This window comes from Drosophila ficusphila, unplaced genomic scaffold (assembly GCF_018152265.1).
Source record: "Drosophila ficusphila isolate 14025-0441.05 unplaced genomic scaffold, ASM1815226v1 contig_470, whole genome shotgun sequence".
Taxonomy (NCBI): domain Eukaryota; kingdom Metazoa; phylum Arthropoda; class Insecta; order Diptera; family Drosophilidae; genus Drosophila; species Drosophila ficusphila.
This window is the reverse complement of record NW_025064389.1, coordinates 4,063,967-4,208,145: the sequence shown is the minus strand read 5'-3', so window position 1 is coordinate 4,208,145 and position 144,179 is coordinate 4,063,967.

The window sequence follows — 144,179 nt, the reverse complement described above, 5'->3', positions numbered from 1 at the left end:
TCCTGGCTCTAAGCTAACTCCCTACCAATTTTCAGCCAAATCTGTTCAGTTGTTCTTGAGTTATAAGTGGTGTAACTAACACGACTTCCTTTTATATATTTAGATGTAATACCAAAAAAAAAAAAAAAAAGGGGTGTGTCCAGCCTACGCACGACAGAAGTGAAACTTCTAGTATTCCTCTCTCTCTTATCATTTCATTTCCTCTATCTCATCACTACTCATTTTTAAAATTGAAATTCTGTAGGAAACCGAATAAAAGCCATTTTAGACGCTTATTTTAGAGGTCTGGAAATGTGCTGGCGACTCTCAAAAGTTAACAAACCGATTGAGAAGAAGAAGAAGACAAATACATATCGATATGTGTTTTCATTTCTAGGTCAAATAAAATGGATAGAAATTATGGTGCCAATTAATATCTGTATGCAACCTGTTCGATTTGAATTCCTTTTGACATTCACACCTCTCACCCCTTTTTCAACTGCAACTTTGTGCGAGCGCGCTGAGAGCGAGAAAGGATAGAGGAGGATAGAGACATCGTTCGTCAGCGGTTAGAAAGGGATGGGGATCCTCGCTTTTTCGTGACGGTAATTTTCGTGACGGTAATTTTCGTGACGGTCATGAATCGGTTTTACTCCGTCCCCGAAAATCCATAACGCGCCTAAAGAAGTTTCACTTCAAAAACCTAAAATGTCGGATTAAATCCTCGTTCTTCGATAATATCTGCCCCAAATGACGTCATTTAGAAAGAACCATTGTATTTTCGAGTATTTGCAAGAAATTGGCGTGATTCTTGTGTTTCACCACAAAGCAATGAATACAATGGCTCATGTGGCGGAGTCAGAAATGGTAATTCCATTTTACCATTAAAGCAGCATAATCCAGGCGTTTCTCCGGAAAACTTCAATGCACCGCAATTCTTGCAAACAACGTCCATTTGCCCAATGCAAACGCTGGGATGCAAGCTGTAATCAGTGATGCAATCGAATTGAAACGCTGCTCGATTCAAATCAGCACTTGATAAATATCTTCTGCGTCGCAAATTATCTATTTCTTGACCTCTGTTGTAAGCTAGACGATTCTGCATTGTCAACCGAGCCGTGTTACGGGTTGCCTCACTTTGTTCTTGTGATTGAGAAGCACGAAGTCGACCCATACGAACGCGGCGCTGTTCACGTGCAATGTTTTGTTCTCCTTCTGTTCGAGCATCTATTAAGAGTATTTCTTAGGAGACAAAGAGTGTGCTTAATGCAGTTTTCTACGCTCTCGAGACGTCCCAGCAGCACAAAAGACGAATGCCAAAATCCGACAAATCACTCTTTGGCAAGCGGTGTTCGGTGCTGGTCGGCCTGTGTCTTTGATTTTCATACCTTGAAGAACCCTAAAATTTTGATATAACTTAACCTTCGTAATTAAATTAGTTTGTTTTGATATCTAATGAAATTTGTTAAATAAACTTAATCTTGAAGTTACTTCGGTTGTACCTATTTTTTCTCTTGTCGAATGAAAGTCCCCAGAGCGGTAGACGCTCAGCATTGACAATTTAGCATTTGTCACAACATTTTTGGTGGCCCATGAGGGGAACCATTTGATCATAACTTCGTGATTACATTTTAAATTAATTTTCAACAGTTATCTGCCCATAAATTGGCAAAAGTGGTTCTTTGTGTGTTCATAAAAATCTAAAAGTTCAGTGCCAGCACGCACCCAAAAAGAGTCAGCCAAATACCAAACCTAATTGGTACATAGACGCCGTTCTTAAGTTACCGGCGTCTCTTTCTTTACTTTGTGCTTTCGTATGATCAGCCGAGTGCAACGGCCACATACCCGTACATATATACGTCACTTCGCTGGACCGCTAGAAGCGCAGCTGCAGTGATTCGCTAAATATCGGCGTCTCTCTTTCAACATTTGCCTGTTGGATGATCGGCCGAGTACAACGACCACATACACCCACGTCACTTCGCTGGACCGCTGGAAGCGCAGCTGCAGTGACAAGCAAATCACAGCCTTGCTTTTGCCTTTGTCGCTCTACTCTGCCTGGCGGACGACAACAACAACAAACGTTAAACGCTAACGACTGCGAAACACAAGGTGTTCTTGCACAGAAAGGGTGAGTGTTTTGTTATTTGCATGCTTGTATGTTGGTCATAGATTGAGTGCAATTATCTTTGAGTCAAATGGAGAAAAACGAAAGTGAACTAGAAGTCTCATTGGAGAGAGCGGGTTATGAAGATCTCAGTGCTCTTCAATTTGATATTCTTACACGATTAACACAGCTGCATACGAATTTTAAAAAAGATAGTGCAGCTCGAAAAACCAAAGCTTATTTTCAACTCCGTCGCGATAAATTAGAAGAACTTTCTAGACAATTTAATAAAAATCACCAATTGATTCTTATTTCCAAATGTCCGCGTACGCATGCGTATTTTAAAAATGCAATTGAAGATAAGTTTGAGCAAAGTTATACCATGGTTTTTTGTGCTATTTTGGATGCCTACGATGCCCTGCTGACAACAACAAATACTGATACAACAGTTGGAGCTCCGAACCATAATTCTACGGTGGTTTCTACAGCAGTGTCCTCAGTTCAGCTCCCTAAGTTACCGGTTCCCACTTTTTCTGGCAAACATACAGATTGGCCAGCATTTTTTGATGTATTTTCACAGCTTATAAACGAGAATACGGCACTTTCTAGCATTCAAAAATTCCATTTTCTTAAGCAAGCTTTGCCAGGTGATTGCGATCAGGATGTCCAGCAAATGGATTTGACGAAAGCAAACTATGCAGTGGCCTGGAATCTCATCGTTAGGAGGTACAATAACCCAAGGTTGTTATTCATGCACCATATGAATGCCCTATACGACTTGCCTGTCATCGTCAAGGAATGTTCAACGGAATTCAAGCACCTACTCAACGTCACCAATGTGTGTATAAACGAATTCAAGCGTCTCAAAATCGCAATCTCAACTTGTGACCATTGGATAGTGCATCATCTCGCGATGAAACTCCCATCAACTACTCTCCAAGCCTGGGAGCATCACCTGGGCAGCTCAGGAGAAATTCCAACCTTTTCGATGTTCGAAAATTTTCTAAACAATCGCCTTGTCAGCATCGAAATGATAGAAAGTCGCAAAGGGAACCCATCAGCAAAACCCACATCTGTCCAAAATGCATCGCATAAACCGTCATACAAGCTTCCGAACAACTCTAACAACAATAACATACATAAACGCGGGAGCTACCATACCACGAGCGGTACCAATCCCGCAATGCGTTGCACTCATTGTAGTGGCAACCACATTTTAAGGCGTTGTCCAGAGTTCTTGTCTAAAGATTGTTTTGCTCGAAAACTGATAGCGGAAAACACCAAGGTTTGTCTGAATTGTTTAAGCCCTTCACATAATTGGTCTCAGTGCAGTAGTACAAATAATTGTTCTCAGTGTGGTCAACGGCACCACACTCTTTTACATTTTCCTAGTCAGCCTAATAATGCTAGATCTAATGTTCCACAGCATCAGTCAACGAGGGATTCATCCTCATCGGCAAGCTCAATTCAAGCCAACACAACTCAGCTCGTGAGTGCAATGGCCTCGTATAAGTCACCCACAGTGATTCTAGCGACGGCACTGGTTCGACTACACAACAACATCGCTGGTCAGTCTATGATAGTACGCGCTTTAATTGATCACGGCTCCGAGGGAGCTCTTGTTACGGAAAATGTCGTCCAAGCCCTTGGACTAAAGCGATTCTCTGTTTCTGCTGAAATCACGGGAGTTGGCGAAAACTCAACAAATAAGTGCAAGCATCGCACGGGGTTTACATTAAGCTCATGTATACACCCTCAGTTCCAAATGTCAGTGGATACGGCGTTTGTGCTTCGCTCTTTAACATCGCCTCTGCCAAGGATGAATATCCACCTGCAAAACTGGTCGCATATCCAAGGACTCGAATTGGCAGATCCTACCTTTACGCGATCCGGTCGAATCGACTTGCTGATTGGCGTGGATGTCATACCTCAGCTCATGCTGTTTGAAGTTCGGAAGGGAGCTCAGGATCAACCAATAGCTCAGCGCACGCAACTGGGTTGGATTGTATTTGGTAAGACAAACCAAATACTTTCGCATGCCATATCCATTCGATGCCATCAGACAAATTTGGAGTCTTTGGTCAAAAAGTTTTTTGAACTAGAGAAAATTCCCGAAACTCGACAGTTAACAGCAGAAGAACAATGGTGCGAGGATCATTTCAAACGCACGCATACACGTCAACCCAATGGGAAATATATGGTTCGGCTCCCATTCAAGACGCAGTTCGATTCCTCGCAAGTTCTTGGGAAATCTCGGCAAATAGCCCTTAATCGCTTCCATATGTTGGAGCGCAAGTTTCAAAAACAACCAGCGTTACATCAGCAATATTCAGCCGTCATCCAAGAGTATTTTGATCTCAACCAGATCATCGAAGCTGCAAGCACTGAGGAGCAACATCGGACTCACACGCCATTGGGGCAGGTCGGTTTTGCGGCATGCACTCTGCCTCATCACGCTGTACTAAAGGAGGAGAGTACCACCACCAAATTACGCGTGGTCTATGATGCGTCTTGCAAAACTTCCAATGGCCGTTCTCTCAACGATGTCCTTTGTACAGGCCCCGCGGTGCAGAATGATCTTGGGGGAGTCATACTAAACTGGCGCATGCATCGATATGTTTTTGCGGCAGATATCCAAAAAATGTACCGATGCATAGACATGCACCCGAATGATGCCCAGTTTCAACGGATTTTTTGGCGAAACGAACAGGATCAAATTCAGGAATATTGTTTAACTACAGTGACCTTTGGAACTGCGTCGGCTCCATATACGGCCATCAGGATTATGCATCAACTAGCTCAGGATGAAAGTGTGAGATATCCATTGGCACAACATGTACTGCAAAAGGAAATATATGTTGACGACGTTCAAAGTGGTCATGACACCGTTGATGGAGCCATCAAAATTCGAGAGGATCTAATTGCTGCACTTCAATCCGCTGGCATGTGTCTCAGGAAATGGGCATCTAACCATCCTGACTTGCTGGTTAACATTGCGCAAGAACATATGTCGAATTCAACCATTTTAGAAGTCGACAATCATGATTCAATAAAAACACTTGGTTTGTATTGGCATCCTAAAAGAGATGTTTATGGCTTTCATATAAAATTCAAAATTAGTCAAGAATTTACTAAACGAGCATTACTTTCCACAGTGGCCCGGTTGTACGATCCATTAGGATTTATTGTGCCAGTTATCACAACTGCCAAAGCAATTTTGAAGGACGTCTGGAGTGTTCGTATTGAACGTACTGCTGGAGTTTCCTCGCCATTAGAGTGGGACGAAACACTTCCTCTAGATTTACGAGAACGCTGGAACGATTATATCACGAGATTACCAGATGTCGAGGCAATCCAAGTACCTCGGTGGTTAAACGTTCAACGTAGCAGTCTAAAATCTCTCCACCTTCATGTATTTAGTGACGGATCGACCATTGCATATGCTGCGTGTGCGTATCTCAGAGTTCAATGGATGGATGATACTGTACATACCCATTTACTTACTGCACGTAGTCGCGTTACACCCACGAAGCCAATGACAATTCCGAGAGTGGAGCTTTCTGGTGCCCTGTTAGCCACCCAGCTGGCAAAGTGGTGCTGCCAACAGCTACATATACAAGACCAAGCAATGTCACTTCATTTTTGGTCCGATGCAATGATCATACTGTACTGGATTAATGGAGATCCAATGCGCTTGAAGACTTTTGCTGTCAATCGAGTGGGACAAATTTTGGATTCAAGCGTACCGTCGCAGTGGCGACACGTGCCCACTGATACGAACCCCGCAGATTGCGCCACCCGTGGTCTTACCCCAACGCAGCTGGAAAATCACGATTTGTGGTGGTGTGGCCCACCATGGTTACAGCTACCGGATACGCAATGGCAAACTTATCGCTTGGATCCACCGGAGGATAACGTTGCCAGAGCTGAGCAGCGAGATCTTAAAAAATCAACACTCACTTGTACCACTTCGATTGATGAATCAATCATCACCTCATTTTCTTCCTATAACAGACTCATCTTTGTTGTGGCCTATATGCTTCGCTTTGTACACAATTCCAAATCTGCCCAATAAAGACACAGGAGTTTCAAGATGCCATGCTTCAAGTCGTTCGACTGGTGCAGCGGGAAGCGTTTCCATGTGAGATTTCTAGATTACAATCAAATAAATCCTTATCTGGCTCTAATAAACTTCATCAGTTATGTCCGTTTGTAGATCAGCAGAGTATCTTGCGGGTGCGAGGAAGATTAAAGAATGCTTTCCACATTTCTGCTAACCAACGCACTCCGATCATTCTACCCAAGTCACATCACTTCACTGAGCTTGTGATCCGAAATGCTCATCATAATACACTACATGGAGGAATGGATCTCACACTAGCGACTATCCAACAGATTTTCTGGATTGTAAACGGAAAACAAGTAGTGAAACGATTCCTACGTAAATGTGTTCCCTGTTTCAAACATCGTCCAAAACCAGCATCGCAGTTAATGGCAGATTTGCCATTTCATCGGGTAAACCCCCCAAAACGAGCATTTGAAGCTACTGGCGTGGACTACACTGGCGCTTTGGAAATTAAGGCATCTCGGTTTCGTGGACATCATACCTACAAAGCATATATCGCTGTTTTCGTTTGCTTAGCCACCAAAGCAATCCATTTGGAGGCCGTCACAGGATTGTCTACCCAGCATTTCCTATGGGCTTTGCAGCGTTTTATTGGACGCCGCGGATTTTGCAGGCATATGCACAGCGACTGCGGCACAAATTTTATGGGTGCGGATAAATCGCTTCAATTGTGGAAGAAGGAATTTGTAAAAGAAATGACAACGACTGTGCTGCCTGAATTAACATCTCGCAACATTCAGTGGCATTTCAATCCTCCACACAGCCCTAATTTCGGAGGCTTGTGGGAAGCGAACGTGAAAGCAGTCAATAGGCATCTGTTTCGTACTTTCCAGGGTATCAAGATGACCTACGAGCAGTTGAACACAGTTCTTGTGCAAATAGAGGCATGTTTGAACTCTCGACCCTTGTGCCCGTTGACGTCCAATATTGAGGATCTCTCGGCTTTGACTCCGGCTCATTTTTTGATCGGTGATTCCATGATGTCTCTACCAAATCCCACCACAGCGGATAAATCTTTGGACTTGCAGTTTTTTGACGGCCAACGACTGGTAAGGCAGTTTTGGAAGCGTTGGAGCGCAGACTGGTTGTCACATTTACAAACTCGTCCAAAATGGTGGCAAGTAAAACCCAATCTAAAGGTGGATGATATAGTCAGCATAAAGGATGATCGATTCCCCCCGGCGGAATGGAAACTTGGGCGAATTATAGAACTGCATCCCGGATCAGACAACCTCGTACGTGTGGCTTCCGTTAAAACCTCGTCAGGAATATATAAGCGATCGCTTTCAAAACTTTGTCCTCTGCCTTTAGTTTGCAGCTCAGTAGCTAAAGGTCTCGATTCATCAAATTAACGACAATTATTTTGCACATCTTTGATCCAACACATGCATGCTCTAACAAACACTTGTCTTTTCACAGCGTTTAATTGGCAACAAGGGAAAGCACTGGAGTTTAATACTGGGATCAGTATTGGCGGGCGGCATGTTCGAGCATCTATTAAGAGTATTTCTTAGGAGACAAAAAGTGTGCTTAATGCAGTTTTCTACGCTCTCGAGAAGTCCCAGCAGCACAAAGACGAAGGCCAAAATCCGAAAAACCACTCTTTGGCAAGCGGTGTTCGGTGCTGGTCGGCCTGTGTCTTTGATTTTATACCTTGAAGAACCCTAAAATTTTGATATAACTTAACCTTCGTAATGAAATTAGTTTGTTTTGATATCTAGTGAAATTTGTTAAATAAAATTAATCTTGAAGTTACTTTAGTTGTACCTATTATTTCTCTTGTCGAATGAAAGTCCCCAGAGCGGTAGACGCTCAGCATTGACAACTTAGCATTTGCCACAACACCTTCAGTCCTTTTGTTCGATCATGCCGCAGCCTAAATCAAACCACTAATTTCAAATCGTAACGTAAAACCAAATTCTCGATGTTCTCCTTTTCTTTTGCTATTTGCCCTGCGCGGCAACACTGTTTTGATTGTCATTGCTAACTACCTTTGCACTTTTTCGCTTATCGCTTTCTGGCCTTGTCCACGGCAAGCTTCATGTTATTTCGATTCGTTTTCGCTTACAAGAAGGCACGGTCGCTGATCGCCTGCCTATGTATATACTCTTCGCGACGTTTAAGGCACAGACAAAATCGTTCGAATCTGTACACGCTTACACAAGGCACGATCGCTGATCGCCTGCCAAATCTCGGTTATATACTTTCGTCTAAAGCACAGACAAATCGGTCTGCCTGCTAATATACTTTCGCGAAAGGCACAGACAAATCGGTCTGCTTGCTTAAATACCTTTTCGTTGCAAAAAAGGCACAGACAATTCGGTATGCCTGCCTAACTAAATCTACAACAAAACAATAACTCTCTGAATTTAAGGCCTTGGTGCCAGTAATAAATAAGTGCATTATTTAAGCTAAAATTTGTGCGATTTTATTTACTTGGGCACAAGGTAACGGTTAGTAAAAAGCTTACTGACCCAACACCTTTTATTTGCAGTATTTTGTAGTCTTCTTGAAATACGGCTTTGTCGGGAAAGATTCGATCGTCTTGGTCGCGGCATTATTAATTAAACTTCACTTCACTTCAATTCACTAAAACCACAAAAAAATGTACTTCACTTCAATTCACAAAAATCACAAAAATTGAGTTAAAATGCTATGGTAGCGTGTGCTTGTCAGTGTGATGAGGTAATTACTCAGTTTATATGCGATTTTTGGTATGTCGAACGGAATAAAAAGTATCCTATGTCCTGTTCCGGGCTCTAAGCTACCTCCCTACCAATTTTCAGCCCAATCTGTTCAGCCGTTCTTGAGTTATAAGTGGTGTAACTAACACAAATTGCTATTATATATATAAATTTTAGTACATAGGTTACTCTTCACTTTAGTACCTTGTGATACACGACTTTTTTTTGGCGCAAAAACAAACAACGCAGACGGTCTTTCGACCCGTGAACATGCCACGTATAGTTGACCATGGGAAAAACATGAATGTTCTAGATTTAAACCACAAACTTTTAAGGATTGGCCTTGTGATTTGTTGATGGTCATGGCAAATGCAAGACGTATCGGAAAATGAATTCTTTTAAGTTCAAACATCATATCAGTTGGGATCATCGGGATCATTCTGAGAATCCTCACTTTTGAATTTTCCTATCATTATCGTAGCGTTATTAACATTGTTCATTAATTTTCTAACCACCAAACGCGTACCGTTGCACAGTTTTGCTTGGTTTATGTTTCGAAGCATGATTACTACGGATCCAACCTTTACGCGTAAATTGTGCGGTGGTAAGCCAGGCACGTCCAAAGAGTTTTAAAATTCAATTGGATAGTTGGTGGGTTCATCTTCATTTCTGACGCAGTCAATAGATTTGAATAAATGCATTGTTCCAATGACATTATTCTGAGTTTTGTAGTTCAGGTCATCTACATTTTTATTCTTAGCCGCTAAAATTGCTCTCTCACTCAACCATTCATTATTTTTGTAGTTGGAAATAATGTTTGGACATATGTACGTCGTCGGCAGAATAGTTAATCGACCAATATTAGCACACAGCATCACGTTAATGGATGCACTCCTCAGAACGCAGTTTGGCTTGGTTTAACCTAATGAATGTTAAATGTTCCGCAGCAAATAGTTGTCAGCATTTTGACGAATCATCAAACGATATGCGTAATAATTCATTGAGCTAACTTTCTTTGTAGTTTCTTCACCTGAAATTAAAAATTTGATCATTAACCATTTCAAATTGCAAATTTTAAAGGCAAACAATAAAGACATTAACCATTTTTATACCCTTGCAGAGCAAAAGGGTATTATAATTTCAGTCAGAAGTTTGCAACGCAGTGAAGGAGACACCTCAGACCCCATAAAGTATATATATTCTTGATATGCATCACGAGTAGAATCAGAAAACGTCTGTACGTCTGTCCGTCTGGCCGTCTGTCCGTCTGTCCGTCTGTCCGTCTGTCTGTTTCTATTCAAACTAGTCTCTCAGTTTTAAAGCTATCTTGCTGAAACTTTCCCAAAAGCTGTGTAATTATTGCACGCAGTATATAAGTCGGAACGAGCCGGATGGGCCGACTATATCGGATAGCTCCAATACGAGAGAATGAAATTAAAAATTCTCAGCAATATTCAGCCGTCATCCAAGAGTATTTTGATCTCAACCAGATCATCGAAGCTGCAAGCACTGAGGAGCAACATCGGACTCACACGCCATTGGGGCAGGTCGGTTTTGCGGCATGCACTCTGCCTCATCACGCTGTACTAAAGGAGGAGAGTACCACCACCAAATTACGCGTGGTCTATGATGCGTCTTGCAAAACTTCCAATGGCCGTTCTCTCAACGATGTCCTTTGTACAGGCCCCGCGGTGCAGAATGATCTTGGGGGAGTCATACTAAACTGGCGCATGCATCGATATGTTTTTGCGGCAGATATCCAAAAAATGTACCGATGCATAGACATGCACCCGAATGATGCCCAGTTTCAACGGATTTTTTGGCGAAACGAACAGGATCAAATTCAGGAATATTGTTTAACTACAGTGACCTTTGGAACTGCGTCGGCTCCATATACGGCCATCAGGATTATGCATCAACTAGCTCAGGATGAAAGTGTGAGATATCCATTGGCACAACATGTACTGCAAAAGGAAATATATGTTGACGACGTTCAAAGTGGTCATGACACCGTTGATGGAGCCATCAAAATTCGAGAGGATCTAATTGCTGCACTTCAATCCGCTGGCATGTGTCTCAGGAAATGGGCATCTAACCATCCTGACTTGCTGGTTAACATTGCGCAAGAACATATGTCGAATTCAACCATTTTAGAAGTCGACAATCATGATTCAATAAAAACACTTGGTTTGTATTGGCATCCTAAAAGAGATGTTTATGGCTTTCATATAAAATTCAAAATTAGTCAAGAATTTACTAAACGAGCATTACTTTCCACAGTGGCCCGGTTGTACGATCCATTAGGATTTATTGTGCCAGTTATCACAACTGCCAAAGCAATTTTGAAGGACGTCTGGAGTGTTCGTATTGAACGTACTGCTGGAGTTTCCTCGCCATTAGAGTGGGACGAAACACTTCCTCTAGATTTACGAGAACGCTGGAACGATTATATCACGAGATTACCAGATGTCGAGGCAATCCAAGTACCTCGGTGGTTAAACGTTCAACGTAGCAGTCTAAAATCTCTCCAACTTCATGTATTTAGTGACGGATCGACCATTGCATATGCTGCGTGTGCGTATCTCAGAGTTCAATGGATGGATGATACTGTACATACCCATTTACTTACTGCACGTAGTCGCGTTACACCCACGAAGCCAATGACAATTCCGAGCGTGGAGCTTTCTGGTGCCCTGTTAGCCACCCAGCTGGCAAAGTGGTGCTGCCAACAGCTACATATACAAGACCAAGCAATGTCACTTCATTTTTGGTCCGATGCAATGATCATACTGTACTGGATTAATGGAGATCCAATGCGCTTGAAGACTTTTGCTGTCAATCGAGTGGGACAAATTTTGGATTCAAGCGTACCGTCGCAGTGGCGACACGTGCCCACTGATACGAACCCCGCAGATTGCGCCACCCGTGGTCTTACCCCAACGCAGCTGGAAAATCACGATTTGTGGTGGTGTGGCCCACCATGGTTACAGCTACCGGATACGCAATGGCAAACTTATCGCTTGGATCCACCGGAGGATAACGTTGCCAGAGCTGAGCAGCGAGATCTTAAAAAATCAACACTCACTTGTACCACTTCGATTGATGAATCAATCATCACCTCATTTTCTTCCTATAACAGACTCATCTTTGTTGTGGCCTATATGCTTCGCTTTGTACACAATTCCAAATCTGCCCAATAAAGACACAGGAGTTTCAAGATGCCATGCTTCAAGTCGTTCGACTGGTGCAGCGGGAAGCGTTTCCATGTGAGATTTCTAGATTACAATCAAATAAATCCTTATCTGGCTCTAATAAACTTCATCAGTTATGTCCGTTTGTAGATCAGCAGAGTATCTTGCGGGTGCGAGGAAGATTAAAGAATGCTTTCCACATTTCTGCTAACCAACGCACTCCGATCATTCTACCCAAGTCACATCACTTCACTGAGCTTGTGATCCGAAATGCTCATCATAATACACTACATGGAGGAATGGATCTCACACTAGCGACTATCCAACAGATTTTCTGGATTGTAAACGGAAAACAAGTAGTGAAACGATTCCTACGTAAATGTGTTCCCTGTTTCAAACATCGTCCAAAACCAGCATCGCAGTTAATGGCAGATTTGCCATTTCATCGGGTAAACCCCCCAAAACGAGCATTTGAAGCTACTGGCGTGGACTACACTGGCGCTTTGGAAATTAAGGCATCTCGGTTTCGTGGACATCATACCTACAAAGCATATATCGCTGTTTTCGTTTGCTTAGCCACCAAAGCAATCCATTTGGAGGCCGTCACAGGATTGTCTACCCAGCATTTCCTATGGGCTTTGCAGCGTTTTATTGGACGCCGCGGATTTTGCAGGCATATGTACAGCGACTGCGGCACAAATTTTATGGGTGCGGATAAATCGCTTCAATTGTGGAAGAAGGAATTTGTAAAAGAAATGACAACGACTGTGCTGCCTGAATTAACATCTCGCAACATTCAGTGGCATTTCAATCCTCCACACAGCCCTAATTTCGGAGGCTTGTGGGAAGCGAACGTGAAAGCAGTCAATAGGCATCTGTTTCGTACTTTCCAGGGTATCAAGATGACCTACGAGCAGTTGAACACAGTTCTTGTGCAAATAGAGGCATGTTTAAACTCTCGACCCTTGTGCCCGTTGACGTCCAATATTGAGGATCTCTCGGCTTTGACTCCGGCTCATTTTTTGATCGGTGATTCCATGATGTCTCTACCAAATCCCACCACAGCGGATAAATCTTTGGACTTGCAGTTTTTTGACGGCCAACGACTGGTAAGGCAGTTTTGGAAGCGTTGGAGCGCAGACTGGTTGTCACATTTACAAACTCGTCCAAAATGGTGGCAAGTAAAACCCAATCTAAAGGTGGATGATATAGTCAGCATAAAGGATGATCGATTCCCCCGGCGGAATGGAAACTTGGGCGAATTATAGAACTGCATCCCGGATCAGACAACCTCGTACGTGTGGCTTCCGTTAAAACCTCGTCAGGAATATATAAGCGATCGCTTTCAAAACTTTGTCCTCTGCCTTTAGTTTGCAGCTCAGTAGCTAAAGGTCTCGATTCATCAAATTAACGACAATTATTTTGCACATCTTTGATCCAACACATGCATGCTCTAACAAACACTTGTCTTTTCACAGCGTTTAATTGGCAACAAGGGAAAGCACTGGAGTTTAATACTGGGATCAGTATTGGCGGGCGGCATGTTCGAGCATCTATTAAGAGTATTTCTTAGGAGACAAAAAGTGTGCTTAATGCAGTTTTCTACGCTCTCGAGAAGTCCCAGCAGCACAAAGACGAAGGCCAAAATCCGAAAAACCACTCTTTGGCAAGCGGTGTTCGGTGCTGGTCGGCCTGTGTCTTTGATTTTATACCTTGAAGAACCCTAAAATTTTGATATAACTTAACCTTCGTAATTAAATTAGTTTGTTTTGATATCTAGTGAAATTTGTTAAATAAAATTAATCTTGAAGTTACTTTAGTTGTACCTATTATTTCTCTTGTCGAATGAAAGTCCCCAGAGCGGTAGACGCTCAGCATTGACAACTTAGCATTTGCCACAACACCTTCAGTCCTTTTGTTCGATCATGCCGCAGCCTAAATCAAACCACTAATTTCAAATCGTAACGTAAAACCAAATTCTCGATGTTCTCCTTTTCTTTTGCTATTTGCCCTGCGCGGCAACACTGTTTTGATTGTCATTGCTAACTACCTTTGCACTTTTTCGCTTATCGCTTTCTGGCCTTGTCCACGGCAAGCTTCATGTTATTTCGATTCGTTTTCGCTTACAAGAAGGCACGGTCGCTGATCGCCTGCCTATGTATATACTCTTCGCGACGTTTAAGGCACAGACAAAATCGTTCGAATCTGTACACGCTTACACAAGGCACGATCGCTGATCGCCTGCCAAATCTCGGTTATATACTTTCGTCTAAAGCACAGACAAATCGGTCTGCCTGCTAATATACTTTCGCGAAAGGCACAGACAAATCGGTCTGCTTGCTTAAATACCTTTTCGTTGCAAAAAAGGCACAGACAATTCGGTATGCCTGCCTAACTAAATCTACAACAAAACAATAACTCTCTGAATTTAAGGCCTTGGTGCCAGTAATAAATAAGTGCATTATTTAAGCTAAAATTTGTGCGATTTTATTTATTTACTTGGGCACAAGGTAACGGTTAGTAAAAAAGCTTACTGACCCAACACCTTTTATTTGCAGTATTTTGTAGTCTTCTTGAAATACGGCTTTGTCGGGAAAGATTCGATCGTCTTGGTCGCGGCATTATTAATTAAACTTCACTTCACTTCAATTCACTAAAACCACAAAAAAATGTACTTCACTTCAATTCACAAAAATCACAAAAATTGAGTTAAAATGCTATGGTAGCGTGTGCTTGTCAGTGTGATGAGGTAATTACTCAGTTTATATGCGATTTTTGGTATGTCGAACGGAATAAAAAGTATCCTATGTCCTGTTCCGGGCTCTAAGCTACCTCCCTACCAATTTTCAGCCCAATCTGTTCAGCCGTTCTTGAGTTATAAGTGGTGTAACTAACACAAATTGCTATTATATATATAAATTTTAGTACATAGGTTACTCTTCACTTTAGTACCTTGTGATACACGACTTTTTTTGGCGCAAAAACAAACAACGCAGACGGTCTTTCGACCCGTGAACATGCCACGTATAGTTGACCATGGGAAAAACATGAATGTTCTAGATTTAAACCACAAACTTTTAAGGATTGGCCTTGTGATTTGTTGATGGTCATGGCAAATGCAAGACGTATCGGAAAATGAATTCTTTTAAGTTCAAACATCATATCAGTTGGGATCATCGGGATCATTCTGAGAATCCTCACTTTTGAATTTTCCTATCATTATCGTAGCGTTATTAACATTGTTCATTAATTTTCTAACCACCAAACGCGTACCGTTGCACAGTTTTGCTTGGTTTATGTTTCGAAGCATGATTACTACGGATCCAACCTTTACGCGTAAATTGTGCGGTGGTAAGCCAGGCACGTCCAAAGAGTTTTAAAATTCAATTGGATAGTTGGTGGGTTCATCTTCATTTCTGACGCAGTCAATAGATTTGAATAAATGCATTGTTCCAATGACATTATTCTGAGTTTTGTAGTTCAGGTCATCTACATTTTTATTCTTAGCCGCTAAAATTGCTCTCTCACTCAACCATTCATTATTTTTGTAGTTGGAAATAATGTTTGGACATATGTACGTCGTCGGCAGAATAGTTAATCGACCAATATTAGCACACAGCATCACGTTAATGGATGCACTCCTCAGAACGCAGTTTGGCTTGGTTTAACCTAATGAATGTTAAATGTTCCGCAGCAAATAGTTGTCAGCATTTTGACGAATCATCAAACGATATGCGTAATAATTCATTGAGCTAACTTTCTTTGTAGTTTCTTCACCTGAAATTAAAAATTTGATCATTAACCATTTCAAATTGCAAATTTTAAAGGCAAACAATAAAGACATTAACCATTTTTATACCCTTGCAGAGCAAAAGGGTATTATAATTTCAGTCAGAAGTTTGCAACGCAGTGAAGGAGACACCTCAGACCCCATAAAGTATATATATTCTTGATATGCATCACGAGTAGAATCAGAAAACGTCTGTACGTCTGTCCGTCTGGCCGTCTGTCCGTCTGTCCGTCTGTCCGTCTGTCTGTTTCTATTCAAACTAGTCTCTCAGTTTTAAAGCTATCTTGCTGAAACTTTCCCAAAAGCTGTGTAATTATTGCACGCAGTATATAAGTCGGAACGAGCCGGATGGGCCGACTATATCGGATAGCTCCAATACGAGAGAATGAAATTAAAAATTCTCAGGTCGTTGTTTTTGATCAGATCGACTTGAATTCCTTCAGATGGCGTTTTCTAACTACTATTGAATTTCGGATTAAATTTTATCAAAATCGGATAACTCTATCGTATAGCTGCGATAGGAGAGATCAAAAAATATATAAAGAATTAATGGAAATAAATTGATAACATCGTTGTTTTTTATCACATGAGCATGATTTTTTGAATATCAAGTTTTTTAAAAACTCTTATATTGAGAAAAAGTTTCATAAAAATCGGACAACTATATCTTATAGCTGTCATATGAAAGATCGAAAAGTCTATATAGAAATAACGGAAGTAAAATTATACCATCGTGGTTTTTCATCAGACAAGTATGATTTTTGAAATATAGAGTTTTCTTACGACTCTTAAATTACGAATTAAATTTGATCAAAATCGGACAACTATATCATATAGCTTCCATATGATCTATAACCGGAAATATGGAAAATGAATAAAAAAAATCGTTATAGCTTCGATGTTTTTTAGCCTTTATGCATTTTGTTCGACATATTTGATGACTGCAAGGGTATATAAGCTTCGGCTTGCCGAAGCTAGCTTCCTTTCTTGTTTTAATAAGCATTATTTTAAATCAGTGACTTTCACAAATAAATAAATAAATTATGATACTAATACTCACCATTCGATGGTTTTATCATTTTAATATTAAAATAATATCCATCTCCTTGCCAAAACATCAGCGGGTATTGCAATGCGTCATATGATCGATAAGTTTCAGATATTCGTTGCAGTTGCCCAGTATCGCGAGGTTTAAGCACAATATCGCATTTTTCAAACTTTTCACCAACAATCAGGATGGCACCTTCGTCTATTGTTGGAGTATTAAATGTCGTTTCGTGTGTTCCGACATTTATTCTGTAACAGGCTGGGTATTAATTATGTATATTAACTTATATTATATTGATATCATTATTTTATATTAATCGATTATATTGTAAGCGTTGGTCACACTTCTGATCTCTCGAGAGAGGATGTGCTCTCTCGAGAGAGTAAGAAGTTAAGCATAAACAGGGGTTGAAAGCTAGCTGCCTGCGAGCAGCGAGTTAGTTCGTATTGAAAGTTAAAAGAGAACACAATAAAGAAGATCCTGATACAATCTCAGAAGTGGGATACGGAAGAGAAAAAAAATATTTAAAGACTAAAAGTTCAAATTAAAATTTATAAAAACAAAATAAAATGGATTTGCAAATGAATGATGTGTCGGTGACTCAGTTAAAGAGGTGGTTAGTACTCCTAAATTTGCCAACAACCGGATCCAAGGCGGAACTTTTTTCACGAGCGGTTGCTATTTCTCCGGAAAACCGAGACGAAGCTTTCCAAGCGATCCAGGAGGAAGAAGAAATACTGGACATGGAGTCAATCAATTCGGAAGACGAAAGCTTGGAGCAGCAAAATCTGGGGCAGCTAGCTAGTGATCTGGAAACTATGGAAGGAGTGCGTCTGGAAATTGAGAAGGCGCAGAATTTTCTAGAAGCTTTACGGCGGCAGATCGACGGCGCCAGAACCAACGGTTTGTCGAATTTGGGCAGCAAGATCGAGCGAAATACCGAGAAAAGCAGCGTTTCCAAGAATTTCAAGAACGGGCAAGAACGAAAGGCGCAGACGAACGGCGACAAGAGTGAGCGAGATGGAGAGAGAAGCAACGGTGCGGCGAGAAGTGGCGTGAATGAACAACAACTTAGCGATGAAGAGGTCGGCGCCAGCAACGTTGTCTGCAGCAGTGTTGTGCAGGAAAATTCCGGTGAACTTGTGGCGAAATTCCCAAATGGTGATGGCAATTTTTCGTCGGCTGGTTTTAATCTGGCCAAAGAAATGCTGATCGAGTTTGCTGACAACATGCCGGTTCGATCCTGGATCTCCCAATGGGACAACATGTCATCGTTGTATAATTTGGCGGACGCACAGCGAAGAGTTTTGCTGATCAGCAAATTAAAAGGCAGCGCTTTACAGTGGATGCATGCTGATGCATCTCGCTTTGGAAAACCGACGAGTGAGTTGCTGCAGCAGTTACAGCTTGCTTTCGGCGGCAGCGAGTCGAAGGCTGTTATGAGGCGCAAATTCAAGGCGCGCTTGTGGCAACCAAATGAGAAGTTTGCTGTCTATTTTGAAGAGAAGAGCAGACTAGCCAGAGAGGTCAACATGGAGGACGACGAGCTCGTGGATGGACTTGTCGTGGGCATTCCAACGGCTAATTTGCGTACTCAGGCGAGGATGCAGTGTTTCGAAAATTCTGGAAGAATGCTGAGAGCGTTTGCGGACATAATGCTGCCAAAGAAAATTACTGGAACCAACAGGATGCGGACAACGAAGACTGATCTGGTGAGCAAGGAGACGCGCTGCTACAACTGCAACGGAAAAGGGCATTGGGCCAGGGAGTGCGCTAAACCCAAACGGACGCCAGGGACTTGTTATGGATGTGGCTCTGCCGATCACCTGGTCAACGGATGTCCGAAAAACAAGAAGCGAGATGTCAACAAATATGTAAGACTGTTTAAAATTTTTTGTTTTGAAAATCCTAATCAGCCAATTATTACGGAATGCTTAATAGATTCAGGTAGCCCAATATCTCTCATAAAAATTTCGTTTGTGCCGAAAAATATTAAATTAGAACCTCAAAAAGAAACTTATGTTGGGATAAACAAAAGTGAATTAAAAAGTTTTGGAAAAATATTATGTTTCATATGGAAAAGAGAAATAAGAATTTTTTTAATCTAATTGTTGTGGCTAATGAATCTATGGGCAGTAATATTGTGCTGGGCAGAGACTTTATGGAAGCCTGCGATTTAAAAATTAATTTAGAAACGCTAAAAATGATAACGGTTGAGAGTACTGATACCCAAGACGATAAGAGAATTAGTTCAATTGATGAGGTGCCTTACAATGGGGAAAATTTGAAACACCTACAGTTAGATAATGAAATTTTAGAGAAAGAAAGTGAAATTTTAGGACAAGAAAGTTTAGGTAATGAAAGTTTAGGAAAGGAAATGTTAGAAAGTGAAATTTTAGGAAAAGAAAGTTTAGGTAATGAAAGTTTAGGAAAGGAAATGTTAGAAAGTGAAATTTTAGGACAAGAAAAGTCAGATAGAAAATCGGCTGGAGAGGATATGTTAGAAACTTTAGGAGGAAAAATTTTAGAAAGTGAAAGGTTAGAAAAAGAGAAGTTAGGAAATTCAAGTTTAGAAGGACAACCCTTACAGGAAGAAACTTTAGGCAAAACGGTACAGACTTGTGAAGAGTTTAAAAAACAAATTATGGAAATAAATATTTTTGATGATTTAGAAAAAGAAAGAACATATAATATTGGTGAAACAGTTAGTCATTCTGATCAAAAGAAGTTAATTGAACTAGTGGAAACAAATTATGTTCAGACGAAGCGACCTGAAGTTCCGAAAATAAGATGTGAAATGAATATAGTTTTAGAAAATTCTAAGCCATTTAGTTGCTCACCTAGAAGACTGTCTTATAGTGAAAAAGAGGCGTTGAGGAAAATGTTAGACGAATACATTAGGGATGGCATTATTCAGACTAGTAGATCGGAGTACGCATCTCCGATTGTATTAGTGTAAAAGAAATCAGGAGATCTTAGATTGTGCATAGATTTCAGACGCTTAAATAAGATTATGGCCAAAGATAATTATCCTATACCTTTAATTGATGACCTCTTAGATAAGTTAGTGGGAAAATCGGTATTTACGAAATTAGATTTGAAGAATGGCTATTTCCATGTGTTTGTTAATCAAGAATCAGTAAAATACACATCGTTTACTACGCCATTGGGCCAATTTGAGTTTTTACGTATGCCAATGGGTCTTAAAACATCTCCACAAGTATTTCAGAGATTTGTAAATGACATATTTTCAGACATGATTAGACAGGATAAAGTCATTGTATATATGGACGACATTTTAGTTGCAAGTAGAAATGTAAAGGAACACTTAGAAATATTAGCAGAAGTATTTAAGAGATTAGTGGAAAACAAGTTAGAACTTAGGATGGATAAATGCAAATTTTTACAAGACAAGGTGAAATATTTAGGGTTTGTGATTTCATTTGATGGAATAAAAGCTGATGATAGAGGCTTAGAAGCAATACAAAATTTTCCGATTCCCAATAAAGTACAAGCAGTTAAAAGTTTTTTAGGGTTATGTTCTTATTTCCGTCGATTTATTAAGGACTTTTCGATCATAGCTAAGCCGTTATATGATTTATTGAAAAAGGATAGGGTATTTAAGTTTGAAGAGGAAGAGTTAAATTGTTTTGAGAGTTTGAAAATTAAATTAATGGAAGCGCCAGTTTTGGCTATTTACGACCACAGAGATGACATTGAGTTGCACTGCGATGCAAGTGCGTTAGGGTTTGGAGCAGTACTTCTGCAAAGGAAGGCAGACAGTAAGTTGCATCCGATTTTTTACTTTTCGAAGAGGTCAACGACAACAGAAGCAAAATATCACAGTTTTGAGTTGGAAACTTTAGCCATCATTTACGCTTTGAGAAGGTTTAGGATATATTTGCAGGGCAAGCGATTTCAAATTGTTACGGATTGTAACTCTCTCACTTTGACATTAAATAAGATTGACTTGAATCCTAGAATAGCGAGGTGGGCTCTTGAGCTTCAAGAATTTGATTACGTTTTAAAACATAGAGCAGGTAAAAAAATGCAACACGTAGATGCACTTAGTCGGTGTAACAACATAATGGTCATAGAAGCAAACACGTTTGAAACTAATTTAATAATTTGCCAGTCAAAAGATGTTAAGGTCGAAGAAATTAGGAAAATTTTAGAGAATAATGAACATAAATGGTTTGAAATGAGGAATGGAGTAATATATAGAAAGAGTAATGATAACAGACTTTTATTTTATGTACCAAATCGTATGGAAGAACATGTGCCTTACAAGTATCATGACGAGTTAGGTCACATTGGAAGGGACAAAATGTTAGAAGCTATTAGCAAAAGTTACTGGTTTCCGAACATGAAGGACAAAGTTTCAGAACATATTCAAAATTGTTTAAAATGTATAGCTTATTCCCCGAAAGTGGGCAAAGGAGATGGACATTTGCACAGTATTCCGAAAGGGAACAAGCCTTTCGAAATTATTCACATCGATATGTGGACAATAGTAGATCAAAGAAACATATATTAGCTGTTGTAGATGCGTTCACAAAATTTGTTAGGCTGTATACTACCAAAACAACGAATTCTAAAGAAGCAGTAAATGCATTAGCTGATTATTTTCGAGCGTACAGTAGACCTAAATGTGTGATTTCAGATCGTGGAAGTTGCTTTACGTCAGCAGAATTTGAAAAGTTTATGGAGGAAAATAATATTAAACACATCAAAATTGCGACGGGGTCGCCTCAGGCAAACGGCCAAGTTGAGCGAATAAATAGAAACTTAGGTCCGATGATAGCAAAATTGACGGAACCGGAAAAGGGTTTACATTGGGATAAGATCATTGAAAGAGTAGAATATTCAATGAATAACACAATTCATAGTAGCATAAAACAGAGGCCTAGTGAAATTTTATTTGGTATAACTCAGAGAGGAGAAGTTTGTGATGAATTAAGGGAAAGATTAGAAGAGGATAGTAATGAAGTAAATGTTAGGAAAACGTTAGAAGATATTAGGAAAGAAGCTGAAGAAAGCCAGTTACAGTCGCAAGTAAGAAATAAAGCATACTATAATGCAAAAAGAAAACTGCAACGGAATTTAGAGAAGGTGATTATGTAGTAGTTAAAAATTTTGATAGTACGGCAGGGGTCACGAGAAAACTTATTCCCAAAACTAAAGGGCCTTATTGCATTGAGAAGGTTCTGAAGAATGACAGATATTTACTCAAAGATATCGAAGGGTTTCAGTTATCTCGGAATCCATACAAAGGCGTGTGGAGTGCTAATAATATTCGGCATTGGATAAAATAGAAAATTAAAAACTGAGAAAAAATTGTAAATATAATAGTCTTTAAGAAAACCAATAGTATAAATCCTAATCTTAACTGTTTATATTGTAAGATAATCATGTCAGAGATAGTGGGATATCTCAATGTCAGGACGGCCGAGTTGTAACAGGCTGGGTATTAATTATGTATATTAACTTATATTATATTGATATCATTATTTTATATTAATCGATTATATTGTAAGCGTTGGTCACACTTCTGATCTCTCGAGAGAGGATGTGCTCTCTCGAGAGAGTAAGAAGTTAAGCATAAACAGGGGTTGAAAGCTAGCTGCCTGCGAGCAGCGAGTTAGTTCGTATTGAAAGTTAAAAGAGAACACAATAAAGAAGATCCTGATACAATTCCGACGTTTATCAACTTTAAAGACAACTTTAAGTCATCATTTGGCATGCGCTCTAAAGCACTCTTAAACAACCTGACCAAAGCATGATGTTCAAGAAGTAGACACTGCAAGTCTTAAAGAACTGTATCTAAGATAAAGTAAGTTATGTTTAAGGGGTTATATCCAGTTGCGAGGCCGAAAAAATGAGCGTTTTTGTAAATTATTTCTGGAGAGGCCTTTTATTGTATATAAACGTGTTTTATATGAAAAGATAGATAATTTTTTGCAGTTTTAGAATACATTTTCAAAAATGTTTTGCGGTGAGGAAGATATCTCTGATCCAAATTATAAGAAATACAAAAAACCAAAAGGATTACGTAAAGAATAGACAAATACTGGTAATGACGCGGGGAATTTTCAAAATTTTGATTTTAGACAAAATGGTGGCTTCCCAAACATAAAACTTCGTTTTTGGCACAAAAATTTCAACTTTGAAGTGACTAAAAAAATAGAAAATTTTGTCGGAGCTAAAATTCCCCTCGTCATTACCTCAAAAAATATCAAAGAAGAGCCTGTGAAAAGAAATTTTCCTCACCGACTTTGAAAACATAGTTTCGAGAAAAACGCATTTAATGTTTTGGCTACTAGTTGAACTACGTGGGAGACGTCTTTGAAAATACACTCATTACTCGAAAACTATTTAAGGGAATACTTTAAAATTTTCAGACAATATTCTTAAATATATATACATTCAAAATAGGCAAAAAAAATTTCGATTTTTTCGAAATTGCAACTGGGTATAACCCCTTAAACTAAATTCTATGTCAGTACAAAAATAAATACCTTAAATGTCGGATTAAATCTTTCCAAAATGACGTCATTTGGAAACAACCATTCTATTTTTGAGTATTTGCAAGAAAGTGGCGCGATTCTTGTGTTTCGCCCCAAAGCAATGAATACAATGGCTCATGTGGCGGAGTCAGAAATGGTAATTCCACTTTACCACTAAGGCAGCATAATCCAGGCGTTTCTCCGGAAAACTTTAATACCCACAATACTCGCAAACAACGTCCATTTGCCCAATGCAAACGTAAGGATGCAAGAAGCACGAAGTCGAGCTATACTATTGTGGCGCTGTTTAAGTGCAATGTCTTGTTCTTCTTCAGTCCATTCACTTGAAGTATTTCGTATTCTTCTTGTATTACGGCTTTGTCGGGAAAGATTCGATCGTCTTAGTCGCGGCATTATTAATTAAACTTCACTTCACTTCAATTAACCAAAACCACAAAAATTGAGTTAAAGTGCTATGCTATTCGATTTTTGGTATGTCGAACGGGATAAAAAGTATTCTATTTCCTATTCCTGGCTCTAAGCTACCTCCCTACCAATTTTCAGCCAAATCTGTTTAGCCGTTCTTGAGTTATAAGTGGTGTAACTAACACGACTTCCTTTTATATATTAGGTTGTTTGGTAATGACATACCGGTTTTTACATTCAAATTTCGCGTTTCACTTGTAAAGTCAAATATAATCGTATCTGGCAATGCTGTATTGAAATGGAGTTCACAAACGCAGAAATTCGGACAGATTATTGCTATCTTAGGAGATAACAAACTTTCCATTCAAACCGACCAACAGTGGTTTAGGCGATTCCGAAGTGGCCATTTTGATACCGAAACACCCAAGCCTTCCGGACGACCAGTGACCGTTGATACGGATAAAATCATGGAAATAGTGGATCGAGATCGTCATGTGCAACTAAGCACGGAAACCGTCCATAGGCATTTAAAGTCGAAAAATTTAACAAAAAAGCTCGATGTATGGGTGCCTCATGAGTTATCCCAAAAAAACCTTTTCGACCGTGTATCAATCTACGAATCTTTGTTGCACCGTAATAAACTCGACTTATTTCTGGATCGGTTAGTCACTGGTGATGAAAAAAAACCTAATAACGACATGTTCCCGATGCTTACGGTCTCATTATCGTATTGGACTGTAAATGAGTCGAGCAATTGACGGTTTCCAGAGTCCGCGATGATTGTGCCGTTGAAGTTGGTCAGGAACAGGGTGCCGTCGTCCACCAAGTCTACCACCTTTTGGTCGGATCTTAGGTAGTCACAAAGGGCATGGCCTCCTTTTAGCAGTCTAGGAATGCAGCTTGTCTCGTCCAATTTCTTTAAGTCTTTCTCCTGATAAACCGTCGTATTTCCAATGGAGAGACAGTTCCCCAACCCTGCACAGGTTTCTAGGGGATCCATTGCTAATTTATTAAATTCCAATACCACCTGCTTCTCAGTATTGATTGTTGGGTACAGAAGCACCAATCGGTATTTTTTATCCACGACCTTGGGCATTGACAGAACGTATAATAGAGAGGTTCCATTGGTTAAAATCGATGGCTGCGCGAATTCCACTGCTTCTACTACATTTTGATAGGGTAAGCTGTTTTGGACCACGTATTCCCTTATTTGCAGAGCAAATGGGTATTATAATTTCAGTCAGAAGTTTGCAACGCAGTGAAGGAGAAACCTCAGACCCCATAAAGTATATATATTCTTGATCAGCATCACGAGCAGAATCGGAATACGTCCGTACGTCTGTACGTCTGTCCGACTGTCCGTCTGTCCGTCTGTCCATCTGTCCGTCTGTCCGTTTCCGCGCAAACTAGTCTCTCAGTTTTAAAGCTATCTTGCTGAAACTTTCCCAAAACGTGTGTAGTTATTGCACGCAGTATATAAGTCGGAACGGGCCGAATCGGCCGACTATATCGGATAGCTCCCATACAAGAGAATGAAATAAAAAATTCTCACGCCGTTGTTTTTGATCAGATCGACTTGAATTCTTTAAGATGGCGTTTTCTAACTGTTATTGAATTTCGGATTAAATTTGATCAAAATCGGATAACTCTATCATATAGCTGCCATAGGAGAGATCGAAAAATATATATAGAATTAATGGAAATAAATTGATAACATCGTTGTTTTTTATTCCACGAGCATGATTTTTTGAATATCAAGTTTTTTAACAACCCTTAAAATGAAAAAAGTTTCATTAAAATCGGACAACTATATCTTATAGCTGCCATAGGAAAGATAACGGAAATAAAATTATAACATCGTTGGTTTTTATTAGATAAGCATGATTTTTGAAATATAAAGTTTTCTAACGACTCTTGAATTACAAATTAAATTTGATCAAAATCGGACAACTATATCATATAGCTCCCATATGATCTATAGTCGAAAATATGGAAAATGAATAAAAAAATCGTCTTAGCTTCGATGTTGTTTATCCTTTATGTATTTTGTTCGACATATTTGATGACTGCAAGGGTATATAAGCTTCGGCTTGCCGAAGCTAGCTTCCTTTCTTGTTTTAGAAAAAATTAAATACAAAAGGTTTTAATTTAACTATACAACTAAATGTTGTTGCCGCTGTCGGTGTCTTCCTTCTTTTAATTCAGTTTCGCTCTTGTAGTCGTTCCTGGTTTGTTTTTATTTGGTTGTGTTGTTGTTGTTGCCTGGTTTTGTTGGGTTTACGTTGTTTTGTAGCTTTTTTTAACGAATCGAATCGAGGGTCTTACGATCGCGCTTTTTTTTTAAACAAAGGTCGAGGGTCTTACAACGCGTTGTTTTTTTTTTTAACACGGGTCGAGGGTCTTACGACGCGTTGGGTGCCAATTAACTATAAGTCCTTTTTAGGATTTATTTAAGACGCGACTTATTCCGTGAATGAATGTAGTAATGTGGTTACGACCGACACGATTTATTTCCAAAATACAACTAACTGCTAAGTACATTAATTCTTATAACGAAAGCTAGCCCTATGCCCTAAAAGTGCTGACCCAACTGCCTATGCATGGTGTTGGGTAGCCGCCGTTGCATCGGAGTGCATTGCCCGCTGATTGCGCTGACCGAAGCCTGGGATTTTGGCAACGTCGTTGTGCAACGTCCGCAGGTATCGCTGGCCTTGCATTATTTTATTCTGTTAACCATTATCAGCTTGGGAACTTCCGTTTTGTTGGGAGACCGTGTTAACTTATATATTTATTTTTTATTTTATTTTATAAAATACCTTATTTCGTAACAAAAGAGATAAGTTGATAAATAATATGAAATTCAAAATTTTTGGTTTACCATTTATGTATTATATAAGTGGAATATTTGCAGGACATCGGCTGATTTGCCTCCGTCTATGGCACAAAAAATATTTTTATTATTACATATTGTTGAGCTAATAAGCTTTTTTATTAGCTGTTGAAGAAATTATGCACGAAGAAAATTTTGTTTTCGAATTCTGTAGCAGCGATTTTATTTTCGACGAAAAAGAGTTACAAATGGTCCGCGGGATCGAATAGAAGTAATACAACTGAATTGAGACGCGGATCAGCCGATTGCTGACCCAAAGTATAAACCAACAAGCAACGAGAGAGAGCGAATAGAAAGATAAAGAGAGAGAGAGAGAGAGCGATGGTAATTATCCAGATAAGCTAAGAGCTAGCATTATTATTATTATTATTATTAGGTGGCACTACAACCCGATTCGGGTTGTGGCCGACCTCAGCGTCTCCCTCCAGGCGCCTCTGCTCCTCGCGCGCCTCCTCCAATCGGAAATTCCCAGTGCCGTCAGGTTCTCCTCCTCTTGGTCCTTCCATCGGAGCTTTGGTCGTCCCCTTCGTCGTCGCCCGTAGTCGACCCTCGCTTCAAACACCTTCTGAGCTGGAGATTCTTTATCCATACGCACAACGTGGCCAAGCCAGCGCAGACGTTGTATCGTGATGCGCCGGACCACGTCCACGTCGTCGTACAACTCGTACAGCTCGTGGTTCATCCGAATGCGAAAGTCGTCCCCAATCCGAACGGGACCAAAGATCTTGCGAAGAATTTTTCTCTCGAACACTCTAAGCGCTGCTGCATCCGTCAGTGATATTACCCATGCTTCTGCGCCATATAAAAGCACGGGTAGGATGAGTGTCTTGTAGAGTGTTAGTTTTGTTCGGCGAGAGATGTCTCTATTGCACATTTGCTTACTCAGAACAAAGTAGCACCTATTGGCAAGTGTGATTCTTCGCTTGATCTCCAGGCTGACGTCATTTTCGGTGTTAATGGCAGTGCCAAGTTACGTGAACTCCTTGACCACTTCGAAGGTATAGCTGTCCGCTATCACATGGGAGTCTAGGCGCCGCGCCTCCCTGCTCGCAGACAGCATATACTTCGACTTGCCATCGTTTACCGCCAAACCCACTTTTGCCGACTCTTTTTCGATAGCCGAAAATGCAGCAGTGACATCACGCTTGCTGCGGCCAATGATGTCAATATCATCGGCATACGCAAGGAGCTGGACACTTTTATAAAAAATAGTGCCAGATCGATGTACACCGGCTTTCCGCAGTACCCTTTCCATCACGAAGTTGAAGAGATCGCACGACAGGGGGTCGCCTTGTCTGAAACCTCGAACGGTATTAAAAGGTTCGGAGAGGTTCGTTCCTACCTTGACAGAGCTGATGGTACTGCTCAATGTCATTCTGCAAAGCCGTATTAGCTTTGCAGGAATACCGAACTCAGACATGGTGGCATATAAGCGTTCCCTCGTCGGGCTATCGAATGCAGCTTTATAATCGACAAAGAGATGGTGTGTGTCGATGTTATTCTCGTGGGTTTTTTCCAGAATTTGGCGTAATGTGAAGATCTGGTCTATGGTGGACTTACCAGGTCTGAAGCCGCACTGATAAGGTCCAATCAGTGTGCTGGTATACGGCTTCAGTCGTTCACATATTACGCTCGATAGGGCCTTGTATGAGATGGTAATCAGGCTGATTCCCCGGTAGTTGGCGCATATCGTCAGGTCACCTTTCTTCAGTACAGGACAAAGGACGCTGAGATTCCAATCGTTGGGCATGCTTTCTTCTAGCCATATTTTGCACAAGAGCTGATGGATGCACCTTATCAGCTCTTCGCCGCCGGCCTTAAACAACTCTGCAGGCAGTCCATCAGCACCAGCTGCTTTGTTGTTTTTGAGCCGCGTTATAGCAACTCGGACCTCGTCATGGCTAGGTAGTGGTATATCCACATTGTCGTCGATTGGTGGTATCGGGCTGCTTCCTCCAATGGCGGGATTGGTGCCGTCATCGCCTGCTAGCAGCTTGGAGAAATGCTCCCTCCATAACCTCAGCGTGCACTGCGTATCCGTAACCAGATTTCCATTTTCATCCCGACAGTTAGATGCTCCGGTCTTGAAACCTTGTGTCAGACGGTTGACTTGTTGGTAGAATTTTCGAACATCATTCCTGTCTCGTAACACCTCAAGTTCCTCGCACTCTCGCTTTTCTTGCTCCCGTTTTTTCCGTCTGAAAAGTCGCCTCTCTTCCTTCCTTTTCTCCCTGTAACGTTCACACGTAGCTCGCGTTGCGCCAGACTGCAGCGTTTTTCTGTGGGCGGCGTTTTTGCTGCAGCTGCGACGCGACACTCCTCGTCATACCATTGGTTCCGTGTGGGTGGGCGCTTGAACCCAATGGTTGATTCAGCAGCAGCTCGCATGGAGTGGGAAATGTGCGCCCAGAGTCCGCCGGCGTCAACAGGGAGAGGGATAGGTTGGTGGAGCAGTTCCGAGAGGTGAGTGGAGTAGGCCATTGCTGTCCGTTGTGATCGCAGCCTAGTGACGTCAAGCTTTCGTTGCGCGATGGGGCGTATGTTTTTCGCTCGGCATAGCCGCATGCGTATCTTGGCTGCGACAAGATAGTGGTCCGTGTCAATGTTGACTCCACGAAACGTACGCACGTCCATCACACTTGAGGCATGCCTTCCGTCTATCACAACGTGATCAATCTGGTTGCGCGTCTTTTGATAAGGGGACAGCCATGTGGCCTTGTGGATGTCGAGGTGCCGAAATCTGGTGCTACTCACTACCATGTTTCGCGCCGCGGCGAAGTCAATCAGCCTGAGACCGTTGTTCGAGGTGGTCTCATGGAGGCTGAATTGACCGACGGTGGGGTAAAAGATGCGTTCGCGCCCGACCTTTGTGTTGAAGTCCCCGAGGATAATCTTCACGTCGTGGTCTGGGCAGCGGTCGTATGTGTCCTCGAGTCTCGCGTAGAATGCATCATTTACAGCATCGTCCTTCTCCTCCGTCGGGGAGTGCGCGCAAATTATGCTTAGATTGAAAAACCTAGCTTTGACGCGGATTGTAGCCAGTCGTTCACTCACTGGGGTGAAGTTGGAGACTTGGTGGCGAAGTCTCCGGCTTACTATAAATTCAAATTCGCGCCTCTCCGCATGGCAGCTGTAGTAGATATCGAAGTTTGCTCGCTTGGAGCAACCTTGTCCTGTCCATCTCATTTCCTGGATGGCGGTAATGTCAGCCTTTAATTTTTCGAGGGCATCCGCCAGTTGGATAGAGGCACCTTCCCAATTAAGGGTTCGGACATTCCAGGTGCATATCCTTAAATCGTAGTCCTTTTTCGTTTTGCGGTGGTCGTCAACCTAAGGGGGATCCTATCCGAGGCTTTCGCTTTGGTTTTCACTGGGCTTCTTTTTTTTACGAGGCGGGTTCCAAACCCTGCGCTCAACCGTTTAACGTCCGGGTGACATCGCTGCACACATTAGCTCACTATCTAGCGGATGCTAAGATAGCTACCCAGGAGGTGCCACGAGGAGGCTGTGTGTCAACTTGCAATCATTCGAAAACAGAGTTCGCACTGGCGGCCACCAAGTTGACCGCGATCAGAAAACTTTACTTTGTACGAATGAAAGCCATCCCATCCCGAGATGAGAATCTAAATATCTGCTGCGGCTGGATGACCCGACATACTCCCCCCGTTGGAAGCCTGGCTTTCAACAGCATCCTTAAGGGGCAGCAGACACAGCTTATTAACTGCTCATTTCGTCACTCCTGATGTTGAGGACTACAAGTCGACCAAATCCATCTGCACCATACAGAAGCTCAATGACTCTCGCTAGGGGCCACTTCTTCGGAGGCAAGTTCTCGTCCTTGACCAGCACCACGTCACCGACAACCAGGCCAGGCTTCGGGGTATGCCATTTAGAGCACTGCTGCAGTAGCGTCAGGTAATCTTCCTTCCATCGGGTCCAGCGGACTTGCTGCAAATAGGCCACACGTTGATATCCATCCAATCGTTCCGTCTTCCTCCCCCAATAGGTCCAGTGTACAGATTACGCTCATGAAAGTGAGTAATGATGGCGTCAGTGACAGGATGGCTTCCTGACAATATGATTGGATGACGGCCATTAAAGTCCAGCGACGAGTTTCTTAGTCGGCCATCCACTCTAAGAAGTCCAAACTGATCCATAAAGGGAAATGGAGATCCAAACGAACGAAATGGAGCTACTACTCCTTTAGACTGCAAGGATTTTATGGTGCTTTGGATATCCGACGCATTAAGATCCGGCTGACGAATGCGATTGATAAACTTGTAGACGTATCCGAAAATCCTTTGAAGCGCAGCGAAGGAATTTGCAAATTTGGAACAGGCTACGATGTCTGCGTACGGTGATTTTATTAGCAGAACCTTTCGACGATCATCACGGCGATCCAAGCTATTCTCCTTACTAACGAGAGGTACAGCAAGGGGCGAGATAAATGAAGTGCCATTGGAGACGCCATATCCTCCGGAAACAACCCATCCCAGTCGAGTCTTTTGAATAAGCGGTAATCCAGGTGCGAGCTTAATTTGTCAAACGCACAACAGCTCGTAAAACAAACTGGCTCCAATCAAAAGATCCACACGCTGAGGGATATAAAATGTAGGGTCAGCTAATTTAATGTTTTGCGGTATTTTCCAGCTGCCGACGTCCACATTGAAACTAGACTGTAGCTCAGTTATATTGGGGGCAATGACTGCGGTTAGGTTCACCGTGTAATCAGACGTTCGGGACTGCATCGTAATATTAACTGAGTGACCATTTGTAACAAAGCTTGAATCACCGATTCCAGTAACAGATGCCGAGGACTTCATCTTCTTTGTTTGAAGCTGATCTGCAAAGCGGGATGTTATTAGATGCAGTTGAGAGCCCGAATCAAGAAGGACTCGACATGGAACGAAAACTCCAGACCGATTTTTTACGAGAACGGTGGCAGTGGCTAGGAGCACAATGTCAGTACTGAAATCCTGAGCAGTGGATGAGGAAGGCATGGCAGATGGTTCAACGACAGTATTGGGTGCAATAGAGGCATGAGCTTCTAGAAGCTGAGATCCTGCCTGTGGAGAAGCTGAGGCCAAATTTCCCAAGTGGAGGAGGGTGTGGTGTTTAGCTCCGCATGCACGACAATTGCTGGAATTGCACTGCCTCAATTGATGCCCTATCCTAAGGCAGTTTATGCAAAGAGAGAGCCTCTTTACTTCTTGAAGCCGATTTGCAGGGGGCAGGGCTTTAAAATCTTGACAATAATGGATGGAGTGACCAGAAGCATTACAGAACGAACAAAACCAAGGGTTACTATTTGTGGCAACAAAAGCGGATTTGCGAGAATTAGACGTTCGGTTATTTCCCACCTGATTGCCAGACGCATAGCTTGCCATGGCGAAATCCATAGTATCCAAGGTTCTGCATCGCTGCTCCAAAAATGATGCCATGGATTCCCACGTCGGAATTATATTGACGACTGCTGGATCCTCTAACCGCTTCTCCCATTTTGCCTGGCTCGCAGGATCTAGCTTTTGAAGCAGTACTTGGACGTTGATGCATTCTGCGATTTGTTCCGTCGTGCCCAATCCTTTTAAAGCACGAATATGAGCGTTAAATTTGTCGGACAGCTCACGAAGTATCGAGACGGAACCACTCTGCACTGCCTTAAGCCCCAGGATCTCAGTAATGTGTGCCTGAAAAACCAAACGACGATTATCAAATCTGTTTTGCAGTAAGTCTAAAGCAACGGAATAATTGCCATCCGAAATTTCCAGCGAGCGGATGGTTTCCAACGCAGAATCCCTTAGGCAAGAACGTAGATGCTGCAGCTTTTCAATGTTGGTCAGGTCAGGATGACTATCTATGATGGTAGTAAACATAGAATAGAAATCTGACCAATTCGCATAACCTCCAGCGAATTTCGGAAGTTCAAGAACGGGAAGCGGAGAGCTTCCCGCTGCTGATGGCCGAAATGACCGGGCGTATTGCCATCAGCAAAGGTTGAGTGCTGAAGCAGTTGCAAGGAGCGCTTTGTGATCTCCGATCGAACCGTCGACTTCAGAATTACGACGACATCATTAAATTTCTCCTCCAAGTCGTTTCCAATTTCCTCAAAATCCAATTCTTCCAGCTCGTTGAGAACCTTTTTAAACGCCCTTTGAAGCTCCTCGATAAGTTCCAACCTCACATGAAGGCCAGAATCGTCAAAAGAATTCAAAGCCGAACTTGAAAGGGATTCCATTAACCGCTCCACTCTATTAAACATTGAAGTTGCCTTGCGCTTAAAAAATGTCACCCTGTTTGAATTGCGATTGTCGGTGACGCTAACCGAATTTTCTGAAGCCATGTTAAGCAGCAACAATAACAAAATAAATCCAGCAAATTCGGCTTCAGCGGGAAGATAAGCGTAACGGGGAACAGCGAAAAATCGGTCCGCTTCTGGTCTATATACCTCCATATGTAAAAGCTTGTGTAACCAGGAGTGGTATTTTTTGCATAAATCAATTAATTTTATTGTTTTGTAACAAACATAAAGGGAGATATGCAGCAGACTCAGCGGGCAAAATTCGGCTTCAGCGGGAAGATGAGCGCAAAGGAGAATGCGAAAATTGGTCCGCTGCTGGTCCATATACCGCCTTATGTACAAGTTTGTGTAACCAAGAGTGTTATTATTTTTACAAATCAATTTATAAATATTTGTGTTGTTTATGGCAGGTAACGCACAATGTAGCTGCAACACAGATAAAGCAAAATATGCAGCCTGGTAAAGTAAATTAATTTTTGTGACTTGCACTGAGTCCCTTTTATGCACAAATCACGTCGGGGTCACCAAATGTTAAGCTAATAAGCTTTTTATTAGCTGTTGAAGTAATTATGCACGAAGAAAATTTTGTTTTCGAATTCTGTAGCAGCGATTTTATTTTCGACGAAAAAGAGTTACAAATGGTCCGCGGGATCGAAAAGAAGTAATACAACTGAATTGAGACGCGGATCAACCGATTGCTGACCCAAAGTATAAACCAACAAGCAACGAGAGAGAGCGAATAGAAAGATAAAGAGAGAGAGAGAGAGCGATGGTAATTATGCAGATAAGCTAAGAGCTAGCATTAAGAGAATCTAAATATCTGCTGCGGCTGGATGACCCGACACATATTATATATTACTTTTTTTTAATTTAAAGCAAACTTACCTTTCAAACGAATTTATCGGACATATGTATGGCTGAATCCTAAAGAGATTTAAATAAGTTTGTAGTAAAAAACATAATATTATTGTAATCTTAACGACACTTACATGATTTTTAAACATTTCCGCTGCCCGTTGCACAAATTAAGTAATGTCACAACATATTGTCAACGCACTACGCAAAAGACTGACGCAGTTCAATTTAATTTTTTCACCCTTTTAGTAAACCCTTTGGGTATAACCGCCCATAAATGACACGCGAGTTATATTATGGTTACCTTGGTTCAATAATTTAATAATTATTATATATTGTATATTATATATATTTTATATTATATTTATATTTAAAGAACTTTAACATCAAAAGAGTATACATAAGTCGAGCGCCCCTCAGCCGTGGTTTCCACCGAAAACCCAAATTTGTGTTTCTAACGGTAAATGCACTGCCATGGCAACAATGCAATAAAAGAAACGAAAAAAAAAAGACAAATTTGGTGTCGATCGTATTCTAAGAGTGACAAAGAGAGGGAAACTTAGGAATATTCCTACGCACATGATTGCTTAATTGCCACGAGTAGCCAGTGGACAGCCAGAACTGCAGGGGTCTTAAACGATGGCATTGTCCTGGTCGTTGTTGTTATGAGAAGATTGTTGGTTATGTCGTAGGGGTCGGGGCACAGGCATTGGGCACTCCACGGCTGTTTTTGTTGCTCACTTATAATGTTGCAGTTGTTGTCGGTTCTAACTCTTCCGCTCTTATGGAGAAGTAAGCATTGTTTCTGATTGACGAGAGCCGACGTTCGTCTTGTTGTTGTTGCCGAGCCTTGCTCATTATAGCTCTTCGTTACAGAGCTAGTGCTCTTATTTATAACCAGCTGTATTGTTTGTTTTTGGTTATTTAAACAGTACTTAATAAATTCCGTAGGAAACATGAGCACATGTACCCATGCCTAGCCCAAGCGTCTTTTCGCGAAATGGAATTGGGCTATTTACGATATAATTTTAATTACACGGAGGCGCGATATAAAAACAGGTCTGTTGTCATTGACAGTGGAATATGAATGGAGTAATTTAATATTTATTTTCGCATGGTCTTCGATCTTCGTTCTACGTTAATTTAGATTTAAATAAAATGAATTTGCATCTTCTGGCAAAAATGTTTAATTTATGGGATTTTTGTATCCTCAGTAATCCCCTGATTATGGCCATATAAGCCGATATTCTTTCTTCTCCCTTTACCACTTATTTTTGTTTCTCTCCTTTATGTAATTACTAGAGGTCCTGTGTCCGCTTCGCTGGTCAACACAATTTAACAACATAATAGTCAATGTTGCAACATTTTTCAAATATATGGAAGTATAGAAAGATGGTGATTTAACACTTTTCCAGTTTGACTTTTCCACTTGCGCAGCACAATCCAGCCGTTTCTCTTTTAAACTTTAACGCACTGCAATATTGGTATATTGTCGCCATTGGTCCAATATCTAAATTTTCATTATCACTGTAGTTCGCAGTGGGGTCATATTGGAATGCCAAGCGATTGAATGATGCCAATGATCTCCATGTGCTCATTTGTCTTTCTTCGCTTAAGTTTTGTGAATATACTTGTTGCTGGCTTGGATGTCTGCGGCGAATGTTTGCACGTCGTCCTCTAAGCATTTTGGACAGAGTGGTGAATTTATCGTCAAATGCACGATCCACATAATTTTCACAGTTCAACTTAAATTAAATAAAAATTCTTTTTTTTTCACAATTTCACAGTGAACTCAATACCCGTTTGTCCATGAAATTAACTGAGCAGAGAACACAAAGGTTTGCAAATTATGTAAAAAAAAATTTAATTCACTTGGAAATGATAAATGAAAACCACAAAAATTGAGTTAAAATGCTATGGTAGCGTGTTTGTCAGTGTGATGAGGTAGCAACTCACTTTTTATGCGACAATATTGCAATTTTCTTACGGATCCCTAATTTTTTCAAAATAAATTATAGCCTACTTAACTCCACGATAATGTAGCTTTCTATCGGTGAAAGAATTTTTTAAATCGGACCAGTAGTTCCGGAGCCTATTCGCTGCAAACAAACAAACAAACAAATTTTACCTCATTATAATATTAGTATAGACTAGCAAACCCGGCAAACTTTGTTCCGCCTTAAAAATTGCAAAAAAAAAATTATATACCTACATTAATCATTCATTTTTATTTCTGTACTAGTAAACCCGGCGAACTCCGTTCCACCACCAGATGGCGATAGTTTTATGTAAAATTTTGTTTGGTGATTAAAAGATGAAGAAAAATTTTTTTTTTATATATAAAAACGAATAATTTTATTTCATTTCGCAACAGTATTGAATTCATGTCGATTACAAAAATCAAGTGTTATTTAGTTGAGCTTCTCTAAGTAAATGAAAGTGAATCCAAAGTAAATACAGAAACGAAGCGTTATACGTGTCCGCGAATTATCCGTTTCATTGAAGTGCTCTTTGGTAAACCACATTTTTTTTGTGGTCTAACGTTAACACAAACAAAGCGGTTTCCAACTCGTGAATACGCAATATATAACTGCCCAAGTGAAAAACAATGATTTTCTAAGTTTATCCCGCAAACACTAAGCGATTTGCCTTGCGACTTGTTAATTGTCATCGTTTGAAGTCAAACGGAAGATCAGTCGAAATCATTGGTATTCGAGGAATTCAAACATTTTCACCTGCGTACTTTCCGTTAATAATGGTTGCCTCAATCAAATTCGGCATATGTCTTTTTACCGAAAGTCCTGTCCTGTTAACCATTTGTTCTCTTACGTTGACATTGCTTGCCACGTGTTCTTCTACTGATTTAATCGACGGTCACGAACCAGTTGCGCATAATAACTATGTCACCCAATACTTTTTGCTCCTCTGCGAAGATGCGGCATTTCATATGTTTATAAACGTACTCGTCTGGCATTCACTGTACATGACTTTATAATTAGTGTACAAAATTTACTCAGTTCTAGACTTATGTATAATTACCTACTGAGTTTGCAATATATAAGCGGAAAAATAAAGTTATTAAAACATTAAAAACCTCAAAAATAATAAATATTTTTTTCTACTGAGTTTGCAATGTATAAGCGGAAAAATAAAGTTATTAAAACATTAAAAACCTCAAAAATAATAAATATTTTTTTAACATATTGTGAATCTAAACCATTCCAAACCCCCTGGAATAACCATAAACAATTTTATCAAAACCGGTCCAGCTGTTTAGGAGGAGTTCAATGACTAACACACGTACAGAAGATTTTTACAGAAGATTTCCCGTCAGAACGCTGTCGAAATGTTTCATAAAACAAAGCCATCACCAAAACCGCAAAAAACTTCACTTCACATCAATTCACCAAAACCACAAAAATTGAGTTAAAATGCTATGGTATCGTGTGTTTGTCAGTGTGTTGATGTTTACTACACTCTCACTTTATATGCAATTTTCGGTATGTCGAACGGGATAAAAAGTATCCTATGTCCTTTTCCTGGCTCTAAGCTAACTCCCTACCAATTTTCAGCCAAATCTGTTCAGTTGTTCTTGAGTTATAAGTGGTGTAACTAACACAACTTCCTTTTATATATTTAGATGTAATACCAAAAAAAAAAAAAAAACCTAAAATGTCGGATTAAATCCTCGTTCTTCGATAATATCTGCCCCAAATGACGTCATTTAGAAAGAACCATTGTATTTTCGAGTATTTGCAAGAAATTGGCGTGATTCTTGTGTTTCACCACAAAGCAATGAATACAATGGCTCATGTGGCGGAGTCAGAAATGGTAATTCCATTTTACCATTAAAGCAGCATAATCCAGGCGTTTCTCCGGAAAACTTCAATGCACCGCAATCCTTGCAAACAACGTCCATTTGCCCAATGCAAACGCTGGGATGCAAGCTGTAATCAGTGATGCAATCGTATTGAAACGCTGCTCGATTCAAATCAGCACTTGATAAATATCTTCTGCGTCGCAAATTATCTATTTCTTGACCTCTGTTGCAAGCTAGACGATTCTGCATTGTCAACCGAGCCGTGTTACGGGTTGCCTCACTTTGTTCTTGTGATTGAGAAGCACGAAGTCGACCCATACGAACGCGGCGCTGTTCACGTGCAATGTTTTGTTCTCCTTCAGTCCTTTTATTTGCAGTATTTTCTAGTCTTCTTGAAATACGGCTTTGTCGGGAAAGATTCGATCGTCTTGGTCGCGGCATTATTAATTAAACTTCACTTCACTTCAATTCACTAAAACCACAAAAAAATGTACTTCACTTCAATTCACAAAAATCACAAAAATTGAGTTAAAATGCTATGGTAGCGTGTGCTTGTCAGTGTGATGAGGTAATTACTCAGTTTATATGCGATTTTTGGTATGTCGAACGGAATAAAAAGTATCCTATGTCCTGTTCCGGGCTCTAAGCTACCTCCCTACCAATTATCAGCCCAATCTGTTCAGCCGTTCTTGAGTTATAAGTGGTGTAACTAACACAAATTGCTATTATATATATAAATTTTAGTACATAGGTTACTCTTCACTTTAGTACCTTGTGATACACGACTTTTTTTTGGCGCAAAAACAAACAACGCAGACGGTCTTTCGACCCGTGAACATGCCACGTATAGTTGACCATGGGAAAAACATGAATGTTCTAGATTTAAACCACAAACTTTTAAGGATTGGCCTTGTGATTTGTTGATGGTCATGGCAAATGCAAGACGTATCGGAAAATGAATTCTTTTAAGTTCAAACATCATATCAGTTGGGATCATCGGGATCATTCTGAGAATCCTCACTTTTGAATTTTCCTATCATTATCGTAGCGTTATTAACATTGTTTATTAATTTTCTAACCACCAAACGCGTACCGTTGCACAGTTTTGCTTGGTTTATGTTTTGAATCATGATTACTACGGATCCAACCTTTACGCGTAAATTGTGCGGTGGTAAGCCAGGCACGTCCAAAGAGTTTTAAAATTCAATTGGATAGTTGGTGGGTTCATCTTCATTTCTGACGCAGTCAATAGATTTGAATTAATGCATTGTTCCAATGACATTATTCTGCGTTATGTAGTTCAGGTAATCTACATTTTTATTCTTAGCCGCTAAAATTGCTCTCTCACTCAACCATTCATTATTTTTGTAGTTGGAAATAATGTTTGGACATATGTACGTCGTCGGCAGAATAGTTAATCGACCAATATTAGCACACAGCATCACGTTAATGGATGCACTCCTCAGAACGCAGTTTGGCTTGGTTTAACCTAATGAATGTTAAATGTTCCGCAGCAAATAGTTGTCAGCATTTTGACGAATCATCAAACGATATGCGTAATAATTCATTGAGCTAACTTTCTTTGTAGTTTCTTCACCTGAAATTAAAAATTTGATCATTAACCATTTCAAATTGCAAATTTTAAAGGCAAACAATAAAGACATTAACCATTTTTATACCCTTGCAGAGCAAAAGGGTATTATAATTTCAGTCAGAAGTTTGCAACGCAGTGAAGGAGACACCTCAGACCCCATAAAGTATATATATTCTTGATATGCATCACGAGTAGAATCAGAAAACGTCTGTACGTCTGTCCGTCTGGCCGTCTGTCCGTCTGTCCGTCTGTCTGTTTCTATTCAAACTAGTCTCTCAGTTTTAAAGCTATCTTGCTGAAACTTTCCCAAAAGCTGTGTAATTATTGCACGCAGTATATAAGTCGGAACGAGCCGGATCGGCCGACTATATCGGATAGCTCCAATACGAGAGAATGAAATTAAAAATTCTCAGGTCGTTGTTTTTGATCAGATCGACTTGAATTCCTTCAGATGGCGTTTTCTAACTACTATTGAATTTCGGATTAAATTTTATCAAAATCGGATAACTCTATCGTATAGCTGCGATAGGAGAGATCAAAAAATATATAAAGAATTAATGGAAATAAATTGATAACATCGTTGTTTTTTATCCCATGAGCATGATTTTTTGAATATCAAGTTTTTTAAAAACTCTTATATTGAGAAAAAGTTTCATAAAAATCGGACAACTATATCTTATAGCTGTCATAGGAAAGATCGAAAAATCTATATAGAAACTAGCTGACCCGGCAAACGTTGTTTTGCCACCAGATGACTTTATAATTTCTCTACAAAAATTACTCAGTTCTAGACTTATGTATTATAAAGTCATCTGGAGTGGTATAAACCATGAGGGAATATAAAAATAACAAAAGGCAAACATTATTTTTAATAAGTTATTATAACTTATTACTTATAGTTATATATCATTAATTAAAGCATCTAGCTCGCTGACGATGCGTCTGACATAAAATGAATCCAGGTTATTATAATAACAACGTGCATTCACGCGATTGGCAAGTGCGCTTCCGGAATCCTCTCCGTCCATAAAGTAGATTTGTAAGAATTTATGTTGTTCATTTGGCATTGGCAGCAGTCAGCCCATTTTATGATAAACTTGGCCTCTAATTTTGAATGTAGAATTGTAATTTTGACCATTTGCATTAGTATTTCGAACTATTTCTGTTGCTCCGAACGATGTCATTTGAAAGCATGAATTAAATGTTCGAATTGACTTCAGGAACACGTTAGAATCTGGATCCGTGCCGATAAGTGAGCCGTTCAATGGTTCAGGTGGTGTATCTTCTGGATTTTCTCTGACTTCATTGCGTTCAGCTCGTGTATCTTCTGGCTCTTCTTGATGCAATTGCGCTATTCTTTCGGATCTTCTATTTCGCATGTATCGAGATCTACTTGTATCACGGCTCAAAGTACCCGCTTTGCGTTTTCTTGGCATAGCTCACTGGACAAAACACTCATAAATAGAATTAATGATTTTACTTTATGATGAACGATTTTTGCCCCAGTTTAAATTGATTTAAAATGCTATGGAAGCGTGTTTTTGTCAGTGTAATGAGGTAGAAACTCACTTTATATGCGATTTTTGGATTTAAGAGGATGAAAAATAGACATTGGGTGATTGTCAGACTTACTCAATACGCTCACAAAATTTCATGAGAATCGGTATAGCCGTTTCGGAGGAGTAAGGTCACAAAAACTGTGACACGAGAATTTTATATATTAGATAACGGAAGTAAAATTATACCATCGTGGTTTTTCATCAGACAAGTATGATTTTTGAAATATAGAGTTTTCTTACGACTCTTAAATTATGAATTAAATTTGATCAAAATCGGACAACTATATCATATAGCTCCCATATGATCTATAGTCGGAAATATGGAAAATGAATAGAAAAATCGTTATAGCTTCGATGTTTTTTAGCCTTTATGCATTTTGTTCGACATATTTGATGACTTCAAGGGTATATAAGCTTTGGCTTGCCGAAGCTAGCTTCCTTTCTTGTTTTAATAAGCATTATTTTAAATCAGTGACTTTCACAAATAAATAAATAAATTATGATACTAATACTCACCATTCGATGGTTTTATCATTTTAATATTAAAATAATATCCATCTCCTTGCCAAAACATCAGCGGGTATTGCAATGCGTCATATGATCGATAAGTTTCAGATATTCGTTGCAGTTGCCCAGTATCGCGAGGTTTAAGCACAATATCGCATTTTTCAAACTTTTCACCAACAATCAGGATGGCACCTTCGTCTATTGTTGGAGCATTAAATGTCGTTTCGTGTGTTCCGACATTTATTCCGACGTTTATCAACTTTAAAGACAACTTTAAGTCATCATTTGGCATGCGCTCTAAAGCACTCTTAAACAACCTGACCAAAGCATGATGTTCAAGAAGTAGACACTGCAAGTCTTAAAGAACTGTATCTAAGATAAAGTAAGTTATGTTTAAGGGGTTATATCCAGTTGCGAGGCCGAAAAAATGAGCGTTTTTGTAAATTATTTCTGGAGAGGCCTTTTATTGTATATAAACGTGTTTTATATGAAAAGATAGATAATTTTTTGCAGTTTTAGAATACATTTTCAAAAATGTTTTGCGGTGAGGAAGATATCTCTGATCCAAATTATAAGAAATACAAAAAACCAAAAGGATTACGTAAAGAATAGACAAATACTGGTAATGACGCGGGGAATTTTCAAAATTTTGATTTTAGACAAAATGGTGGCTTCCCAAACATAAAACTTCGTTTTTGGCACAAAAATTTCAACTTTGAAGTGACTAAAAAAATAGAAAATTTTGTCGGAGCTAAAATTCCCCTCGTCATTACCTCAAAAAAATATCAAAGAAGAGCCTGTGAAAAGAAATTTTCCTCACCGACTTTGAAAACATAGTTTCGAGAAAAACGCATTTAATGTTTTGGCTACTAGTTGAACTACGTGGGAGACGTCTTTGAAAATCCACTCATTACTCGAAAACTATTTAAGGGAATACTTTAAAATTTTCAGACAATATTCTTAAATATATATACATTCAAAATAGGCAAAAAAAATTTCGATTTTTTCGAAATTGCAACTGGGTATAACCCCTTAAACTAAATTCTATGTCAGTACAAAAATAAATACCTTAAATGTCGGATTAAATCTTTCCAAAATGACGTCCATTCTATTTTTGAGTAGGGGAGAGTGGGGTAATGTCGTCAGTGGGGCAAAGTCGTCACTCGCTATTATCTTAAAAAATATAAAGGCTACCACCCCAATTTTTTTAGCGTAAGTGTATTGCCCTATTCCTACATTACCGACGGAGTTTGGTAGAATTATAGGTTATGTGTAATTATTTATTCATCAGAAAGTGTTTCGGAGCCTCAAAAGTAATTTTTCTCCGGCGCAGAACTTTTTTTCTTCCAAGTACATTTTTGATCAAAGAAGTATAAAGGTGAGTTATTATTGTTGAGAAATGTTTGGCGAACACGAGATGGTAGGTTGTGTAACACCTGATTCGAGTTTCGATTTGTTATTCATGTTTTTATCAAAAAATGTCGCGTGGGGCATTGTCGTCACTCAACGGGTGGGTCAAAGTCGTCACTGTATTATCTCAGACTGAAATACAAACTCGTATCAATTTATTATTGTTTTGTGATTGCTTATGTGAAGTATTAAATATAAAATATAATTTCTCCAAAATGTTCTTAAAAAAAAAATAAAATTCTAAAAAAGAGATCGCCCAAAGAAAAATCTTTAAGAAATTCTGATTTTTGCTTTCTATCCTTCACTTAGATCTGAATGTGTCAAATTTTTGCAAAAAATAGGTATAGTGTTCCACTTTTTTATATGTATGAATATCAATAAATGTGTGTTTGACAAGTTGAAATAGTTTTGTGCACATGGGTACCTATATTTGCATTCATTATTCTATGTGACGACTTTGCCCCAGGGGGGTGACGACTTTGCCCCACGATTTTTCAATTTTCCAATTTTGCCTTCTTTCAGATAACAGTTTCGTATTAATAAACAAGTGAGAGGATGTCCGAAATACTTACTGCATTTTATAGCCAGATCTTTTCCGAATCCAACCATGTATATCTATATATATAAAAGCAAGTTGTGTTAGTTACACCACTTATAACTTAAGAACGGCTGAACAGATTTGGCTGAAAATTGGTAGGAAGGTAGCTTAGAGCCCGGAATAGGACTTGGGGTACTTTTTATTCCGTTCGACATACCAAAAATCGCATATAAACTGAGTTATTACCTCATCACACTGACAAGCACACACTACCATAGCATTTTAACTCAATTTTTTTGAAGTGAATTGAAGTTATTTGTGATTTTGGTGAATTGAAGTGAAGTGAAGTTTTTCGTGCTTTTTGTGAATTGAAGTGAAGGGAAGTTTAATTAATAATGCCGCGACCAAGACGATCGAATCTTTCCCGACAAAGCCGTAATGCAAGAAGACTACGAAATACTGCAAATGGAAGGTCTGAAGAAGAACAAAACATTGAACGTGAACAGAACCGCGTTAGTATGGGTCGACTTCGTGCTTCTCAATCAGCAGAGCAAAGAGAGGCAATCCGTAATACGGCTCGGTTGATAATGCAGAATCGTCGAGCTTACAACAGAGGTCAAGAAATAGATCATTTGCGACGCAGAAGAAATTTATCAAGTGCTGATTTGAATCGAGCAGCGTTTCAATACGATTGCATCACTGATTACAGCTTGCATCCTAGCGTTTGCATTGGGCAAATGGACGTTGTTTGCGAGTATTGCGGTGCACTGAAGTTTTCCGGAGAAACGCCTGGATTATGCTGCTTTAATGGTAAAGTTAAATTGCCATTGTTGACTCCGCCACCTGAGCCATTGTATTCGTTGCTTTGTGGTGAAACACAAGAATCACGCCACTTTCTTGCAAATACCCGAAAATACAATGGTTGTTTCCAAATGACGTCATTTGGGGCAGATATTATCGAAGAACGAGGATTTAATCCGACATTTAAGGTTTTTTTTTTGTTTGTATTACATAGAATATAGTTAAAGAATAACTTACTTTATTTTAGATACAAGGGCAGATTCACCATCGAATTGGATCATTACTACCTTTCGAAGATACACAAAAAAAATTTTTACAAATATATTTCATGGGCAACATGGAAGAACAACTTGATCGACGTCTAGCGATCAATGAAGGGATGAAGCGAGCAATTCTTCAAGACATGCAGTGTCTGCTTCATGAACATCATGCGATGGTCAGGTTGTTTAAGAGTGCTTTAGAGCGCATGCCAAATGATGACTATAAAGTTGTCATAAAAGCAGATAAACGACCATCTGGAACACACGAAAGGACATTTAATGCTCCAACAATAGACGAAGTCGCCATCCTGATTGTGAACAATTTGATGAATGAGGAGATACATTATCGGGTTTTACTCTTGATCGAAGATAATATATGTGTTACCTCATGTGCGGTAATATATTAATCAGGTTAGAATGCCAGCGCCAAATCGTGAAATGAATGAGGCATTTAATCGAGATTTAGAACGGGAACGTGAATATGATCACCAGGAATTAAATTTATTAGTTCAAGCGAATGTACCCCTGTTGAATTCCCAACAGAAGAAAGTTTATAATACTTAAATGAAGGCAATCGATGAAGAAAATTGTGGTTTATATTTCCTAGATGCCCCTGGTGGTACTGACAAGACATTCCTCATGTCATTAGCTTTAGCAACTGTTCGGGCGAGATCCAACATAGCTGTTGCAGTTGCTTCTTTGGGAATAGCAGCCATATTGTTAGAAGGATGCCAAACGGCTCATTCAGCATTAAAATTACCGTTAAATCTTTAAATTATTGAGGAACGAACGTGTAATATTGCAAAACACTCGGAAATGGCCAAAGTTTTAATGGTATCGAAATAAAATTTTTCTTTTTCATATATAAAACAAAAAAAATATTTCTTTATCTTTTAAACACCAAACGAAGTTTTACCTAAAACTATCGCCATCTGGTGGCGGAACGGAGTTCGCTGGGTTTACTAGTTACATGATAAAAATAAGTTATTTTATCAACAAAATACGCAATTAAAAAAAAAGTGACGACAATGCCCCACTCTCCCCTATTTGCAAGAAAGTGGCGCGATTCTTGTGTTTCGCCCCAAAGCAATGAATACAATGGCTCATGTGGCGGAGTCAGAAATGGTAATTCCACTTTACCACTAAGGCAGCATAATCCAGGCGTTTCTCCGGAAAACTTTAATACCCACAATACTCGCAAACAACGTCCATTTGCCCAATGCAAACGTAAGGATGCAAGAAGCACGAAGTCGAGCTATACTATTGTGGCGCTGTTTAAGTGCAATGTCTTGTTCTTCTTCAGTCCATTCACTTGAAGTATTTCGTATTCTTCTTGTATTACGGCTTTGTCGGGAAAGATTCGATCGTCTTAGTCGCGGCATTATTAATTAAACTTCACTTCACTTCAATTAACCAAAACCACAAAAATTGAGTTAAAGTGCTATGCTATTCGATTTTTGGTATGTCGAACGGGATAAAAAGTATTCTATTTCCTATTCCTGGCTCTAAGCTACCTCCCTACCAATTTTCAGCCAAATCTGTTTAGCCGTTCTTGAGTTATAAGTGGTGTAACTAACACGACTTCCTTTTATATATTAGGTTGTTTGGTAATGACATACCGGTTTTTACATTCAAATTTCGCGTTTCACTTGTAAAGTCAAATATAATCGTATCTGGCAATGCTGTATTGAAATGGAGTTCACAAACGCAGAAATTCGGACAGATTATTGCTATCTTAGGAGATAACAAACTTTCCATTCAAACCGACCAACAGTGGTTTAGGCGATTCCGAAGTGGCCATTTTGATACCGAAACACCCAAGCCTTCCGGACGACCAGTGACCGTTGATACGGATAAAATCATGGAAATAGTGGATCGAGATCGTCATGTGCAACTAAGCACGGAAACCGTCCATAGGCATTTAAAGTCGAAAAATTTAACAAAAAAGCTCGATGTATGGGTGCCTCATGAGTTATCCCAAAAAAACCTTTTCGACCGTGTATCAATCTACGAATCTTTGTTGCACCGTAATAAACTCGACTTATTTCTGGATCGGTTAGTCACTGGTGATGAAAAAAACCTAATAACGACATGTTCCCGATGCTTACGGTCTCATTATCGTATTGGACTGTAAATGAGTCGAGGAGTTGACGGTTTCCAGAGTCCGCGATGATTGTGCCGTTGAAGTTGGTCAGGAACAGGGTGCCGTTGTCCACCAAGTCTACCACCTTTTGGTCGGATCTTAGGTAGTCACAAAGGGCATGGCCTCCTTTTAGCAGTCTAGGAATGCAGCTTGTCTCGTCCAATTTCTTTAAGTCTTTCTCCTGATAAACCGTCGTACTTCCAATGGAGAGACAGTTCCCCAACCCTGCACTGCACCATTCCATTGGTTAAAATCGATGGCTGTGCGAATTCCACTGCTTCTACTACATTTTGGTAGGGTAAGCTGCTCGTTTCTGCCAACAAGGTTTCCGCTTCTTTTTGGTTGGTGTTTACCACTGATATCTTCGCTAGTTGGCAGGCCCTCGTGATTTCGTCGACCAGGTTCGCGGGGATCATGGCCTTGTGCATTAGTACTGTGGCTACATGAACGTTTCCGTCGATGGCGTTCACTTTTGCCATTATGTCGTCTAGTTTCTGCAATGCGTCGTGCGTTGCGTCGAACAACCTCGTATTTATTTTGATTTGTTGGTTGTTGTTTTGGACCACGTTATTCTGGGACTAAAGGATTATGTTCCAGACCGAGGCATCGGGTGACCCAGCGACCCACTTCCAGGCAGACCCCAGCCAGTCTATTTAACGTGGCCTACGGTGTGTGGTGGTCATCTTAGCAATGCCATCTGTAGCCCTTTCCAGGTAATGGCTCAACAGCGATCCAATTCTGCTAGTGGTGATCAGTAACGCGTCGTCGGTGTTTCTATCGATCATCTGTTGTGTTTGCTTTATATCGATTACATGTGCCTCGCCTCGCTGTAGTGGCACGACTGGTGAATCATATTGGAAGATGTGGAGAGTTGTTGCGATGTGAACGACCGCAATTCTGTTATGTATGTTACTTATTGTTCTAATTTGTTGTGTACGAGGTGTGTTCAAAAAGTATCGCGAATTTTTGGTCATGCCGCAGTCCAAAATCAAAACTAAATTTCAAATCTTAACGTAAATTCATTAATTGATGTTTGCCTTTGTTTTGCTATTTGCCCTACGCGGCAACACTGTTTAATTGTCATTGCTAACTCCCTTTTGCACTTTTGCTTATCGCTGTCTGGCCCTTAGTCCACGGCAAGCATCTATGTATATAGTTCGATTTGGTACTCGCTTACAGAAGACACGATCGGTGATCGCGTGCCTATTCTTTCGCGTACTATACTTTCGTCTAAAGCACAGACAAATCGGTCTGCCTGCTAACATACCTTTTCGCTGCAAAACGGCACAGACAATTCGGTCTGCCTGCCTAACCAACTCTACAACAAACATTAACTTTGTTCACTTAAGGCCTTGGTGCCACTTTAATAAATAAGTGCAATTTATTAAGTGAAATTTGTGCAGTTTATTTTATTTGGGCATCGCCAAGGTAATGGTCCTTGATAAAGCTCACTGACCCAACAGTGTTTTTTCAAAAGTTATTCATTTATTCATGAATATCTATATTGTCCCCTTCAAAGTAATCCCCATGAGATATTATGCACTTGGGCCAACGGTTTTTCCAATCTTCGAAGCACTTTAAAAAATCATTTATTTTTATCTTGTTCAGCTCCTCATTCGACGCCGTCTTTATCTCCTCAAGCGTAGCGTAATGTCGTCCTTTCATGGGCCTCTTCAGTTTAGGAAACAAGAAAAAGTCACAGGGGGCCAGATCTGGGGAATATGGTGGCTGCGGCATCATCAGTGTGTTGTTTTTGACCAAAAATTCGCGCTCAAACAACAATGTGTGAGCAGGGGCGTTATCGTGGTGCAAAAGCCAATTTTTGTTCTTCCACAGATCCGGGCGTTTCTGACGGATTGCTTCGCGCAATTGCGCATAACTTGCAGGTAATATTCCTTATTGACCGTTCTTCCCTGTGGCAAGAACTCATGATGCACCACGCCCCTTCTCCACTTCAATAATTTTTTCGTCTGTTGTTGAAGTGCTCGGGCATCCGGCACGCTCTTCGTCGTTCACATCTTTTCGGCCTTCTGAGAACATTTTGTATCACCGATAAACGTTGCTTCGGTCCAAGGTAGCTTCTCCGTATGCCACAGTCAACATTCGGAATGCATCCACGCACTTAATTTCGTTTTTCACACAAAATTTGATACAGGTTCTTTGATCCCTTTTTTTGAATAGGTAAAAATCGAGGACGATCCAAAACACGTGCAAGCAAAGCAGCTGTCAGCAATTAAGGGGTGCTTCTCATGTAACATGTCAAAAAGTAGTTGTTTTTTGGGAATTTTTTTCACTTGGAAAATGAAAACTAACATGAATAATTTTTTGCATATATTTGAAGACATGTTTAAAGTATGAGAAAAACATTTCTTGAAAATTCTAAAAAACAAAATGGCGGACTTATTCAAGGTCGCGTGTGGCTCGACGCGGCTGAGGGACTTATTGCGGTACAGTGTGGAGCCCAAAGTTTTCATCTTAAACATACAAAAAAAATTTTTTTATTATTCAGCAAGGTTCCCCCGAGTGCATGAATGTCTGCAACTTCAAAAAATTCGATTTTAAAATATTGATATCACGTCTTGAAAAAAAGTGCCATTTTTTCGTATTTTTTTTTTTGCTGAATTGGGCTGAAAAGTGTATAAAATAACTTTTTTTCACAATTTCAGATATTCATGCACTCGTTCAATGTATAATCTGCAAAACACTTTTTAGAAATCAAAAATCGGTTCAGTAGTTTTATCGTAATCGTGTACCGCGTTTTTAAAATCATAGTTTTGAGAAAAAACGATTTAAAGTTTTGAGTTAGCACACAAAGCGCGCCCGAGCGCGCTCTTTCAATCACTCATATTTTCCATAATATTGAGAGTTTTTTTTTTTTTAGCTTTGCTTTGTTTATTGAATCTTCTCCTTACGAGACTAACAATAAGTGTATCAAATCTTATACTATAACCTACCCATCAGTCATATAGACTGGAACAGTAAAAATGGCCCTGACAAATTATGGCTGGGTTGGAAGGTCGTTACGTTGCAGGCGGGTTCTTCTGGAAACCCGAGTCAGATCCCTTGCAAGAGGATTTGGGTATGCTGAGCGTTTTTCCTTGTATGACGCTTTTTGCTTCTCTATTTCATCTGTTACTGCGAGAATGCCAAGGTCCCTGTGGATGTTTTCGTTTCGAATATACCATGGTGCCCCAGTAATAGTTCTCAGCATCTTTGCTTGAGCGCGCTGTATGATGTCTATGTTAGTTTTGCTCGCGTTCCCCCAGAGCTGGGAGCCATACGTCAAGATTGGTTTAAGAGTGGAGTTGTAGAGCAGTACCTTGTAGTCCAGACACATGGGCGATCGGGCGTTTAAAATCCAGTGGAGGCTGCTGGCTTTTAGTTTAAGATGTAGTTTCTTGCATTCGATGTGTCTACGCCATGTTAGGCGTCTATCGAGGTGGACGCCGAGATACGTTACTTCGTTGACTTGGGGGATTTGTGTGCTATTCAGGTAGATCGGAGAGCATGTTTGTCTGTTGAGAGTAAACGTTACGTGCTTACACTTCTGTTCGTTTATTTTGATACGCCAGTCGGATAGCCACTTCTCTACTACCGTGAGGTGATTGGCTAATTGGGATGTTGCACGGACTGGGCATCCGGAGCGGCTGAGGATCGCAGTATCGTCAGCGAAGGTGGATGTTAGTAGTCGGTCGCTCGTGGGAATATCCGCTGTGTAACGGACGAATAGAGTTGGTCCATGTGCGCTTCCTTGTGGGACTCCAGCTTCGATTTTATAGTTTTCGGATGTTGTTGTGTTGCACCTCACTGCGAAGAGTCTGTTGTAGAGATACGACTCGAGTAATTGTACCCGGGAAAGCGTGTTTTGATTTTATGCATAAGACCGTTGAGCCAGACGCGGTCGAATGCTTGGGATACGTCGAGGAATATCGCGCTGCAGTATTCTCTATGTTCGAAGGCTGTGCGAATCTCTGATGTTATTCAGTTTACTTGCTCGATAGTTCCATGTTTTTCTCTGAAGCCAAATTGATGGGCTGGGATAATGTTATGAGCTCCCATATATGGTAATATGCGTGTTAGAAGGCATTTTTCGAACAGTTTGGACAGGCATGATAAAAGACTTATTGTTCTGTAAGAGGACGGAATCGTGTGATCTTTTCCGGGCTTTGGTATCATTATAATTATTGACTTTTTCCATTTTTTTGGATAGTAGCCAAGACTTATGATCCCATTGAAGAGTTTACAGATGACCTCAGTAGCACAGTTTGGAAGTTCAATTATCATTTTTTGAGTTATTTCGTCACCGCCGGGAGCCTCTTTCGGTTTTAGCCTCCGGATGACTTTGGTGATCTCGTTCGGTCGAAATGATGGTATTGTAGATTCGCTTTCAGTTTGGATTTCCGGTAGAGCAAAAGGACTTGCGGCGGGATTCGGTTGGAAGACGCCCCTGAGATGTGAGGCAAATGTTTCGGCTCTGTCTGTGTCGCTGCGCGCCCAGCCACCTGAAGAATTTCTTATCGGGGAGACGGTTTCAGCCGGAGAGCTTAGATTTGGGTGAGCCCTCCACAAAGGATGCTTTGCACTTGTTGGAGAGAGTTTCTCAATATATCTCAGTTGTGCGTTTTCTGCATCTTGCTTCAGAACCCGGTTCAGTTTGCGGGTTGCTTCATTTAGACGTTGCTTTGAGCATGGCGATCTGCTGGTTTGCCACGCCCGTCGCAGACGCCTCTTTTCCAGAACGAGCTGTTCCATTTGCAGGTTGGTTTTGAACTTCTTTATTTGCACATCATGTCGTTGTGGTGTTGAGATCCTGGAAGCTGTGACGAGTACCTCTTCCAGGGCGGCGGTAGAGCAGTCGATGTCCTCTTCGATATTGAGCTAGGTGTTAAGTTCAATGTGGGAACTGACGTACTTCCTATATTTCATCCAGTCAGTTCTGTGCGACGTCAGCCTGTAGGTGTAGTCCGTAATTTCTGGGTTTTGAAAAAGGGTTATCAACAATGGAGAGTGGTCTGATGAGAGATCGGGTAGGGCCGTGGCGCTTATTAGGTTGCGTGGGATGTTTTTTGTAACCGCGAAATCAATTAGATCTGGGATCTTTCTAGGATCTGCTGGCCAATATGTGGGGCTACCAGGAGAAACGTAGTCCAACTTATTTCTCACATTTATAAGTGCATTATAAAGTTGCCTTCCCTTGGGAGTAACGAGGCGTGATCCCCAGTGCGTATGCTTTGCGTTGTAATCTCCAGCAGCTATGAAGCGATCCCCTCGTGAGTTGTAGAAGTCCATGAATTGACCTTCAGAGATTGTAAAGCGAGGTGGGCAGTAGGCAGCGGCGATGCAAAGGTTGTCGTTTCCTGACTGCACTTTTATAGACGTGGCTTGCAAGTAATTTGTTGCAAACCTTTGGTGAAAATGGTGTTTGATGCGTTCTCTAATTAAGATGCCGGTGCCGCCTTGGGCTTTACTATCGGGATGATCTGTGCGGTAGAATGTATACCCCCGTATATGGAAGTTATATTTGCTTGTGAGGTGAGTTTCAACCAGCAGCATGGCGTCGATGTGATTAACTCTTCAGCTCCTTGTAGACCAGACAGCCTCTGTAGTTTGCCGTATGGTTTCCTCCGCAGTTCCCACATTTTTTTTGTATGGCAGTGTGCGGAATTGTGGATGTCTCCGCAGACTACACAAACTGACCGAAGTGTGCAGTATGTCCTGGTGTGCCCAAACTCCTGACAATTTGTACATTGCACTGGGCCGTTCCGTTTGTGTGGTTCTTCCACTGTGATCCTCCGGTGCAGTAAGAACTGCAGCTTGTAGATCGGGTGCACTTCATTTTTCTTTAGGGTTTTGCTATCTGGCTCTAGCTCGACCTTAAAGAGTGGTTGCGGCTTTTTATTTTTGTTGATAATATTGCTAACATTCTTAGCAGAGAATCCCTTGTCTTTAAGGGCTTCTATTATCTCAGAGGGGGCGACGTCGGGTTCGATTCCTTTTAGTACTACCTGTAGCCCTTTGCTGCTTTTTAGTTGGTAGGTGTAAAAATTCTTTTTCGTTTCCTCTAGGTATTTGGAAACAGCTCGGAAGTGTTCTTCATATTTCGTCTGAACTTTAGTTTCGTGGATGTTCCCTTTAATAAGCGGAACAACATGAAAATTTTCGTCCCCGACCAGCGCAACAATTTTGTTGACCAGGGCGTTTGAGCTTTTTTCCCTAATGTAGATAGGTGGGGGGCTTTGGTTTCTTTTGGGTCACTTGATCCGGCTCAGCTTGGCTCTCACCATCTGCTAAGAGGGAAAATCGGTTGCTGTTGTTTGAAATCCTGGTTTTTTCTTTGGCTTGGATTGTACGGTTGATCTTTGGTTTGTTACCAACCGTGTTTTGCGGACTAAGCTTACGCTTTATCTGGATGTAGCGATCCATACCGGTCTGTATGGCCGGAACCGCTTGTTGCTTATCAAAGCTTACGGTTTTTGTTGCTGTTGCAGTTTGCGATGGAGCCGTTGACACCGTTTTCGCAATATTGGTCGTTGCTTTAGTTGTTGCCGTTACTTTTGCTGAGGTAGTAGAAATTGAAGCACTGCTTGTTGTTGGTGCGTCTCCCATAGAAGCCGGTGGTGGTGGGGTCTGGCATTGATAACTCCAAGATGTGGGAGTTGGAATGAGTAGGGCTGGTGATAGAGAGCGGGCTCTCGTGCTTTCGACGGCCAGTAGGGCCGAGTTGCTCTTTGTAGACGTTTTCTCTGCTTCGGTATCGCGGGTTGAGAAATAAGCATAACAAGCGTTTCTTTGGTTTACGGAGCTTCAACGCTCATTATTTTGATCGCCGCTCATTTATTTGAGCTTATCGCGCGTGGCAAAATTTGTGAAAACTGTATTATATCACTTATATTATTAATTAGATATAGGCAACATGAGCAGGAGTACCAACGCGTACTCTGGGCGAATTTTGCGAAATAGAAATCGGAAATTTTCGATGTATTTTAGTTATTCGGCGGAGCGATATAAAAACACGTCTGTTGTCATTGACAGTTCACTTTTTTTTCCTTTTATACCCTTGCAGAGCAAAGGGTATTATAACTTTGGCCAGAAGTTTGCAACGCAGTGAAGGAGACACCTCAGACCCCATAAAGTATATATATTCTTGATCAGCATCACGAGTAGAATCGGAATACGTCTGTACGTCTGTCCGTCTGTCCGTCTGTCCGTTTCTGCCTAAACTAGTCTCTCAGTTTTAAAGCTATCTCGCTGAAACTTTCCCAAAATGTGTGTAGTTATTGCACGCAGTATATAAGTCGGAACGGGCCGGATCGGCCGACTATATCGGATAGCTCCCATACGAGAGAATGAAATAAAAAATTCTTACTCCGTTGTTTTTGATCAGATCGACTTGAATTCTTCAAGATGGCGTTTTCTAACTGTTATTGAATTTCGGATTAAATTTGAACAAAATCGGATAACTCTATCATATAGCTGCCATAGGAGAGATCGAAAATTATATATAGAATTAATGGAAATAAATTGATAACATCGTTGTTTTTTATCCCACGAGCATGATTTTTTGAATATAAAGTTTTTTAACAACGTTTATATTGAGAAAAAAGTTTCATAAAAATCGGTCATATATATCTTATAGCTGCCATAGGAAAGATCGAAAAATCTATATAGAAATAATGGAAATAAAATTATAACATCGTTGTTTTTCATCAGACAAGTATGATTTTTGGAATATAGAGTTTTCTTACGACTCTTGAATTACGAATTAAATTTGATCAAAATCGGACAACTATATCGTATAGCTCCCATATGATCTATAGTCGAAAATATGGAAAATGAATAGAAAAATCGTCTTAACTTCGATGTTGTCTAGCTTTTATGCGTTTTTTTCGACATATTTGATGACTGCAAGGGTATATAAGCTTCGGCTTGCCGAAGCTAGCTTCCTTTCTTGTTTTTTATATTGATAGTTGAGTCATAAAACTTTGGGAATATACTCTCAAGACGTTATTCTATCGACTTATGAAAAAAAAATTGATTTTTTTAAATTTTTCATGAGAAGCCCCCTTAAGTGAACATTCAAAATGGCCGAGCTTGTAGGCATAAGTGAGAGACATGAGTACCAACATAACGCCACAAAAAATCGAAATTCGATACGAGGAAACCCGCGTAAATTCAAAGCTCGCGATACTTTTTGAACACATCTCGTATTACATGTTAACGGTTACTCTGCGGTCCTCCTGTACCACTTTGGGCTTGCAGCGGTGCTTTTCTTTACTTTTAATTTGGTTATTGGCGGCATAAACAGTCTCGCCCTGATTATAAACGATAGGCTTTTTTTTTTATATATACGCGCGTAGTCCCACGGCCCACCACCCGCCCAACCGACCGAGGAGCGACAGCCGTGTATCGTACGGCACGAGTCGCGAGAATTTGGACGCGATTTTTAAAAGAAAAAAAGGAAAAACTTAAAAACGAAGCAAAAGTTAATTTTATTTTAATTTTAAATGTAAGCATATCCTCAACGTTGCATCCTTAGCCAATCTCGAAGCTCATCCACAATAATATCGACGCATTTCCGGGACTGTATCGTATGTCGCTTTTTTTTTAAATTGAGATTTTAATGCAAAATTGTTAGGCACCTAATGTCCCACTACCCTGTCGTATGTTACAATGTGCACGCGAAATTATCGTATGTCCATACAAATTTGCATGGAAATACTGCAATCGCACAAAAATACCCAAATACAAAAATAAAGAAAAAGCTTCTCCTGTAAAATTTGGTTTTTCTACATACGATACAGTCGCGGAAATGCGTCGATATTGTGTTTTCCACTAGAGCAGAAAAAGCTGATATCTTAGCAGAAGTTTTTGAATTAAAACATCACAATACTGACAGTTTCTCAGACTATACTACCATCACTCCTAAGAATATTGCCGCAATAATAAAGTCAAGTAAAAAAAAAAAATCACCTGGCATTGACAAAATTCTCTAATCATGAATAAATGTCTTCAAATTGGTTATTTTCCCAAAAATTGGAAAATTGCAAGAATTATTCCAATTCCAAATCCAGGAAAGCCGCCGGATTGTCCAAATAATTACCGTCCGATAAGTTTGCTATGCGGTTTCTCTAAAATTTTTGAAAGTCTTATTAAAGCTAGGCTCATTGGAGGATAATAACATTTTACCCTCAGTTCAATATGGCTTTCGTGCCTTTCTTAACTGTATTCATCCACTTGATCGAATCCCTAACTATGTAAAGGAAAGTTTTGCACAAAAAGAGTCAGTTGGCATGGTAACGCGTGACATAGAAGCTGCTTTTGATACTGTCTGGCACAATGGTCTAATCCATAAGCTTATCACTTGTAACAACCCAAAGTATTTAACAAAGATTATTCAAAGTTTTCTCTCAGATAGGTACTTTTATGTCAGTTTTAATGGTACCAATTCGAATAAAAAACTAATCAAAGCTGGTGTCCCACAAGGCTCTGTGCTCGGATCTGTTCTTTATAACATTTACACCTATGACATCCCCCCTATTTCAGAGATTTACCGACGATAAAGCCCTGTTTAGCTCTGGCACTACTTATAATTCGATAGAAAACGAGCTGCAAATGTCCTTAGATGCAATATCTTCTTATTTTTATAGTTTGAAAATTAAAATAAATGCCTCAAAAACGAAAGCAATTTTCTTCACCAAAAAACGGAAACTGCGTTTTCTGCCAAATAGTGAACTTAAACTAAATAACATTGACATTAAATGGGAAAACTCCATAAAATATCTTGGCATTAATTTTGACAAAAAACTTATTTTCAATGGTCACATAAGTCATATCATTGACAAAATAAATAGGACCATCCGAATATTGTACCCTTTTATAAATCGTAGCTCAAATCTGTCTAATCACAATAAGCTGATAATATATAAACAAATGTTTTTACCCATAATGCTTTATGGATCTGAAATCTGGGGCTGTAGTGCCAAGACCCATATAAATAAATTACAAATTGCACAAAATAAAATCATAAAAATGATTTATGAATTACCATTTTTCTATGCGACCAACCGTCTGCATTTAAAAGCAAATATCAAAATGATCGATGCATTCATCTTCTATTCGACAAATAAATTCAATATTCGCAAATCTTATATCGCACATCCGCCTGCTGACAGGTTCTTGCCTTCCTAGTATAACGCTAGTAACCACGAAGTACCAGTCTTAGTTTTATCTTAGTTTTTTTAAGCCCTTTTGAGGCAAGTTTTGCCATTTTTCTTGGAAAATTAAATGTAAATAAAAATGAACAAATAAATATTAAATAAACAAAATAATAGAATATTATAGTTATAAAGATAGTTAATAAGTCTAAACTCTAACTAAAAAAATTTGTTAGCTTTAAGCAAAATTAAAAATGATAGTGGAAAATAAAGCAAAATTATTATTATTATTGAATAAAACAAATGTATTTGAATAATTATCTTTAACTATTTTTATAAAATATTAGAGAACTAGTGAGATGTTCAAGAGGGGCTTAGCTGGGGCCACCAGGCGGGTCGCAGGTGTCGGATAGCGAACGGCCTTTTTTCATAAGGTTAGTTGTGAATAAGCGCAAGCTAATAAGGAACCCCGGGCAAACAGCGGGAACACCGAAATCGGTGTACTGATAAGACGCTTGTCTGGCCGTCTTCAAATTGTAGCCTCACACACCCCTCTTCCCTCACTCCGGTACCGGACTAAGTTGTCATCCGACCCGTGCCGATTAACAACTAGCCCAGTCTCTCACGGAGGGTTCAGGCAAGTGGCGACCGCGTGTCCTAACTATGCCTTACCCGGGTATGGCGGATCACTGCCCAGGCGGACCTTATATTATCCGCAACTCGTGGGATCAGATCATGAAGAAGATTAACATCAATAAATTACAGCAGGACATCCCTGCCTCGAGTGTCGCAAGACACTTCGAAAACCGACTCCTCGACGGGGAGCGACCACAGGTGGGACCATCCCCACCCAGGAGCGCAGCCACCGCCTGGAGTGCGTCACGGACGCAGAATGTGGGACATCCCCCACCATGGTCAACTGTCCCAGTCCGGGAACGTGCGCAACCAGCAGGACCATCCCGGCATCCCCGCGGCTGGATAGACGACCAGGCCTGCCATGAAGGCGGATGTCCTTCCAACCAGAGGACAACCTGGAAGCCTAGACGAAACCAACATGAGAGGCCTGCCTGGGTCCAAAATAAAATGGTACCTCATATACCTCCAGCAGGGCATGTCACCTGACGAGGCACTGAGGAAGGCAAAGGAGCCACGACCAGCGGCCCAAGTAGTGCAACTGCCAGTAAGCAGGGAAACAGCACTCTCACCCCTCCGACGGATACCCCAAAAAGGTCGAAATCAGAGGGCAGTAAAGAGGCAAAGGCACCTCCCTATTGCCCAAAGCCTGAGGAGCCTTGCACTTCAAAGGCGGCGGCAACAAGGAGACCCCCCTAAGGCATCTGCTGGCACACTCAGCGTGCCGAAGGTGAGTGTGAAGCAGCCACCCTACATCTCCACAGCCCCTCTCACTGGCACACACACCTCCTATGCGGAGGCCGCCAAGAGAGTCAGAGTGGCGGTGTTACCTGAGGAGTACCCACAGGTGCACTTGAGCCATGAAGAGTTTGTCCCAGTTTTTTTTTTTTTTTTTTACGCGCGTAGTCCCACGGCCCACATACCCGCCCAACCGACCGAGGGGCGACCGCCGTGTATCGCGCGGCACGATTCGCGATAATTTTGACGCGATTTTTAAAAGAAAAAAAAAAAAAATAAGGAAAGAAAAGTTAGGTTAAATTTTATTTTAATTTTAAATTTAACAATCTAATTTCGTGCCAGAAATGTTAGTATTAATCGTTTTATGAGCTCCAGAGAGTCAGAAGACGATACTATAGAACACAGTCTATTATAGTCCGAACAAAGTACCCTGAAAGGCTCATGCACGTCATAGTTAGATCTACAAAGATTTAAAACTAAAGGAACAATATTTCTATAAATGTACTTGGGACCGAGAAATTTAGTCTACTTAACAAGTAAGCACTGTCAATTTCACCACGTATAAGGTTACACATAAATACAGTACCAAGCATCGTTCTACGATTAGTAAGGAAGGGAAAGTTAATAAGGAGCAATCTATTAGGATAGGAGGGTAGGAATAGGTTTGCATTCCAGTTTAGGCGGCTTAAGGCAAAGATTAAAAAGCTTTTTTGAACTGATTCTATACGATCAGCGTGAACTCCGTATTGGGGACTCCATACGGGTGCCCCATATTCAAGAATTGGTCGGACCAACGATATAAATAAAGTCTTGGTAACGTAAGGATCCTCAAATTCCTTCGTCTGCTTGAAGGTTTGAGTGACGGGAGTATTTATTATACTGCAGACACAGTTTTACATCATCCGCGTATATAAGTACGCGGGAATGCGCAATGATCGATGGAAGATCATTATGAAGAGGGTAAAAATAATGGTCCCAGGTGGCTTCCTTGTGGTACACCAGAGGTAACTCTGAGGAGACTACTTAAGGAATTTTTGAAAAGCACTCTTTGTGTGCGGCCACTAAGATAACTAGAGATCCAACTTAAAAGATAAACTGGAAGCCCTATCATGTCAAGCTTGCGATTCAAAAGGAAGTGATTTACAGAGTGAAATGCTTTACTGAAGTGTAATGACATGTGTAAATGACATCAGTTTGAAAATTCTTGTTAAGGCCATTTATCACGAAGGATGTGAGCTCTAAAAGATTTGTTGAGATAGACCTGCGTTTCATATATCCGTGTCGGCATGGAGATATGATAGATCTACAAAGGTGCTGCAAGTGGGGAGTTACTGCACGTTCGAAAAGCTTTGGAATTGCTGACATTTTAGAAATACCTCTATAATTGCTAGCATTCGACTTGTTTCCCTTTTTATGAAGGGGAATAACAAATAACTCCTTCCAAACAAGGGGAAAAAAAGAGGTTGGACCCTTTACTTGCGGTTCCCGAGTCTGGGCTGTGCTTACCGGCTCGTTGAGCTGCTCCAGCGGGGCGTTTATCCAGCGTCCCTCACTGCCTCTTCTTGACCGGAGGGGGTCGCAGACCAAGCTGCGGTTGGACTTGCAGAACTTGCAGTTGTTTTCCAGCAGTAAGTTTTTTCTGCTTTTCACGCGTAAGACAGTGTGGAAAAGCGCAAGCTTGCCCCAAAAACAGCTGCTGGTGGAGTTGCCAGACTTGTGGACTGGGACCATCCCCAACGCCAGCTGGATCCCGGCGTCCTACAACTTTGTTGCATATCTTTTGGCTGATTTGACACACTCGGAAATATTGCCTAGCAGCGCACATCTTGGCTGATCCTACTGAGCCCCGACAGCTTGCTGTCGTGGGAGACGGCGAGGGGCGCACCCTCACCCCAAGGATGGAGCGCGAGATCGTTTCCTTCCAGCGGTCTTCCTGGAACCCAGCGGAAGTGCCATCCAGTAGTGCTGGCCAATTTGGCCATCAGGCCATCCCAAGGCAATCGGACCTACCAAGAACTCCCCCCAAGAACTTAGTAGCACAAGGTCAGATAATGGCATCCCCGGTTCCTGATGAGGAAGCGTCGTCGCCGGAGAGCGCTGTTAGTGCAATTGGTGAGGCCCTTGAAAGGCTCTAGGTCTTGTTTATTGGCCAGCGCCACATCAATCAGCTTATGAGAGACGAGCTCACCACGTCGATCAAGCTTCAGAAGACGGCCGCTCTAGCCCTAGCCAAGTCAGCAGGCGCTGCCGGCGTCTCAACACTCAGTCGCGAGACCCAAGTGGTCCCAACCACCGTTTGCATACACACGCAAACGGATATCCTGCCCGTGGAGTCCTATGCAGAGGGTAAAAGCACCCCTAAGCGCCTGAGAGATCCACAGACCCTCGAACGCTCTACACCCCCCAAAAAGAGCCGTACCAAATCGTACGGTAACCGGAAGGTGGTCATCGCTAGCCAGCAGGTGGTAAACCCGGAACTAAGGGTGATGAGTGCGTCAAGCACCAGAGCCGTGGTGCTGCCGGCGAAGACCACATCACAGACTTCGGATGCAGACCCAGTCGTCACTGCCAAGACGGAAGCCTGGACTAAGGTGTCCAAGAAGCCAAAGTGAGCGACACGGCCTCGGCCCGATGCAGTTATGGTCTCGGGAGTAGGGTTATCCTACGCTGATATGCTTCGCGCAGTTAAGGGGGGAGCCCTCGCTGAACCACCTAAAGGAGAGCGTCCAAAGCATTAGGAAATCCACGAGCGGTAACCTTGTACTCCGTCTGAGCAGATCCTCTGCCAAAACAGCCACCGAAGTACAGATGGCAGTAGTGCAAGCACTAGGCACTACCGCTGTCGTCAAAACGCTGACAGACCAAACGCTTATTGAGATTCTGGATCTAGATGAGCTGACCACAAAAGAAGAGGATGCTGAGGCTGTTAAGGCCAAACTAGAAGACCACTCCCTTGGCTAGGATACTGTCCGATCCCTACGCAAGGTCAACGGTGGCCGTCAGATAGCCGTCCTTAAGCTCCCGAGCCCAATGGCAGCCAAGTTGATAGGGTCCAAGATCCGCGTCGGGTGGGTTGTTTGCCGCACTCGTTTGAAAGTGGAACCAAAGCACTGCTTCAAGTGCCTTGGGTTCGGCCACATGGCACCAGCGTGCCACAGCACAGCCGACTTCAACGGAGCGTGCTATAGATGTGGAATGGCTGGCCACTTGGCCAACACTTGTACCAATGCGCCAAACTGCCGCCTATGTGAGCATAAGGGGCTGAATAAGGACCACGCCACGGGATGCCGTACATGCCCAGCCTACCTTGAAGCGCTCAAAAAGCTGAAATGTTGAGATTTGTCCAGATCAACCTCAACCACTGTAGAGCGGCCCAAGCCCTCCTCGAAAAAGCAGTCCATGAGAACCGGATAGATGTTGCCATCCTTAGCGAACCCCACAGGGTTGAACTTGTGGGTGACTGGGTCGATGCCACATCAAGGAAAGCTGCTCTGTGGTGCTGCTGTAGAGGCAGAAACTTCGCCGATGTGAAACCCCTCACACACTTCAGTCGAGTGCTGATCAACTCCATATGGGTATATAGCTGCAATCTCCCACCAAGCTTAAAGGTGGCCGAGTTCACCACAGTCATGGAAGATCTTGCGAATGACGCAAGGCATCGAAGCCCAGTCCTCATTGCTGGGGATTTCAACGCCTGGGCAACGGTCTGGGGCAGCCAGGAGACAAATGCAAGAGGCCGCACCCTGCTGGAGACCTTTGCGTCTCTTGACATCACACTCCTGAACTCAGGTTGTAAGCCAACGTACTGCAAAGCCGGCATGGAGTCCTTCATTGACCTCACTTTCGTAAGCTCCTCCCTACACGGTGCCACGCAATGGATGGTTAGTGATATGTACACGGGAAGCGACCACCAAGCTATCATCTGCAGCGTTGGGGTGTCCCCTGAGCCAAGAAACGTGCAGCCATCACAAATTGCCTACCGAAGCGAGACCCTCGACCTACATGTCTTTACGGAAACGCTGGGGTCTGGGCTGACCCGATTGAATGAGGAGGGCTTACCCGACGATGCCCAATCTCTGGCGGACGCAACCATGGACAGCGTCAAGGCAGCCTGCAATAGCAGTATGTAGCAACACTCGACGACTGAACGGCACCCATCACCCCCTGTGTGCTGGTGGAACGAATGACTTACCGAAATCCGTAGTCGTTGCATACATGCCCGTAGGCTCTGCCAGCTCCAAATTTCCCTGTACTCCAGGAAAGTTTTAAAGTAGCGAGGAAGTCACTCAAGAATGCCATTAGGGACAGCAAAAGGGAGTGTTTTCTCCGGCTGTGTGACAATGCGGATAAGGACCCATGGGGCGCCGCATATAAAAATATGGTGAAGCGGCTGAACTCTGGAGGTAGTCGTGTCCCCACTGATGCATCCTCCCTAACAACCATAGTAGAGACGCTGTTTCCCCAGAAAGCCCTGCCTACTCTTCAGAGCCTACCACCAGACACCGATCCTGAGCGCCGCCTTATTCCAGTCTCGCCTGCGGAAGTGGTTCTGGCAGCTAGCAAAATTAAGACAAACAAGGCTCCTGGTCCTGACGGTATTCCCAATGGGGCAATCAAATTGGCTCTCAACTTACACCCTGAGAAGTTCGCATACCTGTTTACAAGATGCTTCGAGGAAGGAACTTTCCCGAGTCAATGGAAGACGCAGAAGCTGGTACTGATCCCAAAACCAGGAAAGCCCCCATCCGACCCCTCAGCGTACAGACCGATCTGCCTCTTGGACACAGCAGGCAAGATCCTTGAAGGCCTAATAGCCAGCCGTCTGGAAACGGCCATTGAAAGGGGAGGCGGCCTCGCCCACACGCAATTCGGATTCCGCAAGTCCCGGTCGACCCTAGACGCTATTGGCATGGTGGTGGACATTGCTTCCAAAGCGATAGAGGGCACGCGGTGGAAAGGGGGTGACAAAGAGTACTGCCTCATTGTTACCCTTGACATCAAGAATGCCTTCAACTCGGCTGACTGGGGTAGCATCCTGCGGGCGCTTTCAGCGTTTAACGTGCCGAACCACCTCCTTAACCTCATCATTACTTCCGAGAAAGATGGCTAGAAGTAGCAACCGACAGTGGAACCACACGGTATCCTGTTAGCACTGGAGTCCTCCAAGGCTCTGTCCTCGGCCCTCCACTATGGAATGCCATGTATGATGGGGTCCTACGACTGCCAACTCCCTCTCGAACGCGCCTCATCGGATTCGCTGATGACGTGGCCATTGTCACAGTTGAGAAAAACATCCACGAGGCAGAGGAGTCATGCAACTCATGCATCCGTTTCATAATACGTTGGCTGAACGCGGTTGGCCTGGAGCTGGCAGCCCACAAAACCGAGGCTTTGCTTGTAAGCAGCCGCAAAACCGTTGAGACGGCTCGGATCAGGGTTGGCGACCAAGTTATCAACTCCAAGCGAGCTATACGATACCTTGGGGTGATGATCGACACCCGTCCATGCTTCAGAGAGCACCTGGACTTTGTCAACTGGAAAGCGGCGGTGGCTGGGCAAGCACTCTCCAGAATAATGCTCAACTCCAGAGGCCCCAAGCAGCAGAGAAGACAGCTATTGATGAGCGTGGTAAGGGCAACCATTCTGTATGCTGCTCCAATTTGGCATACAGCCCTATCTACGCCAAGCTACTTCAGCGGGATAGCCAGCACCTACCGCCTCTGCGCGCTCCGGGTCTGCTCTGGCTTCAGGACGATGTCGGACGATGCCGCCCTTGTGATTGCGGGTATGGTACCAATCGACCTCTTCGCTAGGGAAACTTTCTCCCTACGCTCCTCCGGTCCTGTAACCAGAGCCGTACGCACAAACCTTCGTGCGCTGATCATTTCGTCTTGGCAAACCCGGTGGAATGCCTCTCCGAAGAGCAGGTGGACCCACCGACTGATCCCAGATCTGGCATGCTGGATGGACAGGAAGCACGGCCAGGTAAATTTCGACCTGTTGCAGAGCCTCAGCGGGCATGTGTGCTTCCGCAGCTATCTAAAGAGGTTTGGCCACGAAACCCTCAGCGACTGCACGCTGTGTGGAGCAGGCATCGAAGAGGACGCCGAACATGCCTTCTTCGTTTGCAACAGATTTGCAGCGGCAAGGCATGAAGTCGGCGTACAAGTTGGTGGAGCCTTCTCTCCGGACACTCTGATCGCAACCATGCTGTCGAGCGAGTCAAACTGGGCGCTGATAACGGCCTTTGCTGGTCAAGTTACCAAAGAATTGCGCAGACTTGAGCGCATAAGAAGAGGTGCCTAACTTTGGGCTTTGCCCCTGCGAAGCAATACTTCGCGGTCGTACCGCATGGGTTCATCCCAAAGTTTAGATTAGCATAATTAAATTATACTGTAGTTTATCCTAGAGCACTAATGAAATAAAAAAAAAAAAAAAAAAAAACAAGGGGAAACTGACAAGTTTGTAGGGATAGGGTAAACAGCTTGAGAAGGGGCTTACACAATTCATTAGCACAGTGTTTAAGAACACACCCAGGAATCCGGTCAGGACCTGGGGAGTAAACTGGTGTAACACGTTGAAGATCCAAAAGAAGGGAGCTTTCGTTTAAAGTTTTATTAAGTTCGACTCAGGTATGGCGTTTAAATATTGCTCATTTGAATGAGACACTGTGGAGTAAGTGGTTTGAAAGAATTGGGCAAACAGATCGGCTATTGCCTGATCAGTATTAGCCGTCATACTTTCAAGGAAGATGATCTGCGCGTAGTGTTAACAAAATTATAAAAGCGTTTAGGATCCCGTAAAAACTGTGACTTGCAACGGACTAAATAATTTATGTAACACTGAGCGTTAAGCACGGTAAAGTTTGACCGAGCTTTATGTATTTTCCAAAAACAGACTGACAACCTGAAATTTTATATTTTTTATAAAGTCTGGACTTTAAATTCCTAAGGTGTGTCAACTCTGTGCTAAACCAAGGTGGTTTATTGGATGTTGTCGGGTTATATAGCGGAACATACGAGTTAAAAAACAGTTTGATTGCCGAATAAAAAATTGTAATGGCATCTTCCATATTATTGCAGGAGTAGAGATCGGACCAGTCATTGCCAGATATAAGATGATTAAGTCTCAGAAAGTTAGCCCTGCGAAAACAATGAGTTCGGTTGGCTGCCTTTATAGCATTATTTTTATACCAGTGTCCGGGAAAAACTTTGGAGCTATCTTGAAAGATTAGATGTTCCTAACATATGAGAAGTTAAATTTTTCCACCTTCACTTTATCGGCATTAATTTTGTCTTTGATATAAGACGAAACATCAAATGATGTGAGATCAGGGTGTAGCCGAGAAACAAATATTTATTTCGTTTGTGGAATCACAATGTGAGGTTTTGCTACTGCAGGCTGTGGACCTGCAGTGACAATTTGGGCCGATAGTCCGGTCTCAGAAACCTCTTGTGGGGGAATATTTAGCGGATTAGGTGGAATTACAGGTTGAGAACCACCTTCAGACAATTCTGAACTTTTTATTTGCATTGGTCTCACACACTCCACTGCGGATTGATCGGCGTCCGAATCTTTTTTAGCTGCCGATCTTACCAACATTTGAGGGGTTGCTAAAGTCGACTGCTCGTCCGCAGAGGAGTACTGCTGGTCGCTTTGACGTTGCGGGACGATTCCCTCAGGCCTACCACCAGCAGCCTTTTTGCACTTCGGTGACTCCTTTAATAGCTTAAGGCTATTAAACTGCGAGTCCAGCGCTGAGAGTAGATCACTGGCCCTGGCAAAACTATCCCTAGCTGTGCCAAAACTAGCAATCAGTCCTTGTAGGCCACCTTTAGTTTGGCGCATGAACGAATTCATCTCGTTCGCAACTGCGCGACATGCTTCACAGCAGAACTGCAAACCAAGGCCTTTACTAATGTCATCACTTGTCCGCCCTGTGAATCCAGCGCACTTAGTGTGCACCATCTTGTCACAAAGCCAACAAGTGAGTTGAGCCTGCTCAGGTTTAATTACTTGAAGGCAGGTTTTTTTAAAGCAGACAATGTAGGAGTCCATGTTCATTATGTTTCGGACCATTGTGCCGAGAGAAAATCAAATCGAAATTTGTAAGCGAGAAACTCAAATGTACCGCAAGAGCGTATACATTGCACGCTTAGAACTTTCGGGTTTGTTAGTCGAATAGAGAAAAGCGGGAGAGCGGGTCAGTTAATATGCATGCACTTCTAACAACAACACTACTGTTGACGGACGAAGCACAAAAAAAGTAGTCAAAAAAACAAAAACCAGATCGTTTAAGTTTATGATTTTATGATAAAACGCACAAAATTCACTCGCGAAGCGAACGGCTTTGAAAACAAGTGTATTTAAATGTTTAAATATTCAAATTTAAAACAGAACCACCGCTGGTTTGTATGGATAAAAATGAAAAATTCGGAGCGCACAAAAAAAACACGACCGTTCACTCGAAGAGAGCTAAAGTTTTTTTGGGCTTTTCCCTATTTTTGTTAAGCCTATCGGTGGACATTTTTTACCTATGTTGTAATAACATCCTCCTGGGTGGTCTCTTTGAAATTCGTGAGGCCTTGATAATTTATTCGGGAGGTTCGGTCGAAAAAAATACCGACGGGTTTACGGTTCGTGACCGAATGGACAGAGTTGTTGTATCTGTCTACGGATATAAAAACCAGTTCAATAACCTTAAGATATGGGTTGCCCATTATCTTCTAAATCTGCTACTAAATTCTGGGTCAGGCGGATTTTGTATCCGGAAAATGTTTCTTGGTAGCAAGTTTGCAAAAGTTGCAAATAGTTTTCTGGAATTTTAATGCCATTAATTACTAACGGCTTCAAATAATTTTTCAGAGAAGTCTGTAAGGTCTGAAAAGTATCGCTTTTAAGCGGAATCAAATGGCGTGCATACCCCGCATGTGGGTCTTCGCGAACGTAATCTAATCTCACAGGGTCGAACACTAGTTAATTTCTATATACGCCCTGCAGTTCTGGCTGTTCACAAGTGAATTTTGGCAATTGCCAATGTGTAGGAAAGGGAAAGGGATATTCCTAAGTTTCCCTCTTTTCCTCACTCTTATAATACGATTTCGTTGCTTGCACCCGAAGGCGGCCCGACTCCAAATTTGTCTTCTATTCTTTCGTTTCTCTAATTGCACTGTTGTCATTCTCCGTTAGAAACAAAAAATTAGTTTTCGATGGAAAATACGGCTGAGGGGCGCTCGACTTATGTATACTCTTCTGATGTTAAAGTTCTTCAAATATAAATATAATATAACATATAATATCTAATATATATACAGTGTTTGTGACCTTACTCCTCCGAAACGGCAATACCTATTCTCATGAAATTTTGTGAGCGTATTGAGTAAGTCTGACAATAACCCAACGTCTGTTTTTCATCCTCTTAAATCGTGTTCGACATACCAAAAATCGCACATAAAGTGCGTTTCTACCTCATCACACTGACAAGCACACGCTACCATAGCATTTTAAATCAATTTAAACTGGGGCAAAAATCATTCATTATTAAGAAAAATCATTAATTCTATTTATGAGTGTTTTGTCCAGTGAGCAATGCCAAGAAAACGCAAGGAGGGAGATTTGATCCATGATACAAGTAGATCTCGATCCCTGCGAAATAGAAGATCGGAAAGAATAGCGCAATTGCATCAAGAAGAGCCAGAAGATACCCGAGCTGAACGCAATGAAGTCAGAGAAGAACCAGAAGATACACGAGCTGAACGCAATGAAGTCAGAAGATTAGAACAACGACCACGCCGTTTTACAGTCAATAGAGGCAGAACAAGTGACCAACAACGACAGCAGGTACATCGAGCATTTATATATGATTCATTACTGCGTCTAGCATTCCAGTATGAGCCCGATATTATTATGCTTACTCAAAAGTGGTAATTGATGCTATGGACAAGGAATGCCCCCATTGTCATGCTCTGAAATTTAAAAATGAGCCAGCTGGGAAAGTGCAGGAAAAGTGCAACTACAAGAAATTGAAACACCACCTAAACCATTGAACGGTTTACTTATCGGCACGGATCCAGATTCTAACGTGTTCCTGAAGTCAATTCGAACATTTAATTCATGCTTTCAAATGACATCGTTCGGAGCAACAATTAATGATATATAACTATAAGTAATAAATTATAATAACTTAAAAATAATGTTTGCTGTTATTTTTATATTCCCTCATGGTTTACAGCGCTCCAGATGACTTTATAATACATAAGTCTAGAACTGAATAAATTTTTTACAGAAATTATAAAGTCATCTGGTGGCAAAACAACGTTTGCCGGGTCAGCTAGTATATATATATATGTATACATATATATATAATATTATTTAAATTATGGAACCGAGGTAACCATAACATTGATTACAAATGTATGTGGATACATATAATGGTCGGTTATACCCAAAAAGAAGGGTATATTAAAAGGGTAAAAAATAAAATTGAACTGCGTCATTCTTTTGCGTAGTGCGTTGACAATATGTTGTCAAATTTCTTAATTTGTGCAACGGGAAGCGGAAATGTTTAAAAATCATGTAAGTGTCGTTAATATTACAAAAATATTATGTTTTTTACTACAAACTTATTTAAATCTTTTTAGGATTAAGCCATACACATGTATGTCCGATAATTTCCTTTGAAAGGTAAGTTTCCGCTAAATTAAAAAAGTAATATATAATATGTAATAACGAAAATATTTTTTGTACCATAGATGGACGCAAAACAGCCGATGTCTTGCAAATACTCCACAAAAATGGTAAACAAAAACTTTCGAATTTCATATTTTTAATGTGCTTATCTCTTATGTTACAAAATAAGGTATTTTATAAAATAAAAAAAAAAATATGTATATGTTATATATTGTTTTTCATATGAATTTGGGGATGAAATTTTGAACATTGGCATATATGATTTCCCTAAGGGCGATCCTCGAGGAAAACCCCGCTTCCACTTCCGCTACGAATTCCTCTATGCCTTATACGAATTTTATCCATACAAAATTCGTATAAGGCACCGAGGAATCGTTCGATGAAACGGCCAAAAAGTTCATCGAGAGCTGCACCTATGAAGAAAACTTGAATCCCATACAAAATTCCTCGCGCAATTCCTCGGTGCGGGCATACCTCCGTACCCCGGTTCCTCGGTGCTTCCTCGCGGATTTCATATAGAAAAAAGCTATTTTGGAACTGCAGGGCGTTTAAGGGGGCTTCTACGTGTGGAATTAAATCCGATGCGTCCTGAAGGGCACTGTGGACAGTTGCAATGGACTCAGTGGCTGGAACAGAGGAGGAGCCAAGACAATTGAGATTTGACGTGATGCGAGAAAGGGCATCAGCAACTACGTAAGACTTTCCTGGTTTGTTAATAAGCTCGCAGTTATACTCCTCTATGCGTGCTTTCCATCGCTTTAATTTAGCGTCATGTCAAAGGTTGATGGTCAGTACAGATCATGATTGATCTGGCACCGTAAAGGTAGGATTGAAGGTTGTCCAATTCCCACACTATCGCCAGCATCTCCTTCTCGTTTACGGCATAGTTCTCTTCTGTTTTGTTCAGTGACCGATAAATGTAGGCAATCGGCCGGCCTTTTCCGTTGTTTATTTTGAGAGAGAACACCCCCGATGGCGTAGTTTGAGGCATCAGCGGTTAGATGGAATGGTTTATTAAAGTCTGGGAACGCTAAGACTTCCGAAGAAACAAGAATAGTTTTCAAGTCCTTAAAAGCCTTCAAGCCCTCTTCATCGAGCACAATTGGAATTTCCCTCGACTGTGCTGCTTTGACATTAGCATGTTCTCCCCTAGTGAGGTTCATCAGGGGCTTGGCCACCTTTGCATAATCGCAAATAAACTCCTATAATAGGAAGTCATTCCCAAGAAACTTTTAAGTTCCTTCACATTCGATGGTGGCTGCATATCTTTTATGGCTTGAGGTCTGAGGTACAACATAACTCAGGAACTCCACCCGAGTGCTCAAGAATCTAGGTTTACTTGCAATCGGGCTTGCCTAAGTTTCTCGAAGATGGCACGAAGATTGTGCCAGTGAGACTCGTAATATTTACTAAAGACGATAATATTGTCTATGTATTCGTAGAAGATTTTGCCGACGTTTTCTTGCAACACATCGTCAATCATCCTCTGGAAAACTGCTGGGGAATTCTTCAGGCCGAATGGGCGAGGAAGGATTTCGTATTTCCCATTTAGCGTGGAGAATGCGGTTTTTGGTATGTCGGATTCTTTCATGTGAATTTGGTGGAAGCCTGATGTCAGATCGAGCGTGGTGAAGAATTTAACCTTGCCTAGGCGGGACAAGGTCAATGTTATGTCGAAGATCGGATAGGTATCGGAGATCGTGACCGCGTTGAGATGTTTAAAGTCAATTACCAATCCTGTACTGCTTTTCCCACCAGGCTTCGGTTTTTCGGAACCAGGACTTATACGGACTTATAATTCCACGGCTTCTCCTGGTGAAAGTGGTTCAAAAATAATCGAATATTCCATGCGACTTCTCTGATTCTTCCGGGTGCTGACCGTCAATTAACGAGTGGACGTTATGGGATTCTCTAGCCAATAGCGGGAGTTAGTGTTAGGAAATCGTTCTCCCTGTCAATTACTGCCTTGAGTTATTTTAAGGTATCATCTCCAATGATGCCATGAAAGGCGGTGAGTCCCGGAAGGACAAAAAATGTAATTGGAGAGTCATTACCTATAGTGTTGAAAAACGGTCCGGATAGTTGATGGGTTATGTTAATTTCTCCTGCTGCTGATTAAACCTGGAAAGGTTCCAACAAGGGTTTACAACCCTTGGCTAGCTGGGCCCTAATAAAGTTCTTATTGGCGCCAGTGTCTATGAGAAACTATAGCCTACATGTTCTGCGATCCCTAAGAATATTTGTGGTAATAGGGTTGGTGTGGCTGTGAATGGTTGGCATAAGTCACATGACTTTTAGAGGTAAGGTTTTGCATTTCTAGACAGATGGCATATGCCTCTGGAAAATTTTTCGGGCTTCGAATTATTAACAATTTTGATAGGTCGCCACATAATCCTCTAATAAACACATCCAACGCTCGGTCCCTGTATAATTCCACAACGACACTGGTAATCTCGGGGCGTTGGTTCCCATTCTTAAGACAACGAATTATTTAGGCAAAATGGTTATTGACGCATGAATAAAATGAGTCCACGGTTTTCGCTCCCTGGGTCATTTGACCCCCCTGGTGTTCAAGAGTGCGTAGGTCGCGTTTGTAGCCATAATGGAGGGTGAGATTTCGTTTGATTTCTGGCCAATCGTCATCCGGGCCGTTGTAAGAAATAAATGTAGTCTCGGCATTACCCCTTATTTTTTGCCTAATGCTAATGGCTATAGATCGGTAAAGGGGTCGGTCCCTGATTATTTGGTTGTCCCTTAAGATGGCCTCGGCCCTGGCGATCCAAGAATCATAACAACTGAATTCGCCCTCAAACGCGTATAGCTCCTTGACGTAGTCCGGTAGCTTTGCAATCTCCTTTAGTTCGTACTCAGTGCGCGCGGGCGTCAAGAGCTTTGACTGGGGGATAATTGGGTTCTGCTTATCCCGGGCGTCCTCTAACCCCGCTACCTTATCCGTAACCGTTTTTATATCTTCTTTAACATTGGCCATCTGGCCAAGCAATGCTGCCAAGGTTCCCTCAAACTTCGTTAGGGCCTCTTTCATCTCTTCCATTTTAAGGTTAATTAACACGTGCAAAACTTAGTAGGATTTTATTATAAAAGGACAGAGCGACTGTTAAGGCTCAGGTTTTTCTGTTAATATATTTTTTGTTTTACGCCTGAAAACGTTTCACTCACCAGTATTCCGTGTTTCTTTGTGTGGTTCTTGGTGTATTCGTATGGGTCGTTTGCGTATACAATGTAGGGTTGAGTGTTGGTGCCTCACTTACAACGTGCAGATTCCAAACATAAAGAGTGATTTTAGTGACGTTCAAAATAATCAATTCGTAAACATTTGGGAAGTTAGGTGTGTGTGAGGGGGTTTCATTTTTTTATTTCTTGGGGTATAATATTTTTCATCAATGAACATCTTTAATTCACAATCATTTTTCTGCTTTCATTTTTGAAGACTTTAGGCACGGTGGGCCGTATTGTTTCCCTTTGGCTTACTGTCTACGAAGGTACGGTTAACCACACTGCTCACTAGGCGGCCCTTACTGTGTTGGTTACACTGAGCGTATCTAGTAATCTACCACCACCATTTTTTTCGTTATGAACTTATTCTTTATAAAGGGGCCGCTCGTAAACAAGTTACCGCAGCGGTAGTCGTTTATCTGAACATTATATTTTCTGTGACGCATAATTATCGCCCGTGTTTTAAAAAATCACCGTGGCGGGTCTGTTATTTCTTTTATTTTTAGTGCAATATTTTTGCGCTCGTGACTTAAAAAAATCACCGCAGCGGGTTTGTCACTTCTATTATTTTATTGTAACATTTCTGGCCCGTAAATGTGCTATGTTAGCATATCACTGTAGCGTGTTTGTTACTTGTCTCGAAAAAATAAAATTTTCAAGCTAATAATTTTTTTTCATTTATTTCATAGTCGAGGAATTGATTGTGATTTATTTTTCACGAGTTTCTTCCAGGTTTTCCCCAAAAGATTGTAACGAAATGCATTTTGACTTTCGCTCGCTACGTAAACGTACGGCTAGCTCAGTTGAGTTTGTGTGTTCGTCCCACCAAATTTATTATAGCGTGACCCCGAAACCAAGAAATACGCAGAAGTGAGGTTAGAGTTAGAATATAAAATGGGTTAATTGTTCGTAGGTGTTGAGCTAATAAGCTTTTTTATTAGCTATTATATTTAAACGACGAAAGTTTGGGTTTTGATTTCTGCAACGGCAGTGAATTTTTATTTTAGCAGAAGCGATTTACAAATGGTCCGCGAGATCGAAAAGAAGTATTACAATTAAATTGAGACGCGGATCAGCCGATTGCTGACCCAAAGTAGAAGCCAACAAGCAACGAGAGAGAACGAAAAGAAAGATAAAGAGAGAGAGAGAGAGAGAGAGAGCGATGGTAATTATGCAGATAAGCTGAGAGCTAGCATTAAGAGAACCTAAATATCTGCTGCGGCTGGATGACCCGACATGGTGATTACAGACTTTTTCCATTGTTGTGGATAATAACCCCATTTCATCATGCTGTTGAATATCGTGGTGAGAAGATTTACTCTATCCCTCTTATCACTTCTCTTGATTCGAATGTGATAGGCAGGGTAGCCTCTGGAGTGATGTTTGTTGGGAGCACAAAGTTATTTGTTGATGGAAGCGGTTTGAAGACGTTTCCAGATGTGCAGCAAAGACTTTCACCCTCTCTTCGTTCCTGCGAGCCCACTCTCCTGTTTGTGTGTGTAATGGCGATTCGCTTTCGATTGGTGGACGCATACCCGATTAAGCTTTCCACAGTGGATATCGTCCGCTGTTAGGGGAGAAATTCTGCAAAGAGAATAATTGAGATCGATTACTTTCATCTTCTAGAGCTGTGCGTAGAAGAAAGCGGGGTGTTTTAAGCCGCTCCTTCGAGGCAGGCGATCTGTAGGCTTGCCACTCCCTCCGAAGCCTTCTCTTATTGCTCTAAATTAGAATTAAAATTACAAGCCGATATAGTAGGTGTGGAGTGTTGTGCAGCTAGTGATATAACAGACAATAGCACTTCAAATGAGCTGTTAATCTCTTCTTTTTGGTACATGTTTGGGAAGCCATCAATATGGTTTCTTACATACTTTCTGTATTTAAGCCTTCTAACTGGAAGTTAGAAGATGTATTCGTTTTGAAAGCTGTGGATGGTCGTAGAGAAGAAATAAAATGGGCGAGTGATCCGATGAAAGATGAAAGATCTGATGACCTCTAGGCAATCTTCTTGTGACGGCAAAATCCATCAGGTCAGGCTTCTTATTAGGATCTGTTGGCCAATAGGTAGGCTTACCTGGAGAGATAAGGTCAAGCTTGTTTCTTGGTGTTATTATAGCGTTGTACAGCTGTCTTCCTTTCGGATTGGTGAGTCGAGAGCCCCAATGGGGGTGTTTCGCATTGTAATCACCAGCCGCTATAAAACGGTCACCTAATAGGTTAATGAACTGTACAAATTCATCTTCGGAAATGGAGAAGCGTGGTGGGCAGTATACAGCGGATAGGTTTAAGAAACCGCTTTGGGTATCGATGTGTATTGATGTAGCTTGTAAAAAGGTTGTTGAGAATGATGGCAACTCATAATGACTGATGCGTTTCTTGATCAGTATGCCAGTGCCGCCATGAGCCTTGCCATCAGGATGGTTTTTTTTTTTTATAAAATGAATAGCCATTTAGGTGAAAGTAGTTTTTGTTAGTTAGGTGAGTCTCTGATATAAGCATGGCGTCAATGTCATACAGATTTAGGAACTGCAAGAGCTCGTATTTGTGCTGAGAAATGCCATTCGCATTCCAGAAACATATTTTAAGGAAACCATCTAAACCGATTTTCGTTTAATTAATAGCTCCAAAAGGAGATTTTGAGAGCGCATTAGTTCCTGCAGCGTTTGCTGTATTGCTACCATTGTATTGGTTATAGTTACCAACATTACTTCTACGCCATTAGGCAATTGTGTATTTGCATTCGCATGTTGGCCAGTAGTTTCTGGAATCTGGTTCAATATTTGTTGCCGCACTATATCAGCAGTGGTTTGCTGAACTGTCACCTTAGATACTGTGGCGTTCGCCCCGTTGTTGTTACTTAAAGCCTGTGCAAAAGAGACTCCCGGGATCGTGGTCGTTGATATAAATGGAGAACTGTTTCGGGTTACAGGATTTCGAGCTGCAGTTATGTGTTGGCCTAGTCGACTTTTCAACTCTTTATAGACAGGACAACCTATATCATTTTCAGCGTGGTTTCCCCCACAATTACTACATTTTTGGCAGAATGGTTCTCCTTGTTTATTGGGCAGGCCTCAGTTGAGTGTGCATCTCCGCAGGCAACGCAGACTGCACGTAGGGTGCAGTAAGTTTTCGTATGACTGTATATCTGACGGGCCCATTCCGCTTGAGGGGCTCATCAACGGTGATCGTACGGTGCCGCAGATATTGAAGCTTATATAATGGAACTTCATTATTTTTTAGTTTCAAAGTTTCCGGCTCCAACTCTACCTTGAACATTGGCTGCGGAACTTTGTTTTTATTTAATATGTTCATAGCCTGTTTGATATTAAAGCCCTTTTATTTAAGTCCAGCTATGATCTCATAAATAGGGACTTCGATTTCGACTTTTAAGTTGGTAGGTGTAGTAACTTATTTTTCCGTTGTCAAGGTGTTTGGCAACAGATCGATAGTCTTGTTCGTTGTTCACTTGTATTTTTGTTTCATTTATGTTACCCCTTTTTAAGGATTTAACATAGAAATTGTTTGCTCCTATTTGATCAGTTATTTTTTTGACCAATTCAGAACAATTTGCCTGACGTACAAAGGTGGTGGCCTTATTTGCTTGGTCTGAGGTTTTTGAGCGGTATCATCTTCTTTTGGGTCACTCAAAAGAGAAAATTGATTTCTTGTTAGCGCATTGTTTTGGTACAGTGGTCCTACTCCTGAGTCTCTTACCACTGGTGGGGAAAACTGCAGCGTGCCTCGATGGACTAAAATGTCCATCCGGCTCGAAGGACCAAAATGTAAGGCTCCGAAATAAGAACACTTACAGGGTTGAGTTTTTTGTGAGAAACTGATTTTATTCCTGCTTGAGTTCGCTTTATAAAGGCAATGTTTGTATAAGTCTATGGCCTACGCAGAGGCCGCGTTTGCTATCAAAGCGGGAGAGTTATCTTTGACCCCCGCACTGCTGTGGTGTGTACAAATCTTACAAGTGATAAGTATATTTTTAGACTAAAATAACCTGTACTTAAAAATATGAGTGTCAGCAGCACTCACTTATTGATAGTTGTTTATGGCTAAAGCCTGATGCACACGCGTATAGATCTCAATAGTGATCGTCTGAACAGGAGGTTATAGAAGAAAGACCCAGCCAGTTAAAGATCCCGATGAAATACTTCTTAGTAGTTACGAAGATCAAATCTACAGATGGCATAAGCAAATCTGATATGCTTAGCAGGAGTGATGACTGCAGAAGTGTTGCGCCAGCAAATGGAAACCGGAGAAAGAAAAACAAAAACGCATTAAAGAAGTTAAAGAACAACAAAGCTGCCGCGAGGGATGGCATTTCAGCCGAAATCCTCCGAGTTGCCATTCAACTTATGAGCGAAAACATTCCTGATTCCTGGAAATGCGAAGTCATAGTGAAAATAGCCCAGAAAGCTAACCTTAGCGACTGTAACAATTGAAGAGGAATTACACTATTAAAGGCCAGCTACAACACTAAGAGATGAGCAAGCAGGCTTCTGGCCATACCGGCGCTGCGTAGACCAACCCAACACCCATGGCTGATGATAGGTGGCTGCCATCATAACCAAACAAGCTGTGAAATGGAGAGCCCCGCTGTACCTCCTGTTCATCGATTTCAAGAATGCGTTCGATTCAATGAATAGAGTGATGAAATGGGGAGCGCTTTCTAGGAAAGGAGTACCTCACAAAATGAACGCCCTAATAAAGGCATTGTACGATGACGCCAACCAGACGGTACTTAAGAATGGGAAGACAAGTGCACCTTTCCAGACAAACACCAAAGTCAAGGAAGGACGCCCGCTAGTCTCACTGCTGTTCAACATTTTGGTGGACAAGGTCATGAGAAAAATTTGCAAATCAAAGCGTGGAATCACATGGAGATTCACCAGACATCTTGAAGACATGGACTGCGCAAACGACATTTGCCTTGTCTCTCACAAACTGAGTGATATTTAATCCAAAGTTGATGACCTCGTAAACCTAGCCAGCCGTGTGAGTCTTCAAGTTTACAAGGCCAAGACAAAAGCGATGCGCTAGAATTTTAAAATTAAAACACAATAACAAAAAATCCGAGAGCCAGGGGGTATTATCTGACTGCTAGTTTGGTATTTAGCATAAGCTACTTCCCTAAGTAATTGGCCAACCAAGTATAGTAATTTTAAGAAGGAACCACTTATCTTAAAACTGGAAACTAAGAAGAAGAAAGTTTTTTCGGTTCGTTTGCCTTGTACTATACTAGCGGACCCGGCGAACTTTGTCTCGCCCCAATTTCACGATTTCATATAACCCCAGAGAAGTAATAGAACACTGGTAATTCAAATTTTTTGTGCGCTCGCTCGGTGGTGAATTTTCCCTTGAATCTGAATGTTGCAATGATGCAATTTTGAAAAAATGGGAGTTGTTCATTTTGATTAAAGGGAGACGCCATTACCTTATAACTTGGATTGTAGCCTGGTTGATGAACAACCTCGGCTCCAAATGACGTCATTTAAAAGCATCCGTTATATTTTTGTGTAAGCTTTAGGAAACTGTTTGATTGGGCTGAATTTCCATATAGTAGCGAATACAATGGCTCTGGTGGATGAGCCAAAACGGGCAATTTAATTTTGCCACCTGCACAGCATAAGCTGACATACGACAGGCAATGAATCAATAACAACGCAGCTATGATCTTTGTAGGGTGTTTCAGAGTTGTATGCGAATGCAGCGCGATTCAAGTTTTCATTTGCGGTTCGTCTTCCTCTATAGTTTTGTCGGGCTTGAGGTGGGGTTTGTGCAGCGCAAAGCTGTGGCATTCGGGCATGTGTCGATGCATTTATTTCTGCACGTTCCTTTTGCGTCCAACTATTACGGAAATTCTGACTATTTATTACATTGTGCGAACGCCGTCCAAGTCGTAATCGTCTAACAGCAGGCATTATTTCCAATTGTATAAGCTCACTCGATTTTTTTGTTTAAGGGGGGGTAAGGTTTTAAAAACTTTTTTTCATTTTTTTTTTTTTCTGAATGACCAATGTGTCGAGAACATTGTGTAAAAATTTTGAGTCAATTAAAGTTAAACTAACAGAGTTACAGCGTTTTAAGCAACCGTATTTGGACGTATTTTCACGTATAAAAATACTTTGAATCGATTTTGCCGAAGACGATATTTTGAAAGTCGGTGAACATCAGAACTCAAAATCTACTGAACCGATCCTTTTCAAATTTTTAACACAAATTCTCAATAAAAATACGCAGGTAATCAGGAAGAGTTTTTTTTAATTTTTAATTTTGTTCTATTTTTAAAAAATAAATTAACAGCGATTTTTTAAGCTAAAATCGCACTTTTCACTTTCAAGTGCTCCCAAAAATAGACAAAAAATATATTTTAAAAAAACTCTTCCTGATTACCTCGGGAAATTCATAATCTTTACAACGCATATCACATTTTATTTTTAAGATGATCCGTTAACGCCCTATGATGTTCACCGCAAAACAACTTTTTCTTTAGGCGCTTCGGAAGATTAACAGCCACAGGCGTATTTCTTGATATTTTTTAATATTTTTTTTTTCTAATACTCTTCACAAGTTAAACAATAACATGTAATTGAGCTCAATAAAATAAACTTACTCATTTCACCGCAAAAAAAATCAAACTTGGCCCTTTTTTTGGCCTTTAAAACCTTACCACTAATATTGAACACATACCTGATAGTGGCTTGTCAAAATTGTTCATATAGCCAGGCGAATCGGCAATAACCTAACTTTTTGAATTAAGTTGTCATTTAGATTACAATTTAAAATTTTTTTTCTTTTTATAGTTTGAGTACAACTATATGCTAAAAGTAATGTCAGTTGAAGTATTGGGAAAAATTCTTGGATCATTGGAGAATACGATCATATACGCAGAGCTAGCTGTTAATATTGCAAACTTCAATTTACATCTTTACGATTTTCGAATAATAGAATTCAGGTAAGTAAATAGTATATATAGTATATAGTATGTAAGACTGGGGTATACCAGCAAGTTTATTAAGTGAAAGATTTATTAAAATTAACAAAATAAGGTTTACAGGACTGACAAGAATTCCTCGACGCTTGACAACTTAACTGATGCAACCAACACGACAGCTCGATCAACACTGCCCCCGCTTCTTCACTTCGCTCTCAGGGAATGCTCTCTTTGCCGTCACGCTGCCCATACTGCTTTACATTCGGCCATCCTGATTAGTCTTCTGTCCCAGATGACTCACACTCCTCGTCGTTCTGAGTTGCATATGCCCACAGCTTCATGTGATCTTCACTTGTACAAGTCTTCATCGGACCTTCGACTTGAGCTGTCTTACGAAAGTCATAGCGCCCATTTCGCTTTACTTTTATTATCTCGTATGGGCCCAAAAACTCGCTTGCTAGTTTTCTTCCAGCGAAAAATTGCGTGCGACGGATTGCGACCAAATCACCCACACGATACTCAGGAGGATTCTTACACTTCTTATGGTGCTGCCTTTTGTACGATTCTTGTGCGCGCTGAATATTACATTTTACCTCTTGTCTTATCCGCAGTCTTTCCTCATCAAAATGTTCGTACATCTCCTGCTCCAACATTCTGTTAATGCTTTCCAGGTTACTGCTTTTCATTTTTATATTAAACATTATACATTTTATACAGCCACTTATGGCTTGTGAAACTTTTCTCTCTAGATGTGCAATCCAAAAATGGTGCCTAATATTGTGATATGTTTTTTGAGCACCAAAATGTCCTGCATTATGAGCCTCAACAATTATATCCTTTTCCATTTGCCGTGGAACAAGCAATAAATCATTGCCTTCTTCTAGCTTATAGACCAGCCCGCCTTTTAGTTTGTATGATCCATATGGACGGTCAACAAGTATTTCTGAGATGGCTCTTATCATGACATTATCACGGATAGCGACTAAGAAAATCGACGTGTTTAAGTCTGTTTCCCGGTCGATACTCGATTTGAAACTCAAAATCCTGCTTATATACGATCCATTGCTGAACTTCACGAGGAACATCTTGCTTGTTAAGCGTTTGACTTAACGCTGCACAATCTGTCACCAGCTTAAATGGTTTTCCTAGTAAATAGCGTCGAAATTTTTTTATGGCTCGATAAGCTGCTTTCGCATCTAATATGTAACTATGTTTGCGTGACTCTGATTCAGTCGTTTTCTTACTCCAATATAAAACGGGATGGAGCACTTCTTCAGACCACTGCAACAAGGCTGCCCCAAAACCATATTTTGATGCATCTGTATGCAATTCGCTTTTAGCTTCTCTATTGTATAATTTTAGCACGGGTTCTGCTGTCAATGCCTTTTTTAGCTCTTGAAAAGCCGCCAATTCTGCTGACTCTATCCGGAAGGTTGTATCTTTCTTTAACAAGTTTGTCAACGGCCGGGCAATTAACGAATAATCTTTAATTCATTTATTAGGTGGCACAACCCGATTCGGGTTTTGGCCGACCTCAGCGTCTCCCTCCAGGCGCCTCTGCTCCTCGCGCGCCTCCTCCAATCGGAAATACCCAGTGCAGTCAGGTTCTCCTCCACTTGGTCCTTCCATCGCCCGTAGTCGACCCTCGCTTCAAACACCTTCTGAGCTGGAGATTCTTTATCCATACGCACAACGTGGCCGAGCCAGCGCAGACGTTGTATCGTGATGCGCCGGACCACGTCCACGTCGTCGTACAACTCGTACAGCTCGTGGTTCATCCGAATGCGAAAGTCGTCCCCAATCCGAACGGGACCAAAGATCTTGCGAAGAATTTTTCTCTCGAACACTCCAAGCGCTGCTGCATCCGTCAGTGATATTACCCATGCTTCTGCGCCATATAAAAGCACGGGTAGGATGAGTGTCTTGTAGAGTGTTAGTTTTGTTCGGCGAGAGAGGTCTCTATTGCACATTTGCTTACTAAGACCAAAGTAGCACCTATTGGCAAGTGTGATTCTTCGCTTGATCTCCAGGCTGACGTCATTTTCGGTGTTAATGGCAGTGCCAAGTTACGTGAACTCCTTGACCACTTCGAAGGTATAGCTGTCCGCTACCACATGGGAGTCTAGGCGCCGCGCCTCCCTGCTTGTAGATAGCATATATTTCGTCTTGCCCTCGTTTACCGCCAAACCCACTTTTGCCGACTCTTTTTCGATAGCCGAGAATGCAGCAGTGACATCACGCTTGCTGCGGCCAATGATGTCAATATCATCGGCATACGCAAGGATCTGGACACTTTTATAAAAAATAGTGCCAGATCGATGTACACCGGCTTTCCGCAGTACCCCTTCCATCACGAAATTGAAGAGATCGCACGACAGAGGGTCGCCTTGTCTGTAACCTCGAACGGTATTAAAAGGTTCGGAGAGGTTCGTTCCTACCTTGACAGAGCTGATGGTACTGCTCAATGTCATTCTGCAAAACCGTATTAGCTTTGCAGGAATACCGAACTCAGACATGGTGGCATATAGGCGTTCCCTCGTCGGGCTATCGAATGCAGCTTTATAATCGACAAAGAGATGGTGTGTGTCGATGTTATTCTTGTGGGTTTTTTCCAGGATTTGGCGTAATGTGAAGATTTGGTCTATGGTGGACTTACCAGGTCTGAAGCCGCACTGATAAGGTCCAATCAGTGTGCTGGTATACGGCTTCAGTCGTTCACATATTACGCTCGATAGGACCTTGTATGAGATGGTAATCAGGCTGATTCCCCGGTAGTTGGCGCATATCGTCGGGTCACCTTTCTTCAGTACAGGACAAAGGACGCTGAGATTCCAATCGTTGGGCATGCTTTCTTCTAGCCATATTTTGCACAAGAGCTGATGCATGCACCTTATCAGCTCTTCGCCGCCGGCCTTAAACAACTCTGCAGGCAGTTTTTGTTTTTGAGCCACGTTATAGCAACTCGGACCTCGTCATGGCTAGGTAGTGGTATATCCACATTGTCGTCGATTGGTGGTATCGGGCTGCTTCCTCCAATGGCGGGATTGGTGCCGTCATCGCCTGCTAGCAGCTTGGAGAAATGCTCCCTCCATAACTTCAGCGTGCACTGCGTATCCGTAACCCGATTTCCATTTTCATCCCGACATTTAGATGCTCCGGTCTTGAAACCTTGTGTCAGACGGTTGACTTGTTAGTAGAATTTTCGAACATTATTCCTGTCTCGTAACACCTCAAGTTCCTCGCACTCTCGCTTTTCTTGCTCCCGTTTTTTCCGTCTGAAAAGTCGCCTCTCTTCCTTCCTTTTCTCCCTGTAACGTTCACACGTAGCTCGCGTTGCGCCAGACTGCAGCGTTTTTCTGTGGGCGGCGTTTTTTGCTGCAGCTGCGACGCGACACTTTTCGTCATACCATTGGTTCCGTGTGGGTGGGCGCTTGAACTCAGTGGTTGTTTCAGCAGCAGCTCGCATGGAGTGGTAAATGTGCGCCCAGAGTCCGCCGGCATCAACAGGGAGAGGGATAGGTTGGTGGAGCAGTTCCGGGGGGGGGGGGGGGGGGGGGGTGGGGGGGGGGGTGGGTGGGGGGGCAGGGTGGTTAGGTTTTGTTTGGGGGGGGGGGGGGGGTTTTTGTTGGGGGGTGGGGGGGGGGGGTTTGGTGGGTGGCTAGGATAGAGGGGTGGGTAGATGTTGTTTAGACGAGAGACCCCAAGGACCATACCGCCTTAGGGATGGCGTTTTGTCTTTTAACAAGATCAACGGGGGTGGTTGGGTTTTGGGTCGGGGATGGGGGGGGGGCCCGGGGGGTGTTGGGGGGGGGAAGGTGGGGGAATTTACGAACTATGTTTTGGCCGGGGCGGAGCGAACCAGCTTCGGAAAGGGTGGTGGGTGGGGGTGTTTTGGGGGGGGGAAGTGGAAGGGGGGGGGGATAGGGGGGGGGGGGCGGCGGCCGGTCTTTTTAAAAACCCCCGAGAAAATATTCTCCGGGGGGTGGGGGGGGGGGGCGTTTGTGTTTTTGGATCTCGGGGAAAATGCATCCTTAACAGCATCGTCCTTCTGCTCCGTCGGGGCGTGCGCGCAAATTATGCTTAGATTGAAAAACCTAGCTTTGACGCGGATTGTAGCCAGTCATTCACTCACTGGGGTGAAGTTGGAGACGTGGTGGCGAAGTCTCCGGCTTACTACAAATCTGCATCCAAATTCGCGCCTCTCCGCATGGCAGCTGTAGTAGATATCGCAGTTTGCTCGCTTGGAGCAACCTTGTCCTGTCCATCTCATTTCCTGGATGGCGGTAATGTCAGCCTTTAATTTTTCGAGGGCATCCGCCAGTTGGATAGAGGCACCTTCCCAATTAAGGGTTCGGACATTCCAGGTGCATATCCTTAAATCGTAGTCCTTTTTCGTTTTGCGGTGGTCGTCAACATAAGGGGGGATCCTATCCGAGGCTTTCGCTTTGGTCTTCACTGGGCTTCTTTTTTTTTACGAGGCGGGTTCCAAACCCTGCGCTCAACCGTTTAACGTCCGGGTGACATCGCTGCACACATTAGCTCACTATCTAGCGGATGCTAAGATAGCTACCCAGGAGGTGCCACGAGGAAGCTGTGTGTCAACTTGCAATCATTCGAAAACAGAGATCGCATTAATCTTTAATGAACTTCCGAAAAAGCCTGGTAATCCCAAAAAGGCCTGAACAGCTCGCACATTTTTGGGCACAGGAAACTTATTAACAGCATCTGTTTTCTCCTAACCAGGACCAACACATCCTCCAGAAATTTTATGGCCTAGAAACGATATAGATGGCTGTAAAAAATGGCATTTCTTCCATTTAATTTTTAATCCGTGCAACGAAGCCGCCTTCAATACCATCTTCATCTTCTTTAAACATTCGTCTGCTGTTTCCGCGTGAATTATTATATCATCCATGTATAGGTCCAAAACATTTTGCTTCCTTAAATCTTCGAAAATGTGATTCACATATCGTATAAACACGGGTGGTGAATTCCGAAATCCAAATGGGGCTTTATTGAATTCAAAAAGCCCATTCTTTGTAACGAACGCAGTGAACTTTTTACTGACTTCCTCTATGGCTACATAAAAAAACCCATTCTCCAGATCCATGACTGAAAAGAGCTTGGCCTTCTGCAATTTCTCCAGCACGTCATCCATTACCGGTACGGGAAAACAATCTTTCAAAACCATTGAGTTTAGCTTTCGATAATCAACACAAATTTGTCTTGAGCCATCCTTTTTGTTTACCAGCACCAAACAACTGGCAAAGTGAGATGACGACTCTCTAATAATTCATTCGCGAAGCCAAATTTGAATTTGCCGGTCAAATGCGCCTCGTACGCCATCTGGTTGTTTGCTACTACGACAACTTGATGAGAAACCTGTGATGCGTCTATCTTTATCTCAGCTACGAAACGACCAATGGGGCGAATTATTTTGTTCCCCAAACCTCGTAACTGCAATTCACATTTTTCCAACTGCACGCTGCTGACCTTTTTTAATACGTTCTCTTTGACAATAGTCAAATCCGCTCCTGTGTCATTCAAGCAGTCCACTTCAATTCCGTTTAATATGACTCGTTTTAGACGCTTACTGTCGTCTACCAATCCCACATTTACAGCTGTTCCAGGAAAATCCCTTGAAATATGACCACCTTTTGGCAACGAAAACATTTTGTTTCTTCTTTACAAAATCTGCGCAAAAGCTCTGAGGACCCACAGTTATAGCATCGATTTTTCGTTTCTTTATCCTCTTGTCCCGCATTAAACTTTTTTTTTCTCTTATAAATCGCTTATAAATTCCATACTGATTTTCAAGCTCCTTAAACGACGAATATCCATACAAACTGAACTTAAAGTCAGTTTTCAAATTTAGACCATCTAAACGAATTACTGAACAGGAGTCAACTGCGCCCGCCGTGGCAATCTTCCCCATTTGGAGCACATAGTCTTTGAAGCTTTCTTCTTTTTCTTTTTTCCGCAAACGCAACTTTGCATGTATATCCGCATTCCAAAAGTTTCCGCAACTCAGAATAATTGGATGCGGTTGTAGTCTCAAGAAAAAGTTTTGCAGTTTTTGTAACTTTCGATAGGGCTTATACAAATTTCTGTGGATCACTTAGTCCATACGCGTTGGCGTTTGTCTCAAAGCTCGAGAACCAATATTTTACTGGAATTGTTATACCATCAAATTCTGGTATTATGCTCGCAAAATTTTCAACAGTAATTTTAGGTTCGTCTCGCTTAACTTCATCTGCTTGTATTTTTTACGTCAACAATTGCATTATCTGCTGCAACATCTCATTATTTGCATTAATTTTTCCTGGATTGTCTATTTCATTTTCCATTTTACTTTCATGCGTTACTGCTTCTAAAATTTTACTTCTTTTTTTTTCTACTTTTTGGTCTTTTGCCAACTTTGCTTGTGAAGACCTCAGATCGTATGTTTGTCTCGCTCTTTTCTCTATAGTTGTATCGCTCTTTGTTCAACACTGGTTATTTTCGTTCCTCTTTGTAGTTTTGTCGTCTGCGATCGTGTATCGTATATCTGTTTCGCTCTTACCACCGGGATCTTTTTATTATCAACTTCCTGCGGGATGGTTCGTGGCTCAGCTTTCCCTTTGTCGCTAGACAGCAACGCTTTTTGTGGCTCATGAAATTCTTTAACTTTACTTTGTTATTATTTTGGCTAGGACGAGCCCCCAAATGTAAGACTGGGTTATACAGCAAGTTTATTAAGTGAAAGATTTATAAAAATTAACAAAATAAGGTTTACAGGACTGACAAGAGAGAGTCGAAGTGCAATGCCGACGTCACACTGCGTGTGCAGACCTCATAGCCTATTCCGTGAGATGTCCCGTTATAATTCTAATTTTTACTGCTTTTTTCTGAGTAAAACTGAATTCGTAAATTCGCCAAATGCAAAATGTGCAATAATAATAAGCCCATTCAGTTTTCAGTATTTGGAAAAACCTATGTTTTTGAATTGAATTTATTAAATTTTTCGTTTTAATTAAAAAATTAATTTGATTTATTTTAAAAACCTATTACAAACACAGCAACCATAAAATAATCAAAAAAAAAATTGTTTTTTGCTCCTTTTGCTTAGTGCGTCTTCCGGGTATAACGACGAAAAACCGCCGGTCCCTTGAAAGTCGCTATAACCGGATTCTACTGTATATGGGACATTCTTTTACAAATCGTACACCTTTTTTTGCGTCACAATTCCGATTTTTGTGAAAATTTTTTTCCAAGTGTAGGAAGCAAAATAAAAAGACACGTGTATCGGTATTTTGCTTAAAAATTTTTTTTTACAAAGTTATGATTTTTGACAATATTAAACAACCATTAATATTCTTAATATCCTTGAACACGTTAAATGAATTATCTCTTGTTCTATTAATCGTATCGTTACAATTTTTTTTTTATTATTTAGTTCAAGAATTCAGCTTTCAAAAAGTAATTTTATTTTTTAATTAAATTTTTTATTTATAAGAATTAGTAACAAATTAATCATTATATCGACATTTCAATGCCGATCCCCACAACTTATTTGATTGAAAAAAATCAATTTATTATCCCTATGTTTCGCTTAATAAGCAGTAAAAAAAATTAAGGTGGGGTCTTCATTAGATCAAGAGAAATTTAATCATTTTCAGCACGCGTCATGCGTCACGCGGCGCGCGACGCGAGCAACAAGAAGTGAAAAATAATTGTAACATACGCGTGATGTTAAACAAAATAGTATTGTTTTATCAGAATCAATCATAACAGGCTGAAATTAAAACACATTGAATTATAGTCGAAAAGTAATTTTTATTCCAGTGATAAATAAATGATGTCCGCGAGAGATTAGCAAATATAACTACAATGCCATGTTCATACACGAATATATAATGCAATAATAGCGTATAAACCCAACTTAAACAGCATACATTCGTTACATCGTTACAATGTCAATCAATTCATGACTTTGACATCAAAATAATTTTTTAATTTTTTAATGATTTCGGTGCATTTGGCATTGTCTCTTCGAATGTTCTGAATTTAACGTGTATCACGGTCAAGATTATTTTAGGAACTAACTGTGTGCACGAACGACGCTCTGAACAATAAAATGCATCGGTGTCCAAAGCTTTCTGCTGGATTGAACACGTTGAGACTTGTCGCCGCGCTGCGCGCGCTCCACATGCTCCCCAGCGCGATCAATTTTATTTTATATCTTATTACCTAATAGAGACCCCACTCTAAATCCAAGTGTTTTTTCTTAAGAATGACGTATAGAATGTAATTGTAATTTTCCTAATTATATATGTTGTGGGGATCAGCTTTGAAATCATTAAATTGTTTATAACTTTTTTTTATGAACAAATAAAAAAATTGCAATTAAAAAAACTTGAAAGGCAACATTAATACCTATTGAATAAAAAAATTTTTATTATGTGACTACTAAAAGCGGAGATATATTAGTTAATATATAGGAAAAATAGATGCAAATCAAAATTTTGGATAATAATATTTCTGCGAACTATTTTTTGGAGTAAAATCCTTTTACACGTGTCGAATAAAATCTTCCATAGAAGCTGAAAAAAAATTTTCATTCAATTCTGAGACATGAAAAAAAATTTTTCTCGAATCCGTACGATTTGTAAAAGAATGTCCCATATACTGTATATATATAGTATACTAGAGGTCCTGTGTCCGCTTCGCTGGTCAACACAATTTAACAACATAAAAGTTAATGTTGCAACATTTTTCAAATATGTGGAAGTATAGAAAGATGGTGATTTAACACTTTTCCAGTTTGACTTTTCCACTTGCGCAGCACAATCCAGACGTTTCTCTTTTAAACTTTAACGCACTGCAATATCGGTATATAGTCGCCATTGGTCCAATATCTAAATTTTCATTATCCCCAGTGGGGTCATATTGGAATGCCAAGCGATTGAATGATGCCAATGATCTCCATGTGCTCATTTGTCTTTCTTCGCTTAAGTTTTGTGAATATACTGGCTGCTGGCTTGGATGTCTGCGGCCAATGTTTGCACGTCGTCCTCTAAGCATTTTGGACTATGGACAGAGTCTTGAATTAATCCTCAAATGCACGATCCACATAATTTTCACAGTTCAACTTACATTGAATAAAAATTCTTTTTTTTTCACAATTTCACAGTGAACACAAAAATTGAGTTAAAATGCTATGGGAGCGTGTTTGTCAGTGTGATGAGGTAGCAACTCACTTTATATGCGACAATATTGCAATTTTCTTACGGATCCCTAATTTTTTCAAAATAAATTATAGCCCATTTAACTCCACGATAATATAGCTTTCTATCGGTGAAAGAATTTTTTAAATCGGACCAGTAGTTCCGGAGCCAAATCGCTGCAAACAAACAAACAAACAAACAAACAAACAAACAAACAAATTTTACCTCTTTATAATATTAGTATACTATATATAGTATATAGTATATAGTATATAGTATATAGTATATAGTATATAGTATATAGTATATAGTATATAGTATATAGTATATAGTATATAGTATATAGTATATAGTATATAGAAATAGAAAAGGACATTTCATTCATTGAATTCAGCAGCGCACTCAACTCCCTGAAAGGCAAAACTCCAGGCTTAGATCGCATCTCTTACATTATGATCAACAACTCCCCTATATCATTCAAACATAGAGTCCTTAACCACTTTAACTCAATCCTAGATTCCTCAATCCCCCAAGCCTACAAACATAGCCTAGTACTTCCTATTCTAAAACCCCAAAAACTTAAAACAGACTTAAAATCGTACCGTCCTATATCCCTAAACTCATGCCTCGCCAAAACACTTGATAAAATTATCGCCAAGAGACTGTGGTGGTTTGTTTTAAATAACAATCTAATCAACAGCCATCAGATTGGATTTAGAAGGGGAAGATCTGTCATAGACAGTCTACTTTTAGTAGACCACATAGCAACTAGATCCCTCTCCCTCAAGAAACACATCACATTGATCTCTCTTGATTTCAACAAGGCATTTGATAAAATTGGCATACACTCCGTAATTAACCAGCTGAAGGAATGGAAAATTGGCAAACGCATATTAAATTACGTCCTTAACTTTATGACAAACAGAAAGATAATTATTAAATCCGGCAACAACCTTTCAAACATTTTCCCACTCAATAATGGCATCCCCCAGGGGTCTCCAATCTCAGTAATTCTCTTTCTTATAGCTTACAACGCACTCTCCAATATTATCTCCGTACACAAAGAAATAAAACTAACAGCTTACGCCGATGACTTCCATCTTATAATCGAACACAATAAACAAAAAAACCCCACTTCCAACCTTCAAACCCTGTTTTCTCAAATAGACGACTGGTGTACTTACTCAGGATCAATCCTATCGAAAGAAAAATGCCAAGTTCTTCATATATGCAGAAAACATAACTGTTCTGCCAATATCCTTACAGGCGACACAAAATTTCCCAATACCAACTCCCTCAGAATACTAGGTCTTACTATTAACAACAAATACACCTGGTCCAACCATATTTCAAAATTAAAAACAGAACTATTAAAACCTTTAAATATCATCAAACATCTCTCTTCCCTTAAATATAACTGTAACACATCCACTCTTATCAATACTATTAAAAACAATAATAAATGCAGCTCTAAGATCAGCCATGGGAGCCTATCGAACCACTCCAGTAAACAACTTACTACTAGAATCTAAAACAAACACAATAGAACAAAAACGAAACTTCCTTACAGCCAAATTAAGTAAAAATATCCTTTTCGCCCACGACACCCATATAACTAAACTAATAAAGCCACACAAAAGAATATACAAATACCCTAGTACCATAGACAGAATAATCAAAACATGCAACCATCTATCTCTTCCCGTTTCTCCTATCCGAACCAGTAAATGTAATAAATTTAATATGCCAACCATACATAAAGCTATAGATACTATTCTGTCATCTCATAATAAACAAAATACCCCTGCAACAACCTACCAACAACTTTTCAGGTCCTTACAATCCTCATACCCACAACACAATTTTGTATATACTGACGGTTCTAAGGCTGATGGTATATCTGGATTCAGTATTACCGATGAAAATAACCTTTTAAAATCCGGTCTACTTCAATGTACTCTTCCTCCTACACGAGCGAGATCATTGCCATCCTAGAAGCCACAAAACTTTGTCAAAGAAAGTCTGGAAAACACGCAATCTGCACTGACTCCCTCTCCTCCCTTAACTCGATTAAAAACCACAATAAACACTCCTACTATATAACATCAATAAGAAACATCCTAACCAAAAACTTCCCAAAAATAAGCCTTATTTGGATTCCTAGCCACATAGGAATAAAAGGTAACGAAACTGCTGACTCATTTGCCAAACTTACCCTTCAATCCCCCTTATATACACCCCTAACTACAACTTTACTGACATTGCTCGCCTCCTTAAACAATGCTCAGACAATGAACTGATAGACACCTTGGAAACAGCCTCTCCCTTGGTACAAACTTATAAAACCCCCCAACATTCCCACACAAATACGAAATGAATAGAAGACACCAAATTATCATCAACAGAATACGACTTGGACACACCAAGCTCACCAACGCGCATTACATTGATATAAACCTTTCCTCTATCTGCCCCATGTGCAACAACAACCCAATTACCCTAACCCATATTTTTACCTCTTGTCCCGCCCTTACTCTCCAACGAACTGCATTGTTCAACTCCCAAGACCCTCTCCACAGTATCTCAAATCCTAATTTAATCAACACCCAGAAAATTATACTTTTCCTTAATAATTGCAACATACTATATAAGATATAAAAAATCTGTAAAATACAATAAAAATAATAATCACAACTGCTAAACTACAAAAAGCGAGCTTAAGGCCTGTTGCTGCTATAGCTCTAAAAATGAAACCATTGTTAGGTTATAGTTTTTAACTATAAGTTAGCATTAGATAATAATAATAATAATAATAATAAAAATGGAGACAAAAAATGTGCGCAATCGCATCACATGAAAACGGCTTAACCGATTTGGCTGAAAATTGGTATGGAGATACCTTAGAACCAGAAGAAGGTTATAGCATAAGAAAATTTTAGGAAAACCTTCTGGAAAAGTCGCTAGCGGCTCAACAGATGTACACAATGTTGTATGTAAAAAAAAATCATAGCTGCGTTGATATTGGGTATCGATGAAGTCGGTAAAAAAATATTTAAACAAAAAAAACGCTGTTAGACGAATAAGACTTGGACGGCGTTCGCGCAATGTAATAAATAGTCCGAATTTCCGTAATAGTCGGACGCAAGAGGAACGTGCAGAAATAAATGCATCGACACGTGCCCGAATGCCACAGCTTCGCGCTGCACAAACCCCACCTCAAGCCCGACAAAACAATAGAGGAAGACGAACCGCAAATGAAAACTTAAATCGAGCTGCATTCGCATTCAACTCTGAAACACCCTACAAAGATCATAGCTGCGTTGTTATCGGTTCATTGTCTGTCGTATGTCACCATTTCAATGCACTGAAGTTTCGATTGAAAACCTCCGGCTTATGCTGTGCAGGTGGCAAAATTAAATTGCCCGTTTTGGCTCATCCACCAGAGCCATTGTATTCGCTACTATACGGAAATTCAGACCAATCAAACAGTTTCCTAAAGCTTGCACAATAATATAACGGATTGACGTGATTTGGAGCCGAGGCTGTTCATCAACTCCCATTTTTTCAAAATTGCATCCCAACATTCAGATTCAAGGCAAATTCACCACGCGCGCTTTGTTACCACCACAAAAAAACCGTGAAATTGGGGCGAGACAAAGTTCGCCGGGTCCGCTAGTAATATATAAATATATATATTATACCTATGAAACTTTGGTTGTCAGGGAATGTGTGGGCTTGTGAGCGTAAATTTAGAGCTGCGTTTTCATGAGTGGAGTTCAAATATACCATCCAAATCCAAACGCTAAAACTGTGGACGCCACAGAATATTTCGGATTGTGGGCGTAAAATAAAATATAGAATTAAAATCTTTCATTGTCGATCTATACGACATGCGTTCCGGAAATCAACATTTATTAATACTATTATAGTAGTTGATTGTATGCAACTTAACAATCGGGACATACCTAAATTTGATACTTTTATTTGATATAAAACTGACGACCTTGTCTTTCTGACCTTTTTTTAAATTCATAAAAAAATCTTTTCTAATGTTTTTTTATATTTTTAATACCCCAAAACATTACGTATTCACAACATATTATTTTTATTAACAGTAATATTCAAGTGCATTTGGACCGAGCTCAAATAATTAAACAGCTAACAGGCATTATTTTAAGTCCGATTACAAGTCTGTTTAAGGACCGCATTACTACATCGATCGCTGATGGTCTTAAAGAGCAAATGCAATGTGTGATGGATGATTTTAACTATGAGGATCCCCTACAACTGCGTGAATTTACAAAGAAGCTAGTATCAGGATTAACCGGAAATGTTACCCAGCTAAATAATTAAATAATGTTTTGAAATGTACCTATATTTTATAAAATTATATTTTTCAAAAATTTGATTTTAGAGAAAAATAAATTTACTATTGTATTCTCGCTACTGGCTTATCACCGGTACGATCGAAAATCTATGATAATTGGATCCTCTACAAGAAATTGTAGAGGCTCTAAGCTCCCGGGTGGAGTAAAAGAATGTAAATTGTAAAAGCATTAATTGTAACAGCTTTTAAATAGTGATGCTTTCATGGAAATAAATTTCAGATTGTAAGGATTTGCCTTATTTTTATTACTAAATGATTTTTGTTATTAAATGTACGTAAACAGTTAGCCTGGCAGCCAAACAAATTTGCGATTCACAAAAAAATTTTTTAAGAATTTCGTGTTTGAGAATCAAAAAAACCAAAAACCACTTCGACCACGACCGCGACCACCACTGTATAACTGTTAAACGTAATATCCAAACTAATCATGCATAGCGTCGCTTTGTAGGCTATGATCCTTCAAATAATGTGTAGTATTGCCAGATAGAAGCTCTGAAGCGCTTTGTAGATAGACGCGAAATTCAAAAAACAGATATTTGACAATCGTTTATTATATGTTCCAATGATTCTCGACTAAAATTGTGACAGATTTAGCTGCAGACTTGCATTGTAGTAGGGCAGCAAAAAACTCTTCAAATACAATAGTAGACTATTGTAGCAGTAGTAGACTTAAAAACGAACAAGGTGTAGGCCTACAGGGTTGATCCCTCAATTAATGTTTTTTGTTGATATTTTCTTCTGAATTATTTTTGAAAAATTCTTTTTGCAGTTCCTATTATTTTTGTTTAAAGAAACTTTTGCATCCAAAAATTTTAGTTTTGAAGCCGAGGGAAAAAGTTTTTTTAATTTTTTTTTTTTTAAATTGCCCTTTTCAATAAATATCGAATGAGTTGAGAAAAATATGGTATCATTCAAACGGCATTTGAATTACCTTTCCATTGATACCAAAAGTTAAATGAAGCAAGTTCAGGTTTCGAGTATATTTCACTTTTATTTTGACAAAATACTTACGGCCACCATTGTATTTGGAGTCCTCAAAACGGAGTACACGCTGATCGTATACAATCAGTCCAAAAAAACTTTTTACAGTCCTGACTTGGGTTGACTAAATTTCTTGGTGTAAAATAGATTAACTAGAAATTATATTGCCTTAGTTTTAAATCATTGTAGATCTAATTATAACTTGCATGAGCCTTTCAGAGTACTTTGTTTTGACTATAATGCACTGTTTTCTATATTATCTACTACTGACTCTTTGCAGATCCAAAAAAATTAATACTACAATTTTTAGCACACAAGTCGTAAAAATTATATTTTTTTTTCGCCTCTCCCTTACATTTTGCATCGCTTTGTAATTTTATTTTTCTGTTCTCCGCAATATTAAGCGTCAAACATTCCGCAAATCGTGACTACGGAGACTTCGCGCGAAACTAAAAAAAAAAAAACAAGAAAGGAAGCTAGCTTCGGCAAACCGAAGCTTATATACCTTGAAAAAATTACATAAAAGCTAAACAACATCGGAGCTATGACTTTTCTAATGTAGCGAGCGGAGTATATAATTTTAATTCCATTTTAATTACATAAATATATCCGTTGTATGGGCACATGCAAATGATTTCAATTCTTATTTTAATTACATAAATACATACATTGTATATGCCCATACAAACTAACACATTCCTTCTCAAGTGTCCGGCCAGCGAGCCGGCCCTAAAATGCTGACCATGCATTCCCACGGAGACGACTGGCCTTCACACCAACTAACACTTAAAGCCAGCCGTCTCGTGGTATATATAAACATAAGGAAAATATGCCAATGCAAGTATATACTCCTATCGCTGCTCACTTCAGTTTTTAGCCTTTAAGAATAGGGGAGAAGTGGGCGTTGTGGGCATGGGTCGGTTGTGGGCACCCCTACGTATATTTTCACAAAATGAAGATTGACTTTTGTTGGTAATGTCATTCGTAAGCAATTACCCTATGTATGATTTATGCCAAATATCAAAGTAAACGAACGCGTTTGCTTTTTGAAATGAACGAATTGGTTTTTTTTGTGCTTGGAAAAGGTGGTGAAACTTTATTCAAAGATTTTCAATAGTGTATCAATTAAAGTGAATCGATTAAAAAGGTAAGTGTAATGCATATGTATTTAGTCAAAGCATTATACTAAATGGAACAATATGGATTTGAACCAAAAATTCATGCAAACACATTTTTTAATAACTTCTTAAAATGTCTGCGAAAGTTGGTTGTGGGCACCAAAATTGGGTGGGTTGTGGGCACCCGTTTTTTTTTGGCAAATTTTTTTAATATCTACAATTTCTTGTAAAATTGTTTTCAAAATTTGTTTGGAACCCTCTAGAACATTCTTGTAGAAATCTTAGGCTCTTGGAAAAGGACCGCAGCCAACTCCATCAATTGTGACATCTGCGATCGAGCTTTTCATCCGAAATGTGTGGACATGCGGGGCAGTCATTATACATGTCAAAATTGTGTTTCCGACGATGAATAACGCCTATGTAGTCTTTGAAATAAATAAATTGTCATTTTGTTGATATTGGTTGCGGTTTTTTTTTTCCATATTATTCCATTTGCAGCATTTTTTCCCAGGGTGCCCACAACCCCCCAAAAAAAATTTTAGCTGAAAATTACGATTTTACAAAAGTCCATATGAAATTTTTTTCGCATGACAAAATCAAGTATGTTTTTTCATAATTAGTTAGCTTAGGTCTCTAGCTTTACACATATACCCATATGTCCAAATAATATGCACTAGTTCGGTAATTATAAGCCAAAAACAAAACTATGCCCACAACCCCCACATCTCCCCTATATGTTTGAGAATAAAGAGCAGTCTAGAGACACTACTCACAACGACAACGCGTTATTATTTCTCCCGATATTATATGGCGACCGTGACAGGACACGGAAACATTTTTTAACGCGGAGTGAAATTAAAGTTGGCTCCAATTAGATCCGACGATTGTCGTTTGTTTTATGGATACCGAATGAGGAGAATTTAAAAACAATACACGATTTTTTTGACTAAACAAACAATTCATGTTGGAATTAATCGGAATTTGAATTAATATAAAACAGAACAATTTTCAATTGGTTTAACAACCCCTTATCAAATTACTGGTTAAACCATTAAAGTGGGATTACGAACATTTTGGAGGTGATAAAAGTCTGTCATCGCCACGAAGAGTGCATCAGTTTACAACGCATGGTAGGCAGGACCGCCTACTATGCCAACGGTCAGGGATCCAAAACAGGAGTACTAGTACGGCAAGCAATATCCGCTGGCTGTGCCACCGTTGGATAGGTATGGATGGTACACCCGTACCACAAAAAGATAAGCCCTCAAGAGGCACTAGAGACGCAACCGAAGGAAGGAAGACCCCAAACTAACCAGGAAAAGCTGAAGCTGCGGCCAAGGAAAAAAAATTACCTTCTCCACCGGGAGAAGAAGAAGCGGACTAAATAATTAGTTCACCGCTTGATTTTTTTAGCACTTGCAACGCGTTTACGCGGGGTGCGCTAATTAAGCTCATTAACAACTTATTTTTTTCACATAAACTGTAAGGGTTTGTAAAAACGCCTTACAAGTTTGAGTGCAGGAGAGCCGCATAGCAACAGCGGGATGCGCGGCATGCAGAGGAAAAAGGGAAATAGCGGTGCAAAGGACTTTGGACTCGATGCTGCGGTGAGTCTGCAGACTTTGGACCCAATAACGGTGAGTCTGCGGACTTCGGACCCGCGCAAAGAGGAGAGACCGTGAACTAACGGTACCGTTCTGGACTTTGTACCCGTTATAACGGTGAAGTTCTGGACTTTGTACCCGTTATAACGGTGAAGTTGGCGGACTTTGGACCAGCACAAAGAGGAGAGACCGTGAACTAACGGGACTTGTGCTGCCCTTTGGACCCGATCACGCCACTTGTCCTGCACTTTGGACCCGATCACGCCACCGAGGGAGGGAAATAACGGGACCCGGGTGGCATATAAAAGGAGGACGCGTGCAGGAAGCTGGACAGTCAAGTGAAAGCCGTGCAAGTGACCGTACCAACGCGAGTGAAAGCCCAAGTGAACAACAAGTGCCAGGATACCAGGAATCAAGATCGCCGAGTCGAGAAGCCCAACGACGGTCACGTCTACATAAGCTGAGACTGCCAAGCTGAGATCCCGAGGGTACAAGGTAAGTTGTAGGGTGCGTCTACGAGTCTCGAAAACGACGGTATTGGTGGAGTCCGAGTAAGTGGATGTTGTGCGAAAGGTACCCAGCGTCGGTTCGCATGAGATATTGAGAACCTGCTGAGGGCCAGCTGACGAAGATCCAGTGGATGTTGTGCGAAAGGTACCCGGCGTCGGTTGCTCATGAAAGATTGGGGACCTGCTGAGGGCCAGCTGACGAAAATCCGAGGGAGTTGTGCGAAAGGTGCCCGGAGTCGGTTTCTCATGAAAGATTGAGGACCTGCCGAGGCCCAGCCGACGAAATCCCGACCGACTTCAGGGTAGAGCGTGGAGTGTTGACTGCAGCAGCGCTGCTTAGCCCTCCAGTAAGGTTTTCTGCTCAATATCCGCCAAGTTGTGAGAGACTCGTAGCGAGCCTAGTACGCGACCGGTGCCCGAAAGACTCGGCAAGGCAGGGGACGCACGACAGGCGTGCCGTCGCAGGAGTCGACGCGGGAGCCATTACCGGCGTCAACGAGGGAGATCGAGTCCTCAGACAGCAGAACCACGAGTCAATACCACGCTGTAAAGCCACAACAATAAACCCAACAAGTATTCTTAAATCTAACCTAACTCTGTGTTATTCTTTGGTCTCGGGGTTACGCATCAATAAATTTGGTGGGACGAACACACAAACTCATCTGAGCTAGCCGCACGTTCTCGTAGCGAGCGAAGACACAAAAGCAGTTCGTTACATCTGGCGCCCAAGCGTAATACTCAGACCAAAGTAACCAGAAAATAGATTTAGAATGGGGAAGTCCTGGTTGTATAACCTTAAAAAGGACGATTTCCCGGCGATCGCAAGCGCCCTAGGCATCGAGCTAGAGGGCCTTGTAGATGAAATGAGGCGGACACTGGCCGAATTCATCGACCACTCCGAACATGACCATGAAGCGCTGGCAATTCTGGCGGCCCTGGAAAGGGATTACGCCAAATACCCGTCGGTCGGCCTGAAAGTCACCGGAGCCGAGGGCCTGGTGCGCAGCCTGGACGTGAGCAGCATGCAGAACGCCGGCAGGAGCAGCAGCCGCGACCGACGGGAGAACAGCAAGGAGAGAAAGAGCGTCAACCGCGAACAACGCGAGGAAAATGGCAGACCAGGACAGGAGTATGCCAAAGTCGCAAAACAAGTGAGGGAGTGGAGTTTCCGTTATGACGGGAATGAGAAGCCACTGGAATTCCTCGAACAAGTGGAGTGGTCGGCCATGACGTACGGGCTGGACATCAACCAAATTCCGAGGGCGATGCCGGAGCTCCTTCAGGGCAGAGCGTTGAAATGGTTCATCGCGAACAACAGGTTCTGGGAGACCTGGGGCGGATTCAGCCAGAGCTTCCAGGAGTTCTTCTTGCCCAGGGGTTTCATGAACAAACTCGCAGATCAGGTCAGGCAGAGGAAGCAGAACTACGGTGAAAGCTTCAAAGACTACATGGTAGACATGCAGACACTGATGCGACCCCTGGGTATGAACAAGGACGAGATCCTGGAGCGGGTTAAAGAGAATAGCACCCCAGCATTACGGCTGTTTATACGCCCTTACAGGTGCCAGAACCTAGACACCCTGATGGCATTAGCGGACGAGTTTGAGGAGCTTGACCAGCAGAGGGAGCGGTTCGAGCAGGAGAACATCCCGAAAGCCCGATACCATGTGCCGGCCATGAGGAGGGAACCGGCAGCAACGTGCAGGCGCTGTCGGGAGGAGCCAGACGAGCGTAACGCACGGCCCGGATATGTGAACAATCCATCACAGGCATGCCGGAGATGCGGAAGCCAGGACCACTGGGCGAAAGAATGCCGCAACCGAAGAATAGCGTTCTGTTGGAGATGCGGAAAAATAGGCGTCACGAACGGCGAATGCTGCGCGCGAGCGGGAAACGCCAAGCGACCTCAGCCACCGAGGGGCGGCCAGGGATCGCAAGGTGCTGCCTCTCGAAATTAATGGGCGACCTGAAGGCGGAAGAGATGCAGCTGTCCGCCACAGTGCTCATAAACAAACAAAAAGTGAAGGCCACGGTGGACACTGGCGCCACGGCAAGTTTTATAAGCGAAGAGTTGGCGGACAGGCTGCAGGCCGCCGGTAAGGTCGTACCAACGAGAAGGCAGGTGCGCATGGCAGACGGAAGATGCGGGAGCATCCAATCACAGCTGGAGATAGTGGTTGGTCTCGGGACGAGGAAGGTGTTGATGCAATTATTAATCCTCCCAAGAGTGATAGACGCCCTAGTTTTGGGCTGGGATTTCCTCTCAAAAATAGGAGCGGAGGTAAAATGCGCAGGACTCGAGGTGGCGATACCAGCAAGGAAGCGTAGTCGAGGAATGCTGGAAGAAAGACTGTCGGTGGCAGTGGTAGAAACACCAGAACAGTTTTCGGAAGAGGACATCGCCAAATTCCTGAAGGAGGAGCTGAAAGCTCTAGAAGAGTCAAGCGGAGCATCAAACATAGCCGTCCACAAGATCACGATGAAGGACGACCAGCCAGTGAAGCAGCGGTACTACCCAAAAAACCCCAAAATGCAGGGGGAAATAAATGAAAAGGTAGACGAGCTGCTGGAAAAAGGATGCATCGAGCCGTCAAGAAGCCCGTACAGCTCTCCAATCGTCATGGTAAAGAAGAAGACGGGAAAATGGAGGCTGTGCGTAGATTTCCGACAAATCAACGCAAAGTCGGTAAAGGATGCGTACCCGATGCCTATGATAAACTACATCCTGGATCAGCTAAGGGAGGCACGATACATCAGCAGCCTGGACTTGAAGGATGGATACTGGCAGATACCGCTGGAGGAGAAGAGCAGGCAGTATACCGCGTTCACCGTCCCAGGAAAAGGACTGTTCCAATGGAAGGTGATGCCATTCGGGCTGCACTCAGCGTCGGCAACGTTCCAAAGGGCGCTCGATCAGGTCATAGGGCCTGAGATGATGCCGCACGCCTTTGCGTATCAAGACGATATTATCGTCATCGGACGGACGCTGGAGGAGCATAAAAGAAACCTGAGGGAAGTGTTCCGAAGACTGCGAGCAGCGAGCCTAAAAGTAAATGTGGAGAAGTGCAAGTTCTTCAGAAAGGAGCTGCAGTACTTGGGACATCGCATCACCGACCAAGGAATTGGAACTGATCCGGAGAAGGTGGCGGCGATAGCGTTGCTGGAACCCCCAGCCAACGTCAAGGAGCTGAGGCAATACCTGGGAGTGGCATCATGGTACCGACGTTTTGTACCCGACTTCGCCACACTAGTCCAGCCGCTTAATGCCCTACTCCGAAAGAAGGTGAAATGGGAGTGGACCGACGACCACCAGAAGGCATTTGAGGCGGTCAAGGCCAGGCTGGTCGCAGACCCAATCCTGGCATGCCCAGACTTCACGAAGACGTTCATCCTGCAAACAGACGCCAGCGACTACGGGCTTGGCGCCATACTCACGCAGCATTCAGACCAAGGCGAGAGAGTAATCTCGTATTCAAGTCGCTCCCTAAATGGAGCGGAAAGGAATTACTCCGCAACGGAAAAGGAATGCTTGGCGATCGTATGGGCCATAAGGAAGTTGCGACCATACCTGGAGGGATACCACTTCAAGGTGATCACGGATCATATGGCATTGAAGTGGCTCAACAGCATAGAGAGCCCGTCGGGAAGGATTGCGAGATGGGCGTTGGAACTCCAGCAGTATGATTTCGAAATATCCTACCGGAAAGGCCAGCTCAATGTCGTGGCAGACGCCCTGTCGAGACAGCCACTGCCAGCGACATGTCGCAGAGCTAAGACGACAAAGACAGGCCTGAAGACTGCGGAACGCGACTGGATAGCGGAAATGAAAAACAAGGTGGCGCAGAACCCGCAAAAATTCACGGATTACAGGCTGGAGGGCGATCAAATGTATCGCCACATACCCCACAGGGCGGGGAACGAGGACGTGGTCGCGTGGAAGCTATGCGTACCCAAAGGATCAAGACAGAGGGTGATAGCGGAAAACCACGACGCGCCAACAGCCGGTCACTTGGGCAGCAGGAAAACAATAGCAAGAGTGGCTGCGAGGTACCACTGGCCGGGCATGCATAGGGACGTCAGAGCCTACGTACGTAGCTGTGAGAGCTGCATGAAGTACAAGCCGAACCAGCTGCAGGCGGCAGGCAAAATGTTGACGCAAGTTCCCGAGGAGCCGTGGGCGACAGTGTGTGCCGATTTTGTCGGGCCACTGCCGCGGTCAAAACACGGGAATGCAATGCTGCTCGTGCTAGTGGACCGATTCTCGAAGTGGACCGAGTTGGTACCGATGCGGAAGGCGACCACAGAATCGCTGCAAAAGGCGATAAGGGAAAGAATCGTCTCGAGGTATGGCGTCCCGAAAATCCTGATCACGGATAACGGGGTGCAGTTTACCAGTAGGTCCTTCAAAAAATTCCTCGAAGAGTTAGGGGTGCGACACCAATTTACGGCGCCGTATACACCCCAGGAAAATCCAACAGAAAGGGCAAATAGGACCGTAAAGACGATGATCGCCCAGTTTGCAGGGGCCGACCAAAGGACGTGGGACGAAGAATGGCCAGAGTTACAGCTGGCCGTCAATACCAGTGTGGCGGAGTCCACTGGATACGCGCCAGCATTCGTCACCCAAGGTCGAGAACCCCGGCTCCCGAAGGCTCTGTATGATGAACACACGATCGGGACCGGCAAAGCCACGCAAACGCCAACGGAAAACGCACAGAAATTATCTGAAATTTTTGAACTAGTCAGGCGTAACATGGAGAAGGCAGCGCAGGATATGGCAAGGCATTACAACCTGCGGAGGAGGCCATGGACGCCAAAGATCGGTGATAAGGTCTGGGCCAAGGAGCACCACCTGTCCAAAGCAGTGGATGGCTTCGCAGCGAAATTGGCCCCCAAATATGACGGGCCATTTACTATTGTTGACTTTGTTTCCCCGGTGATATGCAATTTGCGGCACGGCATAAGTGGCAAGGAGAAAAGGTCTCACATTAGTGAGTTAAAACCTGGCTCTGAGGGGAAACAATAAGTAACGGCCGTCATTGCGGGGGCACACTGTACGGGTGTTTCGTAAGAAAGGGAGAGGACGATACGGAGTATCGATGCAGTGCCTCCCACACACACGTACATGGAGCGCGAGCGCCAGGAGCGCGAGAAGCGGGTCAGTGGAGGGTAAATAAGGGGCGATCACCGTTACCGGGTCACCAACACAAGAGCAAGGGAAAAGCTTTCACCGGTAACGGGACCCCGGACGAAGAAAGGTGGGAGAGGACGAAAACCGAGGTATCGTCGGAGGCGACGGAGAGAGGTTTCGGTCTTTCCAAATTTTTCGCCGAGATGATCAGGACGCACAAGCCACCGCCAGCTACAGCAGCAGCAGCCGCAGCAGCGTAAGCCGCAGGAGCGGCCGCAGCAGCATAAGCCGCAGCAGCAGCCGCAGCAGCATAAGCCGCAGCAGCAGCCGCAGCAGCATAAGCCGCAGCAGCAGCCGCAGCAACATCAGCAGCAGGCGCAGCCGCATCAACGGCAGCCGGAGCAACAACAACAGCAGCCCCAGCAGCAGCAACGGCGGCAGCGACAGCAGCAGCCGCAGCAACAATTGCGCAAGCGCAAGGTCGGCGCGGAAGGCCGCGGCCGACGGCAACAGCCAGGGGCGAAATGGAGGCGTCGGCGCTCGTCGTCGGCGCTCCAGCTACTGGCGTCGCCGTTAGTGTCGCGGTCCCCGTCGCCGGCCTGGCGCGAGGTGTCGGAGAGGGAGATGTCCTCCGACGAGGAGGTCGACGGCGGCCCCACCGGCGAGATGGAGACGGTGGAGTTGTCGTCGACGGAAGACGAAGGCGACGGAGGTGAGACGGTGACCCCCGTGGTCTCCTCTGACGAGGAGGGCACCCGTTGGGCCAACCAGGCCCGGAGGGGTTACCGTCAGGTAAGGCGGGTGGTGGATGCCGAAGGGTATATCCCGTTCGGGTCGGCGGCCTCGTCGGAGAGGCCGGAGGATGAGGAAGTCATCGAGGCCCGCCGACGGGCAACGATCGACAGGTTGGTGGAGCGGCACGTCGAGTGGATGGCTGCTGTGAGAGACTGGAGGAGACGGCTGCAGCAAGCGGAGGACGAAGAGGCCGCGCTATGGACACCGGCACCTCCGCCGGCAGCGCCCTCGCAGCCGCCGTTGCCACCCACATCGCCACCGAGGACGCCGCCACCACCACCGCCGCCGCCAAGGACACCGACGCCACCACCACCGCCGCCACCAAGGACACCAACGCCGCCACCACCACCGCCGCCGCCGAGGACACCGACGCCACCGCCACCGCCGCCGTCGAGGAAGGGGGCACGGCCGAGGACGGCAACACCACCGCCGCCGAGGAGGCAGACACCGCCGCCACCACCACCGCCGAAGAAGAGGACGCCGCCGCCGCCGCCAAGGACGCCCACGCCGCCGAGGAGGCCGACGCCACCGTCGCAGCCACCACTGCCGCTCGAGTCGCCGCCGAGGACGCCGCCGCCACCACCGCCGCCGCGGCCACGGCTGCAAAGGCAGTCATCGTGCCCGGTGGCAGCACCGCCAAGACGGCCGATCTTGATGCGGGGATTCTCCCAGGAGGCAACCTGGGCAGAGGTCCCCGAGGACACATGGCCGGACACGGTGCGCGCGGAGGCGGAGCGGCAGCGCCGTCGCGGGAGGACCCAGCGGTGGGCACGACTGATGTGTGTGGAGGGGGTCCGCTACCGGGTGAAGGTAGCGGGCGGGGCGGTAAGGGTTTATAAGGCCTTCAAGTAATAAAAGAAAATGCAGGACCCAAAGACAACCAGGTTGTTTTGCCACAGGGGGGGGTTGGAGGAAGAGGGGGGCCGGGATACCAGCAGGAGTCACTGTGGGTATTTGGGATAGGGCTGGACAACACCACGAACACGCACAAATATATTTCCGTGGAGTCAAAAACCGCACGCGCGAAATCACACAAATCAAAGATAAATCACATAAAAAAAATATAAATAATAATAATCCAGCGGCGGCTGCAGCAGGTCCAGCGAAGGCAGGAGGAGTCGAGCGATCTGCAGGCGGGCTGGAAGCAAAAGGAGGAAAGGTTAGGTGTGTACGAAAAAGGTACGGGAAAAACTCACCTGTGGCAATGCCCTCACGGCCAGCCTGTGGTATGCCACAGAGCGAGGAGCCGCGGGGTAGCGGGGGAAGGGGACGTCAGTCGGAGGGCGGTCCAGCAGCATACACGGAGTGGGTTCGACGTGTAGCGTGAATCCCCGGAGCCAGTCGGAGTCTCTGGAAGGCAGACGGTGAGTGGTTACACGAGTTGGCAAAAGATATTTAAAACTCAAAACTTACCTGATAGCCCACGGCCAAATTCAAATTGCCGTCCAGAGCGAGGAGCCGCGGCGGGGGGGAAGGGAAAGGGGTGGGTCGAAGGCCGGGCATGTTGGCCTGCCGGGACGCGCTAGGTCAGGGTCAGCGTCCCGGCGCATACATCGCTGGAAGGACGCCGCAGCTCAACCCGGCTGGGAGAGGCCTAAAAAGGAACATTTAAGTGGTAAAAATCAAGAAAAGAATATCAAAACACTTACCATAACAAAACCACGAGGCCGGCGAAAAATTGGGAATGGGGTCGCCACGATAACGGCGGTCGATCGATAGTTCGATCGATGGGAGCTAAAAAAATACTGGAAATATCGCTGGCCGGTCACACTGAATATGACGGCACCCTGAGGAGTGGCAACGCCACGATCGATAGACGAGTTATCGATTGTGCGCGGGGAAATTCTGGGCGGGAGACTTTTCAAATTTGAAACGAGGATCGGAAGGAGTCGCGCGCTGGGAGTTTCCGACAGCCAAGATGCCCTAGTCAAGAAACCCAACGACGGGAAGTCTACATAAGCTGAGACTTAGGTGCTGAGGTTGGAGGAGCTCTCAGCCGTGGCAGGAGGAGGTCGACGAGGGAGTGGCAGCGGCCACAAGGATCGAGGATGGATCGTGTGCGCAAGGAGCCAGGGGGGGTCAAGATGCCACAGTCGAGATGCTGAACGACCAGGTAGGGTCCAATAGGCTGAGGCTGTCCGGCTGAGATCCAGGAGGCCCTTGGACGCACTCAGGAGTGGAGGTCGACGTGGGAAGGATGCAGTTTGATAACGTTTCCCCAGGACATTCCGGAGCCCGAAGCTTTTAAAAGTTTCCGAAGGAAGGGGGAGATGTAAGGGTTTGTAAAAACGCCTTACAAGTTTGAGTGCAGGAGAGCCGCATAGCAACAGCGGGATGCGCGGCATGCAGAGGAAAAAGGGAAATAGCGGTGCAAAGGACTTTGGACTCGATGCTGCGGTGAGTCTGCAGACTTTGGACCCAATAACGGTGAGTCTGCGGACTTCGGACCCGCGCAAAGAGGAGAGACCGTGAACTAACGGTACCGTTCTGGACTTTGTACCCGTTATAACGGTGAAGTTCTGGACTTTGTACCCGTTATAACGGTGAAGTTGGCGGACTTTGGACCAGCACAAAGAGGAGAGACCGTGAACTAACGGGACTTGTGCTGCCCTTTGGACCCGATCACGCCACTTGTCCTGCACTTTGGACCCGATCACGCCACCGAGGGAGGGAAATAACGGGACCCGGGTGGCATATAAAAGGAGGACGCGTGCAGGAAGCTGGACAGTCAAGTGAAAGCCGTGCAAGAGACCGTACCAACGCGAGTGAAAGCCCAAGTGAACAACAAGTGCCAGGATACCAGGAATCAAGATCGCCGAGTCGAGAAGCCCAACGACGGTCACGTCTACATAAGCTGAGACTGCCAAGCTGAGATCCCGAGGGTACAAGGTAAGTTGTAGGGTGCGTCTACGAGTCTCGAAAACGACGGTATTGGTGGAGTCCGAGTAAGTGGATGTTGTGCGAAAGGTACCCAGCGTCGGTTCGCATGAGATATTGAGAACCTGCTGAGGGCCAGCTGACGAAGATCCAGTGGATGTTGTGCGAAAGGTACCCGGCGTCGGTTGCTCATGAAAGATTGGGGACCTGCTGAGGGCCAGCTGACGAAAATCCGAGGGAGTTGTGCGAAAGGTGCCCGGAGTCGGTTTCTCATGAAAGATTGAGGACCTGCCGAGGCCCAGCCGACGAAATCCCGACCGACTTCAGGGTAGAGCGTGGAGTGTTGACTGCAGCAGCGCTGCTTAGCCCTCCAGTAAGGTTTTCTGCTCAATATCCGCCAAGTTGTGAGAGACTCGTAGCGAGCCTAGTACGCGACCGGTGCCCGAAAGACTCGGCAAGGCAGGGGACGCACGACAGGCGTGCCGTCGCAGGAGTCGACGCGGGAGCCATTACCGGCGTCAACGAGGGAGATCGAGTCCTCAGACAGCAGAACCACGAGTCAATACCACGCTGCAAAGCCACAACAATAAACCCAACAAGTATTCTTAAATCTAACCTAACTCTGTGTTATTCTTTGGTCTCGGGGTTACGCATCAATAAATTTGGTGGGACGAACACACAAACTCATCTGAGCTAGCCGCACGTTCTCGTAGCGAGCGAAGACACAAAAGCAGTTCGTTACAAAACTCATGTACTAACACACAAATTTTGGTGTAAACTTAATATATGTAAAGCTATTGTAACTTGTATATTGCCGATATGTAAACTAAAAGTTGTGCACTTAATAACCTCATCATTTATAGATTTACTAAACAGCTCATTCCCCCCTACTCACAAAAAAAAAAAAATAATTAATCACATTATAAAGCAAAAATGGGTCTGTGGAGCTCAAAAGAGGAAGAAATAAAAGACAATACGGCTAATGTTGTGAACAATGTCATTGTCGACAACACTCCTCTTTTAACTCCATGTATATTCTTTTAATAATAATAACTGTAGCTCTATTGATACAAGTAGTGCTTAAAGTGCATTACATTTATAAAAAATGTATCAAAAGGGAACATTTGTATAAAGAACACATGAGCCGAGCACAAGACCTCGACAAAACTAAAAAAAAAAAAAAAGAGAACAACTCAAAAATAGTCTTCACGAAAATTAATAAAACAATTATATATGCATATATAAATATTTAAAAAAAAAAAAATATATATATATATATATTCCATATCTTTGCTTACATGAGGAAATGAAATACAAACTTTTAAAACTAAGGGAAATATTTTATCATAGCGGTATAGGGAAATGGCTACAACTAAGGAGGCTTTAGAGAGAGTAATTGTAGAACACCCAGAGTTCGTTAACAGAAGTAAGTTCATTTTAGGAAAATATAATAAGCCGATTACAATATATGATTTTGAATATAAGTACATGGAAGAGTTTGGCTTACGGTTTTCACCTTTGATAAGCTGCTCAAGTACACAAAAGGCAATAATACTGTCAACTATTCCTCAAGTGAAAGTTGAATCTGTCCTAGACCGCAACGAAATGCTGGCAGGAAATATACAATTCAAAATCAGCTTGCTAATCAGGCTAATGAGTAGCCAATGGTTAAGACTAGAAAAATTCTTGGCTAATAAAAAGACCGAGATTTTGAGAAGTTATAAGTGTGTTAATAAAAATACACACATAAGGAAAGAAACGCTCGAAAAACTTTTGGGCGAAATTATCATTAACGCCAACAAAGTAAGAAAAGCTCTCGAAAAGTATGAGATTGTTTTCCATATACCAGAGAACTTTAAAGAACCAATAGAGGCAAATATAACAATTGCCAACACAGACGTCCACGATAATTCGTTGGCTGATATTTTTAAGGAAGATACCTGTGAAGATTTCTTAGGGCTCGAAAGGCCATTAGAAGTCTGCAAAACAGAAGTAAAGGTGGATCCAGCTAACATTAATAACATAGCTGAGGACTTGGAAGAGACAACAATGGCCCAAACCAATGTCCAATTCTTAAAAACTGCGGCTTCACTCATTCCTGAGTTTGATGGAAAAGCAGAAAATCTACGGAGTTTCATAGATGCCTTGGAGCTTGTAGATGGAATAAAGGAGTCATATGAAAACACGGCAGTCCAATTAATAAAGACAAAATTAAAAGGACATGCTCGCAACCTTATTGGAGAGGAAAACACAATAGCAGCAATTGTGGCAAAGCTGAGTAAATCAGTAAAAGTGGAGTCGGTTGAAGTTTTATCAGCCAAACTTATGAATTTACAGCAGAAAAACAAAACGGCAAATGCATATGCCAAAGAAGTAGAAGATTTGACCAGAGCATTACAAGGGGCTTATATAAACGATGGTTTATCATTAGAATTAGCATCTAAATATAGCACCCAAAATGCAGTAAAAGCAATGACAACAAACTGCTCAATCGATAAGGTAAAACTTATCATGCAGGCGGGAACGTTCACAAACATGAACGAAGCCGTAACTAAATTTGTCAAGAGTTGTACCGAAGCAACAGGACAGTCAAACGCCGTATTATTTTATAATAATCGGTATTACCATAACAATTCCCGAGGAAATAATACATACCGGGGCAGAGGAAACCGTGGTGGTGGACGTGGTAATTACAATAACCGTGGCTATTATCACAACAACACCACGCCGCAAGGAGTCCAAAACTCCTCAAACCGCGGAAATAACTCTAATCGGAGTGTTAGGGTCACACAGGAAAACGAGGAGGACCCCTTGACGGTAGAAGAAGAACAGTAAAAATATATAAAATCAATATCAGCCTCAGTTTTTTCATAAAAGTTAAAAATGAAAAAACCAACACAAACTTAACATTGTTAGTAGATACGGGAGCCGAGATTTCATTACTCAAACAACGTAATCAAGAGTACCCCGAATTAGACAGTTCTAAAATTTCGAATATAACGGGAATTGGACAAGGTTCTATAAAATCCTTGGGGTTAGCGCTAGTGGAGCTTAAAACAAAAAATGTCATTATACCACACGATTTTCAAATAGTCCCACCTGATTTTCCGATTCCATGCGATGGCATTCTGGGGATAGATTTCATTAAAGAGTTCAATTGCATTTTAGATTTTCAAGACTCACAGGGTTCTTTAGTATTAAGACCTAATAACCTGACTTTTTCAATACAAATTCCAATGCACAATTCGGTTTCCGAAAATACTCTCTTACTGCCATCTAGAGCAGAAGTAATTAGAACAGTGAAAATTAACTCAACAGAATCGTCCGTTTTTGTTCCGAGTCAAGAACCATTTAAAGGTGTGCTGGTTCCGAGCACATTAGTTAACACGGGTTGTGCAACAGTCCGATTTTTAAATACAAACTCCGAAACAATTAGTTTAAATGTTAACACAATAAAATTCGAGTCGTTAGAAAACTATGATATACAAAAGCCCAAGGTACTCAAACCCAAGTACAGTAATGATAGAACAAAAGAAGTATTGAAAAAACTAAGTTTCCCCTCTCAATTCCAAACAAAATTATCAGAACTGTGTACAACTTATAGTGATATATTCGGTCTTGAATCGGAACCGATATCAGCTAACAATTTTTATAAACAACAACTTCGTTTAAGCGATAAAACACCAGTATATATAAAAAATTATAGAAATGCAGAAAGTGAAAAGCCAGAAATAAACAAACAGGTTGACAAATTAATAAAGGATGGTATAGTCGAACCTTCAATTTCAGAATATAACAGTCCATTATTGTTGGTTCCAAAAAAATGTCTACCAAATTCAACAGAAAAACGATGGAGACTAGTGGTTGACTATAGACAAATAAACAAAAAATTATTAGCTGACAAATTTCCTTTACCACGCAAAGAAGATATATTAGATCAGTTAGGACGGGCTAAATACTTTTCTTGCTTGGACCTTATGTCCGGATTTCACCAAATAGAGTTGTCCGAAAGGTCTAGAAACCTTACATCATTCTCTACAAATAAAGGTTCATTTCGTTATACGAGATTGCCGTACGGGCTAAAAGTGGCACCAAATTCATTCATGAGAATGATGACCTTAGCATTTTCCGGTCTCGAACCATCACAGGCGTTCCTATACATGGACGATCTAGTAGTCATAGGATGCTCCGAACAACATATGTTTAACAATTTAACAAAAGTATTTCAGTTATGCCGTAAATTTAACTTAAAACTTCACCCAGAAAAATGTTCATTTTTTATGCACGAAGTTACATATCTGGGTCATAGGTGCACAGACAAGGGTATATTACCAGATGAAAACAAATACGAAGCAATCAAAAATTATCCAGTGCCCAAAAACTCAGATGAGGCGCGTAGATTCGTAGCATTCTGTAATTACTATAGAAGATTCATAAAAAATTTTGTAGATTACTCTAGGCATATAACAAAACTTTGCAAAAAAAATGTCAACTTCGAATGGAATAAAGATTGTAATGATGCATTTAATTATTTAAAAGAGGCCTTAATGAGCCCAAAACTCTTACAATACCCAGATTTCAACAAAGAATTTTGTATAACAACAGATGCTAGCAAATACGCTTGCGGAGCAGTACTTACGCAGGAACATGGGGGCGCGCACCTACCAATTGCATATGCGTCTCGATCATTCACGAAAGGAGAATCCAACAAGTCAACCACTGAGCAAGAATTAGCAGCCATCCATTGGGCCATAAAATATTTCAGACCATACGTTTATGGGAGACATTTTATAGTAAAAACAGACCATCGACCATTAATTTATTTATTTTCAATGAAAGACCCTAGTTCAAAATTAACAAGAATGAGGCTAGATTTAGAAATATACGATTTTACTGCGGAATACCTCAAGGGGAAAAATAATTGTGTGGCGGACGCGCTGTCCACGATCACAATAAATGACCTAAAGTCAATAAACAGACAGGTAATGAAAATTACAACTAGGTCAGAAACTCGTAGAAATCAGGATCAGAAATCAGAAAAGGAACCCTTGCAGAAGCAAGAGCTTCAAGAGCCCAGAGTCTACGACGTTTTCAATAACAATGGCATCAGGAAATATGTGAAACTTAAATTCGTCAAACATAAGTGTTTGTTTAAACGAGGAAAACGAATAATTTCACAATTTGAAATTGATGATTTGTACTCTAATGGGAAAATTGATTTAAAACAATTTTTCCAAAGGCTTGAGATACAGGCCGGAGTGCAAAACATAAAACAATTCCAAATGGCACCCAGCGCACTGATTCTAAAGTCAGTATTACTACGAGAATTTAAAGAAATGGGCAACCGTACATTACAAAAGTACAAATAGCGCTACGTTCTGAGGTGACCATAGTAGACAAAAACAATGAAAAAAGTATAAGAGAAATCTTAAAAAAATTTCATGACGATCCAATCGAGGGAGGCCATTCAGGAATAACAAGAACATTATTAAAAATAAGGCGACATTACTATTGGCCTAACATGACAAAAGTAGTCACCAAATACGTAAAAACATGTCAGACCTGTCAAAAATCTAAGACAATCACTCATACAAAAACACCAATGACCATTACCGAGACACCTACATGAGCTTTTGACACAGTATTAATTGATACTATTGGCCCATTACCGCGCTCGGAGGAGGGAAACGAATACGCAGTCACAATTATTTGTGATTTAGCTAAATACTTAGTAACAGTACCGATTCCGAAAAAAAAAGCGCAACTGCCGTTGCAAAAGCAATTTTTGAAAAGTTTATACTCGTTTACGGCCCAATGAAGGTTATTCTAACAGACATGGGCACAGAGTATAAAAACAGTATAGTAAGAGACTTATGCAAATATATGAAAATTGACAACATTTCATCGACTGCACACCACCATCAAACCTTAGGGACTATTGAACGCAGTCACCGAACGTTTAACGAATATGTCCGTTCATATATTTCAAGTGACAAAAGTGATTGGGACATATGGTTGAAATATTTCACCTATTGTTTCAACACTACACCATCAGTCTCGCATAATTATTGCCCATACGAATTAGTGTTTGGGAGACCTGCTCGAAAATTTATAGATATTTCTAAAATAAATCAAATAAATCCTATATATAACATAGATGATTATGCTAAGGAAATTAAGTTTAGGTTAGAATCAGCATACAAACGGGCAAGAACCATGCTAGAAAGGGAAAAAGAAAAGCGAAAAACGCTATACGACAAAGACGTAAATAACTTCGACCTAAAAATCGGAGACCAGGTCTTACTCAAGAATGAAACCGGTCACAAATTAGATCGAAATTATTTAGGACCATTTAAGGTAATAGGTATAGACGATAGGAATAATGTTAAAATCATAGACAGTAAGAAAAAACAACAGATAGTAAGCAAAGATAGATTAAAACCATTTTTCGAATAATACAACATAATTAAACAAATATATATGTATATGTAAGAACATACAAAGTTTTTCTATATCCTTTAATTAATTCTTAATTCCTTTTAACTTTCAATTATTTTAACAAAAAAAAAAAAAAAAATTTTTTTTGAAAATTAAAAATAAGACCCACATAAAAACAATTATTACATACAATTGCATTCAATTTTAATTCTTTTTAATTTTATATTCATTCTTTAAAAAAAAAAAAAAAACTATTTTAGAATGACTTCATAAATATACGTCATTCATTTTAACGGGGGAGGTGTAGCGAGCGGAGTATATAATTTTAATTCCATTTTAATTACATAAATATATCCGTTGTATGGGCACATGCAAATGATTTCAATTCTTATTTTAATTACATAAATACATACATTGTATATGCCCATACAAACTAACACATTCCTTCTCAAGTGTCCGGCCAGCGAGCCGGCCCTAAAATGCTGACCATGCATTCCCACGGAGACGACTGGCCTTCACACCAACTAACACTTAAAGCCAGCCGTCTCGTGGTATATATAAACATAAGGAAAATACGCCAATGCAAGTATATACTCCTATCGCTGCTCACTTCAGTTTTTAGCCTTTAAGAATATATGTTTGAGAATAAAGAGCAGTCTAGAGACACTACTCACAACGACAACGCGTTATTATTTCTCCCGATATTATACTAATAATTTTCCATATTTTCGACTATTGTTCATACAGCAGCTATATGATATAATTATCCGATTTTGATGGAATTCAAGAGTCGTTAAAAAACTCTATATTCGAAAAATCATGCTTGTCTGATGAAAAACAATTATGTCATAAATTTATTTCCATATATAATATAAAATTTTCATGTCACAGTTTTTGTTCCCATACTCCTCCGAAACGGCTATACCTATTCTCATGAAATTTTGTGAGCGTATTGAGTAGGTCTGAGAATCGGCCAACATCTATTTTTCATCCTCTTAAATCCTGTTCGACATACCAAAAATCGCATGTAAAGTGAGTTACTACCTCATCACACTGACAAACACACGCTAACGTAGCATTTTAACTCAATTTTTGTGATTTTGGTGTATTGAAGTGAAGTTAAGTTTTTTGGGGTTTTGGTAATGGCTTCGGTTTATGTAACATTTCGACAGCGATCCCCTGTATCACGAGAAATCTTCTGTATGTGTGTTAGTCATTGAACTCCTCCTAAACGACTGGACCGATTTTGATGAAATTTTTTGTGTGTATTCCAGGGGGTTTGAGGATGGTTTAGATTCACAATATGTTTAAATAATATTTATTATTTTTGAGGTGTTTAATGTTTTAATAATTTTATTTTTTCGCCTATACATTACAAACTTAGTAGGTAACTATACAAAAGTCTAGAACTGAGTAAATTATGTACAGAAATGATAAAATCATGTTTGGCAGACAACGTTGTTGGAACATAGGCCGTAGTACAGTGAATGTTAGAAGAGTACGTTGACATCTGGTGGCGAAGCGGGAATCGCAGAAACTTTGCTTGAAGGTGGTCGAACAGCCCATTCAGCACTAAAATTGCCATTAAATATGCAAAGCAATGAAACTCCAACCTGCAACGTTTCGAAGAACTCTGCAATGGCAAAGGTTTTGCAGCAATGTAAATTGATTGTTTGGGATGAATACACGATGGCACATAAAAAATCTTTAGAGGCTTTAGACAGAACCTTAAAAGATCTTCGGAGCAATAATAACCGATTTGGTGGTGCAATGATTTTATTAGCAGGAGATTTTCGTCAAACATTGCCAGTGATTCCACGATCAACGCCAGCTGATGAACTCAATGCATGTCTAAAGTCCTCCAATTTGTAAAAACATGACAAAGTACTTCATTTAAGCAAGAATATGCGTGTCGAGTTGCAAAATGACCAATCTGGAAACATATTTTCTAAACAACTCATTGACATTGGTAATGGCAAATTTCCTATAGAAATGTTCACTGCTGCCAATGGCAAATGACCCACATAAATTCTTACTGATATTGTTTAATAGTGTTACTGTCGTAATTGTTTAATTAATCTATACTTCTATACTAATATAATAAAGAGGTAAAATTTGTTTGTTTGTTTGCAACGAATAGGCTCCGGAACTACTGGTCCGACTTAAAAAATTCTTTCACCCATAGAAAGCTATATTATCGTGGAGTAAAATAGGCTATCATTTATTTTGAAAAAAATTAGGGATCCGTAAGAAAATTGCAATATTGTCGCATATAAAGTGAGTTGCTACCTCATCATACTGACAAACACGCTACCATAGCATTTTAAATCAATTTAAACTGGGGCAAAAATCCTTCATCATTAAGTAAAATCATTAATTCTATTTATGAGTGTTTTGTCCAGTGAGCTATGCCAAGAAAACTCAAAGTGGAGATTTGAGCCATGATACAAGTAGATCTCGATACATGCGAAATAGAAGATCCGAAAGAATAACGCAATCGCATCAAGAAGACCCAGAAGATACACGAGCTGAACGCAATGAAGTCAGAGAAGAGCCAGAAGTTACACGAGCTGAACGCAATGAAGTCAGAAGATTAGAACAACGACAACCACGCCGTGTCACAGTTAATAGAGGCAGAACAAATGACCATCAACGACAACCAGTATGAGCCCGATATTGAGTATTATGCTCACTCAAAAGTGGTATGGACAAGGAATGTCCGCAATGTCATGCTCTGAAATTTAAAAATGAGCCAGCTGGGATGTGTTGCGCATCAGGAAAAGTGCAACTACCAGAAATTGAAACACCACCTGAACCATTGAACGGCTTACTTATCGGCACGGATTCAGATTCTAACGTGTTCCTGAAGTCAATTCGAACATTTAATTCATGCTTTCAAAGGACATCGTTCGGAGCAACAGAAATAGTTCGAAATACTAATGCAAATGGTCAAAATTACAATTCTACAATCAAAATTAGAGGCCAAGTTTATCATAAAATGGGCTCACTGCTGCCAATGCCAAATGAACAACATAAATTCTTACAAATTTACTTTATGGGCGGCGAGGATTTCGGAAGCGCACTTGCCAATCGCGTGAATGCACGTTGTGATTATAATAACCTGGATTCATTTTTTGCCAGACGCAATTATAATAACTTAAAAATAATATTTGCCTTTTGTTATTTTTATATTCCCTCATGGTTCACAGCGCTCCAGATGACTTTATAATACTGTCTAGAACTGAGTAAATTTTGTACAGAAATTATAAAGTGATCTGGTGGCAAAACAACGTTTGCCGGGTCAGCTAGTTTCTATATATATTTTTCTATCTTTCCTATGGCAGCTATATGATAGGGTTATCCGATTTTAATAAAATTTTATCCGATATTCAATAGTAGTTAGAAAACGCATTTTGGAAGAAATCCCTTGCAGTCATCAAATATGTTGAACAAAATACATAAAGGCTAAACAACATCGAAGCTATGAAGATTTTTCTATTAATTTTCCATATTTTCGACTATTGTTCATATGGCAGCGATATAATATAGTTGTCCGATTTTGATGAGACTTAATATGTAATTCATGAACCGTTAGAAAACTTTATATTCCAAGTATTATGCCTGTTTGATGAAAAACGACGATGTTATAATTTTATTTCCGTTATTTCTATAAAGATTTTTCGATCTTTCCTATGGCAGCTATATGATAACGTTGTCGGATTTTAATGAAAATTTTTTCTCGATTCAAGGGTTATTTAACAACTCTATATTTTAAAATAACAATGTTATAATTTTTTTTTCCATTTTTTCCATATATGTTTTTAGACCTTTCCTATAGCAGCTATATGATTGAGTTATCCGATTTTGATAAAATGTAATCTGAAATTCACTGGTAGTTAGAAAACAGCATCTGGAAGAAATCAAGTCGATCTGTTCAAAAACAACGGAGTAAGAATTTTTAATTTCATTCTTTCGTATGGGAGCTATCCGATATAGTCGCCCGATCCGGCCCGTTCCAACTTCTATACTGCGTGAAACAACTACACTACTTTTGGGAAAGTTCAAGATAGATGCAAAAAAAAAAAAAAAAAAAACAACAACTAACAAGCTACAGAGCAGGTAGAAAATATGTCACAGCAGGGCATCTGCCCTACAGCAACAACAATCCCTCCCGACATAAAAAGATTTTTTAAAGCAAGCGAAACCGAACCCAAATTCATCATCATAAACAGAACGGACAATAAATCATTTGAGAATATAAACCATTTACTAATAAAAAAGTAATTGATATTCATGCAACGGTGTAGTTGAATCTTGTAAAAAAAAAAACAAGAACCGGCACACTACTAATCAAGACCAAAAACATACTGTAAGGAGTTGTAAATCTCCTTACAATTTCGAGTGCAGGAGAGCTGCATAGCAACAGCGGGATGCGCTGTGTGCGGGGGTTAAAAAGGGAAATAACGGCTCCAAGGACTTTGGACTCAATGCTGCGGTGAGTCTGCAGACTTTGGACCCAACAACAGCAAGCCTGCGGAATTCGGACCCGCGCAAAGAGGAGAGACCGTGAATTAACGGTACCGCGGCGGACTTTGTACCCGTTATAACGGTGAAGTCCTGGACTTTGCACCCGTATAACGGTGAAGTCGGCGGACTTTGGACCAGCACAAAAGGGAAGGACCGTGAACTAACGATCACGCCACTGGTCCTGCACTTTGGACCCGATCACGCCACCAAGGAAGGGAAATTGCGGGACCAGGATGGCGTATAAAAGGAGAAAGTGCGCACATTTCTGGACAGTCAAGTGAAAGTCGTGCAAGTGACCGTATCAACGCGAGTAAAACCCAAGGAGAATACCAAGTGCCATTTAATCCGGAATCAAGATCGCCGAGTCGAGAAGCCCAACGACGGTCACGTCTACATAAGCTGAGACTGCCAAGCTGAGATCCCGAGGGTACAAGGTAAGTTGTAGGGTGCGTCTACGAGTCTCGAAAACGACGATATTGGTGGAGTCCGAGTAAGCGGATGTTGTGCGAAAGGTACCCAGCGTCGGTTCGCATGAGAGATTGAGAACTGGCTGAGGGCCAGCTGACGAAGATCCAGTGGATGTTGTGCGAGAGGTACCCGGTGTCGGTTCACACGAGAGTGAGGACTTGCTGAGGGCCAGGCCGACGAAGTCCCGACCGAACTCCGGGGTGGAGCGAAGAGTGGTGACTGCAGGCATCACTGCTTAGCCCCGCTAGGGAGGTTCTGCTCAACATCCTCCAAGGTTGTGAGAGACTCGTAGCGAGCCTAGTACGCGACCGGTGCCCAAAAGACTCGGCAAGGCAGAGGACGCGCGACAGGCGTGCCGCCGTAGAGTCGACGCGGGAGCCATTACCGGCGTCAACGAGGGAGATCGAGTCGTCAGGCGGCAGAGCCACGAATCAATATCAAGCTGTAAGTCCACAAGCAATAAACCCAACACATATTCCAAATCTAACCTAACTCTGCGTTCTTCTTTGGTCTCGGGGTCACGCAACAATAAATTTGGTGGGACGAACACACAAACTCAACTGAGCTAGCCGCACGTTTACGTAGCGAGCGGAAATAAAGAAAAGCAGTTCGTTACATCTGGCGCCCAAGCGTGATACTCAGACCAAAGAGACCAGAATAGGTATAGAATGGGGAAGTCCTGGTTATACAACCTTAAAAAGGACGATTTCCCGGCGACCGCAAGCGCCCTAGGCATCGAGCTAGAGGGCCTTGTAGAGGAAATGAGGCGGACACTGGCCGAATTCATCGACCATTCCGGGCATGATCCTGATGCGCTAGCAATTCTGGCGGCCCTGGAAAGGGACTACGCCAAGTACCCGTCGGTCGGCCTGAAAGTCACCGGAGCCGAAGGCCTGGTGCGCAGCCTGGACGTGAGCAGCATGCAGAACGCCGGCAGGAGCAGCAGCCGCGACCGACGGGAAAACAGCAGAGAGAGGAAGAGCGACAACCGCGAACAACGTGCGGAGAATGGCAGACCCGGTCAGGATTATGCCAAGATCGCAAAACAAGTCAGGGAGTGGAGTTTCCGTTACGACGGGAATGAGAAGCCCCTGGAGTTCCTCGAACAAGTGGAGTGGACGGCCATGACATACGGGTTAGACATCAACCAAATTCCGAGGGCGATGCCGGAACTGCTTTAGGGCAGAGCGCTCGAATGGTTCATCGCTAACAACAGGTTCTGGGAGACCTGGGGCGGATTTAGCCAGAGCTTCCAGGAGTTCTTCTTGCCCAGGGGATTCATGAACAAACTCGCAGATCAGGTCAGGCAGAGGAAGCAGAACTACGGCGAAAGCTTCAAGGACTACATGGTAGACATGCCGACACTGATGCGACCCCTGGGCTTGAACAAGGACGAAATCTTGGAGCGGATTAAGGAAAACAGCACCCCGACACTACGGCTGTTTATCCGCCCCTACAGGTGCCAGAACCTGGATACCCTGATGGCATTAGCGGACGAATTTGAGGAGCTCGACCAGCAGAGGGAACGGTTCGAGCAGGAAAACGTCACAAAAGCCCGATACCATGCGCCGGCCACGAGGAGGGAGTCAGCAGCAACGTGCAGGCGCTGTCAGGAGGAGCCAGACGAGCGGAACGCACGGCCGGGGTATGTGAATAATCCATCCCAGGCATCCCGGAGATGCGGAAGCCAAGACCACTGGGCCAAAGAATGCCGCAATAGAAGGATCGCATTCTGTTTGAGATGTGGGAAGATAGGCGTCATAAACGGCGAATGCTGCGCACGAGCGGGAAACGCCAAGCGACCTCAGCCACCGAGGGGCGGCCAGGGATCGCAAGGTGCTGCCTCTCGAAACTAATGGGCGACCTGAAGGCGGAAGAGATGCAGCTGTCCGCCACAGTGCTCATAAACAAACAAAAAGTGAAGGCCATGGTGGACACGGGCGCCACGGCAAGCTTTATAAGCGAAGAGTTGGCGGACAGGCTGCAGGCCGCCGGTAAGGTCGTACCGACGAGAAGGCAGGTGCGCATGGCAGACGGAAGATGCGGGAGCATCCAATCACAGCTGGAGATAGTGGTTGGTCTCGGGACGAGAAAGGTGTTGATGCAGTTACTAATCCTCCCAAGAGTGATAGACGCCCTAGTATTGGGCTGGGATTTCCTCACAAAAATAGGAGCGGAGGTGAAATGCGCAGGACTCGAGGTGGCGATACCAGCAAGGAAGCGCAGACTAGGAATGCTGGAAGAAAGACTGTCGGTGGCAGTGGTAGAAACACCAGAACAGTTTTCGGAAGAGGACATCGCCAAATTCCTGAAGGAGGAGCTGAAAGCTCTAGAAGAGTCAAGCGGAGCATCAAACATAGCCGTCCACAAGATCACGATGAAGGACGACCAGCCAGTGAAGCAGCGGTACTACCCAAAAAACCCCAAAATGCAGGGGGAAATAAACGAAAAGGTAGACGAGCTGCTGGAAAAAGGATGCATCGAGCCGTCAAGAAGCCCGTACAGCTCTCCAATCGTCATGGTAAAGAAGAAGACGGGAAAATGGAGGCTGTGCGTAGATCCGACAAATCAACGCAAAGTCGGTAAAGGATGCGTACCCGATGCCTATGATCAATTACATCCTGGATCAGTTAAGGGAGGCACGATACATCAGCAGCCTGGACTTGAAGGATGGATACTGGCAGATACCGCTGGAAGAGAAGAGCAGGCAATATACCGCGTTCACCGTCCCAGGAAAAGGACTGTTCCAATGGAAGGTGATGCCATTCGGGCTGCACTCAGCGTCGGCAACGTTCCAAAGGGCGCTCGATCAGGTCATAGGGCCTGAGATGATGCCGCACGCCTTTGCGTACCAGGACGATATTATCGTCATCGGACGGACGCTGGAGGGGCACAAAAGAAACCTGAGGGAAGTGTTCCGAAGACTGCGAGCAGCGAACCTGAAGGTGAATGTGGAGAAGTGCAAGTTCTTCAGAAAGGAGTTGCTGTACTTGACATCGCATCACGGACCAAGGAATTGGAACTGATCCGGAGAAGGTAGCGGCGATAGCGTTGCTGGAACCCCCAGCTAACGTTAAGGAGCTGAGGCAATACCTGGGAGTGGCATCATGGTACCGACGCTTTGTACCCGACTTCGCCACACTAGTCCAGCCACTTAATGCCCTACTCCGGAAGAAGGTGAAATGGGAGTGGACCGACGACCACCAGAAGGCATTCGAGACGGTCAAGGCCAGGCTGGTCGCAGACCCAATCCTGGCATGCCCAGACTTCACGAAGACGTTCGTCCTGCAGACAAACGCCAGCGACTACGGGCTTAGCGCCATACGCAGCATTCAAATCAAGGCGAGAGAGTAATCTCGTATTCAAGTCGCTCCCTAAATGGAGCGGAAAGGAATTACTCCGCAACGGAAAAGGAATGCTTGGCGATTGTATGGTCCATTAGAAAATTGCGACCGTACCTGGAGGGATATCATTTCAAAGTCATCACGGATCATATGGCACTGAAGTGGCTCAACAGTATCGAGAGCCCGTCAGGAAAGATTGCGAGATGGGCGCTGCGCTCCAGCAGTATGACTTTGAAATATACTACCGAAAAGGCCAACTTAATGTCGTGGCGAACGCCCTGTCGAGACAGTCATTGCCGGCGGAATGCCGCCGAATGAAAGCAGCAAAGCCAGGCCCAAAGACTGCGGAACAGGGGCGTGATTGAATAGCGGAGATAAGAAGGAAGGTGGCACAGAACCCGCAGAAATACCCGGACTATAGGCTGGAGGGCGAGCAGATGTATCGCCCCACATACCCCACAGGGCGGGGAACGAGGACGTGGTCGCGTGGAAGCTATGCGTACCCAGAGGATCGAGGCAGAGGGTGATAGCAGAAAATCACGACGCACCAACAGCCGGTCACTTGGGCGGCAGGAAAACGATCGCAAGAGTGGCTGCGAGGTACCACTGGACGGGCATGCACAGGGACATCAGAGCCTACGTACGTAGCTGTGAGAGCTGCATGAAGTACAAGCCGAATCAGCTGCAGGCTGCAGGCAAGATGTTGACGCAGATTCCCGAGGAGCCGTGGGCGACAGTGTGTGCCGATTTCGTCGGGCCACTGCCGCGGTCAAAACACGGCAATGCTATGCTGCTCGTGCTGGTGGACCGATTCTCGAAGTGGACCGAGTTGGTGCCGATGCGGAAGGCGACCACGGAATCTCTACAGAAGGGGATAAGGGAGAGACAACGGGGTACAATTCACAAGCAGGGCGTTTAAAAGATTTCAGGAAGAATTGGGGGTGCGAAACCAATTCACTGCACCATACACGCCTCAGAAAAACCCGACAGAAAGAGCAAACAGAACAGTTAAGACGATGATCGCCCAGTTCGCGGGGGCCGACCAGAGGACCTGGGACGTCAAATGGCCAGAACTACAGCTGGCAGTGAATACCAGTGTGGCGGAGTCCACCGGGTACTCACCAGCGTTCGTCACCCAGGGCCGAGAACCTAGGCTGCTAAAAGCTCTTTTCGACGAGCACACAATCGGGACCAGAAAGGCGACACAAACACCGAAGGAAAATGCACAAAAACTGTCGGAAATTTTCGAACTCGTCAGACGTAATATGGAGAAGGCAGCGCAGGATCAGGCAAGGCATTACAACCAGCGGAGGAGACCATGGACGCCAAGGATTGGTGATAAGGTCTGGGCCAAGGAGCACCACCTGTCCAAAGCGGTGGAAGGCTTCGCGGCGAAATTGGCCATTCACAATCACTAATTTCATTTCCCCGGTAATTTGTAATTTACGGCACAGCCAGAATGGCAAAGAAAAGAGGACTCACGTTAGCCGAGCACAACCGAGGGAGAAAAATAGAGGTGACCGTCATACTGGGGGCGCACTGTACGCATGTTTCGCGAGAAAGGGAGAGGACGATACGGAGTATCGAGAAAAATGGCCACCCACACACACGTATATTTGGAGCGCGAGAAGCGGGTCAGAGGAGGGTACACAGCCGCACGCACAGAACGAATCACACACACTAATAAACCGAGAGAGAGCGGCGGGAAGGATCCCGTTACCGGTACAGATCCAGCAAATAACGGGAGTGGCGGAAAGGAGGAAACTGAGCTGTCATGGGGAACCACGCGGGAAGACTCGGTCTTTTCAAAAATTTCGATCAAGATGGCCGGACGTACGTCTCAACGTAAACAGCAGCAGAAGCCCCAGCAACGGCAGCAGCAGCCAGGGTCTTTAAGACAAAATAAATGCCCATTCAAGTGTACTAGTCGGCTGTATATGTTGGGGACAGGGGCGGGTAGTGCCGGAGGTGGACCGGACAATAAAACACACACAAAATATATGCAAACACAAGAAAAAAATATATATATGTGCCGGACGGGTCAATGACCCCGCGAGGGTCGCGAGCCAGGCGCGCGGGCCGGCGAGGAGCAAAGCGAGAGGGGGTCAGCGATGGACCCAAAGACTCCATAGTCGTCCGCCCGAGGACCATCTGCCGGGCGCGACGGGCTAAGGATGGCGTCCGGCGCATAAAGAGGAAGCATCGACTGGCAGCCCGGACGTGCTGAAAGAAAAGGAAAAAGGGTAAGCCAAGGAACAGTGGAGATATCTCACGAACTTACCTGGAAGCAGGCCCGGGCGACCAGTCCAAAGGGGCTGCTGGGGTAGAGGGGGCAATGGAGGGGAAGAAAGGGCCAAAAGAGGGCCTGCCGGGACGCGCTGCATCATGGTGGGCGCCCCGGCACATATTCATCGGGGAGGCGTTCGCAGCTCGACCCGGCAAAGGTGCATGCTGAAAGAAGAGGACGAAAATGGTGAGAAATAAAAAAAAACGGAAGTACTTAAGTACTTACCAAAACAAAACCACGAGGCCAGCGGAGATTGGGAATGGGGTCGCCACGATAACGGCGGTCGATCGATAGTGCGATCGATGGGAGCTAAAAAATACTGGAAACATCGCTGGCCGGTCACACTGGTTACGACTGCAGCCCTGAGGAGTGGCAACGCCACGATCGATAGACGAGTTATCGATTGTGCGCGGGGAAAAACTACGCGGGAAACGGTTCGAATTCGAACGAGGATCGGAAGGAGTCGCGCGCTTGGAGTTTTCGAAAGTCAAGATGCCCTAGTCAAGAAGCCCAACGACGGGAAGTCTACATAAGCTGAGACTTAGGTGCTGAGATTGGAGGAGCTCTCAGCCGTGGCAGGAGGAGGTCGACGAGGGAGTGGCAGCGGCCACAAGGATCGAGGATGGACGTGTGCGCAAGGAGCCGGGGGGTCAAGACGCCACAGTCGAGATGTTGAACGACCAGGTAGGGTCCAATAGGCTGAGGCTGTCCGGCTGAGATCCAAGAGGCCCTTGGCCGCACTCAGGAGTTGGAGGTCGACGTGGGAAGGAGGCGATTCGAGGACGTTTTCCCCAGGAAATTCCGGAGCCCGAAACATTCAAAAGTTTCCGAAGGAAGGGGGAGATGTAAGGAGTTGTAAATCTCCTTACAATTTCGAGTGCAGGAGAGCTGCATAGCAACAACGGGATGCGCTGTGTGCGGGGGTTAAAAAGGGCTCCAAGGACTTTGGACTCAATGCTGCGGTGAGTCTGCAGACTTTGGACCCAACAACAGCAAGCCTGCGGAATTCGGACCCGCGCAAAGAGGAGAGACCGTGAATTAACGGTACCGCGGCGGACTTTGTACCCGTTATAACGGTGAAGTCCTGGACTTTGCACCCGTATAACGGTGAAGTCGGCGGACTTTGGACCAGCACAAAAGGGAAGGACCGTGAACTAACGATCACGCCACTGGTCTTGCACTTTGGACCCGATCACGCCACCAAGGAAGGGAAATTGCGGGACCAGGATGGCGTATAAAAGGAGAAAGTGCGCACATTTCTGGACAGTCAAGTGAAAGTCGTGCAAGTGACCGTATCAACGCGAGTAAAACCCAAGGAGAATACCAAGTGCCATTTAATCCGGAATCAAGATCGCCGAGTCGAGAAGCCCAACGACGGTCACGTTGTAAGGGTTTGTAAAAACGCCTTTCAAGTTTGAGTGCAGGAGAGCCGCATAGCAACAGCGGGATGCGCGGCATGCAGAGAAAAAGGGAAATAACGGTGCAAAGGACTTTGGACTCAATGCTGCGGTGAGTCTGCAGACTTTGGACCCAATAACGGTGAGTCTGCGGACTTCGGACCCGCGCAAAGAGGAGAGACCGTGAACTAACGGTACCGTTCTGGACTTTGTACCCGTTATAACGGTGAAGTTAGCGGACTTTGGACCAGCACAAAGAGGAGAGACCGTAAACTAACGGGACTTGTGCTGCCCTTTGGACCCGATCACGCCACTTGTCCTGCACTTTGGACCCAATCACGCCACCGAAGGAGGGAAATAACGGGACCAGGGTGGCATATAAAAGGAGGACGCGTGCAGGAAGCTGGACAGTCAAGTGAAAGCCGTGCAAGAGACCGTACCAACGCGAGTGAAAGCCCAAGTGAACAACAAGTGCCAGGATACCAGGAATCAAGATCGCCGAGTCGAGAAGCCCAACGACGGTCACGTCTACATAAGCTGAGACTGCCAAGCTGAGATCCCGAGGGTGCAAGGTAAGTTGTAGGGTGCGTCTACGAGTCTCGAAAACGACGGTATTGGTGGAGTCCGAGTAAGTGGATGTTGTGCGAAAGGTACCCAGCGTCGGTTCGCATGAGATATTGAGAACCTGCTGAGGGCCAGCTGACGAAGATCCAGTGGATGTTGTGCGAAAGGTACCCGGCGTCGGTTTCTCATGAAAGATTGGGGACCTGCTGAGGGCCAGCTGACGAAAATCCGAGGGAGTTGTGCGAAAGGTGCCCGGAGTCGGTTTCTCATGAAAGATTGAGGACCTGCCGAGGCCCAGCCGACGAAATCCCGACCGACTTCAGGGTAGAGCGTGGAGTGTTGACTGCAGCAGCGCTGCTTAGCCCTCCAGTAAGGTTTTCTGCTCAATATCCGCCAAGTTGTGAGAGACTCGTAGCGAGCCTAGTACGCGACCGATGCCCGAAAGACTCGGCAAGGCAGAGGACGCACGACAGGCGTGCCGTCGCAGGAGTCGACGCGGGAGCCATTACCGCCGTCAACGAGGGAGATCGAGTCGTCGGACAGCAGAACCACGAATCAAATATCGAGCCATAAATCTACGTACAATAAACCCAACAAGTATTCTTAAATCTAACCTAACTCTGTGTTATTCTTTGGTCTCGGGGTTACGCATCAATAAATTTGGTGGGACGAACACACAAACTCATCTGAGCTAGCCGCACGTTCTCGTAGCGAGCGAAGACACAAAAGCAGTTCGTTACAACGTCTACATAAGCTGAGACTGCCAAGCTGAGATCCCGAGGGTACAAGGTAAGTTGTAGGGTGCGTCTACGAGTCTCGAAAACGACGATATTGGTGGAGTCCGAGTAAGCGGATGTTGTGCGAAAGGTACCCAGCGTCGGTTTCCCATGAAAGATTGAGAACCTGCTGAGGGCCAGGCCGACGAAGATCCAGTGGAGTTGTGCGAAAGGTACCCGGTGTCGGTTCACACGAGAGTGAGGACTTGCTGAGGGCCAGGCCGACAAAGTCCCGACCGAACTCCGGGATGGAGCGAAGAGTGGTGACTGCAGGCATCACTGCTTAGCCCCGCTAGGGAGGTTCTGCTCAACATCCTCCAAGGTTGTGAGAGACTCGTAGCGAGCCTAGTACGCGACCGGTGCCCAAAAGACTCGGCAAGGCAGAGGACGCGCGACAGGCGTGCCGCCGTAGAGTCGACGCGGGAGCCATTACCGGCGTCAACGAGGGAGATCGAGTCGTCAGGCGGCAGAGCCACGAATCAATATCAAGCTGTAAGTCCACAAGCAATAAACCCAACACATATTCCAAATCTAACCTAACTCTGCGTTCTTCTTTGGTCTCGGGGTTACGCAACAATAAATTTGGTGGGACGAACACACAAACTCAACTGAGCTAGCCGCACGTTTACGTAGCGAGCGGAAATATAGAAAAGCAGTTCGTTACAATACTCCAAGCAACGAAACTGTTAGGACTGAAGACCTTTCATGATTTCCCTGTATCAGTTTGTGAGCATAGTACTCTTAACTTCTCCAAGGGTATATAAGTAAATAACTATTTACTCTAACAAATTGCGAGGCATCGATGAAGAAACAATATTGGAAGAACTCAAATCACAAAAAGTAACAGAAATACGCAAAATAAAACAAATGGTAGGAAATGAACTTAAGGCAGGTTCTCACCTTGTGGCAAAAAAAAATTGATATTTTTTTTTGGCTTATCGTATGTATATGTTCCGAAAATGTTCTCAAAAAATTTCAGATCCAAATTTGAATTATTACAAAAGTGACAGGCCCTTATATGGAGCACATGTCAAGCACCGGCCATTGGAAGCCAAAACTTTAAACGCGTTTATCTCGGAACCACGTTTTCGGACCTTACGGAAGTAATGGAAGGCGTTGGGGTTAACCAATCGTCATCAAATTTTTTTGAAATGTTCCTAATTGTTTCCTTTAACTAATGAACTAGGATTATCCAAAAATATTGAAAACTGTTTAATTGAGAAAATAATTAGTGAGAAAAAAGCGCGAAAATCGAAAATTTTTTTTCAAAAGCTAATAATTTTTTCAATTTTAATTTTTTTTTCTGATCCTAGTTCATTTTATGCACAGTACTGTACACTTTAAGAATCTTTTCGGTTTTTGTGTTTCCGATTACCCGTTTTGGCTGAATCACTCCGTAAGCGGTACACCTTTTCGCCGACATGCCGCCATTGAGGAACGCCCCCTTTCGCCCCTTTTTTGAGTTTTTCCATTTCGAAATATTTTTTCGCAAAATAAATATGTTTTCCAATAAAGTTAAAAATTTCAGCTTTTTATCTTTAACCGTTTTCTCAAAATAATTTTTTTAAAAAGTGTCATTTTTCGGCCCCTCAAGGTGAGAGCCTGCCTTAAAGAAACAGGACTCATCATTATAACCTTTGGTAAACACACGGCCATACATACCACGCCCACTCAGATGTCGCCACTGTCATAGACTTGGACACCCCACAACAGCTTGTAAAGGACCCGTACTATGCAACAACTGTTCCGCCGAGAAACACACAAGCACAGAAGGAACATGTAACAACGAAAAATTTTACATAAACTTCAAATAAGAAATTCCAAACAAGAAACACAGCCCTATGGACAAAACATGTCTAGCTTTTATAAAACACAAAGAGCTCACATCAATCAAAACACTGGAAAAAGTTGACCACAAAACATCGCTTAAGATATACCACATTCGCACACCCACAAAACAATACTATACTCTACAAAATTAGCAGAACAACCTAACAAAAATTCAACAATACCCGCAAACCCACCTGGCTCCTTGTCACATCCGCCCGCAACCGGTGACAGACCCAAATCACAACAAAGGAAATCAACCACAACAAAACAAAACTTATGTTGGCCAGGGCCGGCGGAAGGCGTGGGTACTATGGGTAGTACTACCCACCTGGAACTTGTGAAGTAATTACCCACCTGAATCCCACCGAATTTTTAATTTTAAGCGAATAAAGGAACATAAAGGAACCCTCTCCGCTCAACGTCTTTCAGGAAAATTACCCACCTGAATTTAAAACGTTTCGCCGGCCCTGATGTTGGCAGAATCTTAAAAGAAACATTGACTTGACAACTATACTTGTCTACAAAAAGCGCACGCCAGACTTAAACGGGAAATTAAGATTATGAAACGGAAATCTGTTCCAAACTTCACTGCCGAGATAAACCCAAAATCATCTATCTCCAAAATATGGTCAAACAAAAATCGATTTTGCGACTTGAAAATTCGAAATGTCGCCTCCATCAACCAACTAACAGGAAAAACCCCGAGATCGTATTAGCTACCCCATGTTAAAAAACCTACCCACACGCCTAATGTTAAGACTCCTCAAACTTTTCAACAACATTATTAACTCAAAAATACCTCACCAGTTTAAAGTCAGCACAGTTATACCTAAACCAAATATGGACAAGACTTCTACTAACTCTTACCACCCGTACATAGCAAAAGTTTTATATAAAATCATTTCTAAACGGCTTTGGTGGCTAGCTACAAATGGCAAGCTGTTAGACAGCCGTCAATTTGGATTCAAAAAGTGAAAATCAGTATCTGATTCACTAGCTATGCTTGATAACCAGATAACTTCCTTTCTATCAAATAAAAACCACATCTCCATTAGCTCATTAGACTTCGCTAAGCCTTCGACAGGGTAGGCATCCACACCGTCATCGACGAACTCAAAGTTTGGAAAATAGGACCAATAATAGCAAAATACATATTGAACTTCCTTACCAACAGAAAAATTACTGTCTTTACCAACAAGGTTTATTTAAATTCCTGACCATTAGATAACGGAATACCGCAAAGCTCACCCTTGTCGGTTGAAAATGTCGTGGGGCGAATCTTCCAGTTGCGGTGTGTGTCCAAAAATGCAATTAATTAGAACGCCGGCCGAACTTGGTTACGTTATAAAATTTCACTATTTATTTACGGTAAACGACTTCGCTGTTACACTTGTAAATGGTTACACTTGTAAATTAGAACTAACTTAAGCTACGGGGTGGAAATTTCAAGAGCCGCTTGGAGAGCGGATTGGAGACCCTTAACAGTGCTAGAGAGCGAGATCCGAGCGATCTGGAAGAACTGCTCTAACGACTGTTAAGACTCCAGAGCCGGTTCAAAGGGAACTGGAAAGAGCCGCTTTAGCGCGAACATTCTCCCCACCTTGCGAATGCGAGCGTAACAACGGATTAACCCTTAGGCGTGTCTGCATGCTCCAGACACTACCCAACCAAATACATGCCCTGTGCGACGGACAGCCCATCACGTATATTTAGGAACCCGGGCCGGATTACGTCGGGGTATACGTCCGAGCCCAACACCAGCGAGACTGTATATGGGCGATGGAACTGCTCATCGGCAAGACGGATGTCGTTGAATTGGGCTCGCATAGTTTCACTAAGCGCGCTTTATCTTTAGGAGCACGTCGATCTGGAAATCACCCGTTCTTGACCGGATCGTCGACGAGCAGACTTCTTCACCTCTCACTGTCGTCGTGGGTAACTTGAATGCAGTTGCCAGGGAGCTGTCGATGGTGCTGACGGGAGTGCACGGGTCGATCAACGCGGCCGTCTCGAAGGTGGTGGCCCCAGACTCCAGCATCACGATGGCCGTCGGGAGATGGGGTTGCCACTGAAGCTGGACGTCATACCGGTGTACGCGCTTGCCTTGCCGATGGTGAAGGAAACCGGGAGACTGACCTTGAAAGCCGAGCGGTCGACACGCGATGTTGCGCGGACGGCGATTGGCGGCGTTGCGGGGAAGGCGGCTGACGCTGTAGCTGGATGGGCGGTCAACGAGAAATCCTGGGCATCTCGAGCAGGTGGAGCAGCGTGTGATGGTCCTTCCCGCACTTTTTGCACGTGTCGCCACTGCGACATTGCCCTCCGAAGTGCTGATGAGCCAGGCAACTCGCAAAATATTTGTTGATGAGAATGGCGCGGAGCCGCTTCTCCGTGCTGAGCCTGAGGAAACGGGTGCATTTCCGAAGAAGATGGATTCCCCGACAGACTCGGCAGCGGTAGGATTGAGTACCTCGTGAACGTCTGTCGTCCAAAGTTTGGGCGCTGCGAGGACGTGGAGCCATGGTTCTCATGCTTTAATAAAAAAAACATAAGCGAATTTCGTATCAAGTGCGAACAGATTTTGAAGCATAAGGACAGAAGGCACAATTTTGGAAAGAGGACAGAAAGCATTATTGTGGAAGTGCGGAGGTTGTCTTGTCCTCCATAGGAAGAAGTACTAGTTTGTGGATGAGACGTGTTCCTCGAGCAGTAAGGGCCTCTACTACGCGAACTCTACTATCGGCTCCTGGAAGAACAGATACAACTCTGCCGAGCAGCCATTCGTTTGATGGAATATTGTCTTCTTTGACGATCATCGACTTGGATATCTCTGGAAGGATTCTGCCACTTATTGCGCTTGTGAAGTTCCTTTAAGTACTCCTCTTTCCATCGCGCACTGAACTGCTGATGCAGGGCCTTTAAGTGCTGCCAGCGATTTATAATCGACTGAGCTTCGCCCTTAATTTTGGGCTCAGCTGTGGCAAGCAACGGTCCCCCAATCAGAAAGTGGGCTGGCGTCAATGCCAATAAGTCAGAAGGATTTTCGGTCATGGGAGGCTGCGGCCTGGAATTTAGGCATGCTTCAACTTTGGCAAGAAGCGTGGCGAACTCTTCAAACGTGTACTTCCGACTTGATGTCGACTTGTAGAAAAGTGCCTTGAAGCTTTTTACTCCAGCCTCCCACAATCCTCCCATATGTGGAGCTCCTGGTGGAATGAACCGCAACAAAAGCCTCTGATGGCTATAGGTTTCAGTTACAGACTCTTTGATCGTCTGCATGAAGTCCCGAGAAAGTAGAGTCGCTGTCCCCACAAAGGTTTTGCCATTATCCGAATGGACCCGCCGAGGACAACCTCTTCTCGCTACGAACCGGGCAAATGCCGCGAGGAACTTCTCCGTTGTCAGGTCTGACGTAGGCTCTAAATGGATAGCCTTCGTGGAAAAACACACAAACACGCAAACATATCCCTTGGTAATAAGGCATGCTCTGCCAGTATATTTTTTTATTTCAAATGGGCCTGCATAACCAATGCCCGTATATGTAAATGGCCTGGAAAAGGAAACTCGATCGGTCGGAAGATCGCCCATTAATTGCGTCTGTACTCTCTTCTTGTAAATCAGGGGTGCTCAAATTCGTCTTATGGCAGTGCGTTTACTAACACACCCACAAAAAAACGTGTACATATGTAGCGGCGCGTTTGTGTTGGGGCGCAGCTGTGCACTGAGAGAACTATGAAGCATATTACGCATTGTACTTCGCATTTAAAGTTTATGCTAAAAAAACTGCTCTTTAATTCATCACTCATTTTGATCCGCCAAAAAATTTAACATAACACTTACGATGGTCCACCACGAAATAAATCAAAAGCCAACGCAGACAGAAAAATAAGTTTCAGTGCATGTGCTCGAGGAAAAAACAAAAACAAAATACATTGCGTTCAGCGAAGCGTGACGACGGATAGAGATGTAATGAAGAAACAAGCAAAATTGTTTTTGTTTCGCATACAAATAGAAGCCCATATGCACGGTGCTTATGCGCGCACTACCCATAAGCAGAGCATCTACAAAAACAAAAGTGCACTCAGTGTATAGGCGTTGAGCACCGCTGTTGTAAATAGTGCACACCTTACAGGAGTTCAGCACAGCTTTTATCAGATTCTTGATTTTAGGAATCCAATACTTCGATCGGATGAGGCGTACCACGAGTTGGTTGCCGCCATGCAGGGAAATCTGGTGTGAAAAAAGGACGAGAAGACGAGCTAACCGACAGTTGTATGGCAGTATAATAGGATGCCGCTCGTCATACTGAAGGGCCGTTGAGGCTGTAATGCGACGACATGCCCTTAACAGGCCTTGTTGGTCTAGAAATGGAAACAGTTTGGCTATCGGACTGTAAAACTGGAATCGGACGCTTACCGCTTAGGAATTTGAGCTAAATACTCTTGAATGACTGAGTTATATTGATCTTTTAATGTGTGAGGTATCCCTCACAGGGTCCGCCCGTATGTATATATTAGTTAAAAATAATTCGTAAGTTAGGATTTAGGATTTAGGAATTTCTTAAGACCCATGAAGGGCGTTATACTTTCAACTAGTTTTGAGACCCATGAAGGGTATAAAATTTTTAGTTAGCTTAGACCCACGAAAGGACCCTTGTACATACGTTGCCCGGCGGGCGCACCCGCAGCACCGCCCTGGCAACATCAACCCGCAGCACCGCCCTGGCAACATCGCCCCGCAATATCGTTAGGAGCATCACGTCAGCATCATCACGCCCGCAACATGACATTCGCAACACACCCCATACATCGCGCTCACAGCGCCAACCACGACCGGCAGAGCCAACATCATACCGGCAGAGCCAACACCACCTTGGGCACATCGCGCTCTCAGCGCAAAACCACAACCAGCAGAGCCAACCATCGAACCGGCAGAGCCAACCTATGAAAGAGAACAACACGATCACACGAAGTAACGTTGACTCAGGAAAAGCTGCAAAGAGAAGAGGACGACGACAGCTTGCACAAAAGCAGCGAAAGGCAGCAGAGAAGGGCTTCAAGCATCTCCCGCTGCCCGCCGATCGGGGAGTCGTGAGCGCAGAAAAATGCACGGAACGACCAGGCGAACCCCTTGGAGAACACGTGGACATGAAGTCCTCCGTCGAGGAGTAAGCGGGTGAGCCGGCCAAGGGCCAATCCCAAGTGTGGGTGGCCAGGGGTGCGCAGGGAATAGTGTAGGGACAGGTTTAAGATTTAGGTAAGACTTTGTAAATAAATACCAAGAATAACACATGAACGCATCGGCTCAAGATTTATTTTCCCAGTCAAAAGCCGCCTCCGGATGACGGAACCGCATTCCTCTCTCTCTCTCTTCCATCCTTTCCCTCCCTCGTGGTTAGGGGCACCGGCACCCGGCTGACGGGACCGGACAACCTATTCCCGGTTGACGGGATCGGCCGCCCCTACCCTTCCTCGTAGTTAGGGGCACCGGCACCCGTCTGACGGGGCCGGCTAACCGATTCCCGCCCTTCCTCATGGTTAGGAGCACCGGCACCCGGTTGACGTGGCCGGACAACCGACTCTCGGCTGACGGGATCGGCCGCTCACATCCTCCCCGTAGTTTGGGCACCGGCACCCGGTTGACGGGGCCGGACAGCCGATTCCCGGTCGACAGGATCGGCTGCCCATAGCCTGTCCGGGTCTGCAGGCCGCCCCGGTTGACGGGCCGACGGCACGAACGCGGCAGACACCCTTCCCTGGCCACCTCATCGGCCGCACGCGGAGCGCCCACGGTTGCTGGCCGGAGCGGGCATCGGTACCCGGACGACGGACCGATTCCCCGGCGGCCGGTGGCCAGGCGTGTTCCTGCACAGATCCCGATTTTTCCCTCCTTCGATTCGCACATCTAAACAGAAGCCCGCCTCCTTTTCCTGCCTGTCTCCGTAAATATAAATATTTCTGTAGGAGACCCTGGACTGACTGATGTTTATATCCTAACCCGTGATTAGCATCCTTACAGATGGCTCTCGAGCAGGGACTAGGCAGGATAATGCAAGAATAATTCCACCCTTCGTGGCGTAAAGAACCATCCGGAAAAGTTTAGGTCAAAATTCGAGGTAAGGGACGAAAAGCTAGGGGAGCACATTTTTACAACGGGGCGAAGTACAGTACACGAGGAATAGGAAAAAAAAACTACGAGAAAAGAAAATGTCGTCGCACACGACACGAAATAAAGGCAATCAAGTACAGTCAAATATATTTAGCAAATATATTTAGCAAGCACACGGGGCAAATCAGAATAAACGAGGAATTGAGAGAAAAGAGCAACCATGAGGAAATGTCGTCGCACACGACACGAAATAAAGGCAAGCTAGTTCAGTCAAATCACGCACACACACACGAGCATGTAAACGCACAGCCAACCTAAGCCACGTGGACGCCGCAGCCGGCATCCACGCCATCAGATATTTAGTTCCCTATCCCTTTCGCGCAACTGGTCCTTCTTACCAAGTAGGAAGCCCAATGCCGGCAGAGCCGGAAATATCTAAGTCGCCACCGACACACAACCGGGGACAGTCAATCACCAGAACACCGAGAGACAACATCGATCACCGAACTCAGGCAACAAGGACACTCCTGCCACCAGGACACACCAAGGATACACAACCACATAAGGACATACAGGAAGAAGCACGAGCTCGAGGCTATCCTTCTTGAGCTTGGCCTGGAACAAAACGGTACGGTCGAGGAGCAGCGAGCCCGACTGTACGCGTTCGCCAGACAACCGGAACACTCCGAGGATACCCTGAGTTGGAACTCAAATATGGAAACGCCCCTTCCGGAGACATTAAACCACCATCGCCGATACCGCCCTATCACGATAAGGTAGCCAGCAGCATCCGCACGCTGGTCCCCAGGGACGCGAGGAAAATCGGAGAGCACTGCACGTCCCAGTTCGATGCAGGCATCTGCTTGATGGTGGTCGACAAAGCGACCAAATGGGGACTGTCCTTCGATGGCACCTCAGACCCGCTCAGCTTCGTGGAACACATCAAAGAACGGGCGAATACCTACCGGATTGACCGGAAGTATCTGTCCCACGCTATCATCGTCCTCCTGACTGGCCGAGCGGAGAAATGGTTCCGAACCAGTGATCTGCAGGGACGGACCTGGATAGAAGTCTGCCGGGAATTTTTAGAGTTCTTCCTACCACCCAGCTACCATCAACGCCTCGACGACGAGATCCGCTCCCACTTCCAGAAAGTGAATGAGCCGTTCAAGGAATGCCTAGTAGATCTTCGCCTTCAGATGCGCCGCCCTGGATTCTCGCCAGAACAGGAATTGGAACGGGTCTACGAGAACATGCTGCACGAGTACCAGATGTTCACCGCCGGCAGGATTTCAAGACGCTAACCGAACTCACGCACCTGGTGGTCAACTATAAAGTTGCCCGCAGCCGCGGAGGCCGAACCGTCCGTGGATACCCGTCAGCAACCCCAGACGCTGAGTATCCATCCCATAGCAGGGCGAACCCTGGCCACACACCGCAGGTGTCACGTCCTGGGAACGCGACCAACGAGGCCGCCAGCCGAGCCACTGGAGGAAACTCCAACCAAGGGGCCACGCCCATCAGGTCAACCGACCCCAGCACCGCCTGCCGAAACTGCGGTCAGGCCGGCCATTACACCACGGAATGCCGAAACCAGAGAATCATGTTCTTCCGGCACTGCGGTCGCCAAGGCATACGCACTGTCGAGTGCTGCCGGAATCAGACGCCGGGAAACGGGCAAGGGCCTCGAGTATCAGGGAGTCACCCGAGGAACCCACCAAACTCCCGCACCTAGTAACCAATGCCATCCTACAGGATCGGAACCGTATCCGCGCACAGGTCACGGTCGAGGGACGCCCGCTCACCGCCACCTTGGATACGGGGGCCTCGCATAGCTTTATAAGCGATCGCCTGGCGAGAGAACTCGACGATGGAAGGAATCACCGTGCTGTACGGACACAGGTAAAGTTAGCAGACGGAACCGGCAGGGAGCTCACACAGGCCCTGCGAGTCACGATTCAGTTGGGGGAGGCTCGGGTTAGCGTCTCCGCCCTCATCATGGCGGATGTGCTGGACGACCTTCTGCTCGGTATGGACTTCCTGTGCTACGGCGGAGCCACACTACTACCCTCAAGCTCCAGCCACCCACTTCGGCTCAACCCGCGAGAACCAGCTAGCCACCACCGACATGAAGCGAACGCGCCGCAACAACGCCGCCCCAACACACATCAACTGCAGGCGCACTCGGACGCCGCCACCCAGGCGCACACACAAGCCGCCCCACGGGCACACACATCAGCCGCCTCACAAGCACACCCAGAAGCCGCCTCACAGGCGCACCCCGGAGCCGCCACGCAGGCGCACACAACCGCCGCCACCCAGGCGTTTCCAGAGCCACGTTCCGACCCACAACGAGAAGCCGCCCCAAGGGCGCACTGTACACGGAGACATCGCACGGCTGCATATACACGTCTTCGTCCCGGGAGCGCCCCACGCGACGTTAACCAAGTAAGTTCATGCACCGCCCCAAGCTGGGCTGCACGACGAGAAGCCGCCACCCAGGCGCACTCACAACCGTGTGGGTAGCGGCCTTAGAATACTCTCACGGCCCGTCCCTGCTTGTCGTAAGAGGCGACTAAAGGCGACAAGGGGATGTGGGGGTGGCACGATTCTGACCTCCACTAAGTTGGTAACAGTCGGATCAACTCCTCTCTGGTGCAGTTAAAGCAGCTCGTAACCTCCGACAAGACGTCAGGTATCCCCGGACAGAACATCCACACTGTGATGCGTCTAAGAAATAGGACTGAAAACTGGACCCCCGATATGGAACGACGACCTATGGGCTGACGATAGCAGTATTCTAGCACCTCAGTAAGCGGAGTGAAATCTTGCTGAAATGGCTGCTAGGCTAATGCTGCTACCGCCCCCGTCCCGTTAAAAAGTGGCAAGTCTCCTAGAACGCTCTCTAATTCGGCACCATTTATTTGGCGGCGCAGGTTCAGATGTAACATTCCTAATCTACGCGGATTCTAACCCCATAAGGGCAGATGTCAACCCTAGCATGGCCTCCCTGCTTTGCATAGATAACCATGGAATCACTTAACGCGACTGTGCAACGGTTAGAGACAACGACTAGGAGTTGGGACCCAACAGAATGAGCGATAATTACGCAACACCCAAAGAAACATCCAACGAGAAAGAGGAGGAGTTTGCATTCCGAAGGAATAGCAAAATCCTTAGATCACCAGTGGGCGAGCAGGCCCCCCAGCAGGGATAAGGACGCGCGCGCCGGGTACTAAGCCTACCCAGAAAACGTTCCCGGCACCGGCCAAAGGGGTTGCCGTGGCAAAGATGCCCGAAGATGCTAATAAGCAAAGAGAGAGGCTTTACGAGGGCGGGTATAGCTCCGAGCCTACCAGGAAGGTGCACAGGTCTCCTAGACGAGGATTGGTGGAAGCCAATCTGAACGCACAGGGTCAGAGGACTCCTCCAAGCAAGAACGCCCAAACATCGACCAAGAGTTTCGAGGTTCTGGGCGATAAGATCAGGGCCCTCAGCAAAATGCTGGAAGGACGGCGCTCGATCCACCAGCCAATGAGGGAAAAGTTCTGGTAGGAAGGAAAGTGCAGCCAGTCCGCTTCTTCAAGTGCATGGACTACGGTCACACGGCTAACAGATGTCCTGAAGAGGCCAACTACAGAGACACCTGCTTCAAATAAGGCGAATCTGGTCACAAAGCCAAGGACTGTAAGAAGAGTCCGAAATGCACATTATGCGCCAGGAAGGGTGAAAAGGAGACAGACCACACTGCTACTAGTGGCAGGTGTCCATACCTTAAAAAGGCGCTGACCCAAATCCGACAACGATGATCCGCATCTACCAGCTGAACATGAATCATTGTGAAGCTGCGCAAGACCTGCTAGCACAGAGTCTCCGGGAGAACAAGTCTGACATAGCCATCCTGAGTGAACCTTATCGCATAAAACCCTCCAACACGTGGGCAGGGGACAAACTGCGAAAGACAGCAACGTGGAGGTGCGGACAACACACCCCTCTACTCATAGACATCATGTCAGAAAAAGGCTTTATAAGAGCTAAAGTAGGCTGGTTATACGTATATCGCTGCTACTTCCCTCCATCGCTAAGCCTGGAGGAGTTCACAGGTGTACGTGACTTACTGGTCAGAGACGCGAGAGACAAGTCATCATGCTTAATCGCCGACGATTTAGACGCATGGGCGGTCGACTGGGGTAGCGTCAGCACAAACCCGAAAGGGAGAGGAGTTCTTGACGCGTTTGTGGCGCTGGAGGTCACCCTTCTGAACAGCGGGGGCGAAAACACGTTCAGAAGAGAAAATGCAGGATCTGCTATAGGCCTGGCTTTTGTAAGCAGCACGCTCGTACCCGGAACGTCCTGGAATGTAAGAAAATGCTACACCCACAGTGACCACCAAGCGGTAATAACGGTTATCCGTTATTATAGTCGGGCTCTCGCTCCTGTACATACCGGGGTCAGTAGATACAAAACGGAATCTCTCGATAAGGATGTCTTCGAGTATATGCTGCAAGGACTGCACCCAAGTGGCACAGCCACAGTCATGGCGAGCCAGTCATGCAATGCTTCCATTATCAAGACTGGAAATAGGCCTAACAGGTAGCCCGTGTACTGGTGGAACGACGACATTTCCAAGGCTCGAAAAGAATGCTTCCGGGCCAGACGAGCATACCAGAGAGCACTTAGACGTGGGGTTACCCACGCCGCCGCCCAACAAAGCATCTTTAAGGAGAAGAGGCGAGCGCTCAAAACCCTGATTAAAGGTAGTAACTCTGCGACCAGACTCGGACCCCTGGGTACCGCCTTTAAGTTAGCGATGAAGAGGCTGCACGCTTTCAGGCCAGCTAGCCCAAAATGCCCGGATCTGTTGGGAAAAATAGAAGTCCACCTATTCCCGCAACAACCGCCCAGATGGGTAGACAGGTTGGCAAGCGCGAATTGGACCGATACCCCCTCCGATAGTGTGACAGAAGAAGAGGTCCTGATAGCAGCGCGGCGTATAAAGCCAGGGAAAGCCCCCGGCCCCGACGGAATACCAAGCGCGGTCATGAGGAAGGCCATCGAGCTTCAACTAAGCTACTTTGTTACTCTCTTCAGCAGGTGCATCTCGGAAGGGGTGTTCCCCAAGTGCTGGAAGAGACAGAACCTAGTTTTGATCTCAAAGGGAAGCAAAGCGCTTGAAGACCCTCCAGGAAACCGACCGATATGCTTGCTAGACATTGCTGGCAAAGCCCTAGAACGGGTCATATGCTCCCGACTAGAAGGCTCAATCAACAGCTCAGGAGGTCTGTCCGACTCCCAGTTCGGCTTCAGGAAAGCTCGCTCTATGAAGCAGGCCATCCAAGAAGTCGTAAATCTGGCTGCTAGAGCAATTGAAGGTAAACGGTGGCGGTGGGGCACCAAGGAGTACTGCCTGGTGGTGACGCTAGACGTCAAAAATGCTTTTAATTCGGCTAGCTGGGCAAGGATCCTTGAATGCCTGGCTAACAAGGGCATTGATCCAACCCTAACCCGAATTATAGAAAGCTTCCTTAGCCACCGATTGCTACGCTACGAGACCAATGAAGGAATGAAAACATACAGAGTCACGGTAGGAGTTCCCCAGGGATCGGTCCTCGTGCCGACGCTGTGGAACGTGATGTACGACGGGATCCTCCGACTGACACTCCCACCTGGCGTAAAGATGATCGGCTTCGGAGATGACGTTACCATTGTGGCAGTTGCTAAACACACACATGAGCTGGAGGCTATTACCAATGCGGCGATCAGACAGGCGAAGGAATGGCTTACAAATGCCAGACTTAGCCTTGCAGAGCATAAGACTGAGGCGGTGCTGATAAGCTCCAGGAAGGTCGTGGAGAGCGTGACACTCACAGTGGGTGGCACAGCCATAAGATCGCGACCCCATCTCCGCTATCTAGGATTAATCCTGGACCACAGGCTCTCCTTCAAGGAGCACTTGAAGTATACAGCCGAGAAGGCCTCGACAGCCTGTTCAGCACTGGCCCGCATCATGCCAAACACGAGGGGACCCAAAGAGCTGCGTAGACGGCTAAGGAGCAGCGTTGTTAGGTCAATAACGACCTATGCGGCACCAATTTTGGGCAGACGCCACAGCAAACAGGACCCATACGAAAGAGATAAGAGCGGTCTACAGAACTTGTGCCCTGAGAATCATCAGAGCGTTTCGAACGGTCTCAGGAGATGCAGCCGAGGTTCTGGCCGGAATGATGCCATTCGACGTAGGCATACGCGAGCTTGCATACGCGCACGAGGTTTCCCTAGAGGAAATCAGGAAGAGATCCCTTGCTGAGTGGCAGCGAAGATGGCACTGCTCCGTTAGGGGCAGGTAAACGTTTCAAGCTCATCCCTAGGGTAGAGGTGTGGCTAGAAAGGACACGGGCTGGTAAACTATTACCTGACTCAGTTCCTGAGTCGCCACGGCTGTTTCAGAGCGTACCTCCACCGATTCGGGCATGCGGAAGACCCGTTCTGCCCAAGATGTGGCACTAGTTGTCCAGAAGATGCTGAGCACGTCATCTTTACCTGCCCAAGGTTCAGCAGACAGAGGGATGAGCTACAAAGACAGTGCGCGAGCCGCTGGCACAAGAGAACCTGGTCGTCAACATTCTGGCAAGCGTCTCAAATTGGGAGGCAGCTGCAAAAATGGCGAATAGCGTCATGAAGGAGCTGAGGCGTGAGGAACAAGCCAACAGAAGGAGCCTCTAAGGCTCCATGGCGTACTTGGAATCCGCCACACCGGCGGACCCACACACCGTCTCACAGGCGCACTTGGAAGCCGCCTCACAGGCGCACCCAGAGTCACGCCCCGACGCTCAACGAAGATCCGCCACACGGGCGCACCGCACACGAAGATATCGCACGGCTGCATATACGCGAAGATCCAGTGGCCACGAGGAAAACTACCCAGAGCCCTGGATAGGGAAGTTTCTCGAACGAGAGCTGTCCCGCTTCGACACCATCGCCAACGTCTTCCACATCGCCGAGCACAAGATCGTGATGCGCCACGATCGCCCTATCAAACAACGCTATCACCCACGGAATCCCGAGATGAGGGCCGTTATCGACCGACAGATCAACGAGCTTCTCCGCGACGGGCGCATAGAGCCTTCCACGAGCCCCCATAGCGCGCCGATAGTCATCGCAGCAAAGAAGAACGGAGAGGCCAGAATGTGTATCGACCTCCGCTCACGAACCACAAGCCAGCACGGATGTCGATCCGACCGCACCATCGGGCGAATCAACGGCCCGTGCAGGAGCCAGCACCCCCACGGGCAATGGGGCGCTGCAGCAGCTTCTACAAAAATTAGCCGCTTCCCCAGAGGGCCCCACTACGTCGGCCACCTCCCAGCAGCGCGCAGCCGTGCGGGCAACCGCACGAACACTCCTCGCAGCAATCCCCGCGGCAGGAGCCGCCACCCAGCCAACCGCCAGCACGACGACATGGGCGTCTACGCCACCGGACGGCACGGTGGTGGCTACCGCGGCGCCACCCAAACCTGTGCAGCGGATAAAGCCGTTGCCGGCCACAGACCAGCAGAGAAGGGCTTCAAGCAACTTTTTGATACTTGAAGGAATAAGACGTGAGCGCGAAAAAATACACGGATCGACCAGGCGACCCCCTTGGAGAACACGTGGACATGGAGTCCTCCGTCGAGGAGTAAGCGGGTGAGCCGGCCAAGGGCCAATCTCAAGTGTGGGAGACCAGGGGTGCGCAGGGAATAGTGTAGGGACAGGTTTAAGATTTAGGTAAGACTTTGTAAATAAATACCAAGATTAACACATGATCATCATGATCGATTCCGAACGTCGGCGAGTGCAGACGTGCATTTATTTATTTCTCTTGTGCTCCGAAAGACAATCGATAAAAACAAAAAACAAAAACCCCGATATAAAATAAAAATAATCGGCGAAAAGACGCTTATCGCGATGAAAAGTCGCAAGTTAATATTATTTTGTGTTTTTAATTAGTGCTTCTAATACTGAAATACAAATAAAACCAAATAAAAAAATCAAACAAATAAGGTGATGAACCCAAACGAAGTTCGGGCGCAGCGCCAACGTAAGCAAGACGAGCGCCGGCTCTCTCTGCAAAAGAGCAATGCATACTTCTCTTTCGTATCGACAGCAGAAGCACCAACAACAAAAGCTTCTGCAGTAGTCGATCAACCGCGATCGTTAACCCCAACACCTTCCAACGAACTCAAGCCTATTCTTAACGATAGGGCGCGCTCTCTTTCCCCATATATGTCAGCGGCGATGCAAAGCGGGGTAAGCGACAAATGCATTTCCCCTCTTCCTGGCCCTGCCTCACCCCAACTGCCCACATGCCTGGCCACGGTTACCAGCACAGTAACGTCATTAGCAACTGTAAATGCAATGACAACAACAACATCAGTTTCGTCGGCATGCCCAATACAGTCGAGCGTTTTACCTGCTGTCTCAGCGAATTTATCAACTGCAGCTAGCGCAGCACCGTCAGAAGCTTCAACTAAAAGCAAGGTCCGTCCATACAGACTGGCATGGATCGCTACATAAACATTAAAAGAAAACTAAGCCCACAGGGCACGAAAATGGGCAACGTCGCAAAAATCAATAGGGCTTTCCCAAGCCAAGGAACCGTGCAAAACTCTAATACTGCAAATAGATTTCAACTTTTGGCTGACACGTCCGATGAAATCGCTTCTACAGTTTTGGATACGGACAAAAAGAAACCGAGGCCGCCTCCGCTTTACATTCGAGAGAAAAACTCCAACAACCTCGTTAATATAATAATCGATCTGATTGGTAAAGATAGCTTCCACGTAATCCCCTTGACTAAAGGAGAAATACATGAAACAAAGGTCCAAGTCAAAAGCGAAGAAAGCTTCAGAAAACTGACGGAGCTCCTAGACGCCAAGAAAAAGAACTACTACACCTACCAGCTAAAAAGTAGTAAAGGTCAACAAGTTGTTATAAAAGGAATAGAACCAGACGTAAGCACTGCTGAAGTCGAGCAGGCACTAAAAGACAAAGGTTTTAACGTAAAAACAGTTATAAACATACGTAACCAAAATAAACAACCGCAACCTCTCTTTAAAGTGGAACTTGCACCTGAATCTAAGGCGCTTAAGAAAAATGAAGTCCATCCCATCTACAATCTCCAGTTTCTAATGCATCGCAGAATCACGGTTGAAGAGCCGCATAAACGCAATGGCCCAGTCCAGTGCGCAAATTGCCAGGAATACGGACACACCAAATCTTACTGCACACTCCGCTCTGTATGCGTCGCCTGCGGAGGGCTGCATACCTCAGCTAAGTGTGAATTAAAAAATGAGCCAAATAGCAAAAAGTGTAGTAACTGCGGAGGAGACCACACAGCAAACTACAGAGGCTGTCCAGTATACAAGGAGTTAAAAAGTCGGATAAACCAAAGAGTCTCAACAGCACGATCTCACCACACACCATTGATACCCTCTAAACTCACACCTGAAGTCTTCTTTTCGTCAGCAGCCCGATCATCACTCGGCAGTTCCACTACAAATAAAAACGTAAGTTTTGCAAGCGTTTTAAAATCGGGTCATGCGAGCCCCGCTTACAATGTCCAACCACCACCTTCAGTCTCTCACCAACTAGCAGAGCCACAGAAAATAGAATGGAAACGATGATGCTCAGTTTGCAACAAAGTATGGATGAATTCATTTCATTTATGCGGACGACCATGCAAAGTATGTTGACAAATCAGAATATTTTGATTCAGATGCTCCAAAACACTTTATCAAAATAATCAATGGCTCCCCTGCGCATTGCACTGTGGAATGCCAACGGTGTTTCACGGCACAAACTTGAGCTAGCACAATTTATGAACGACAATGAAATCGACGTAATGTTACTTGCAGAAACCCACCTTACCAACAAATATAATTTCCAAATCCGAGGGTATATGTTTTACAACACCAATCATCCTGATGGAAAGGCCCACGGAGGCACTGGAGTCCTGATTAAAAACCGCATCAAGCACCACTTTCACAACACGTTTGCTACTAACTACCTGCAAGCCACATCTATCAATATACAGTTGGGTTGTCACAATCTAGCTCTAGCAGCGGTATACTGTCCTCCTCGATTCATGATATCCGAAGCCCAGTTTACTGACTACTTCAACTCACTAGGCAATTACTTCATAGCAGCAGGAGACTACAACGCCAAGCATACGCACTGGGGATCTCGCCTCGTGACGCCGAAAGGTAGACGACTGTATTATGCAATTATAAATCCTAGCAACAAACTTGACTGCGTTTCCCCTGGATCACCTACACACTGGCCTAGCGACCCCAGAAAACTGCCAGACTTGATAGACTTCGCAGTTACAAAAAACATCCCACGAAATCTAATTAGCGCCAGTTCTCTCTCGGATCTATCATCAGATCACTCGCCTGTACTTTTTAGCCTAAACCAACAGCCAGTTAGTAATGACAACCCCGTCATGCTAACTTCTAGAAGCACAGACTGGCTCAAATTCAAAAAATACGTAAGTTCGCACATCGAACTTACACCACAGCTAACCGGCGAAGACGACATCAACAGAACCGTATGCATGCTAGAGTCAGTTTTGGCCTCAGCGGCACGAATCGCAACACCACCAAGGCAAAACACAACACATAACATAAAGAATACAAACGCAGAAATAGAGCAGCTAGTCCTAGCAAAGCGTCGTTCCCGACGTGTATGGCAAGAAGAAGACAGGTCCCAACATCGCTATATAGAACAACTATCTCCATTCAGCTCAAAATTCCCACTATGGAAAGCCCACTCAACACTGAGCCCTCCAACAGTAACGGTTACGCCAATAAGGACTCCTGCAGGCTGCTGGGCCAGAAAATGTGTTCCAGCCAAATCCAGTAACAAACATGCGTAA